Source organism: Platichthys flesus, chromosome 15 (genome assembly GCF_949316205.1).
Source record: "Platichthys flesus chromosome 15, fPlaFle2.1, whole genome shotgun sequence".
NCBI lineage: Eukaryota > Metazoa > Chordata > Actinopteri > Pleuronectiformes > Pleuronectidae > Platichthys > Platichthys flesus.
In genome coordinates, this window is record NC_084959.1 from 5,867,016 (window position 1) to 5,999,607 (window position 132,592).

Consider the following 132,592-nt stretch of genomic DNA (forward strand, 5'->3'; position numbering starts at 1 on the left):
AGGAAAGAGGAGAGGAGAGGTTTTTCTATCTTTCCTCTCTTCTCTCTTCTCTGACTGCATTCTCTGTTTGGAATACAGATGAGGAGATGGAAAGAGAGCCAACGACCGGCCGTGACAGATGAATAAGAGATTTGCACGGAGAATAATCAGCATCTTGATTCGTGATCAAACTTTGAGATTTAAAAAGAAGCTTCCTCGATGTTGTGTATAAGTTGGGGATGGACCGGCTGATCGCTCGGCGTCAAAACAAGAGGCAAAAGTTTAACAAACTTATTACCTCAATCTGGAGCGTAATCCCAAACGAGCATGATAAACTAAAAAATGCTGCAAAGATAAGAAAAAAATACTGTCGCTCTATGTGTTTGTTTGTGTTTTAGTGCATTTGCATGTGTGTAATCATGCCACTGTGATGCTGGTAGTAAGGGGGAGTGTGTGAGATTTAGGAGGGGTTTTTCAATCATTCATCTCCCCCCTGCTTGCATATTCATGCTGGGTGTAGTATGCGGAAATTGGATTGCGTATGCTTGTGTACACACAGGCTCGCTTACCGAATACTTATCCTCCACCACACGTCAGCACATTTATATTGCTGTTTGATTGCAGTCAGTGGAGATTCTACTGTTCTGAGGCCCAGAGCTGCGAGATTGACGTTTCCGCTCAGCTGCAATCACATCTGAGGTGAGGGAAGAAAAGCAGAGCACTTGTCCCGACCGAAATGCTATAAAAGAATGAATACAATTCAATGTTGGACTGTCCACTGTGGGTGTCTCGCTGTCCAGATCTCTTGTCCCGTGCTGCGAGGATGTTTTTTTTTCTTCTTCTGTGAAGTCATAAGCGTATACATCTCAGTGGGCTGCCTCTCCAGGGGGTATTGATGTAGATCGTGAAGTCATGGGGGAAGTGAGCTGTGGTCGATACATCTACTCAGTTGCGTCATCGTTTAATCATCAATACAAGCAAATATTCATAGATGTACTTGAATAGAGGCACCCTGCATATGGTCTGTATCACAAACTAGGTCAATCCATTTGATCATTCCAGGTAAAATCAATAACTCAAATCCCAATAGATCTTCAATTTGCAACAAATATCTGACGTCAAACATGAGACATTTCAGTCATGTGACCATTCAAACTGATTGTTTGGGTCTAATATGTTGACAAGGTCCATAATCTAATCTTTGATTGAAGACAACTGCTGGAGTTTTCTTTCTCTGCACACAGACAGGAAACAATGTGAAGGAGGTGAGTATGACATGTATAAAAGGTTATTTAAAAGGTGCTTGGAGAGAAATGCCAGGTGCTGTGCAACACTTTGTCCCCTGGGTCTCCATGAAGCACGTTCAGGTGAAAGAGCAGAAGCTGATGGTTCTCTGAAGGAGAAGAGATCACGACCCTTGTTTTTTTTTTCTAATGGTGGATATGAAAACACTGCTGCCTGATTTTTTCCTGAGATCCATATAAAGACATTTAATCTGAAGTCCTCGACAGGTCATGAGGCCCAATGACAGTGACCTTAAGAAATTTAAGAAACAGAGAGAGGGGGAGAAAAAGTAAGAGTGGTGATGAAGGAGGAAGACTATCTGTCCATCTGCTAATGAGGAGTTATTTCAAATTCACAAACTGAAACTGTGTGAATGTTACTTTATCCTCTCAAAGGGTGTATCTTCCCGTTACATGTGCAGAAAAGAGCTTTTAGCTCGTTTTTTTCGATGGAAAGTTCATATTTAAAAGTTGAGAAACTAACTCTTATAGATGTGATGTTGATGCTGTAAAATTGAAAGTATTTCAACTTAAGAGTTGGATAGAAAAGAGATTTTTTAAATGATTCCACAAAATCACCAAATATTAAATACGTTGTTCCACCACTTTGAGGCCATTTTGTCTGAAAAGTCCTGCAGATGGCTGTGTGAGATATTTAATATATTTAACTTATCAGATCACAACATTAACCTGCTGCCTGCACATTAAAAACATCATTGATAACAGGCTGTTATATCAAATAAAGAAAATGTTCAATACTGAAAATTCTAATTGAAAAAGCACAAATCTTAGTAATAGGTTTTTGAACTGGAGCAATATTACATCAGATTTAAATCTGCATTTGCTGTCGTGAGTGTGAACCTTCAGCTGACAGCTGCCTGACAGCAAGAGAAGCACGACAGGACGTTTCTTGCAGTGGATGATTTGGAACTTAACTTTAAATTGAGCGTTGAATCATAATTGAAGAGAATTTTCTTTTGAAATCAGTTGGTGAGAGAGGTAAGTCATCTCGATTGTAGTGAGTAGTTTGTGGAATGAAGGTGGTTTCGTGTAGGTGGAGGTGGGCGCGCCATCCCACAGTGTTCTGGAGGGGGGGGGGGGGGGGCATGAAAGGCCATTTAAGTTACCCTTGTTGTGTGACGTGCTTCCTCCGCACAACAGCAGCGCACCTTCGAACGGTGTAAATTACACGCGCCCTCTCGCTGCACACACGCCTACGTATGTCTGACACTCTTCTTTACGCACGAGGGTCTCCCCCAAATCTAGCCACGTTCGACGGCGTGGATGTGCGTACGACTCCCGTCACGTCCCCCCTGAGGTTTGCAGAGATTATCGGTGGAATACTGAGTAGATCTCTGGATCAATTTTTTATGTGTAAGATGTAAAACAAACTCAGTGCGGTGCAGCAAACATTTTTGTGTCATTCTGAACAGACAGCTGCTTAAAATGACTGCAGTGATTCACCGGCCAGTTTTAACATCACGATGCTCACGATCACTTGGATAAACAGTTGTTGAGCACACTGGACTTTGACGTGTCAGCTTCAGGTGTTTGCTTTCACACAAGCTTTTTCCAAAACAGCACTTATCAACTTTGATCACAAATTATTATGATGCCTTGAAGTGCTATCCACTAAAACAAAATATAATATGATCACATAAAGGGAGTGACTGGGTTAGACGGTAGCATCATATTTTGAAAAATAGACTCAGAAGTGCCTCCCTTGCGAAATTGAACAACACACGATGAGTAAAAAATGGAATATGTGGAGGTGGAAGTTTGATTTAACTCAGTGATCAATACCTCAGAGACTGCAAATGTCCTTAGAATGCATATTGTTAGACAATAATATTTTTAGCCTGGGGTTTTACTAGGCAATTTCTCGGTGCGGGTGCACAACGAAACACGCTATTTTCATCCTTCTCGGTAAAGACCCGCACAGTGATTCAGGCTATACTTTTCCTCCACTTTATAAATAGCCGTGCTCTGTGACGTGGTATACGCACGTACATGTGTAGGTGAATCTTTGAATGAGCTCTCCCTCTCCTCCTTCCTCCCTCTCTCTCTCCCCCTCCCCCTCCTCCCCCGTTCCCCTCTACTAGTTACTACGGGATCTCTATAAAAAGCCTACGGTTGATGGGAGAGCCCGGTCTGTATGGGAAGCGACTTTGGAGGAGAGGGACAACGCGCGACTTGTGCGCGAAGACAGCGTGGCACAGATTTAGGCGCTGACAGTTTGGTGGTGGTGATGAAGCCTGAGGTTAGAGATAGGACAGACATGGCTCCACAGCAGCCGTGGCCAAACTGCGTGGGAACTTTGACTGAGGTGAGTTCAACTCCTGTTTCTGCAAACTACATCTGTGTTAGTTAATCACAATTCCTGGCGGGAGATTTGGGTAAAGTGCAGCCTAGAGGAGAGGATGAGTTGGACGGTTTCGTCCTCTCCAGCCTGCTTTGATTCTCATTTCCTCTCGGTGGTTGGAAGTTGCTGCAGTGTGACTCATGTTCTCTCCCATGTGGGCAGCGCTCAGCCTGCGTCCTGAGGAGAATGGCTCAGAAAATACAAACTGCGGATAAAACTCGCTTTTCAAGTCAGAATCTGGTTCGACCGGTTCCAATTAAGCGCGGCGCACACAGGCGACGTATGTCACCACGTATGACGGTTCTGATGCGTTGTGTTCTACTGCCACACTTTCACCATTAGACCTGGTTTTTGGTGTGACTCTCGAGCGGCGCTGTCTCTGAAGACTCTCCGCCACTGCCCACATCAGATGTGCCGATTGTGCACACAGACACAGAAGCGCGCACACTCCGATGTGTCTGTGTGTGTGTGTGTGCACATGCAGGTTTCTGAACAAGTGTGCGCCTGTTGAGGGAGGGAGGGGGGGTGGGCAGATCCTCATCAAATCCTGTACATCTTCGGGAGCGCGTGGCACAGGGAGGTTTCCGGTGATAGTGAAGACATTATAGCCATTACTTTCTTCCAGTGGGTCACCACCTCCTCCTCCTCCTCCCCCTCCCTGGCACCCCCTCCCCCCTCCGTGCACTTCCGGTCGGCGGTTCCTCTCTTCAAACGCTTTTTTTGCTTTACCCTCCTTCTTCTTCACTCTCGGCTCTGTGACGTCGCCCGGCAGTGAAGTCAGTCCTGCGTCATTCTTGCGCACTTTGCAGAGGGATACGCAGTCGCTTACTATAATCCTTTTAAAGGCATCATGGGCACGCTCGTACGCACGCGCACACTGCGGAGTATGATCCTCCGGCGTGCGTGGGTGCGTGTGCGCACGATTTGATAGGCTCGTGCACGAACAACGCGAACGAGGAGTGCGTGGAGCGAGTCAATGAAAGACCCTTGTTCATTCATAATTCTTTTTAGAGGCTTCTGTTCTGTCTTCAACTAGACAATGTTAATTATAGGTTTGTAAAACATTATGGTATTAGACTATACTATCATCATTACATATATTTCGGGTATAGATTAAACAGATGTTATGACATCTTCAGAAGTTGTAAAAGTGTATGTAGGCTCCTTCAGTTCAGTTCAGCCTCTTGAAGGTTTAACGTCTTCAACAAACACAAGCAAATCCAGTTGAATACTTGTACAACTTGTAAAGATACCACGGCTGACTGAGAATCTTCACAGACATGACAGAATATTCATCGTCTTTTAGTGCATCGTGTATTTCTAGGAGCCAATTGCATAAATCTTGAGAAGCAATTGCAACTCTCTCTTCCTTTTGGAGGGTTAGAGTCCAGGTTCAGGCTCGAACTGTTTAGGATTCCGTGCGTACTGCGCTGGAGGGTCCGCATGCTCGTCAACACAGCCCACACACAGCCGAGGCGGTTTTTCCCCGGTGCCACGGAGACCGAGCCAGACCAAGCCGCTGCCCACGCGCTCTGATAAGCCAGACAGCAGAATGGAACGAGAGGCGATTGGTTCGCTCGTGAAGTGACGTCACGCGCCCTTACCCGCGGGCATGTGACTTCACGAGCACCGAGACGCGTGACTTCAGCATCTATTCGGTGTTGGAGGCGGGGAGAGTGAGCGCTCCGGTTCAGCTCCGACAGGTTCAGCTGCAGAGAGCAGGGCGATGCAAGAACGATGGATGGACGTAAAGAGTCACAATTTATAGATTCACGATAAATCACAATGAGATGAAACACACGTTGTCCCCATTTAAAGATTACAACAATAGCTGCTGCCTCAGATTCCGCTGTTTGTCCAGTTCAGCACCGCGGACAGCTCCGAGACCCAGAGGCGCTGTCCCAGCCGTGTGGTGCTGAAACACATGAGAGGGAACCTGTTGTAGACGAACCACCAGTAACACGACCTGTCTCGCTTTAGCGAAGAATTATATCTTTTAATAAAGGTTATTTATGTTGATAATTTAGGCTTAAAAGGTGATTTGAATGGTGTTATAGTCATAAATCCACTGCACCATGAGTGAATGTCCCCTGTCATGTAAACGGTCAGTGAACTACTGAGCGGCACAGATCAAGCTCATAATCCAGGTTAAAGAGTCTAAAACACGGCAGTGTAAAAGTGTTGAGAAAGAGAAAAGAGAAAGTCATTTTTTTAAAAGTTGTTTCCTGTTATATAGATTCCAGTTTCCGTGTTAAATCATCCAAATATACAATTTATTCCGAACCTAATCAAATGACGCTATAAAAACACTGTTTTTCCATTCTTCTACATATATGTTAAAAAAAGAATCAAACAAAGTTTGGCAGTCTCTCTCCTTCTCTCTTGTTGCTGTATCAGTCACTCTCCTACTCTCTCTCTCCCTCTCTCTCTCTCACACAAACACAAACTAGGTCAGAGACAGGAAAACAGTGGGTGGATGACGCCTAATGCCAAACTTTCCAACAGTTTTTCAACAAATGTTTATAAAGTTTTCTAGGCTATTTAATGCCAAGTTTTACATTTGACTCAACTGGCTGATCCGTAGAATATGTACAAGTAGTTGAAACGTTTCTTTGTAAAATTAAGAAATATTAATATTTTGAAAGGTAGTTTCGGAACTTGCAGTTGAAATACTAATTTGTCACCACAGTCAGCTTTTGATAAATCATGATTAAAATTATATGTGTTTCCATAATATACACTTAATTCCAGTGTAGATTGTTGATAATTTTGGATGGTATTCCCCTCTAGTTTTAGTAATAAAAATATGTTCTTTTATTAATTATACTCGGTTGAGAATAACGATGCAGAGACACAACATCTATTTAGGTCACTGAGATGCCCCTGATCACGAGGAACTGCATTGATCAACATTCACATCTTGTCACGATTAATCCCATTAACATTATATCTTTATCCTCTCCTCTCTTTTTAATTATTCAGGATTCCTCAAAGCGGAGTGTTTGTCCTCCTTTACAATCTCTTCACTGTCTCCCTAACTTGGCCAGAGCATCAGCACCTTGGCTTTAGACTGCTTACTGCTTATACAGTGTCACAGTACAGTAACAGTCTACAGTCATGGCTACTGAAGCCTGGCAATGCACCAGACACCACGCTGGAGACGACATGGACACGCAGAGACTAGGCCACCGTGATGTCTTGACCCGACAGCTGCAGTTCTCTACGTATGTTGAAGTTTTCTCTCTGTGTGTCTCTCCTGCTCCGGCTCGGAGAGGAAAACCTGTGTGGGTTTGCATTGGGGGAGTCCTACAACGTACATGTGCGCAATATCCGCGCTCAAACCAATGAGACCTCGCAGTTTCCAGTTTCCATGCCAACTCCAGCTCGTCCTCCACCCTGCTGTCTCCATGGCAACCGTGGCTTTAGATTGTTACTCTAGCAACAGCACCATGGTAACAGTCTACAGCCATGGTCGTTAGGGACAGTTGCTGTCAGGAAGGACAAAAAGAGAAAAGTTAGAGCTGATAAGTAAGTTCGGATTTGATGTGTTTCCTCTCAATTAGGTCACAGTTCATTCACTCATACTGGTGCACCGCTCACTTTTTATGGCTGTACGTTTCTGCCTAATTAAGCACTTTGATAAAATACTGGAGCTTTACTTTAATTTGATTTAACATGTAGTCTCGTAATTATATGTGATATCACAAAACACCCATACCGCAATCCATCTGATTCACTAGGGACTGTTTAACAATCAAGTACGCAATGACACACATGACACATATTGTTTAATACTCACTTTTATTAGATGTAACTAGTTTTTTTTAAGTTTGATCCTTGAGTACAGTAATAAATACAGCGAGCGCACGCTGAACGGATGAGTCAGCCGGCCCCAACACCTGCTCCGCTCTCTGTTTGTCAGACGAGAGCAGCCTCACTTCAAAGCAGCACAGACAGGAAATCCCAGTGGGCAGCGCAGTAACCTGCAGGCAGACACAAACCACACACTGGAGCCACACAGGTGGGCCCCCCAACATGCTCACATGCAAATATAAACACATGCAACTTGTTCACAAACACACAAAGAATAGACTCGTCCTTCATCTACTCTTCTTCAGGCACCACTGATATCCAGAGTTATTCTGCCATCTACAGGTCAGAATTTGTCTGTGTGTAAATCAACATTTTTTCCGATCTGAAACATCTTGGAGCAAAACATGCGCTTGATTCAATAAAGTCAATTAAAAAATGAAGAACATGTTCCAGTGGTTTGTGGATACGAGGGTAGATGCTTTCAATGTGCTCTGGTGTTTTCACAGTTTGTAACTGAGACACAGGATGAACAAAGCAGAACAAATACTCTTTGAGCGATTGCAGATTCTAGGATGAAACAGACATTGATTTTTAAATATAACTATTTGTGGCAGCTGTCTAAACTCCCAGGCCTCATGAAGAGCCCACGTTTTTCAAAGTTAGCGATTACTACTGAAAATAAAAGGAGGACTGAGCCTTTCAGTGTGTTTCCAACATTAGTTTAGAGCTGTCAGTAAAACATCTGTAAATAGAGCAAGGCTGCACCTTAGTGAAATTAGAGTTTCACTGTAAACATAGAAAAATGTGTTAAATCAGTGTTACTGTGCAGAATAAGACCTTGTTAATCACAAATGTGAAAAAAAAACAATTAAAAAAATAAACCCAATTAAACATCCTGTCAGTACTTATCACAAAGTAAGTTAACTGAAGATTATGGAGAGAAATGCATCTTTAGCCATCACAATTGTGCCACTTATCATTTCCTTTGTCCATGCTTTTTTTATTTGCAGCTCATGAAAAGGAAAGAATGAGAAGTTGTTTATCCTCGGCCTCCCTGCACCGTAAAAGCTCATGTGCTGACAGATAAACAACAGCACATAAACTCTTACTGTTCAAGGCTGAGAGGTAAAGTGTTCTGACACACACACACACACACACACACACACACACACACACTGCTATCAGTCACATCAGATTTAAAGGAGCATTCCTCTGATTAACCACTGCAGACGTCTGCTGTTTAACATTCTTTTCGAATTATCAGTCCTGTCATCCTGAAATGTATTTCTTCAGTATGGCCCGAAATGCTCCTGAAATAAAGTTATATATATAATTATTATAAATGACGACACTTAAAACCTTTTTATATCTAATAAATATCTCTATAGGTCAGGATTGAATCCCAATACGAGGCTGAGAAAGTTTCACGTCATTGAGTTTCCATTGAGATTTAATGACTTTCATCATGGTCATTACCACAGCGGCTATTTGATTATTATGTTTATAGTTCTGAAAGTTGCAAACATTTTCGTTAGTATTCCTCTACACAACAATGGCTCCTCATGACATTATTATAATGTCTCTTCTCAGTCTTTTCAGCCTCAAACCGCCTGAAACAAAACAAGATTGAGCAACAGCGCTCAAATCTTTTTGAGCCAGGACGTGACTCTCTCTCTCCCTCTCTGTTTTAATGTGGACACCACCACAGTCCTCCTCCATGGCCGTGATGACTAATATCTACCCCTGTAGTGTCAGCTAGGCACCTATAAGGACAGCCAAACCACAACTCTCCGCGCCAGGGCCCAGCCGCGGCCTCTAAACCAGTCCAGCAAGGCACACAGGCAGACAAATGACAGGGGATTACGTCATAGATCAAATGGCTGTAGTCGGCCTCAGCTGCGTCCTCAGTTCACCTCAGAACCTCCTCAGTCAACATCACCATGACCTCTGGACACATTTACATCTGGTGTTAAAGTGTCACGTCTTATGGCGGCCAAATTGAACAGATTAACCCGTCGGTCAGAAACACGATGATGCAGGGGATCAAATAGATCAAAAAGGTGACAGGACGGTCAGACATGTCAAATGCGGAATCAGATGAGAGGGCGAGATAAAGCGAATGCTGCGACTGGACGTGGACAACAACCACAGAAGTTTTGGCCTCATTCAAAGTACACTTCGATCACACAAACAGGAAATCCACAAAGCAGAAGAAAAACCAGAAGCGTGTGGGAATGCAAGCAGTGGAATAAGAGATGACCAGATCACGCCCATATGGAGGAAAAAATGAAAAATACCGACCCACACCCACACACACGTGAACAGCCACCGCCTGCAGTAAGGGCCGAGATATCACATAAATAATACTGTGCAGTTCCCCGTGTAGTTTCATGTTGTTCACTCACATGCATTGACTTTCCTCTGCCCTCTCTGTTCTTTAAATAGCATTTTGACTGATAACTCTAAATATACTCGCCCTGCTCCCTCTCTCATGAGTCATCACACACCTCAAACACACGTCGCTATCTAACAAGCTCTTGCGTCATGAGGTGTGCGTGTTTGTGTGTGTGTTTCTTTTGTAAACTATCTGCTTAGTTTACAAAAGGAACACACACACCCTATCAGACACGCAAACAAACACAGGAAGCTGAGAGGCTGAATCCCATGTGATGCTGGACGCAGGCCATACCTCTGGAAAGAATCCAGGGTGATGTTACATCACATCCATCTGCAGCAGCATACCAGTTTAACAACGCAGGCACACACACAGGCACACACACAGACACATGCAGACATGCGTAGACTTAAACTCATTGTTAATCGTATACATTTTACGATCCAGTCTTTTTACAGAGGCATGGAAACTCGGGTTAAAAATCCAAACTATACAATGGTCCCTCTTTTTTCAGCATCTTCTCTTTGTCGGGGTTTGCCAATTGTAGATAGTAATGCAGACAAAAATAGGGCTGAATAAAAAAGTGTGTAAATCCAGGAGTTGTGGGCCTGGTGATGAAATGTCCAGGCGTCAGCGGAGCATCTTGTAATCGGAGGTTAGTCCAGCGAGAGCTGTCAGTAGTGGGAGCTGTAGTAACAAGTTGTTCAGCTTTGTCATGCTCTGGATGAGCCTGGTCCATGGGATGACCAGGCTCTTTGGAGTTTAAGTGCACGTCTTATATAGACACACACACACACACACACATGTCGCCCCTCCCCTCCTTCCGTCTCCCATAACAACAAACGCTCCATAATCAAAATAGAGCCCATCTGTGCCCTGACGCACCCTCCTGCCCCCGGCTCCATCCCCAGTGCGCCACTGGGGGAAGAGGGAAAAAGTGATCCTTCAGTCGCAATGAAAACTTCAATGTGCCTTTACTCTCTCCCCTTTTTTTTTATTATTTCAAACTGCAACAGCCAGAGAGGGAGAGTCAAAGGGAGAGTGGGAGGCAGACGGGGAGGAAGGGAGGATGACTCCACCCTCATCTGTCTCTGTCTCTCATTCCATTATTTCCCGGTTGTTGTGCAACAGGGAGAACGGATTCCTGAGGAGAGAGTCACGGCTCTGTTGTAAAACTTACTGGCAAGAGTGACCCTCTGTGTTTTTCTTTTACCGTTTCCCTCACTCACTCACTCTGTTCGTCTCTTACTTGTTATCAAAACCATGTGTACTAGAGTGTGTGTGTGTGTGTGCTGTAAGGTCTTGGAGGGACACAAGGACCACAGGGGAGCCCAGGAGAGAACAAATATCAGGGCTGCGATGGAAAAACGAGACCACGTATCCACGATGTGTGTGTGTGTGAGTGCGAGAGGCAACAAAAGCTCATTAGATGTACAAACAGGTGACATGTTATAAACATAAGACAGAGAGCAAGGGTCTGTGAGAGGAACCTGACGCAGTTTTACTGGGAAAATACATCTTAGCGAGGTAATTAAACACCAACCAGAGTAGATTACTGACATACCTTGACAAAACTATTTTGGTCCAGGTCATAAATATGGCAGGCATGTGATGGGGTATGTTGTGCCCAATGCCGCTGACAGACAGGGAGTGTGGGAGGGAGGAGGATGTGGAGAAGAGTTGGGAGTGAGGTAGAGGTGGGAGATGAAGGCAAAAGGGAAGGGGAGGGAGAGGGAGAGAGGAGGGAGAGCACACATCTGGAAACAATCGAACGAGCGCAGTCTGACATGCACATGCTCCAGCTACAAAAGAACAACATGTCCTCAAAACCCAGCGTATTGCAGCGCGCTCATAAACCCGCACTTATGAGGAAACATAGTCAGGCATCCCGAAAAGTAAAACACCTAAAGAAATCATCTGGACTCAGTTTGGAAGAAACTCCTCATGTCAGGGATTTTCCTCCCACGCTCAGCTATGTACAGTAACTTCTGAATGGCTGAAAATGGCTCAGTAACCATGTAATGAACTTAATCGATTTTATTGTGCTCACAGTGAAATATTAATATCATTTTTCTGTTGCAGTATGATTTTATAGTGTTATAAAAGTGACAGTCCCACACAAAACATTGTAAAATATTGTTACTGAAACTTATTGAATAACATTTCACACTCTGGTTCTTCGGAATCTTAAAAATTCTTGACATACCTTTCCAGTTATGCCGGTATGGAAGAGAAGTAGGGCCACACATGAGGGGGGAAACGAACAGGAAGATTTCTGTCCGGATTTGAGATAAAGTAAAAATGTTGAGAGTAAACTTGAAATTTAAAGATTAAAGTTATACATTTAAGAATATTTTTAACAAATAACGATAGCACATATGACTACACAAAATGATTTGTGTAGATTCATTTTGCTTACAGCTTGGCAGTCAGAATTGTGCCTGTGTGTCTGTACAGAAGGAGAAACTGGATTTGATGGACCACAGGAGTTAACCTTGTCAACATTTTCCCCTTGACATTTTGACTTTATTCACGAAACACAAGAAAAGTAATCTTCCTGATTTTTTTTCTTCAGATTCTCTGATACTCTTCTTTATGGTGGAGTGTTCCAAGCACATGACAGTGTCAGTCCTCCTCTACTGTTGTAAGGACATTCTAGTTTCTGCGACTGAGATGACTGTAAATAAGTTGTGTATAATATCCCTTGATTTTCCTCTAGCTGCCAAATCAGTCAAACAAATTACAACACTGACCCATGTGCCAGTCTGCTGAGGACCTCAGTAAAGTCAAACAAAACAAAGTTGGATTCTCTTTCAGCCTCTGAACACGTTCTCTCTGAAGCTGGAACAATAAGGTCTCCATGCCTGCATCCAACAATTTTAAAACTTTCCAAAATCGCCAATCCTGCAATTACACAGCAGCTGACCAGGGTCGAGGAGGCATGAACTTCTTTCAAGGCTTGATTTTCATTTTTCCCTGTTTTTGAAACCACCATGAACACGTTCATCTCATCATCTCAATCTATTCTCATTCATCAGACTCAGCAGGAAAAGCACATGTGTAATTAGCACCATTTTGCCAAAACGCAGCCATAATGAAGGTAATCAATTACACCAGTGTTCCTGCTATGATCCATTCAAATCCATTCCATAAATATTTTGTTTACAATAACAGATAATAATCACATTTTAGCAATAAATTACAAAAATGTTTCAGTACAAGGCCGTAAAGGTATCATACACAAGAAAAGACAGAGACAGAATAGATAAAATAAACACCTGTCGTCTTATTTATTGCCTGTTACAGGGCATCTTCCCTGAGATGGACAGCAGGTATCTAAAGGTCATGGTGTTGAACCCAAATTGTCCTTTGAATCAATTGTGTTACCATGAGCCGTCATATTAAACATTAAATATTCCACATTCACTGTGGAAATGCAAGTGCTGCTGTCTCCTTCCTACATTGTAGTTTCTCTCACTGGAAACTTTTGAGAAAGTCCTGGTATGTTTGTCTGTGAGCAGAAGCAGCAGGAACAAAATGGCCACCGGGATGCGTCAGGACCTGAGGCTGCTGGAAGGAGGGGAGGAGCTCCCTGCTCATGTTGTCAGGGATGACTCGGTCCTCCATTCCAAACACATGCAGGGACGGGATCTGCAGGGGAGTGCTGTAGAACCTCTGGTGCTCCTTGCATGCGCTGGGGAAGCCGGCGACGAGGACGGCGAAGCGGAAGTTGAACTCCGGCTCCAGTTTTTGCTCCTGAAGAGAACACAGCATGGCCACGAAGGCGGCTCCCTGACTGAAGCCCAGGATGCCGTCAAACGGACCCTGGACTTTCACAGCTTCTCTCACAACCGTCACACTCTCGTCGAGCCCCAGGCTTTCCTCGCACTGCTGCTGAGCACTGAAGCTCCGAGCCTGGACGTCAGAGAACCACCAGCCCCTGGGGTCCTCGTCACCTCCAGGGACAGGACCTGAAGCATTCTCCTTCTCTGGAGCTTCTGAAAGGACAAAGGGTTATTGTGCTGTGTTTGAATTCAAAGAGAGGTGCCACAGAGGACAGATCCATGAGCACAGCGTGTGACAGATGAATGTAAGCTCTCATTATGTCCTTGTTTTCATAAAGGGTCGATTAAACTAATGATTATTTTCATCCTGGATTAATCTACAGAGCATTTTCTTGATTAAATCAATCTTGATAAAGTTCAGAAATCATAACAAATCCTCTACACACCCTCCTGGAGTCTTCATCTTTCCAAATAAAAACATAAATGATATTAAAAGAGATAACCAGAAAACCCCAAAAGAAGCTGGACCCTTTTGTTTGACTAATCATTGCAGCTCTGACAACAGATAAACTTGAATTGTTCACTAATTTCTTTAAATCCATCACAATAAACTAAAAACTGTCCATTTAATAATTAAAACCTGAATTGTGAAAGTTTGAATTATATGACTAATATGGACAAGAACACTACCATGATTTGTTTTGATCTAAATGGAAATACACTGTGTTTGTCCATAATTATAACACGTAAACAAAGACATGTTCTCATATTATCATTTAGTTGTTGGTAACTTTAGTGACTTCACTCCATCTAAAGATCCACTGCGTCCACCTGAAGTTGTATCTTTCCACTGGACTTTCCCTGACACAAACTTTTGAAGTGGTAGCTCTTGGGAACAGATGAAGATGATGATGATGACGACCCACCTTCACTTCTGACCTGATGGACACTGTGAGGCGCGCTCACATAAACCAGCTCCACGTGTTTCTTCAGCAGCTTCCGCAGAGCTCCCGTCTTCTCCCGGAACGTGCCGCCGTTCTGTCGGTAACCGTGAACACACAGGACCCGGAGAGGGGCCATGGAGACCTTAGCCTAGCAGAGTTTAGCCTAGCTTAGTTGAGTTTAGCCTAGCTCAGCCTAGCTTAGCCGAGATAGCAGGATAACTTCAGTTCCTAATTAGCCGTTTAAAAAGATAATAGAAAGTCGTTGTCAACTTTAAATGAGAAGTTCAAACCCACAGCGGGAGGTTCGAGTGATGAGAACAACTACGTGTCTTTTCAAATAAATCACATTGAAGAAGTTTCTGCACAAGTTGGAATGACAGCCACTTCCGGTGCTGTACCGGAAATACTTTGAATCCGCTTCCTTTGATGCTTTTCAAAGTAAAACCATTTTCTGAGTTTTTTATTATTAAATTGACGCTCCAAAGTGAAAGTCAGTGATGGAGGTCTTGTCAGGTCTTTAACTTTGTTAAAAATATAGTCAAAGTACTAAATGTCAAAACACACACGATGCAGAATCCAGCTAAAACGGGTTAGGGTTAGATAGATAGATAGATAGATTACTTTATTCATCTCCGAAGGGAAATTAAGTCGTTTAAAATCCAGCTAAAACGAATGCACTTTAAAACAATACATGCTCCTTCGTGAACATTTTGATATCCAGTTTGCGATGTAACTGGGTTAAAGGGGTGGTAATTTGTATTCATAACATTTAGTTTGACGGGTAAAGAGTCTGGTTTAGTTTGTAACATTCACAAATTAAATGTGTGGTTGGACAGTACTTTAGTGCAATGAATGAGAGGGCTGGGATTTCAGGTAAATAGAAAGGATGGGGGAAAGATGTGTGAATAATGACAATTCAAAGTCCAAATAATTCTTTTTTAAGTATTGAAATGTGTCCACAACTTTTTATTCAGGATAAAAAAGTGTAAAATGTAGATGTGTAGCAATTCTAAGGCAAAGAATGTGATTTAATTTACACAAAGTTGAGTGCACATACAAGTAGATATGCCCATCTGCAAAGCAAATACAGATATCAATGCACCAGACGAGGTTGAGGATGTACAGAGGTCAAAGACAACACATATTGATATAATAGGCACAAATATATCTTACACTATTTAGCGTATCCTACACACGTCATCAGTCATTTTTCATCAGATGAACTTGCAGCGACTGCAGCAGATCAAAGTGTCTAAAGTTTTGACAGCCCTTCACATCAAACGTCTTCCTTGTACATCACTGGCTGCCTGCGCTGCTTTCCCTCTCCAGTAACTCTGATTAACAGCCTGTAGGCTGTATGGCTCATACTGATGATTCTGCAGTAGCTTTTTCTCTAGCTAGACGACAAGCTGCCAGCTTGTGCTGACATTAGGCTTGAGGAGTTTAAAAAACGACTGTGTCGAGCGCGAGAAACAGTAGGATCTTGACATTTTACCACATATAGAATTAGTTTAGTCAATAACTGGTGCAGCGTCTGGCAGTTGAAAGCAAAGCGATGTTCTCAGAGTCAAATCTGTGACTTTGACAAGAGAAGAAACTCTGTGTTATTTCTGTTCTGGTCTGAATTATTCAACACCAGACATTCTTCTTCACAGTGTCTGCTACTTCTCAAGTGACTGGTTGTGCATTTGACTGACGGAAAGCTAATGAATTCCAATATCAATAAATTATTAGTGTGGCTCTTGCACATAGACTGTATAGAAAGATGGATATCACGTCTCCACTTGCTCGCACCATCCAGAGATGAGTGAAAAATATCTCGGATTTGAAAGCTGCCATCTTGCACCCATGATTAGGGGAATACACAGACTTGACCATCAGTCTCAGCTGTAAACCATGTGTGGTAAGAACTACCTAATATCGTAGAGACCATCTTTGAAAAGAACTTGTTTGACGTGTAGTATGACTTTTTTAGTTTGGTTCATGTCCCATTTACTAATATGGAGTAGTCAGGATCTATACCTAGACTGCAGGCAGCCACCAAGGGGGGGAATTGGGATGCTTTGGCTTCACTTCTGGGTAGCTGTCATGTCGTCCATCATGATTTACAGTATTGCAGAAGTGTGCGTCTTAACATGGACAGCAACATTTTGTCCAGTAGGAGGTTGGCTGCAGGGCTTTTATTTGTACATCCACAATCAGGCCACTTAGAGATCTAGGAATCCACGGACGAGCTCGGCACCAGACCATAATAGAAACATCACAGAAGCTGCAGCCAATGGCTCTGGTGCAGGAGGAAATATCCAAACTGGGCCCCAGTCAATCAATCAATCAAATTGTTTTTGTATAGCCCATATTCGCAAACACATATAGTCTCATAGGGCTTTAACAAAGGGTGACATCCTCAGCTCTTAACCCTCATCAAGCGTAAGGAAAAACTACTAAAACACCTTTTTAACCTGGTAAATATAACATAGATCTGTTATGGAACCTTAATTTGAGAGGTGGTAAACAATTCTTTCTTCCATCTACTCCCAGTCATACAGATTAGTTTTTCTGCCTGACTGATGCTCTCCTTATGGACCCAATGTGTGGTATATTGCACATGGTGGGAGGCTGACCCATTAAGACACTGAAGAAAGTATCTTGCTGTGACAGCTCAGACGAGCTACAGTATAGGTTTGTACACAAAGTGAAACCATGAAATCTTTGAGTGCTTGAATCTTTCATCTCTCTGAAACAAAATGTAACTTTATTTCCAGCTGAGAAAAGGGAAATTGTAATTCCAGTCCACACAAACTCACTTATCCCACTCCCTTTCAACTTCCGTGGCAGAACAGTTCTCCCAAAGGACCCTGTCAAAAGAACAGGCATTGTCTTTGATCTAGATTCTCTTTCTGTCGAATGCATGAAGGCAATGTCCCAAAATCCAAACTCTTTCTTCACAATGATACTCTGAAGCTGGCATTTAGCTAGACCTCCTATGGGTTTGGGGGTGGCCCATGGCGGTGTCAGCCATTACAGCCTCAAAAGGGGAAAATTAAGAATGAAATAAAAGTAAGCTTAGCAGAGGTGATAAATATCAACATGTCGAAATACACAATCAACCACAAACCAATTATATAAAAATACCAATTATACTAATTAGAGTTGTGTAATATACCAATTCCTTTGACACAACAATTTCTTCATGATCACCATATCTTAATTAGTGTATAAATATAACATGAGCCCATAATGTGTGTCAAGATACTGGAAGTGGAACAACTGAAACCAGGAGTCAACTAGAGACATAAATACAGAATCTTGGACATTTTTGGACTGTTTTGCATAACTTGATATGTTATCATATTTAATTTATGACTGAATAGTCTTTTAATAAGTTTACTGTGTCACACTTAACAAATACAATTAAACAAATCAATCCTGACAAACAGATTGGTGAAGCCTGTTATTTAGTCCACTTTAGAATGGTGGGAAAATTGCATAAATATTAAGACAATCAAAATGGGTAAATCATTCCTATTGTAGACACAAAGACTATGGGGGGGGGGGGGGGCAATAGATCATTATAGGTGTTTGTTATTTACAGGGAGAGTAGAAACATTATCCATATTTAAAGTGGTAAACTATTGTAGCTGTGAGACGCTCTTATGCCTCCCTTCTTATTTTACTGTCGTCCACATGGAGGCAGTGGTGCACCACAGGTTCAGGGTGTAGCAGACCTCCCACCTCCCTGGCTGCAGAATACCACCAGCAAGTAGAGCCCTTCTGAATACACATGGAAACAAACCGGCAGCATGTCATTGCACAAACTAACGAGCAGGAGTTGAGTAATTAGGGACATTCAGAAAAAGGCTGTGGTACTAATTCAAACCTTTCAAATGAAAAGAAACGGCAGATCCACTCCAGTGTGTCACCTGGTGAAACACGGATCATGAGGACACTCGGACAAGAAACAGCAGAGGGGAGCAGCCGGAGCAGAGGAGACAGCAACAATATGAGATCAATAAGCTGTGGATCTGTGTGCAATCGGTGTAGTCGGAGGAGGAGGAGTGCGTGCACAGAAAGGAGGACAGAGAAGAGTATGACAAATGTCCCGTCTGCTCCAGATCCTCACCAGAGCGGCTGCTGTTAATGTAGGCCATGCACAATGTGAGCGTCCTCGTATAAAAACAGATCGATGATCCAGGAGAGCCCCTTTACGCTTATTCACCGTGTTTATCTTCAAGTCGTACATTCTGCTCACACCGTGATGCTTCCTATCGAGACAAGTGCAGTGCAAACATAAAAAAAAGTGCCAGTGGGATAAAAGGCGGGTTTGGTTGTTGTGTCGTAGACGGCTGACAGATGATATCACGAGGTGGGACAGAGGTGACAGGTGAGACGGAAGGAGGTGGAGATGTGTCCTATGCAAAACGTCAGTTATTCAACGTACGACACCATTATCATTCTTTTGTGTAATAATACAATCTGTAAACAAATCTGTCACTTCGCCTAATGCAATAATCTGTGTGTTATGAAACCTTATGTCGATATTGTGCACGTTTCGATCCACGTGTTTGAACGCATGAAATCACATTTTGTTAAAATGCTTGTGTCAGGGATATTGTGAGGCTGCGCTTGCCCATTAGGCTGATCAGGCTGCTGTTTGGGTAAACAGATCGAGCCGTCGACCCACTTCACATCAGTACAAAAAGGTCCATCACATGAAACTAGGGCAGCAGCAGTCACAGAGGATGTGTGTTTAAAAAGAATCCAGTGCTGCACCTTGAGCGTCCTCGCCAATCTGCATCACTATCATGACCCAGCCCCACAATCGTCCCTCACCTGGCGCCAGACCTGTCACCTGACACATGAGCAGCGGCTGATTGAGTCCACCCTCCCCTCCCGTGTTGGATGATCATCACGAGCAGGGACCACATGCTCTATGAGCATCAGGCGACACGGGAGAGGCTTCAGATTCTGCACCGGCAGCGGTCAGACTTGAGCTGGCCAAGTGAGTGTGACCTCACAGAAAGGTGCATTAGGGATTGGGGAACACTGAGGTGCAGCCAGGCCAGGTCCAACATCTGTGGGCAGAAATGGAGAGACAGGAAAGAGAGAAAGAGCTGCTCGGGTTACTGACAAGTGACTGGATTGAAGGTAAAGTCTGATCGACCGGGACCCAAGAAACATTCTGCGTTGGGGCCTACAAAGCTTAGCCCTAACCCTCTGACTCATCAGTGCATCCATGATCCATACCACTGGTCCTTTGAGGATTGCAGGAGCAGCTGAAGTCAAGCCAGCTGATATTTGATATTGCGCGAGGGGAGGGGTACATCCAGCGTATCCAAGGAACTGTCACAGACAGACAGACAACCACACAGGCACCCATACACCTGCAGTGAAATTCAATTAACCTCTTCCCCAATCTGCATGTCTTTCATCTGTGTGTGTGTGTGTGGGGGGGGGGGGGACTAACCTTCTTACTATGAGGCAACAGTAACTGACCACTGCACCACCTTACCACCCTGATCGTCACCCTGAATCTGCTAAGTTCAACAATGAAACAGTTTCATTGGTTTCCTTTGCTGGTGCATTGGATGTTGCTCTTAGGTAAACTGAGTCACGGTGCATTCTACTACAAAGCCTCTTATTCGCTCCTTCAGACGATTCTGTGAGTGAGCCGCCTCACACCTTGCTCACACTAGATTATGCTCGAGTCCTTTCGTTTACTCGCCGACTGTCTCTTCTTAGCAGCCTTGAAATCGAAGAGTTGGTAATATTTATTTTCAGCACCGACTGGGTTTCTGCCTGACTCATATAAGAGGAACTCCTCGTGATCTCAGCTGCTCATTTGTGTGACCGAACCATATGACGCGATTCGTTATATTAACTAGTAACAGGGAGAGAGCCGGTCAGGTTAAAGGATGAGTTTGAGATAAAGTTCCAAATGGAAAAAACTTGTACTTTCAGTTTCCTACAGTTTTATGGATCTTCACACTTGTACTGTTATTATGTTACTTAAAATCTGTTCTCTTATATGAATTAACACAAAGACTACTTTAGCAAATTAAAAAAGGGATATATTAAATCATCTTAACTGAATAAGCAGTAAAATGCCGCTTATAAAATAATGCATCATTTTACACAACATTTTAATACAAAACTGCAAAAAGGCAGATACAAATTAAAATTAAAATCTGAATCTGCACATATGAGCCATTCACCGACACATCGGTATCAACGTTTGCTTGCTTATATGAAAACATTTAATACAGAAAATAATGTTTTTTTGGTAACAGGGGTTTGATAAGAACATCATAGGAATCATTTTTGTAATATATAATGGCTGATGTATAGGTATCAGTATCAGTAAGTATTTTTACACGGTGTCTTGTCTTTTGTCTTTTGCCATCTTTTACTCTTCACAGCCAGTGAGCTATTCACAAAAGAAAGGAACCACCTCAGTGTGCACATGAGCACGTCGGTACTGCAGCATGACTTGAAAAATGGGAACCAATCCGTTAAGATAATCAGAAAAGAGAAATTGTGCTCATGACTTACAGTGTCTTTTCTCCAAAGGAGAGAATCTCTGTAGTGGCAGTCAAGGTCTTCTTCATTGTAGGAATCTGTCCAACACTACTCTCTGGTGAGTATTTCAAAAATGATGCACTGATGCATCGCTGTACAAATTCACAGTCCATTGGCTGCGGCAGAGCTCGCACAACTTCAATGGTTTGCAAGCGATCCTGATGCTTTTGGCTCCAGGCTTTCATTAAAAAATAGATCAGAGAGATCAAATTGATAAAAGTGTAGAGGGGAGGGTAAACCATGTCGCCAACAGAAATGAAATATTATGATCAGACACATGGGAATCAAACACTGAACATGGGATATCCCCCTTCACCCCCAACCCACCGTCTGCTTCGCACGCTGCTCAATTATTCAATTTCATGTTACAGATGTTTCCAGATAAAGTCGCTGAAGTCCAGCCACTGCATATGTTATAAATCATGAAGTCAGCAGAAAGCTCCAGCATGAGGTGGCTGGGCTTCTTGAAGACGACCTTTTCTCTGGACACAGGCCCAAGACTCTGAGAGACAAATGACCCTGAACTTCAGCAGAATAATATATTAGGGCGTTTGGAGTCGTAGGGAAGCCTCATTGGTTCATAACAGGGGTGGGGGGGCTGCAGCCGGGCAAGTGTCCGCAGGGAGGGAGAACGGACGCTGAAGATGAAGACGGAAGAGGCAGAGGGAGAGGTACTGTATCAGTGCTCTCAGGGAGACAATGGAGAAAGACGTCCATGTCTAATGTGTAGTGAAAGGTCTGCTATTTCAATCGCCTCGAGCCGACGGGAAACCTAATGGGGGTTCACAGAGGAGGCGCAGGAAAAAGTTACATACCATACTTTCTCCCATTTTCCAGGAACCTCAAAAGCTCCTGAACTCCACAGGGTTTCAACTTCAGCTGCTCGAAAATGAATTGAATTCCACTCGTCCATTCTCAGGAAGTTTACATGTGATATTACATGGTACAGCCTATTAACTACTTACTTAACTACTGCGTTTTCCCCTTGATGAGGAAATTATGCAAATGGACTCATTTCTCATTAGTCCTTTTCTTTTCAGATTGTCCACTTGAGACATCTGAACAACATTGTGTTCAAATGTGTTCTTCATGATGTGTCTCAAAAGATGAATTTTCTAAACCTTTTTCAATGTTAATTGCGATGAACTGTGGTGTTTCCTTTTACAACCTGATGGCGGTGTCACTATTCATGGATTTACCACCCCCTGTGGGTTTTAAACACACTCACCGAGCACTTTATTAGGAACACCCTCCTGGATAACTTGAGTAATGCTCTCAAAACAGCCTCACCTCTTTCATGACATAGATTCCACAACATGTTGGAAACATTTCTCGGCTCCATGTACACCCATCACATAATTTGAAATAACCAGATTTAGGGCGGTAAAGTCGTGCAGTGGCCAGCCCCGTTGAGCTTGAGGAAGGTTTCGAGTTCGAGTCATAGCTTCATCGGGTTGTTTCCGGGTGTTTTCCTCGTGTTTGTGTGCGTTTTCTGCTTCCTCCAACATCTGCATGTCTGGGATTGGGCCGATTGTAGAATGTGACGGAGATACGCTGGCAACTTGTCCAATGTCAGCTGGGATTGGCTCCAGTCACCCGCTAACCCTGTGACCCTTTAAACGACAAGCCATATAGAAAATGAGTGAATTTTTGCAGGTTTGTCAGCTTCCCATTCATGCCGCATATCTCCTCTCACACCAGATCGTAAAGTTGTTCTATTGGATTCTGATCTGGCGGCTGTGGGAGCCAGTGAAGTTCGCTGAACTCATTACCGTGTTCATACTGTAGGTACAGAAGATGGTAAATTGTTGCCATAAAGGGATGCACATGGTCAGCAACAACACTCTGCTGCATTCACATTATGATTTATTGTTATTAAGGGGCGCAATGGGCTCTAGGAAAACATTCCCCACACCATTACACCACCAGCACCAGCCTGGACTTATGACGCACGCAGGCTGAGTCCATGGATTCTTTCTGTTGATGCCAACTATCTGAAGCCTCAGTGGGAATTAAGATTTCTCCAACCAGTCTTCAGCTGTCCAGTGTTGTTGTGCCTGTGTCCACTGCAGCCTCAGATTTGTGTTACTGGCTGACACAAACCTCCTCCTCAAAGGTTTTCACCCATTTCAGATAAACTCATCAAAGCACCAACAATAACACCACAGCCAAAGTCATTTAGATCACGTTTTACCCCCATTCTCAAGCAAATTACTTGAATTCCAAGTCATTGCATGTTGATATTTCTGCCGTAGGAAAAACCTTTGGACGCCAATGACAAGAAAGCAGAAATCCATCTGCTGTGATTTGGATTATTCTCAGTGTTGCATGTTTTTTTCAGAGATGGAAAAAACCCAGATGCGTCACCAAGGCTTCACCAGGCTTTAGATGGTAAGAACAGGATATGGGAGGAGGCTGTATCCTGCAGGTGCAGAGAGTCTTGTGTGAGTCCATTTGCTATCAAAGAGCTCAGCTGGGACCTGGTAGTCAGGCAGCGGTGGCACCGACTGTGTGATGGGTGTGGTCTCAGGACCTGCTCCATGTCAAGCCACCTCCCGCATGAGAGCTTCTTTCCTGTCGCCTCTGAAACTCTCTGTGACTGTTCTACTTTTTTCGACTAATTAATTTCAAGGATGTACCGCTGGTTTTGGAGAGGTGTCACATAGAGGCTGCGCTCGTTAGTTTTACTAAATGTCTTTGGTTGCAGAGAGAAGCGCACACAGGCCCACTGTTGTGTCATGATGCACATGCCAATTAGGGAGAGTTAAGAAACACACCCGGGGGACAAGGCTGCTGTTGACGTTCTCCGGCGCTGATGAGGAGCCGTGTGTCGATCCCTGAGGGAGGCGCAGGGAAGGAGAAAGAGAGCACAAATATAAGAGAGGGTCTGATAAAAAGATACTGAGGATGAGAGAAAGTGAGGGAGTTCCATTACACAGGTGTAACGTGTCCCTTCCCTGTCACGGTGATTTATGAGGAACAGAAACATTATAATATTTCTGCCGCAAATCCGAGGAGGGGGAGAGAAGAGAGGGTTAGAGGAGTAAGAAGGTTTAAGCCGTGTGTGTGTGTGTGTGTGTGTGTGTGTGTGTGTGTGTGTGTGTGTGTTTGTGTGTGTGTGTATGTGTTTGAGTGTGTGTGTGTGTTTGTGTCTGAGACAAGTCGATCAGCAGGGAAAATACATTTAAGAGCCAAAAACAGACAGTGAGCTATATCAAAACGATAAGTGGACATGGCACTTAGCATAACACATCTCCGAGCTGCACCTACACACCACTTCTGTATGCATTTGCAATGTATGTGTATACTATACACTTGCACAAATAAAGTAGTGATGCACAGCTGATTGCATGTGATGTCTCCGCTCTGCTCCTGTAAAGGTGGGACTCGTCCTAATGGATTTTTTGCAGCGATGACTCAACTCGGCGCTCCTTTGCTTTAGTGCACAGCTTATTTTATAGGTCAGACGTAGAAATAAAAAAATAGCGGAAACTATATTTAAATGTCTTGTCGTGACTTTTCGTTCATTTGTGATTTTAAAAGCTGCATCTCTTGCAGCTCTCGACTCTCGACTCTCACATTTGCAGCTTTTGACAAGTCCATCCAGCGGAACAGGCTTCAGGTCCAATGTGTGCTCTATACATTCAGCGGTGCAGTTGTGTGTACATGTGTCCACGGCCCTTTATGTGGTTTAATTCATCGTTATCATGGCTCAACATGCACAGACACAAAAGGAAGAGAGTGTGGGAAGAGTGATAACCTTGAGAGAAGGTTTCTCCGTGTGACACTCCAGGCTTTTCCTCTTTGAAGAATTGCTCTGAATCCCTTCTCTCGCATTCTTATCACATTCATTACTGCGCCAACTAATATCTGCACCTGACACCTCACACCCCCGAACACACACACACACACACACACACACACACACACACACACACACTGTACCGACCCCTTCGCTATATGGCTTTTTAACACAAAACACTCACACACATTCAGCTTCAAGCATTTCCACCATTTGGATGAACACAAAATAAAATTGATTATATTTCAAGGAGAAATATTGGAATGGGTATACACAGATGGGACTTGTCTGCTGATCTCAATTAATGAGAATAGCAGGAACTATGTGATCGATCGATCTTCCACTGGCAGGAAATCTACATTTGTTGTTGTTGTGTGTAAATAACTATACAAATTAATCCACTCCGGCTGCTCTGGGGACTGATGGTCAGCAACACCTTTCAACCTTGGTTTTGAAAACCTCGACAAAAAACTTCACAGAAGAAAATGTTAATATCGTTATTTCGACTCCCCCGTCAGAAGAAAAGAACAGGTGAAGAAAGACAGAATTCTCACGTTTGATGAAAAGGGTCAATGTTCAGCTGAATTCAACAGCAAAATCTAAACACACCACAACTAATTCATCTTCACTGCCAACTGTCATCAGTGATGGATAATTGGGGATGGGGGGGGGGGTCTTGGTGGTGGTTCAGGGGCCACACGTTTAGTAAGAGTGGCATGCAAATTCAAAAAGATGAGAGATGTGTGGAGTGAGATGAAATGAAAGGGGCAGAGGGGGGGATTAGCTACAGCTATTAGCAGCTTCTAGAGTAATCACACTCATTAGCTGCTATCAGATTGAGTTAGATGGTTATAAAATACAAGAGGGAGAGAGAGAGAGAGAGAGAGAGAGTGAGAGAGGTCAAGAACACATTTCCTACTCTTTTTATTTCTCTCCATCACAGAAACAGCATTTTGTTAAAATGAATAAAATAAAAATGACTTGACAATTTGATCTGGCAGCTTTTTAAGAAAACTACGGTGGCCTAGATGTCTCACAGGAGCGCATTAACAGAAACTACGGTGACATAACCCCAATGGATGTGAGCGACAACGGGTATGGACGATGCAGAGAGCAGATTCAGACAGAATCAGATTCTCTTTAGAGGTGAAATCAAAAGTGAGCGAACATGAAAATGTCTGCAACGCCTCAGAACACAGGATCATGTAAAAAACTGCATGTCCTGAATTTGTTATCGAGTTTGTTGTGTTCTACGAATCAACTCAAACACACTGTTGTTAAAGAAAATCAACAAAAAAGTTACCCACACAGATGCAGTAACAGTAAAAACATGAATAAATGATGCAGTAACTTAATTATACAGTCCCCAAAAAATGTGTGGAATTATATTTATATTAAATAATTAAAACAGGTCAGCCCATTTTTTCGGAGAAATGTCTGAATATTTAATCGACCTCAGTTACCAGACAGGATCCTAACAAGTTCTCTGCTTCTTCACAAGTTACCGTTACTATCAGTTATTTTTCTATTTTCAAACAGACCAGGCATGAAGCCTCGACTGACTGACTGACTGACTGACTGACTGACTGACTGATTGACTGACTGGCTGACTGACTGACTGACTGAATGACTGACTGACTGACTGACTGACTGACTCCCAGACGCTGGAACAGGCATATACAATATAAAACTTGTAGCTTCTTCCATTCCATCAGACATGGAGCTGATTCCCTTTGGAGTAAGAAGTCTGGATGTATTTTATTCATGTGACAAGGTAGATTGTCAGTGACATGATTTATATTGTTTCTGGTTCCTGTGATGACAGGAACGTGTCTCAGGCTCTGAAGATAAGACGATAAGAACGATCACCCAGTTGGTCACTTGTATTTTCTGTCTCGCTCCTGTGAAGGGAGGAGGAGGAGGAGGAGGAGGAGGAGGAGGAGGAGGAGGAGGAGGAGGAGGAGAACGTTTGAGAGCCGCCGTGCATTTTACCGTACGAGTGCCTACAAGAAATGTTGCCGACTTGGTTTTCATGAATAATTTTCACATTATCCAACGGTGCAGAAAACCTATTGAGACAAGGAGACAGAGGCAGGGACGAGGAGAAGGAAGACGAGAAGGGAGTAAATTATAAAGAAATATGGCTTTTATTTTATTTATTGTTTAAGCTAAACTTTTTCTCTTTTATTATTCAAGTCGCCTACTTTGGCTTCCAATCACATGAATGAATAAAGTTCACTTATCATTACTGTTCTAATACGTCTCCTCCACCTCTTTGTAAGAAATCATTTTAAAAACATCAAACTACTGGATCTCTCTCTGGCTGAGGAGAACATAGCGTTTCCAGTCCAGAGCCTTTTCATGAATAACTCAACGGCAGCTTGTGTATCACTATCAGATCTCTAATGAGTTCACTAACAACTACCCCATCAAGTCCTATTTAAAACCCTAAATGAAAAATAAGGATCAAAGCTGGAACTAAACTCTGCTTAATACAACAAAAACAGAGCAGGGGAGATTTGAACAGCTCAGGGCAATTTAATATTCACAAGGTGATATGTAAATTAGATTTCCTTGTTTTTAAACCAAAACATATTTGGTGCACCTCAAAAAGACTTTCAGCCAAATTGGGAACGCAGATTTGTCTTTTTTTATTATTATCTATGTATATTATTGTTTATCAAGAGCTGCAGTTAAGAAGTTCATTAGATTCTTCATCTGAGACAAGATAAAAACAGAGTGTAGAGTGGAAACAGAGAGGTGATCAGGGAGGTTACCATCATGTGCTTTGTTTGGTAATGTTGGTTTGTAATTTCCCTCCGGTATTTAATAAAACATTGTTAATATATTTCTCGACTCTTGAATCATTCATGAAACCAATTATTGCTGAAATGTCTGAGTGAAGACTCGTATTGTTTTGTTCTACAGTTGAAAACGCTAAATATTAAGGATGAGTTACACGTTTTAAAACCTTTTTTTTCGATACAGCGATACAGCCTGGACATCTGAAGGAGAAGAGGGAATGGTGGGCGAGGCTAATGAGCGGAGGGAGATGGGAGTTTAGTGAATTATAGATATTCGCTCTGGTCAGTGATATTTATCTATCAATGCATAGAATAAACTTGTGCAGTGGCGCGGGGCCCGACTGTCTCTTGGCAAAGTAAACAATGCGCTCAGCTTCCTCTTTAATGGAGACACTGTTTTTATGTGGACTATTTGTCCACATAAGAGAGGACGCAGGTGATATTACAAACATAAACTCCTGCGTCTGCAAGAGCTTCAACTTTGCTTGGGAAGTTGCCCCAGTGCACGTGACGAGTTGCAAACATGGATCCGCAAAGGACACAGCCACTGAAACAAAGGAGTCTCTAATATTATTGATAAAATATTAAAGCGATAAAACTATTTTCAACAAGTCAGCATATCACTGAGGGATAGAATCCTTCATCACAAGGTTCATAGACACTGTAGTTTACTTGGAGTCCTTCCTACGGAGAAGTCTGCTGCTAGGATCACGAAGCACTGCATGTGTGGGAATTTCAGAGTGTATACTTTAAAGAGAATTGGGTTTCACTAGATTCCCTGCAGCCAAGAGGACAAAGAATTATATAAACCAAGACAACAGCATGCAAGATTTGTAAAAATATGTGTATTATAATACAATGTATAAATGAAAAGTGTAATTTACGGCTGAATTAGTCCCAAATAAATTCAGCATTTGCTTGAGGGACAAGATAGAAAATATATGTTTTATTTAATGAAATCATATATTTGTGGCATATTCTAAACACTCATATCTCCAATACGAATGAATGGCAAACTCACTTATAAATTGTTGGTCCATGTACTAAAACAAAAACAAAAATCAGCCAGCTGCACCCTGTAAATCATAGTAACGTTCACTTGGAATAAGATAAAATAAACTCCACCGATACTGGAGGGAAAGCACTGGAATATAAATAGTTGTGTCTGTTATATAATTGACGGCAGATGAAAATAAATATAAATTCCTAATTATGAGGTGACTTTGTAAAAAATTAGTTATCAGACACAAAGTAGCACTGGGCCTGATACAAGGTTCTTTGCCTGGTTCATACCAACAGACAGTTTTATAGATTTTTCCTGTGTCCCTCTAAAAGCCCATGTGTCTAAAAATGATCAGGCACATTGTTGGTGCTTTGCCATCTTGAGGGAAGTTAATGCACGATTCACCGAGAAAAACCTGCTCTGAAGTCAGCGATTGGTGTATTTCACTGTTATATTCAGGGCTGAGTATCAACATAACAAAATGCATAAAACATAGCAGAGTATTAAATGCTTATCTGGGAACCGAAACTGTTTCCTCCACTAAATCCACCATTATAAGAGCAACGTGCCGAGCTGCAAGCACATCTGGACTTTGAAGGGAAACAGAGATGACACTCTGATTGGTTTATTGCATGTTACACCCAAAACGTGATGAGACCCATGATTACAAGACTGTGTGCCGAAGTGGATTTGAACACGCCCTGAATACTCTTGCTCCACAGCTTGAGACTTGTGTTTTCAGATGAATAAAATAGAGCCCAAACAATAACAAAGGCAATAGCTGATATTTTTGGGGCAGCTTGAACTGGCTGTGAGCGACATTAAGGTATATTCACCTTATGTGGTACATTTTTTAGATTGTTACACATCCAAATGATATGAACATTCATGTTTCTGTCCAGCTGATTAGATTTAGATTAGATTCGATTAGATTCACCTTTATTGTCATTGCACAGTACAAGTACATATACAACGAAATGCGGTTTAGCATCTAACCAGAAGTGCAAAAAAAATGGCAGTTAAAGTGCAGAGATGGAATATGTAAATAAATATGAAGTACAGTTAGAAAAATACATGTCATATAATGGAAATATAAATGGAATATGAACAGTATTAAGAGGTAAGGTATGATATAAGAATGATGAATACACCAAGAGCAAGATAAATATATAAAATATGAATACTCTATAGGTGGGATAATACAGTAGAATAAGTTAAGTGCAAATGTACAAATGTGCAAATACGATGGATTTAAGTCCAGTATGAATTCTCTTCTGACTCTGTTTTCGGTGTGAGGATAATATCTGGTGCATTAAGTACGCGTCTCTGTGTTTGTCGGCCGGTTACTTTGTCTCCTGATTGGTTCTGAGCAGGTCGTGTTTAGGGAATATTTTGATCCTTTTCACATCAAACCGCTGCCTGCTACAGGAGCAATGAGCGCGGTGACACGGAACCAAAACAGAAAAGTTTAAGCTGGACATCTAATCAATGAGCTGAAAGGCTACAACTTGGTGAAACTGAGGGGACCTGAACATTTTGGTGATAATTCTTTTCAGCTTCCTCTCTACAAACAAACCCCCCTTTAAATTATTTTCCTTACTCATTTGTTCGTTATTATATATAAAAATATCGACTGTGGCCTCAGAGTTAATTACAGGAATAATAGCTGACTTTTACAGCCGTGTAAGATTGAGCGTTTACAATGTGTAGGCTCCCGTTTGCCTTCCACAACCACTTAAAATCACTTATGCCTGTTTCAGTGTGCGAGCAGGGGCATGTTTATCTGTACGTGCACACCTCAAGGTGAAGGCCAGCGGGTTCTCCCACAGGGACCGACAGACGCTGTGAAGCTGCACAGTAAACTAGCCACCTTGTCTCCCTCTCTCTCTATCTACCTCCCTCTCTCTCTCTCTCTCTCTCTCTCTCTCTCTCTCTTTCTCTCTCTCTCTCTCTCTCTCTTTCTCTCTCTCTCTTTCTCTCTCTTTCTCTCTCTCTCTCTCTCTCTGTATCTCTCTCTCTTTCTCTCTCTTTCTCTCTCTCTCTCTCTCTCTGTATCTCATTTCCCCAAAGCCTGTAAAACAAGATGGACAGAGATAAAATACAACAGGGAGAGAAAGATAAATGATAGGACAAGTGAAAGATATGGATTGGGGGAGATAAAATAACTCCCTCATTTTGGCTGAGTCTCAGAGGAATAGATGCAGTGTGCGGGCCCTGCTGACGGTTTACAATCCGGCCTATAGTAGCTGCTTTATATAATATATTGAAAATTTCCATTGGCAGCTGCGGCGCTGTTCCCACCTGCTATTGAGTCCAACTGAGCTGTTGAGTGACCGAAGGGGACAAAGCTCTCTTTATTATCATGCATGTTTTCATTTCCCCCTTCGCTCACGGTGAACTTGTGGTTTGTGCAATTACGATATAGCTGAAGTGGCTGGTTTCAAGCAAGTAGGGACATTAGCTCCTGTAAAATGATAGAAAAAGAGAGGGTGCAGGGGTTTGAGGGAAAAGGAGAGCGGCCGCAGTTAGTGAAGAGTGATCGAAGAACACAGAGTCTATTGTGAGGACAGAGTGAAATGTAGGAGGAACGCAAGAACAGAATTGCTGTGGTTAACAACACGGTGGTCGATAGGCCTCATCATTTTACCCTTCAGAAGCGAAAAGAGGAGACGGGAGAAGGGATTCTTGAGCGTGTTGGACTCTGGGCATGTGTGTGTTTGTGTGTGTGTGTGTGTTTGAGCGCTGGTGCAAACGAAGGCAGTGGAACAGAAGTACGAGTGTATGAAAAGGGAAAGCAGAACAGGGAGCGGACCTTTCACTTGAAAAGGTCGTCCAAATAGCTCCGGCTTTCAGGCTAATCAGAGGGAGATGGCACGGACACTAATCAGCCTGTCAGAAAGTCGCAGAAGGTCACGCAAAGGTTGTGGAGGTCACCGCAGCCTGGCACAGATCACCTGTCCATCATCTCTGCGGGGTGACCTATCCCTGCAAAGCAAGCGAGCGAGACGGAGAGGAGTTATTAACTTCGCTCCGTGTTGCACGCTATATGCTTAGGCGAGGTCTAATGCAGCTTTTACCGAAAATAGGCAAAGCTCATCTGGTCAAGACAGAAATTAGCCTCACAAGAGCAGATAACACGGAGGGAGGCAAGTCATTTATAGGAGCTGGGATGACGGATCGGAGGGCAAAGGCACAAATAGGTTTGCAATTAAACGAAACTAAAAAAAGAAAGTGTGGACACCGGATGGATTCCAGAAAAAATAGGGGAGCCAGGAGCATTATATCATATTAACTATAAATATATATGGACCAAACTGCATTTTAGGAGAACCAGTGGAGTGGCCGTGCTAAACCTGCCTGTTCGGAGCTACTTCCAAATAAACTGTCACTTTTTATTACATTACATTACATTACATGTCATTTAGCTGACGCTTTTGTCCAAAGCGCCTTACATTTTTAGTACACTCAACATTTATGAGGGGCCATTTAGGGGTTCAGTATCTTGCCAAGGACACTTAGGCATGCAGATGGGAAAGAGTGGGATTCGAACAAGCAACCTTCTTGTTGCAGAGCACCCTTTTATGTGTGCTAGACGTTTTATAAACAGTCTATAATGAAAGTATGTGTTGTAGTCACTGTTATTCAGAAAAATGAAACTGAATTAGCTTAATTTGTGTTTGCATGTGTGGCTCATAAATTAGTTAGAATGAAATACCTAACTAATGTCGCTATCCCAGTGGTTCGTTCAAAACCAAGTTCACAACTTTTCAAAATAAGAGCTACTGGAGCTTATCCGACATGTAGAACTCGGTCAACAGACTGAAGGGACACTGCCCCCCCCCCCCCCCCCCACTGACTGCTACAGAGCACTGGATTACTCAATCTTTAATAATATTTACCGAATCACATGTTCAAATCCCACCGTTCATCAACACTGCACTTTCCTGGGCAATTAATAATTCACATGTCAAGGGTTAGGGTTGTGAAGCTGATTCTGCGAAGTATGCGATTAACAGACAGGAAGACGGAGAGGTGTTTGTGGAATTAGTAGGTGGATATCTACATAAGAAATAAACTGACTAACGCTAACAAGCTGCAGTGGAGGGGAATGAGATGCGAGATAAAGGGAAGCTGTGCGAGAGACGGACAGGTTGAGAGAACTGTTGACATTGATTGAAATCTGAAACAGGATCTCTCGGATGATAGTGGACTTCATCAACACAAGGAGCTGCTGCAGTTCGGTGAGCAAAAGGTCACATTTCTCTCCCAGAGAATACACCTGGCCAACTGGTGCGATCAGGGCGTCTCACGGACTCTGACATTTCCTGGTATTCACGGGGCGATTTAGCTTATTTTAACCACCGGCCGGTTTTAATCATGGAATACAATCCCCAAACAATGGTTGGTCACCTGCCAGAGTCGCCGGTAAGTAGATCATAACAAACAGCCTTTGGCAGATGAGTGACTGGCTCGACAGATGGCGGTTGACCGGTGCTGACACCACGACCGGTGGAAAATGGCCGCACGTGGCCAGAGGATTTCACACACAGGAGTCAAACCTGTTCCAGGGATAATTTATTCACTTTACGTGTTGCTTAACTGCAGTTCTTATTTTTTGTAGAAAACAGCAAACATCAGGAGGTGTGGATGTTATGAATAAATGGATGAGATGATCTGTTTGTTTTTATGTGAGAAATATTTATTTTTTCAGTGGAGGATGCTCAGCTGTCAGGTAACAAGGAGCTGGATGTTTAAAGAACGCCTCCAGGCATGTTTGAAGACATTTAAACAAACTCCGTGTGGAATAACAATTAGTTTCTAGCACGTGCCTTTTTAAATACAAAATTAGAGACTTATTTCTCCACTGCACATCTGCATTGTGTAAACTGCATTTTGTCTTACGTCAACACTCTTGTGATGTTCAACAAAGACTTTAAGGCAAGGACAGGGAAACCTTTACGCTTCCGCTGAAGATTAATGTTGAAAACTTATTCTGCGTTCAATGTACATCCTTCTGCACAGTGAAGCTCAAACAGTCAAACTGATCAATAAGGACAAACAAATGCTCTTTTGCCTGTTTTGTGCAAATTGTGCAGCAAATACCCCAAAAATGGGTAAAAACTCAGGTCCTCCAACCTCAATGAGCATATCTGTCATTTGTCTCAGTGTATTCACGGTTATTTTTAAACTCTGTCGCCCACAATGGGAATAAATCTAGAGCCTGCTTTGTTGATTGGCATCTTTGGAACCCCGATGAGCCGAGCCAATTAAACTCAGTTCAAAATAAAATGATTACTTTACTCTCATCTTATCAAGCCAAAAGTGTCTTTCTCTGAGAAGTCCCCCTGATGCTCCCTCTGTTATTTTTCTCACACTTTAGATGTGGGGATAAGTTTTATCATCGCTACTATATCTATACCAGTTATCCTGTGGGGGGGGGGGGGGGGGGGGGGTGGGGGGGGGGGGGGGGGGCTAGAGCCAATCCCATCAGTTAATGGCCGAGAGGTGGGTGTAAACTCATTAGTTAATATTTAATCTCTAATGAATGCGTTTATATTTCTGATTTAATCATCTGAGATCTGATGTTATAGCTCTGACTTTTTCAAAATTTATGAAAATAGGAAAATCTTGCCAGATCCCACTGATCCATTAACAGCGTTTTCCTTTGCTATAGAATGAACATACATTTGATTCAGTATTACAGTGTCAGGACGGGACTACAGGCGAGCAGTCCAGTCGCTGTGATGGCCCAGCCTGAAAATGAGACATTAGAGGTTTCATTACTCAAGTAAATCTTCAAATCTGTCATCATCTTAATTTCATACAAATATGCAGATTTATTCTAATAGGGCCCAAAGCACATTACTTTCAAGTATAAAACTGATGTATTAAGCCAAGTTCCCAGTGCTCATACAAATCACTTTCCCCTCCCCACTTGTTCACGAGGAGCTGCTGAACTTGTAAAACATTAGAACCTGGACCCATGAGACTTGCTCTTTTTTATTGCCTTATAATGCTGAACATTATTCCAGAGATGTATTATAATTATGGAGCTGCACGGCATATTTCATTAGGCCTCTCATACAATCGACAAACATATTTGTCTCACTGCAGCTTGATGAGTAGAAATGTGATATGTGGATCTTTGCTTCACACCGGCCCAGGTTTTATACGATTCAACTCCTTTCACACATTCATCAGACGCTGTGACCTGCCACTTACAGTAGTTTTAAATCTAAAATTTTCAAAGAGACAACAAATCACGGAAGCTACAAAACAAACAGAGCCACGGGCTTAACGAGATTTGAGAATTGACTGCCGCACTGGAGAATTGGCTGCAGCACTAGACAATTTTTTTTATATATTCCTCCATTCGTGTGCGAGATGTCTGGCTCAAAAAATATGAAAAACCAAGGTTCTCTTGACCTGGAGTCCAGATTAATCTTCATCAAGTGAAAACATTCCATTCTGCATCGCAAAAAAAACAAAACAGACCTGGGTTGTGCTCCAGAGCAGTGAAGATAATCTTTTCACTACTCTGAGCGGATGTGGCTTTGTGATGAACTAATACAAGCCCTACTGAAGTGTTCGTTTTTTTAATCACAGAGTGGAATGAACACTCGTGACTCGCATTCAGGGGCAGATATTACTCCAGTTAAAGTTCATTCTGACTTAATAAAGGTGTATTTTTTTTTAATCCGCAACAGTGTCTTTCAAATGTAACATTCATGTGTTATATTGCTGTTTGCGGAAGCTTCACATCCACTGCGGACAAATCACTCTGCAGGAATCTTATTTTGATGATTGAATAAGAAGTAAAGACACCCAACTGCTATTACCAACAAGTCCAACTCTTCATATGCAGAAAAAAGATTTCTGAATCCAGAAAGGTCTGAGGGAGTGGAAGAGGAGAATCGGGATGGAGAGATTTGGGGAATAAGATGAAATACAAATGAATAGAAATAGACTTTTAAAGAAAAGAGAGTGTAGGGCCCCTACACGTCTTGAACTGGCGCAGGAACGTGTCAGTCAGAGTTGACAAACATCACACTATTCCCAGATGAACTATAATAATCCATGTTTAATCTCCAGCCGACCTCCAGGACAGGAGGACTAATCGGCCGGGGGAACTGAGGACACTTTCTGTGGACTGCTTTAAAGACAGACAGAAAAAGTACGAGGAAATCATTTTACGATAGAGATGATTTGATAATGCATTTTTTTTGCATCCCGAACAATTCATTTTATACAATTTGAAACAGTTGATTGGAAGTGAACAGATTTCCTCAGTGTAAAGGTTTGTAATCAAGTTCTCTTTTGTCTGTCTTAGTTTATTGTTTTGTTTGGCGAAGACTTTTTTCCATAATTTTGATTCAGTGCGTCGTTGCCATTAGTGTTATTACGTGAGAAGCATTTCTAGTGTTTTTACTTTATTATATTGAGATATATCAGTGGATGTCCTGGAAAAAGTTTAACATTATTACCTCTGCCAAGGAGGTTATGTTTCATAAGGGCATCTTTTGTCAATTTCATTGATTTCCCAAAGATGGATCTTAACAAAAACAATATCTGGGATTGAATTTAAAGGAACTCTTTGGCCTCGGCTATCAACTATTCAATCATTAACCAAAGTGTTGGACAAACTGAAGATGGTTTGACCTGATTACAGGATCGCAACAATTACTACAAACCCTAACCCTAACCCTTTTTACTACAGGAAAATAAGCACCATTCAGAAGTTGCTGGATGTTTCACTCACTGGATATAACCTGAACCTCCAGGTCTTACATTGGCTGATCTTGTGTCTGTTGGTCACCTCGGGGTGAAAGAGGTTTCAGGAGCACTGAACGACTTCAGCAGAAGCTTTAATTGAAGCTCGATCGTTCAACAAGCGCTGAACAGTTTAATGCTCAGCTCTCCTCCAACATGTGATACCACCAGCTTGTGCCGTGCAAGAACATGACACTCAACACATGTTCATCATACATGTGTGAAGATTCCACAGGGTAGAACATGTGACATCTGCGTGTGTGTGAACATACCACCTTGTGTATTACATGACTCATGTTGCACGTTTCATTTTTACCAAGCTAAGAAAACTTGGGACACAGAGTCCCTGTGAGACTTCAAGGTGCTCGTAGTACTTGACTCTTTACCTCATTCTGCCTATAGTCTCATCTCTTGGGCCTTTGCTCTAGCCTTGATAGTTATTGTTGCTACCCAGTGAATATCTGCTCGATTCCATGCAAACTGGGGTTTGTTTTAGCTCAGACCTGTAAGAAGACAGTGCTTTGAAGCTGCACTAATCAATGGTTTTATATTGACAATAAATCAAATTCCTGTGTGTGATGTCCAGCGGAGTCACTTTGCCACCACTCACAGCGAGTAGATAACTTATCTGCCCAAAGCCAGAAAACAGATGATGTTAGCAACTGGCTGGTGAACATAGAAGAGAATTTAGCAGCTGAAAAGCCAGATATTTAATCCGGAAACCAATATGTGCACAGAGCTGAGTTAATATTGGCTTAGGCAACTAGAACCCTAACTATATATAAAGATGGACGACATGTCTCTGCTTCAGCCCTCTGTGCAAAAATGAATCCAAAATATTCCTCATGCGGATGCCGTCATCTTCAGATTTTTGGTTTATGTTTGATGCAGTAGAGATCATCGAGTGGAACTCCAATATCAAGGTCATGCAGATACACACATTCAACCAATTATGAGTCATTCTCAGCTGTCAATAACAATGTTACACCCAAACATCGTTGTGATAAGAAAACCCTCAAAGGACAGAATCAATAATTGGAAAACTAAAAAAAATGGATGTACAGGCTACTTACATTTTAGATTTATGATCCATATTACAGCCAGCCACCAGGGGGCAATGCAGATGTTTTGGTTTTACTATTGTCAGGCATTCATGTCCTCCAGCTTTTTATACAATCCATGGTGACGGCTAAGCTATAAGATGACTAAGCACAGAACATGCTTGTGTGTGTGTATGTGTGTTTGTGTGTGCACGTGTGTTTGGCCAATTATTCGAGAGAAAGTTAATAACAGATTGGAAGATTGCTTTTTGGCATTAAGGATCCAGATTCTATCTGTCCAGGGGACAATTCTATCACAGGTGGTGACCACGAGTGAGATTTTCTCTGAGCCCCCCCCTATGGCAAGCCCCCCCCCCCCACACACACACACACACACACATACACACACAGGGAGAAAGAGAAGGAGAGAGAGGAGGCAGACATTAGGTATAAAAACTGGACAACACAAAGACGAACCTGGCAGCAGAGAGAAGCAAGACGCCCTCAAGATTGTTGACAAAAAAATAAAATTAGATTTGATTAGAATTACATCGCCTCTGACCAAATCCAAATCCAACGCCTCTCTATAAAACCTCCCTGGAGACAGCTAAATATATCAACACATGACATAATCAAATGAAAAACAATTTCAGCAACACACAAAAGCTGTTCTCATCCACACATTAGTTATCCATTCTGCTATACTGTTCTGTTGTGATAAAATACACACATGCAAGGTGTCAACGCTGTTCAGATTTACATCATCTGTGGGTAATTGCTTTGTTAGTGAGTTTAACAAATTGAAAGTCAAATATGACTGGCAGAAAAACATGGGAAAGATAGGGGATGTGATTCGCTGAGAGAACACAGGCCTCACTCAATCTGGAGCGAACAAATTATAGCCGTAGATAAAAGAAAAGTGCATCAGCCATTTGACTTCAAAAAGTCAGGAGAAACTTCAGTGCTGAGCACACAACAAAGAGTGGCAGTGACACGACCATCTGGGCACCGCGAGTGACCAGAAACTGACAAAGAAGTAGATGCAGGGAAAAACAACTTGGCCAAGACTTGTGGACACAAACAATCCTGGTGAGCCATCAAAACACTGTCAGTTCTGGAAATAGAAACTTTCACCTTTCATAACAAAAAAGTTTGTTGACAGGAAAATAACTTAATATTAATTTGGGGAAAACTGGCAAAGAAAAAAACAATATATTTGGCATTGGTTGGAGAAATACACAGAACTTGAACACTCCAGATGACCCCTTGACTCTTTGCATACTGTGCTGTGTCTTGGATTTGGTTTGAAATTGATTAAAATTGCATATCTCTAATTCAGCACTTTGTAAAATCCACATTTGGCAGCAATCACAGCTTCGGTGTCTTCTTGGCTAAATCTCTACGAGCTTTGCACACCTAGATTTGGGCGGTTTATCCCTTTCTCTCTGGCAGATCCTCTCAGGCTCAGTCAGACTGGATGATGGGGTTTTCAGGTCTCACCACAGATGTTCTCTGGGGCTTGAATCTGGGCTTTGGCCGGGTCACTCCAGGACAGTTTAGACTCTTTGCTTTGGTTCATTGTCCTGTTGAAACGTGAACCATTACCCCAGTAGCAGGTTGCATGCGTTTGTTTTGGTATTTGGCTGCATTCTTTCTTCCCTTCTCTCTGACTGGTGTCCCTGCAACTGACAATCAATTTCATAGCATGTTGCGGCCACCACCACGCTTCACTGTAGGAACAGTATCAGCCATGCAGGTGATGAGCAGTGCCTGGGGTTCACCGGACAAAGTGCCTAATGCTCTGCCCGAAGAATTCAACTCGTCTCATCCGATGAGAGAATATTCATCCTCATTCTCTCAGAGTCCTAAAATCCTGTTTGGCAAACTGCAAGAAGAGTCCTGGTGGTTCCACAACTTCTTTCATTTAACTATTATTGAGGACATTGTGCTCTTGGCAGAACTCTTGAAATTATCTTATACCTTTGCGAGGTGTTCACTTTAATCATTTCAGTTTGCCACAGGTAGGGCTGTGACGGTAAGCGCATTACCGCGGACTGAGATCATTACCGGCACCACCGCAGGGTGTACCAGGCCCGGGGCAGACACCAAGGGACCCGTGCACAGCTCCACCAAGTCCACTTACAGTGTTCATTCTGGGTCTTTCATACCTGTCTGTACCGTTTGAGTTTTTACCAGCTCCATCAGTAATTTACTGCTCGTCTCTGTCTCTTTATAATTAGCGCTACGCACTGCATCAACTGAATGGGATGGTGAAAACTTTATGGATCTTTTCTGGGTCCACTGGTCAGCTGGTGCATGGATGTGGCTGATTTGTCAAAATAGTTCTGATGGTTTCTCTGGCTAACAAGAGGTCTCTGGGATTTGACTAATATTGAGTGGTTAATTTTTTCTGTTGAATTAATTGGTTCATGTTTTAAATAATAGCCTCATTTAAAGATGTGGCCAGGTTCCTTACACTAGCAGGAGAAACAAAAACTTCAATGACTCACTGTGCAATTCATAATGTAAAAACCGAACATGTTCTGTTCTTTTCTAAAATAAGCATTCAATTAAATTCTATTACAATCCAGGCATTGATCAAGTGGAAAAGGAGACATTCTTTGCCACTAGGTGGGAAAATATATCTTTAATTTGTAAAGTAAATTGAAACAAAGGCTTTAATGTGGCCTTCAATTTGGATCACGTATATTGTGGTTTTCGTGACCTTGGACCTCAGAATTGTGTAAAATCTTTGCATTAGCATTTAGCACGTTACCTGACTCTTCACTTGCTAAATTCTTACCCTCAGAGGCTTTGATGCAGACAATAATAATAAGTGATAACAGTGGCACCAATGCTCCTATTGTTCAGTTAGATCCCAATGCGCATCATGCACAAGGTCACGATCCTCTTTTTTAGTTTCACATCTTTTATGTCTTCTTTACACTACATCATTACATCCTGCTGTATGTTCCGACTTCCTTTTCAAATCATTGCTTTACATCGTTAACCTCGACCAACATGCTTTTTTGAATGCTGTTCTCAATTTGAATGTGTTGCCACCATGGCAGAGTGAGACAGGGAGCGATCAGAAGAAGAGGAGAGAGAGAGAATAAATTAGTGGTAGCTGACAATAAGCTGTGGTGATTATGCAGCACAAACGCCCATAAAGCTAAAAACTAAATGAATTTAGGGCGATAAAGGAGGAAATGGAGACTTGGACATATAGGAGGTAGAAGAATTAACATGGGAGCATAACTGCTTCATCAACATGGTTTTTTCCACTGTCATGCCAATAAGGCTTATCTTGTCGAGAGAGAGAGAGAGCGAGAGAGAGAGAGAGAGAGAGAGAGAGAGAGAGAGAGAGAAAGAGAGAGAGAGAGATACTCTGGCTCTCATCAGTCACATCTCGCGGTGGGAGGGGGATTGAAGCGGCTGCCTCGGAGCTCTTCAGTAACAGAGACAGTGGACTCACTCATACACACACTCACTCACACAGACACACACACACCGCCCGTTTGAGACTCTCTACCTGACCTGCGTGCAGCCTGACAGACCCACAGCAGCAGCACGATGAAGACATAAGAAGGAACTTTCCTTTGCTTCTTCTTCTTTTTGGTTTTCCAACTGCTCTGGACATCGTCCATCATCTCAACTAAAAGTCAGAACGCACGTCACTGGTTCTTGAACAACGGACGAGATGGCGGTGGGTTGAGAGAGGACAAGCTTATTCTTTCCACCTCAAAAAAACTGCGGACGAGACAACTTCGCTGGCACAGATCTGCTGCTTGCATCCCTCCTCCTCCTCCTCCTCCTCTTCCTCCTCCAACCATCTTCACCTGAAACAAACAGGACGCACCGAGGAGACCAGGCACAGGCGGCTGCTCGCACCAGCGGTCACAGGGAATCAAACTAACAATTTACCTGACAGCATCATCAGCAGCAGACGACTGGACTCTTTCTCAAGGATGCTACTCCAGCACCGACACCAGTAGACGGTCCAAACAGCCGCTGCCAACATGTTCAGCAGAGGTAAGAGACGCGCGTGTTTCTGCTGCTGCTGGTGCGTAAAGTGTGTGTGTGCGTGTGAGTGCATGCGTGTTGGTGCAAATTCAGCTTTATTTCTGAAGATAATTTTACACTAAATGGAATCGCACATGATGAGGAGGAGCGTGCGCGCGCACACGTGTGTATGTGTATGTGTGCGTGTGCGTTGCCTCCAACAACTTCTCAGCTCCGTAGGCCGGGACCGGAGAGCAGAGAATTAAATATTTATCCACTTCATGCAAAAATGATTCTTAAAATAGCGAAGCGCGCTGCCGCACTGCAGTTTGAGGACTTGACTGCACGAGGGCTGGCTGCGTTGGGCTGGCTCTGCGCGTGCGAGGGTGCGTGCGTGAGAGAGAATGAAAGAGACTGCGTGAGGATAAGTTAACGATTTTGATATTGTTATAAAAGTTTGAGCCGTTAGCGCACTTCTCTGCGTGCGCACTCGTGGTTTGGGTGCGCGCGTGTGGTTAAACTGGCTTGACAGAATGAGGCGCACGGCCAAACAACAGCAGGGTGTTTTGACTTGTGTGCGCGCACCCACAGGAGAGGGTGGCTCTCCCACTGGGTGCAGACCAGGGAGAATTAGGAAAGAAACTGACGTGCATGTGCCCAGCACCGGGATGTTTACGCTCGCACGCGCCGTTTTGTGGTGAGAACATAAGGTTGTTGTTTTTTTAGCCACGATGACCTTGCCTGTGGATGTGCTGTTGGGGAAGCTCCAAACAAACACACGCACACACACACACACACACACACACACACACACACACACACACACACACACACACACACACACAGCCTCCTGTGTTTCTACACTTGCAAGCATGCGCACATTAACATGCACTTGTGTACTTGTATGTCCCGTTAAACGTAACTTTTGACAGATACTAGAAAGTGTAGTGGAAATTATGATGAATAGTATGAAACAACACAAAACAGCACAACACACACACACACACACACACACAAACACACACAGACACACACACACACACACACACACACACACACACACACACATCCTTGTACTTCTATCTAAAGGCTGTTGTGCAAGCTGGTGGTGAGTTGGAAATGTATTGTTTTTAGTCACAGCTGTACAAGAACACAACATCTGGTTGGTAAAGTCCCGGTCAGCTCTCTCTCTCTCTCACGTTGTCTACTGTTGTTTTCCGGTGAAGCAGATTATTGACTGAGATTAGGGAGGCTACGAATCAAAATTATTTTGTAATCCTAAAACACTTCAGGATCATTTGGGCCAATAATCGGCACAGACTGACTTCCGGTCGGGAACTCCACCACGCGATTGACAGAAGGTGCAATTCAGGTCCTTAATCGGCCTGATTATCCTCTAGTGTGGAGCGGCCTTTAGTGCTGAGGACACTCAATGCTTTCCAGAGCGCCTGACCTGAACCATCACATCCAAACGTACTAACCTAAAGCTCATCTAATCCTAACCTTCAACTTTATCTTACCCTCAAACAAACCGTTTAAGAAGGAGCATCCAAAATGTCAGGGCTCCTTAAAAAAAACAGTCCCCAGAAAGATATCTGTACAAGTGAACACACACACACAAACTAGGACATTTCAAAAAGAAGTAGCTATTTGTGAAGTAGTGACTCATCTGCCAATCCCCCCCCCCCAAACCCCCACATGGAAATGTATAAATACAGAGGGGCTCCAGTGAAAGGCAGATTGTCAGGGGGCTGTTTTTTATTTTGTGATGAGCGTCGTGCACGGCTGAGTCCTGAGAACAAAATAGAAAAAAAAACAAAAGCCATTCTTTAATAGAGACGCATGGAAGATTTTCATTTGTCATTTCAACGCAGGCCTGCGACGTGGAGGAGGGAAACAACGTGCACACGTGCGTGCACATCATTATGTATTAGCTCACTTGGATCGGCTCGATCGGGGCACAAGCTGGGCCACCTCCTCGTTACGGGGTGGGGACCTAATGGGCCTGACAGAGGGCTGGTTAGTGCTGTCACTGTATGACACAGCCGTAGAGGAGACAAAGAGAACTCGCTGGCTGGAGGGAGACGAGCTTTAATTTTTAATCTTCCAGTAATTTCAGATGGAGAGCACCCACGTAGACACACACACACACAAACACACACACACACAAGCACACACCGCTTTCTATACCCTCCTCCAAGTACTGTATGCGACTGTCAGCAGCAATACTAAAATTCAGAGTAATTGTGCGGTCTGCCTGAGATACAGTTATCCACGGGTGCCACCTTTACCCCCACTATCCCTCTCTGGTGGGATAAAACAAAGGAGAGGGGGAGCGGAGAAGGAGGATAAGTGTTTCTCTGTGTAATGAAAACTCCCTCTCTCTTCCCCTCCTTGTCCGTCTCTCCTTCTCTCTCTCTCTATCTCTCTGCTTGGCCAGTTCCTGCTGCCAGCCTCCGTCAGAGAGGGGAGAGGAGCTGGCAGGCTGATTGGCTGCTCGCTGGCTGCTTTGGGTTGCTGCCGGAGCTTTGTTTTCCAGCTTGTTTGAAGCTGGATTTGTTTCCCTTCCTTGACTTTGCCTCTGTCTCCCAACTTTTCACTTGTCTTTATTTATCTCCAGATTTTTTTTTTTTGTGGTCACATAAACACTGACACTGCAAAACTAAAGTTCCACTGTGGAGAAATTGTCTTTTGGTTATTGATAGCATTCACCCCGGCTTGTGACTAAGAATTGTTTGTTATCTGTCAATCTGGCTCGAATTTAAGCGATCAATCAGTTTGTTTAAAGAAATATAACAACATTTAGAAAAATGACAATTATAATGGGTATTAATGGACATATAATTGGCCCATAATCAAATCATCACATTTCAGAACCTGGAGCCAAACATTTGAAACCTTTTAGCCTGAAAAATTATAAACTTATTATCAAAAAGGCTGCAAATGAAATGAGTAACTGTCGCAATCCGTACTTTCTGCATATATCAAGCAACAGATCAAACATTAATTATTCATATTTTTTTTAATTATTGATGTTGAATTTTCAATAGCAACAAGCAAATTAAGGCAGGACGCTGCTCAGACATATAGGTCACGCTCATCCAGATCGGATTTGCCCCAGATTCATTACACTTCTGTAAGAAAACATCTCAAAGCCAAAAATCTTGTCGAATGAGGGTCTGTGGTCCAACCTGTGTCATTCTTTGAGAACCACTTATAAGAGTAACATTTCTTTAGCTTATTTTATACTCAACTATCTTTTGTTTATTCCCTGATTTCCTGATTGCAGTTTAGCCAAAGCAAGAAAATTGACAATTGAGTTATTTCGATGTGGAAGAGAAAAACTAAACAAATGAAAAGTATGACAAGTCTCAGGGAGTTTCTGTCAAGTCATAATGACGGTCTGTGTTTTTGTCTGTGATTTCAAGGCAGATTTATTCACAATGGATAAGCAGAGATAATGATGTCCTCAGGAAGTGTAAGTCACACTGAATCCCAAAATATGTTTATCACGTCTCAGAGAAGGAGTTTGACGTTCCTGTCCCTTTCACCTCCCTTTACGTCCCGTCTCTCCATCCTCCATCCTCAATCCTCCATCCTCAATCCTCCATCCTCCATCCTCCCATCTGCACATTTCAAGAGATCAGGAGCAGCTCAGTTGAGCATTGGAATTGTTAATGGTTTGTTATCTGGGGACTGACGACATGAAATATGTGTAAAGACGTTAATTATTACCACTTCTTGAGTTGTGAACTCGAAACACAGTCTCCTTTTCTTATCATTACGTCCTAATATGATTTCATCCTCTCGTCCCCGCTCTGCGTTCCTTCCACTGTCATCCATGAAAATTCGTCCATTTCTGAAGAGCTGAAATGTTCTGGGATATCCCCTCCGGCCATGCTAATCTATAACTAACTTCAGCTCTGTACTGAAATCCACTGATCAATATCAATATGTGACGGCGAAATTGCAAGTCACTGTTCATTCAGACTGAAGCATCCACCTCGCTCGAGGGCCCCTGGCTTTCTTAGAGGCCTGAATGTGAATAAAGTCTGGCCTGATTAGGAAACTCTCCGGCGCCGCTGGAACCAGCTTGAGCTTAAACAAACCAGAACTCTGTCCTCATTCAATCCAAACTCTCACCAACTCTGTGTTTATGCAGAAGTGTTGACCAGCGTAATTCAGAGTAATAAGTAATTCATGCTAATTAGGTGGAAATTATTCATTATCTACCAAATTGAGTTGTCAGAGGATGGATTTCATTTCATCCGTTTGTTTTTCAACGTACAAAGAAATCAGATGGCATCATGACAAATGTCTCATCCCTCCTCTCTCTGATGTGACAGTGGAGCTCACCTGTTATATAGATGGTGAAACAATGTTATCTCCATCTGGAAGCCACAATGATGTTTACTGCATTTTAGGAAAAAGGACAAATACCACACTACTCCCATCCCTCAGGTGTAATAGTGTCGTCTCTGATTGGTCGAGCTGGCTTTTACCATAGAAATGCTAAACGAAACCTCTGCTACGATCGGATGGTTCAGCGTTATGTTACAGTGGTTTGTGGGATGAGTGGTACCTTCACTCTTAAATTAATCACGTACACGGTCTCATACTTTTGTCTTTTTCTGTTTTCCAATATTCTTTTGCTCCAAATCAAATGTTTCATTGTCACGATTCATCTCGCTGCTGGTCGGTGTGGCTCCACGCTTGAAACTCTTTTTTAAAGGATTTTCTGAAACGTCAATGGAGAAAATTAATAAGAAATTGATGGTGTCGTTTTCTCCAAGTGGGCCCTCACTGTTACTACCGCACTGGCACGTACGCTGCTTCGCCTGCAGGCTGTCGTCAAGTCAACAAACAATTAGAGGTTGCTGTTGCTCTTTCTGTGTGGCTGTGTGTTTACCGGCGTCTATGAAAGCCTCAGTGGACGATAATAACATATGGATTAGTGACAAAATGGTTATTCGGGTCGGGGGGCATCAAATGGGGGGGGGGGATAATTGAGTTCTGAGATTGATCAAAATTTCCTCTTGCAGCACCGTCGTCCTGTGGCAGTGGCTGGATTTCCGAGCTCAGGCCGAGAGGCTCTATTTAGGGAAAGCTGTGTTTAGCAGATTCTGTAGATGTCTCATATTAAGGGAACTAAATCACCCTGGGAGTTGATGACCGGATTTGAATTCATACGGCAATCAATTACATCTCTCATGCAAGTCACAGCAGAGAACAGGATGAGACGCATCAGCACACACGCCGCCACACACACAGTGGGCGTCCGTGCGATGGCTGTGCATATCAATGACCTTTGCAGTCGCTCCCGCTGCCTGATCTCAAGGTCACTCACAGACTCCTTCTTTCTTCTGCTGCCTCTGAGCTCAGCTGCGGTCCGCCTGCTGAATTTCATCGTCAAGTTGCACAACATTTTCTTTCCGGTCCTTGTGCAGCGTTCGTTATCCATGCATTGTGTCTAAACTCGTAAAAATAATCAGAGGCACCGATGTTCCACAAGCTCCGAGCTTCTAAACCGGTGAACTCGTACAAACGCAAGGCAAAAAGAAAAAGAAAAGGGAAAGACTTAATGAGCAGGGATCGTTCTGATGCTAAATACACAAACAGACACAAATTGAACAGTGCAGAGAATGGAACTGCTGTGTTTCATTCCAACTTTCTTGCCACACACATTTATTTATGTTTTGCACTTTCATAATTTTTTTTTTAGTACTCAGCACAATTTTTACATTGTTCAATTCTACGTGCTCTCCTTTTTTCTTCTTCCTGGATATGGTGTGAACAAAGTGTGAACGGTTTACGCCTCAGTTCTCTGTAATTAGACTCATTCTACTTGTTAAATTGCCGCTGCAGTGAAGTCGCTGCTGAAGACTTTGTAAATATGGCGCAGTCATTTGCTTTTGAATCTCTGCGGATCACCTGGAGAGTCGGCTGCTACACACAGCAGCAGATGAGATATAAATCCCTATCAGGGGGCCCTGTGGAGGCTTCTGATTGCCGTGCAGGTCCACTTGGCAACACCTAGAGCTGTTTGTGTGTGTGTGTGTGTGTGTGTGTGTGAGGTTGTGTGTGTGTGTGTGTCTCTCAGGAATTGCTCTTAACCTCAGAGCTGGAACAGATGTTGATGCAGACATGCAGAACGGCAGCGAAGTCAGGGACAAAGTTTGACAAAAGATGAAAAGAAGCTAACAGGCTAAATGGTTAGCTGGATACAGACATTGAAAATGGAGTAGACTGGAGCTGATTTCCACTTTGCCCAGGAATAGGCCGTCTGGGAACCTAATGCGGCGACATCAGATTCATATTGATGCTTTTACCTCATTCTCAATAAGAAGGCAGCGAGGCCACTGACATCTACCTGCACACAAACGTAAAGTCTCTCACACAAGCCCTCAAAGTCCCTTTTTGGTTCACTGTGGCTGAGGTGTTTTAAAGAGAGAGATGGCTGCATTATCGATGAGCATAGACACACACACACACACACACACACACAGACACACACACACACACACATTTCTGAACACATTGACAAGCGGGGGAAAACTAAATTCAAATCCTTTGTGTATAGCTCCCGTGCTGGATATATCTCCTCTATCCCCGCTCTCCCTTCAAATCTCCTCTCCTCCCATGTCTTCTCCTCTGCAGCTGGTTCGCTCTGTACCTGTTGAATAATTGATGGCTGTTTTGGTTTCCGATAAGGCGTTTGGGGTCCACAGCTCTCAGCAGTAAGGCCTTGCTGCCGTCCTCATGGCAGATCACACGGCTCAGTCCATCCTTTCTCTCGCTCGCTCGCTCCTTCCTCCTTTCTTTATCCAAATCTTGTTTTGCACATAATCCACACGCCGGCTATTCTGACATGTGCCACTCACATTCTCTGTAACATGTGTTTATGTGTTCTGCTCCTATTCCAGGTTTTATTCCACACAAACTCTTGATTTTCATCTTGTTCTCGTGATTACAAACAGCCCTGCAAACAATAAATAAATTGAATATGCTGGATATTAACATGGAAACCGAACTTGCAGAGGCAGAAAAAAAAGTAATAAATAAATAGGCTATGGTATCTTAACATGCCTACATAAACTGGCTCAGCCCTGTAGGTTGTTACTTGGGATCTCAGCCAGCAGCTGGTATCTATAGGGGGTGGACAAAATACCAGAAACACTCCATAAGAAAAACCTTATCACTTAGAAGTGGTTGAGTCATCGTGGGAAACTTGATACGGTTTGCATTTCCCAGCTTCCTGTAGTCTCTCCTTTAAATCCACGTTTTGAGATGAGACAGAGTATGTCCTAAAACAAGGAGCGGGATGAGAGCAGTGGAACGTTGATCATTCTGGACGCTCAACCGGGCTTCTTTTGCCAGATTGCGACACAAAGTGATCCGGCAAGGTGCTGCGTTGGCACATTCTGTGTTGGCAGGTGCAGGCTGCTCAGAGCTGTAGATGACTTGGTCAGATAAATTCTGAATGCAGCCGTGTCTCTGAGAAAACTGAGGAACTATACTACTGCCGCAAAAAAACGTATTTGTAAGAAATATAACCAACTGGATTATGTTTCCTCTAAATTTATTGAGGAAATGTTGTTATAAGATGCATTTGGCGAATCACAAGAACGTATCAGTGATTTTTTTTTAGACAACACATCGCTCCCCACACAGGATCAAGTCAATCTATGGCAGAAGATGCACATGCAGCAACATGAAGGTCAAGTCAATCTATGGCAGAAGATGCACATGCAGCAACATGAAGGTCACTCTCTTGTGCAGCAGATTCCGAGTGACAGGCACACACACGAAGGGCATGGGCACACGTGAACGTTCCAGGGGACCTTTCCCTTTGGTTCACCACAAATCTGTCGGAGCGAGGAGGGGAATTAAACAGGTCTACAGCGGGGCTTTGCATGGACTTTGGATGTGTGACTGTGCCCTAAGGCATGTGATCTGACTGCGTGGAAGGTCAACACATTATGTACTGTATCACAAACATGGAGCAAATCAAAAAGTAGAAAATGACGGGAAAATACAGTCCAGAGAATTAACAGTAAACTATGGACAACATGTTTGGTTTCTGGTAAAACGATCTTGCTCTATAACATTGATTTGTAGTGACTGCAGTCGTATTAAACTTCTTAGACTCTCACAGCACTTGGTTGAGGTTGGACAAATACAGGGATCTGGTTTGGTGCAGGGAAACATTCACATTCACTTAAGTTGCAATGTTCTTTTTTTGTAAATAAAACAATTAAACAACTCCCGTTCAACCTTAACCGAAGAACATGTGTCGCCTTAAACGAACTAAACCCAGGTGGCTGGTGTCACTTAACCCGTCACCCAACCACCCTGAGACATCACTGTTCATTAACGTGTTTCACTCATTCAACAACTATGTTTCCTCTGAATAAAATCCAGCCTGTGTTGCTGTATGTTTACGGCCTCGACCAGGGGCAGGGCACCTCTTTCCTATCAGGGGCAATTTGAGTTTTTACAGCATCCTTCGAGGGCTATAGGCCGACTATACTTCTGAATACACGCTGTATATCACTGTGATCCCTCTAATACGACGGCTTGAAAGTGCTTCTCTTTCTGCCAGGCTGCTTCTCCAGGTTTGGCTCTGTCTGTCTCAAGTCTCTGTCGCGGGACTCAGCGTTGGAAGGGAACACAGCAGCAGGTTGTCCAAAAGACAAGCTTCAGTGCATGTCTACTCTGAATGTGAAAATCCTCAGGACGTACACACAGCTTTGAACTCGTCATTGTTCTGCACCTCAGTGATTTCCTACTGTAAATTTGTCAGGCACATCAGCAGGTTCCACATTAAACGGCTTAAAAAATGTTAATTTCCTTTTGTTCACTTTTCATGTCCGCAAACCTCTCGCCAAATGCCTGAAGGATGTTTGTACGCTCATCAGAATATTCGAATTGTCGGTGGTGGCCTTTTGTTCTTTGAGAGTAAGAAAACACAGTGTTTAGAAAACGGTGCACAATTGGACTTTTTCTGGTTCCTGCAGCTCCACGGCAGCAACAACACACTCCAGCTCAAGTTCTCCCTCTGAATGAGGTTTCGGCTTCAGCTCACCACTAGACTTGGCTGTGTGACACGGCCTCTGTCAGTGGGTGGTCTTGTGGAAGCCGCTTGCTGAGCACATTAACTCCGCCAAAGAGTGTTGACTTTATCCAGGCATGTTTGTTTTTTGCATCTCATCCCGTTTAGCTTTGTGTTTCCAGCTGTAATGACGCTTGACATTGGCCTGGTGAACACTATGTGTCTCCACATTTCACATTTGGGTTTATTTTCTTGAATTAATACACAGCAGTTTTTGAAAGAGTTTCCTTCAACACGACCGCAACCTTGACAGATATAAAAATGGAAGAGACGACCCAGTTACTTTCATTTACTGCTGACTAAAAATAATGATTTGCTGTCATTATAATGGTTTTATGATTCTGAATGGTATCTATAGTGCTACTGGGTGTGAGATCTCCTCAGATCTATTTGTCTCTAGACTAAAGTTGATCTTTGGGTGGAAGAAGTCCGTCTAGCTCAGTTTGGTAGTAGAGTATGAGACTCTTAATCTCAGGGTTGTGGGTTTGAGCCCCCAATGCAGGAAGTTGAGGAATGAGGAATTGAGATTATGAATCCATGACCAGGAACATGATTCCTGACACAAAGAAATCAACCATGTGAATCGTGAGTTGTTGTCTATCAGATGAAAGCCATAAGAAGAATCCTGAAGTTGTTATATCAGTGCAGCACCAGTGCAGGTCGGCGGGGGGGGGGGGGGGGGGGGGGCGGCTCATTCCCAATGTATTTAAATCATGGACACAATATTTTAATGAGAAAAGCAAATTCTTCTTTTACACTAACACAATTTGTGTTACTGTGATCTCTATATAAACACAGCTCACATACATTCTGTGGACATCATTCATTTTTCAGGACGTGTTGGTCTCTCCACTTGCCTGATGCTTTCCTTTGACAGTTTCCACTAATACACAGTACACAAAATCTAGCAAAGTTATATTTGGATCTGCTGCTGTTTAGCTTGCCTACTCTCATTTTAGCATTAAAAGTGCTCATATGGATTCCCAGACATGTTAATGAACGCTGCAGACTGAGGTTCAAGCTCATGTAATCCATTCATACTGAAGCAGTGTTTGTACTTTAGTAGCTTCATAGTTAAAAGGCATTTCCCATTCATTATTCATGTTGTTTTGTCTACTCCCTGCAACAAATCTCAGATGGAGCATCCTTGACTACCCAGCGATGTATTGGTGTGTTCATATGCATGTTCGGAAACTGACCCATGATTATTTATTTGATTTGCTCCCATGGCTTGCGAGGCTCATCTCCTCTCCTCCGCCTCTCTTCCTCTTTTATTTCCCGCTACCTCTGTATTAAAGTGTTTAGAGGCTGTATTGGCCGTAACCCAGCGTGCAGGGATTTGAAGGAGATGGGATAAAGTGGGAGAGAAAAGTTCATCAAACCCACGACAACAAGTCAATTCCCCTTGATTTACCACATCAATCCCCATCTGTTCCATACACGCACGCACACACACCAAAAACACTGCACATATGCACACACATAATCGCTCAAACAGACACCTGAAAACACACACAATCGGACTCACACACAGGCCTCTCTCACTTTCCCACTCTCTCTCTCTCTCTTTGTACTGCAGTACAGACAGACAGGAGCGGCAGCAGTAGCAGGTCTTACATAACAACATCACTGCATTAACGAGCCCATCTGCCTCCGACTGGTGCTTACAGTTACAGCTCCATTAAAACGATCCTCTCTTAATACGAGAGGAGCAGACATAGGACCGCTCGGCTGTGCTCCTGTGCACGCTGAGCGACCAGGTGACTCCAGGTTCATCTGCGTGGAACAGTTTCATTCTTCAAAGCTTGTAACGAGTGGACACATGTTTCTGTAGCCTGCACATAAATGATAGGTCACTGTAGTGTTATTGCAAATATTTTCCCTGAAAGCAAAATGCCAAAAATATTTCCAGGAATAATCAGACAATTTATCAATTAACATATTAATCTATCAGTACATGGAGTCTATAAAAAGCTGGATAGTTAATTTGTTGTTCAAGTCATTTACTGCTCACATGTTTCTGTTGTAGCATTGCAAATAATTATTTCCATCATCTATTTATCTGCTGATTATTTTCTTGATTAACTGACTAATTGTTTTATCTTCATATCTCTAAATGACGTTCATAGTTTCCCCCGAGTCTTGTTTTGACTGATCAAGAGAGAAAAACCCAAATGTATTCACTTTATATTCAGAGATTGAGAGTTAAAAAAAAAGTGCTTAAAGTTGAGACCCTGGAATCACAGAATATTTAGCTTTGTGAAAAAAACAATAAAAACAATAAATCGAGAGCTCCTAAAAATAGTTGCTGAATAATCTAATCGACCATTTGCTGTTTGTTTTATGACTTAGTCATTAAAGCAAATTAAAGGCATTGCATTTGCTTCAGAGAACCCAATTTAAAAGATTTCATCTAATAAATTGATGAACACAATTATCAACAAATTATGTAGCTTTCTTGTGGTCCTATCCCTTCTGTTGTATACATTCTCATGTGCTTTCATGAACACAGGTTTAATAAAGTTCATCCTGATTTATTTTTATCGCTGCTAAATCCAAGTCCCGGCCACATTCCTAAATTACCCACTGAGCAAATAGGAACAAGCCAAAAAAGGATATCACAAGTCCGTGCCCACACAAAGGTGCACCGGCTCACCACACAAAGACGCTGACGCATGAAATGGCTGAAATTAGAAGACGCTTCTTTTTCGTTCAAGTCTGCGTTTGATGGGCGCATCAGAGTCACGACAGGAAGTCAGGATGGAGTGATGTGAGGGAACAGGAGACGAGGGAAGTGTGGGGAAGTGTTGTTTGTCTGCTGCCACAGCCTGTTTGTGCGTTCAGTTTGAGTCACATTATAACACAGAGGCACTTGTGTGTGCGTTTGGGCACGGTGTGGATGGTGTGTGCTCACTTGTGCGTTACTGTGTGTTGTGTGTGTCAGTCTCACTTAAGCTTACATAACAGTCCAATGCTCAGTTGGGGACACTGAACAGATGAATCTCATGTGTGTCCTTTTATTGGATTTGGTGTCGATGTTTTCTGGAGAAAAAATAAAAAAAGTCATCAAACACAAAGTTTTACAGAGCTGGAAAACATGGGTATTTATATATTATGTATATATTTCAGCATCACTGAGGCTCTCTCCAGAATGAGTGAGTCAGAGGACATCAGATGGATTTTACATATTCAGTTTTTAGCTGTTTTTGTCCTTGCCAAATTGAATTCAGTCAGGGACGGCTGCTTTTGAAGCTGGCTTTAAAATCAAATACAATGAATTAAATACTATACAGTGAATAGCACATAGTATATTGGAGAAATATGTTGGGAACAAAGCTTCAACGAAGGAAAGGGAAACATTTCAACCACTAAACCAATCCTCATACTCTCTGCACCATGTTCAGCCAATTATAAAGGTTTTTGCACGATGGGCCAAAGATGCAGCCAATAATCATCCATATTGAGTTTTGCTTTTTTGTAGTGAGCTTTGATTTTGTATCTGTTATAACTCATATATTTGGATTGTGGCAAAGAAGGAAACATTTACTGAATGGCTTGTTTGCTTTAGAGTTATGGAGACATCTTTACAGATCAATATCATAAGAATGAACCATTCCAGTCCCCCGGCTACAGTACGTGCTTAGTGAGAGAAAATTAAATATAGTGAGCTTTAAATAAAAGTGTCAGGACGGCGTGGGCCCTGTTGATAAAGCTGCCTTATGGATGAACCGCTGTCCCATGTAAGTGGTGTTTATGGGGGACTCGTTCCAGCAGCATCTGTGTGGGATGGTGTCAGCACAGTTAATGTTGAGGGGTTAGGGTCTGTTAGAGGATGATTACTGGGACACTCGACTATCACAGCGGTGAGAAGGGAGGAAGGGTGAGCACATCCACAGCGCTCCCTCCGAACTCCCTCTTCCCCTTCGACCACTGGTGCATTAATCTCCTGAAGCCGTCGACATGACCTGAAACTGACGACGCACACGAGTGCAGGAGAAGAGGAAGAAAAGAAAACCTCCCACTGGTGGACAACAGCTTGACTAATGGTGAGTTTAGCACCTCACTGAGTTGTAGCAACATCATCTTTGTGAAATTCAATTACCGATTCCGGAGAAGCGCTAACCTCAGGTGTTTTCGGCCCCATGACTCAGCCCCCCCCCCGTCCTGGAGCCTGTCGTGTGACCTCCGTGTGAACCAGGCTGGACCGATGTTAACCCAACCTTTCCGAGCATGTTTTTATTTGTGTCCCCCCCCCCCCAGATGTGCAGCTTAACAGATGGCACCTCTGACTCACAAGTTGAAGTTGTGCTCTTCCACCCAACGGGAGACATCATGTGGTTCAGCGGGTGTGAGTCGATGAAAGGTGCATGAAGAAGCGACGTGAGGTAAACTCTGCAACAGCGCGAGGATGTGTGAGACACAGCGAGAAGAATGAGGCGCAGGATGAGAGAGGGAGGCAGGAACCGAGACGGGGCTTTCACCTTCACTCGTACCTGTTATTTAATGATATCTACGGTGACCTGGCAGATGAGCCCGACACCAGATGTAATAATACAGCGAGGCCCAAAGAAGTTGTTGTTATGATTACTACAGTGCTACGGCCTCAAAGGAGGATTTGGCAGCTTCACGGCAGCACAGTCGTCACGAAGATGGGCGGCCGGCCCGGCTGCACCAGCTGTGCCAGCACGGCCACCACTTAATCGCTCTGGCAAGGAGGGAAAGGAGGAAGGGAAGATGAGGCACAAAGCTTAAGAGAGTGAAAGAAAGAGCAGCTGAAGGAAAACTGCAGAAATCAGGAGCAAGCGAGGAGGCAGAAATATGATGACAGGCGAAGAACTGGTGAAGGAGGACGAGGGCTCAGGAAAGAATGATGACTTCAGGAATTATATGGTTACATCCATACTACTGCATTTTAGTTTGAAATTCTATCAACTCTGTTATGGACACAAACTGCTCCAGATTTTTTGAGACGCTGAAACAGGGAAGTTTGGAAATGATGACGTAGACCAGGGGTATTCAACAAAAATTTAAAGAGGTCCAGTTTGAGAAAATTTCTTAAGAGGTCCGGAAGATCATAATATTTTAGTTATATATTTAAGTAGCCTAGCAGTTGTATCAGCAACTGCATGTACTCAATACCTAACTGTCAAATTAAATGAATTCAGTACGATTCAAAACTTTTTGAAAATATTTATTGTCACGTAACATAGAACTGAACATATATATATATATATATATATATATATATAAATAAAAGTAGGACTGCATTTCAAAATAAGACAAAATATGACGCTCACAAGCCGCTTGCTGATTGGGTCTTTTCAGTCACAAAGTAGACCTCGCTGATTCGTCAGGCTATTGTCACATGACCCTCCAAAACAGCCAGTATTAGTTTTGGATACCAGTGTAAAACACAACATGTATAATCAATTACAAGCGTTGCTGAGCCTGGTGTCTTTGCTGACAACTGCATTTAAGTTCTACATTTTACAAGATACAACTGCTTCCTTCCAGACATGCGAGAGGTCAGGTGTGCTGGTATGGACGGGTATTAATACCTATATAGAACCAACACGCTCATGGGGACTGAGATCATTTTAGTTTGAAAATGCTGTATTCTGATGAAAGGGATGTACGAGAAAAACACAGGTGTGAGACACAAGAACAAGTGGAGCAGGGCGTCAGCTGAAGAACAAGTCTAGACAGAAGAGGGCGGGGAGGAAGGCGAGTGCTGGGGAATAGATGGGCTGAAGAGCGATGGCAGCGAGAGTGATCAGAAGGAGTGGAGACGTGAGAGAGTGACTCATAAAAGGATGGTGGAGACCTGCAGGTGAAGGAAAGCGGCCTGCACTGTGGAGTGATGGAAAGGACGGAGGGCAAGGCGTGAAAGAGATGAAGAAGGACGGAGGAGAGGATGATGTCAAACATGTTGTTGGTCGATTCCTCAGCCGGCGTGATCAATACCGCCGCGAATGGTCTCGTAATAGCAGGAGCAGTATGCACTGACACAGAGAGCAGGCCACTAGATTTAGCTGAGAGACCTTCAGCACCTGCTACGGCACAAACCATCAGCCTGGAGGTTTGACTGCAGTTCTTATAGAGATAAAACAAAATGCCACAATAGATGTTGAACTGGGGATGAATCAGCCGACATTTGAAATAGAAAAGAACATCATTAATGTGCATCTTTGTCTTTCTCCCGGCAACCTACTGACCTACCCACCTAACTATTAATCATATTCATCTAATGCCCCCCCCCCCTCCTCTTTCTGTCTTTCTTCCGTCTGTCTGAATAATTGTGACTAAGACGACGCCAGGCGACAACTCTCCGAACAAATCATCCGTCCCCAGGACAGATTTGTGCTGCACTGCTCACGATTTAGAACAAACCCAGATGAGCACATTTGTCTGTATTGTAAAGGCAGGTTATGATTCATCTTCACACTGACTGACAATGAATCCATGCTGAAGGAGTCGGAGGGGCTGCCGGTCACTGATACATGAAAATGTAACTTATTCCTTTTTGAAAACATAATTGCTCAGAGAATCATATCATATTCTACACTGTTCACTGTTTTGCATCTTGCATTTCACTTTTTACTTCACTTTTTATAACTTTTATCTATTATATATATATGTTTTTAGATATGTTCATGTCTAAATAAATTTTACTTTGTATAAATATTAGAAAGAGGGAGTAAATAAGAAGTAAATAGTGAGTAAATATATATTGTTTCTTTTTATTGCTTTTCTTATGTGTGTTGTATTTATTGTGTTTTTATGTTTTTATGTTTCTATGTTTCAGTGCACCAATAACCAGAGCAAATTCCTTGTAGGTGTAAACCTACTTGGCAATAAATTCTTTCTGATTCTGATTCTGATTTGCCAGGATAATTTACTCAAAATGAGTCTTTGGCCGAACCTCAGAATCAGCTGGTGGCCATCGATCTGAGCACGTGTCACCCAGGGAAGCTTTAGGTTCGTATTGAGCTGATCCAGCGGAGCTCACATTTATTGACTCGAAACTTGCAAAAGCTAATTTGTATGGACAACTCCCAGGAACTGCTGTTGTGTTGCAAAGTCCAGTTTAGTTCATCCACCTCGTACTTTATTGTTTTCTTATTCATTTGGGACTTAATAAGGGGGGGCAATTGTTTAGCACATGAATCCAGGTTCAAATCCCACAGTTTTTGCAAGTGCTACACATGGAGATTGGAGTTTTGTTAATTGGAGACTCTTTCTCTCGCTCCGTGGGTTTTCTCCTGACTTCTCCTTCCTTAAATCTCCAGAGAATTTCACAGTGATCCCCGGTGAGAATTCACCCCAGAAACAACAAGAATACAAATATCTCACAATGAAAAATATGTTATTGACACATATGAAGATGTCATCAAGATTTGTAACATTCAGTGTTAAGGGTCAGATGCCAGGGCCGATGTGCTGTAAACAAAAACATGTGATTTCCGCAGCAGAGCTCAAACGTCATGTTTCGTGTTTCACCTCCTGCTCTACACAGACGCCACCTGTCGCGTGAACACTATGGAGATTTCCCTGTTGTTGTGAACGCCTGTGACCCAGATAATCTCCTGCTGTGTTCTGCATATGTGAAAGGCAAAGTCTGTACCAAGCTGTCTGGAACATTGTCTGGAGTTTATGCCCTAAAATGGCTTATGTCGACACTGCAATGCACTGGCGACCTGTCTGGGGTGAAAGGATAAGGATGAATTCAAATATAGTTTTTAACTTATAATCAAAGTGCCTGCTTATGCAAACTTATGCAAACTTTCCAAAAAAATATGGACTTTATTTGTGCTATTCTTGAAATTCACCTTTTTTACTTACACATTACGACAATGTATTTATTAAACCCAGCTCCAGCATTTTCCTTCACTCTTATGAAACACAGCGGAGTGAAATAAAACAGATTTATATGAACCATGACCAAATAACACCAAACGTGTAACCATGCTGAGTAATGTGAAATGTGACACTAACACAGAGCGCCATGTGTCCTGCCCACCTCGCAGGATGTGTCTTAGTCCCAGTGTCCCCCCCGCCCGCTCCTACCTGCCCCGTCTCTCCCCATCTGCCTCCTGTGCTCGTCTGCGGGACCTTCCACGCTCCGTTCACCAACACATCAAGACAACAACATCTTCACCCAATGTCATCTCACAAATATTCCACCAGACACGTTCAGGGAAGAGGTTTTTCATGTAGTCACACGTGCGTGTGGCGCTGCGGGCTGCACCTCGTGTGGGAGTTGATGCTGCTGCTAAGCATGACATATTCTGTCTGGATCAGCCCGAGTAATTGTGTCATGTGCATGTCATCAGCGTTTGTGCTGAATAGATTACATATGTTTCCACGGTGAGGCAGGACGTGGGTTGGTTAAAGTATTGTGTTGTTCAAATGGCGGAGTGGGAGATGGAGTGGGAGAAGGATAATAACATATAATCCACTTCTTCATTCACCTCCACTGCTGCCAGTCATTTGGACTGTTTTAGAAAAGACACTTAAGTGAAGGTAGAGACAGTGCACGACTAAAACTGGCAACACACACACTGCACTGCACTGCACCACACACTCAAACCCTGCCACTTCATTATTTTACTCCACCTCAGCGGGGCCTTGTTTACCCGCCCACCACAGCCCGGACATGCCAACGTGTCCCCGGACATTAACCCGGGAGCCCCCGGTGGACCAGAGGTGGCGGAGCACAGGCTTACCTTTAAGAGTTAGCATGGTAATACCTTCTGGAATTGGAGTCAGTCAGCCAGGCCGGAGCAGAGTTAAGCCCTCGCTCGGCTCACATCAAAGAGGATGGGCCATCCACGGCAATCTCCCAGAGAGAGAGGGAGGGAGAGAGAGAGAGAGAGAGGGAGAGAGAGAGAGAGAGAAAGAGGGCGAGCGAGGGTTGCCGCAGAGGAGGAAGGAGCCTGTCATATATTCCCTTTATCACTGGGAATTTTACGGTACAGACCTGTGATTCTGAGGGGAATTTTATGGGCTGACCAAAGATGGGCAGCTTCAATTCAAAAGTTGAGCTGTCTCATCTCTTCCCAGGGTGTGTGCGTGCATGTGTGCGTGTCCGTGTGTGTGTTTGTGTGTGTGTGTGTGTGTGTGTGCTTGTGACTTTTGGCCCATTTGCGCCAGCCTTACCCTGTTTTTTACTTTTAAGGCATATTTGATCATCCCGACAGCTTATTGTTTATAAACAATTTGCGCTCAGCCCTGCATTTCTATTTGAAGAAGCTCCTTTGTGTCACAGGTTGTTTCTCTTTCCTCTGAGGTCACTGTAACGCCGGCGCCCTCGGGCAAACACATCAGCGCTATTACTTTTAGATGTCGTACGGATGGATTAGCAGATTTATCGACTCGTGCTTGTTTTTTATAAACATATTTTCAGGATGACGTAAGCATCGTTTGGCGTCAACACACCAGTTACATTGCGTTAATTAAACACGTTCTGAGGAGATTATTTATATTATGTTTTAATTATGAAATGGTCTCACCACACGATAAGCTTCTTATCTGACTGTGAGCATCGGTTTATTTCTAAAAGAGCCACTGATATCCAAACGGAGAGCGCACGTGTCCGTGTCCTGAGAGCAGCGAAGTCCACGGTCACTCACGTTTCAATGAATAAATCAAACTTCATTTGTATAGCACCGTTCATGAGGCGATTAGAGGTGATAATGTGTTTTGCTTGTTTGCTGTGAAAAAGTCCCGATGCTGTCCTGACTGAACTGCGAGGTCATTTAACCACAAGGGAGAGGACGAGGAAAACAGTTCACACTCAGTGCTGCAATAACAGGTCAATGTCATTGTTCCTCTGTAGAAACCATGAGGCTGATGGTTTGGATGGTGACCTACATGTTACTTTAATTGAGATGCACCTTTGGTTTCCTACTCAACCAGTGGTGCTTGAGTGGAAGCTCAGTCTAGCGTGGAGCTAATTGCTAAGTGCTTCGTGTAAGAGCATCGTCACTGTAAAATATTAAATGTGCTGAAGTTTTCTCCGGATAGAGACGTTCACTGTGCTGGTTTCTATTATAGAACAGACTGAACCCCTCCCCATCAAAAAAAAGTGCTGCATTATTTTTAGTGTGTCTCACTCCACTGCAGATCTTCTGTCTGTCTCAGTCTCTCAGACTCAGACACATGACATGAATATTGTCCATATTGAATGCAGTTCATTCGACTGAGCGTGTTCATTAACTGTGTCACCGTGGTATCCGGGATAAATCAATCAGTTCACAGTGTGGGGAAGCTGGAGAGGCACGGAGCCCGTCTATGAGGAGGTGCTGTGCATTATGGACAGACCAATTAAGAATCACAGACAGAACTCCAGATGAGGATGAGACACGGAGGCAAAAGACTGAAATAGCGGCACACATTGCATGAAGTCAGATGGATGGCATCGTACCAAAAGGAGATGGAAAAAAAAATGATTTTAATAGATAAAACAGAAAAGAAAAAAGATCAAATGAACGGCATTAAAGTCGAGAGGGCACTGGAGCGGAAAGTGGATTTTTCCAGCGATATAAGTTTGGTCCAATAACTATCAATCCTCCCGCAGGAAGGGAGGTGGCACAGTGAAGGGGAAGCTGCTGTTTTAGAATGTATAAGCACAGCTGTCGCCTACAGCTAAAGCAGAACGATTACAGCTTAACTCCATAACATCTGCTGCTCCCAGGCCAGGGGAGAGCAGACTGCTGGAAAGACCGTGGAGAGAGGAATTAAAACAAGGGGCAGGGGTCCTCCACGCTGTGTCACGATGTTCATCCTATATCTGTGTCACGTCTTCTTCTGATCTGTGTCGGTGTCCTGCTTTCCAGAGGCCCCAGACCCACGGGCACATTCAGGCTGGTCTCTGCAGAGAGATGGGTGGAACAGAGGGAGCGCGAGACAGAGGAGGACAGACAGAGAGAGAGAGAGAGGAGGAGAGTGAGATTTGTTAAAGCACTGACAGATGGGGAGGATATTTTGCACCAGAGCCACGAGGGTGCGAGCACAAACCTGAGAACCGATGGGACGTGAGCGTGCATGTGTGTGTCTGCACGTACGCGTGTCTCCGCGTGAAAATGGTGGTTTGGCCTCATTATGAGCTTGTTTGGATAGGACAGGGCCAGGCTACCATGAGAAGGAGGATCAAGAGGGAGCAAAGAGGAAGCTTGAAGTGCAGCGGGGATTGAAGTCAGATTGAAGGCTAGTTTCCGCGAAGGCTGCGAGAGGAGGCCATCAAAGAAAGGCAAGAAAAACAAAGTTAATGGGCTCACTGGTATGTGCGGAGTCATCCGTGTCGCCATGGGTGAACAAAACCTTTTGAGGAGAAGCAGCAGAGAAAAGCAGACGGGATCCAGGGGAAACTGATTCATGTATAATACGCTTCCGATAATGTAGTTAACAAGAACATGTAAGGCCTTCCTGTGAAAGGTTTTCTTTTCAGGAGGTCTGACTCATTTTTTTCTGAGAATGATGCCTGATGAGAAGCCAACGTGTCATGAACTAAAAAGGTTCATTCCCATAACACCTCGAATATCCTGACAATTATAATAACAGATTTCTTTAGTGACATTAGTTCATATCTCTGGTATGAAAACGAGAGGGGGGAGGGTCATCCTCTTGGGACCATATACGTCCCCCCAAAAAAAGAGATGTAGGTCCTGGGGTTCGGTTCTAGTTATGGAATAAAGCTTGGATATGTCAACAGATTTTTTCTCAGCGATTTCAACCGACAAGGAGCGTGAAGAAGTTTGGTAAATACCAAGAAATCTGCCAAACAAATGCTTTACAAGAGGAAACAGAGTGAGAGGCCAATTAGATCAATGTTGCTCCTCTGGGGATCATTAGTATCAGCACCAGGCTGAACGTGTCATGTTGTTCTTTGGCTTAAGAATAAAAATCAATGTCGAGCTGAATAATACGTGTAATACAGTCCTATCACACACACAGGACTTTTAATGGAGCCGCTGAAGAACTGTTATACCTTTATTTCTTAAAAGGAAATTAGATGCAGAACAAAAAAAAAAACATATTAAAGTCAATATGAATTAGTGTTTTGACACGCACACACAAACACACATACACACTTCCCAGCATGCACTGTAGAAACAAACAGTCACACAATGGAACTGTTACCGACCTGTTCACTGTGAGGAAGTGGGATCGGCTCGTTCCCATTAGCATGTTCGTGAGGCACGATGGTTAAACGTTGCAGTGAGTCCACTAAACCATGGAGCAGTTTGAAATGTGCACCTCAACATATAATTATATGCCCATTAGTATTTTTGTCTCCAAGGGAACTGAACTCTTAGGTTTTGCCGTTGGTACCAAATGAATGAGCAAAATTAGAGAAAATACATTTAGAACATTTTAAGATTCAAGAGAGTTTGGACATATACTGATTATTGAAGAGTTATTATTGATGATAATCATAGTTTTCCATCGCCCCCCCATGCACGTCCCTATACCCGCACTGTGAGAGCGGTAAGAATAACAATTCAGGTCTAGTAATCTTTGTCACAGAGGCTAAGCAGACAGCGAATTAAAAACCACAGCGAGAGAGAAAGAGAGAAAAGAGAAATTTAGAGCAGAATTGATGAGGTGTAAAAGGAAAAGTGGGTCTGCGGAGGCTTTGATGTTTCTCGCACAGCGTCCCTGACAGCCGCGCTGCAATGGGACCGAGGAGTGTTCCCATTATTTAAGCTGTGTATGAACGCAGAGAGTCTGTGTGTGAGACCGTGTGGTTAACATGGAGGGAAACAGAACCAGTGAGGAGCTCTGGTTTGTCTGGAGGCTTCTGTTGAGATGTCTGAGCGGCTGCAGAGACACATAGTGTGTAGTGGGTTCTTAGCATTTAATATAGACACACACGTACTGTAGCTCAGTGTATGTTTTTGTTTCAACATTTAATTTTCTTTAACCTCCTCATGTCAGTCAACCTGCACACCTCCTTTTTCTACCAGCTGCTCAAAATGATAAAAAAAAAAAAAAAATCCAAATTCTCAACATCAGTGTTAATAAGCAACACTTCAATATAGAAATTCAATAGAAAGTCCTGCATTTTAAACTTTGGAGTTAAAATGAAAGACGCACTTGCAGCAAAAATGTGTTTTCCCACTTCTAAATACACGGTTAAAAGAGAAGGGGTCCCAGGGGAGGCTTGTCTTCACTAATTCATATGCCCAAGCAGCTGGATTCTTTAAACTGCAGCAGAATCAAACACCTGGTAAGTGTCTTCTCTTACTTTGTAAGGACACGGACCGTTTCCATTAGCAGTGACTCAGTCAGCACTTTCTCCCGTGTCGAGTCCGGCCGAGCCCCACCAGTCCTCAGGTTATATTTAGATCCAGGAAACAGAAGGTAGATTTGGGTCACGGTCCAGTCTGAGAGAGAGAAGCAGAATTTCTTTGAGCAGCGTGAAGCGATTGAATCAATTCAAGAAAAAAAACATTTAAAGAGACGTAAATAAACACAAGTTTCTTACTGGGACAGAAGAACGTTGTGCCTGGAATGGTTCCAGGCACAACGCAAGAGTCTTTGCTGGTTTCAGACCAGTTTTCCTTCCAGTTCCCACAACTCTACTAATTCCACAGATATTAGTCTGGATGTGGAAAGAATATTCCTCAACACGTTCATCTTATCGGCTTCACACTTGTTCATGGTTGGTCCTTCAGATCACATGTGACAGACATTCACATGTGCTGATCAGCATCATGGCAACAACATTCATAGAATCACTTACTCTTTCCCAATTAGCCTATAAAGTTTTTTCAATGCTTTACAACAGACATGGAAACAGTTCTAAAATCAAATTTATTTGTGTATCATGAACAATATTGACTATAAAATCTTCATTGCAGATAAACCAGGTGGGATGAAGAGAAAGCGTATTGACTTCACTCTGCATTACAAAATGTTCATCAGAAGTTCAGCACACAAACAATAAAAAGTGACAGTATGAGGACTCACTAACAACAAAGAGCAGTTCTGAATCAGACTCAGGAGCATTAACACACAACAGGCTAACAACAAAACAGTACCGCACTGTAGTTGTTTATCAAATGCACTTGCACCAATCTGAGTTAATGATGCAACACTTTATTTCACATATTATCAAGATAGAAACGTGTGTAAGGTGATTCATTATTTCACCAATCTGGACACATTGGTATTTGAATAGATCCTTTTTCCTCAGCAGCCGTCCTCTCCTTCTACCAGGTGAATCCACCACTATGACATCAGTCCACCAAGGTGCCAGAGTACCTGGCTTTTAAAGAGGAACTCATGATTAATTAAGTACAAACCTTTTTTTAACCATGTTCCTGACACTTCTTTCCACCGCTAAACCGACACAAGTGGATTTGGACACAACCTAAATACTCCCGCTGCGTGCACCGTGGAGCTTAGATCGTTTGAGACGAGCCCAGGGTCTGCGGGGCTTATGTTCTATAATAAGGAGCGAGGAGACTGAAAGTTTACAGAGACGACTCAGAGCCGTGACTGCTGCCAGAGGGGCACCGGCTGAATGAAGGGTCTGCATACTTCTGAAAATGAGAGATTGCAGAGATTTTTTTTCACATTGTTAATCTTTTTGAGCTTCGATCGATGCGTCAAAAATAGCAACGCAAGAAAAGTTGAATAATTTGAACAATGCTGCTTGTTTCATATTGAGGTTTATTTCCAACATTCTAGAAAGAACGGGTGGTTGTTGATGTGCCAGGAGATAGCTGCAGGACTTGAATCGCTGCCAGCAGGGTTGGTGTACGCTGTAGTGTAGGCTGCACGTACGTACATGTGTGCATTTGTGTGTGTGTGTTAGTGTGCGTGTGTGCGTTTCCTCGTACACAGATGTTTAACTCAGCTTATCTATCTGCAGCCGACTGAATCCACCTTATGTAACCGCGTTTCATATTTCATACTCTTCTATTTCAGCCCCACCACCTGACGTTAGAGGCCTCGTAGAAAGAGGATGACGAAACGTCTGAGATGTGACAGACATGTTGGGGGGGGGGGGGCACAGAGGAAAGGGTGAAAGAGGTCGATAGAAGCCGAGGCAGACAACAGACAAACACAGACCCGGGTCAAACAGCATTTATGGAAACTTTTCATAGTTTGCCAGGACTTTCTGAGATTTACCGTCGGAGCTAAATGTTTATAATCCGTTTCTGTGACCGACGATTTTCCTGATTTGACCTGACAGTAAACACCCTGCACACTCGGTGAGGTTAAAGCGAACACTTACATTTACATGCAAAAGTGATTTGTGCAGCGTCTTCAGGCGATTCCAGCCGAAACCGAAAGTTGCCCTGTGTGATGCCTCATCGTGGCTCTAATCCTGTAAAGACAGAGGCAGGAAGAGGCATAACATTCAAACCCTCCGAAAATATTGTTCAGCTGTCACATTCGTCACAAGCTGATCCCATTTGCAAGGATAAACACCCCAGGAACATAATCTCACAATAATCTCTCAGTTTATACAACACAAATGTCCCAGTGTTTAAAGCAGAGATGCTTTAAAGATCAGAATGGGGGGGGGGGGGGTATTTCACTTGGTAGTTCCCCTGCCATGATGAAAAACTGCACTCCTCCAATCCAGTGATATTGGTGTGAGATGCTTTCTCATCATCTTTTAGTCTCCGTTGCCTGAAGGTTCACATTAAATCGCTTTCACGTATGCCTCAGACAACACACACACACACACAGACATAAACCTACACACACACAGAGACCGACACACACACAGACACACACAGACACACAAACACAACCACACACGCCCTCAGACACAATCTAATCCTCCTTTATTGTGAGAAGGGTATTTATCCCAAAACAGGCGATGCACAAACAAGCACATTCACCCATATTCTCCCATGAGTACACACACGCACACACACACTCACACACAATCTCTTTTGGCCCAACTGTGTCCCGTATGAAAAGGTGGCAATTATCACATCGGTTTTACAGGAGATTCTATCGCAATCACCGAATGCAAATGTGACACTTGTCTGTAATAAATGGCTCTCGATCCCAAAAACGATTTTGCCTTCTACCTCCGTCGATTGTAGTCGGATACGTGCACGCTCGCACTAACACAATCACATGCACGCGCACACACCAGCACGACAACACCGACGGAGGTAGCGTCAATACAAACCTGTCCAAACTGGGAACGAGGAGACAGCTGTGGCCGCACATTACAGCAGCATAGTCATTTGTGAGTAGCCTGCAGAGACGTGTGAAGTCCACACTGACAAGGAATCTGCATGTAGTGACATGACAGCAGACAAATATTCACAGATCAGAAAATGTATCACTGACAGTCTGTAGCAACACAGTCTTTCTTTTCCGCTGCTGAAACCGGGAGATGACAGTCAAGTTAATTTTAGTGTCACAAATTTAAATTACAAATGCTTATTAATGTATGTTTTATTTCCCCAAGTAGACAGCATCAGGGACGTCTTCCTGATTTCGAGCGGCAGTACAATTTTAATTATCACACGCTTTTTACTGTAAGCCATCTGCTTGTGTTTATTGGAGTATTTGGATGTTCTGTTTAACGTCGTGATTGATATTTAATGAGTGAACGCCATAAAAGATAATGCCGCTCGCCTGGATTCACCCCATCAGCGCGCTTGATGGAAACGGCGACCGTCCTCGATGCAGTGCACGTCCGCTGCACAGCTTCCCCCCCCCCCCCCCCCCTGGGACTCGACCAGGGGGGCGTCGGTGTATCCCCCACCGAATCGCACCCTGCAGGCCAGTGACACGCGTCCTGCAGCCGAGCAATCCTCTGCTCTCCTGCTCTCAAATCTGTGACATCTCAGCCACTCACCACACCGGACTGGTTCCAGTGGACGTGAGAGGACATCTGATACAGGGCGTGACTTCAACCACCTGAGCCTCTTCTCCTCAACACACTTATACAGATTCAGCTAATCCTCGCACAGAGTCAGATATATCACACACATCGATCGTATGTAACAGCTATGAGTAACAGCTAGAGTTTTCAACATGTCCACCGATGGTTTCTCTGATGGACGTGGAGGGAAAAGTCGAATAAACAAGAAAGCAGAGGGTTTGCCTTAGTGACAACAAGAAAACCATTGTCTCTTAGGAAAGAAAAACAAATTCCACAAACAATATGGCTGCAGCTGTGTTGGGCTGTAGCTGAAGCGAGGGAGGTGTCACGTCTCTGGCTAAACTTTTTCACACTTCTGCAGGAAAACACTAAAATATTTAGAGCTAATAAATACTTAATCTTCAGTCACTGGTTCTTTAAAAGTTTTGGTGTCATGCAATCTCAGTTAAGTTTGCCTGATTTGCAGCCACACTTCACCTCCCCCCTAAAAAAAAACAACAACATTCACTGTGACAACAATGCACTAAAAAAACAAAACAGTGCCGGCACAGGAAATGGAAATTCATGCCAACTACAAATGTGCCTGTGAGCTAAGAATGGAACCAAGCACTCATGTGCCACTGTGCAGATGTGCAGATGTGCAAATAGACCAGGTTCTGCAAGAAATGCATCCAAAGCACTATGTGCCATAAAGCATCTAAATCAGTGGAGGGGTAAAACAGACGTTCAGGCTAAAGTCCTCAAATGATATCGCAAGTTCATTCTGCAGTGTGGATAAGAGACTTGTGTCCATTGAAACAGTGTGACTGCTTCTGCTCTAAGTTTGTAGTAACAATATTCTGCATTATAATGAGTGAATACAGATTTTCAGTGTAGAGCTCAAGGATGAAAAAGCACGTTTGAAACACTGGAGGAAACTCTCAGATGTCGATGATAATGATGTGTCTCTCAGCACTCGTTCTGCACGAGCAGGTCTTTATATCACACTACGATATTTGAATCTAACAGAAATATAACCCCTAAAGTGGGCGAAGCCAAGCAGGCGGCCGGAGCTCGAGCTCCACAGACAAAAGACAGAAAAGTCTGAATCTGTTTGCAGCACACGTGCTCGACCTCGCGGTGCGTGTGGCGTCCAGCAGGTCGGGTTAGAGAATCCTGTTCTCAGCGGTGCGTGAAGCGGAGATGCTCTCGCTCATCAACACCGTTACATCAGACTCCCTTTATTCACCTCATGCTCAGGCTCCCCGAACATTCATGAGCAAATGTTTCCCGACACGGAAGTTATATCCGCGCTGTGCTTCCCTTTCATGTTTTGGACCTGTCATCTCACTTCAGAGAATCGCCGCTCAGGTACACAAAGTTGTCAGAAAGCAATGTCATATCTTTTGAAGCATGTTTAAACAAAGTGACACCGTCTGAAAAGAAGGTTTTCACTGTGGAGTGTGTTAAAGAAAGAAAGGTTGTGCTGTGCCTGGACTGGACTTTTAGAATACATCGTCAATTCTCCGTTCCGATCTGAACCAAGAAATTAAAAAATACATTAAAAAAATAAGCTAGTCTGACCCGACAGCTGTGGTCAACAGTGAGAAGCAGTTTTATTAACAGCTTGAACACATTGTTCAAATGTACTAAAGGCAACGCTGCCATTCATCTGCTTTTACCTGAATCTGGAGCTCAGACACAACACATTCAAAACACTGGAGCATGGAAATCAACAAATCCTGCACAGACCAAATGTCCAACAAAGTATTTCATGATATATTACTGTTGTTTCTGTTTGTGCAATTATTATTCTATTGGATTTAATTCAGCAGTTACTCTACATAGCAGTGTCTTCATGGCAGATTGCATTAGGAGCGGTGCAGCCTGCAGTGTCACTGTGTGTAATTTCATCTCATCGATATCAGTTTAGTGTTTTCTCTATTTACTCCGAGGCAGAGCTGTTTTACAATAACTTACAGCCAATGCACTATTTAATGGGAAATGTCCTTCTGCTGCAGCTGTTAGCAGTGACTGCGATCAGTTATCACAGATGCATCAACACAACACAGACATTTTTTTGAATTATAATTTTAATTTTTGGACAGAAGGTCAACAGAACAAGATGGAGAAGCCACAGTGAGCTGCAGTCGACAAGCTGCACGTCGAGCTCCAGCTTCCCAAACAGACGAAAAGTGTTTACAGTGTGTGCGGCTCCGGGTGGTTCCTCATTAAAACTTCAGGAAAGAATCATTTGCATTTGCTGTAGCATTTAACCACGCCCTGAAATGTTACATATGTTGAGGAAATACACGCATTATAAGGTCACTCTACCAAAGGGTGTCACTGCTATGTTGAAGTCCTGTCTGGTCACGCCACTGCCCAGCGGGGTCGCGTTAGGACTCAATGTAAGAGGAACACTTTTCAAACAACCAGCGACACACCGAGTCCCGAGAGCCACTCGGCAGCTTTTCCCTGATACGCCACTCTATGTTTTTCCACCATTTCCTTTCAAATGTCCCTTCAAAGTTGTGTGTGTGTACGGATTGGCTGAAATATTTAGCAGGAGAGAAGAACGCAGAAACACATCCAAGGCTGGAGAAAAAAAAAAAAACGAATTTGCAGAAGGGGAAGATGTCAAAGTGCCGTCACCCAGGCTCCTCTTTAACATGCTGCAGTGCTCTGGAAACAGGACACGGCTGCTTATGCACACAAGTGGCATGACATCAGGCCCCCCAAGTGCACCTCTCTTTGAGGCAGCACCTCAGCTCTTCCCTTTGTTGCAGTGCAGCTCAAATATTTTTAAAAAGTTCAGATGGATGGCCCAGCGGGAGCCCGGGAGCTGCGACAGTCGGAGGAGACTCAAAGGAGGCGTTCGGCCGACTCTGCAGTCGGACTGGCTTGACTAAACATCCACATAAATATCATAAAATCGCCCAAAAAGCAGATGAAGATAGAGCCCCCCCCATCGCCACATACAGTGAGCCGTGATTTGATGTCTCACACACTGGAGCTCTGGTGATGTCGTGTTCATGATTCAGCGCGCCAAGCAGCTGGGGGAATGTCTTCTGGATTCTACTTAACCCCAGAATGTTGATCTGCTTCCCAGCATGGCAAAACAAAAAAAAATCCTCTCTGAATACAAACCCTCTGTGACAGAGCTCACGAAGCCCTGTTCCATTTTGTTTACAGCGTCTCCTGCAGAGCTGGACAGAGAGAGCCGGACTCAGTACACGCTGATGGGCTTTGGAAATCACACACACTGCATGATGTTGTCAAAGTGGAGGTTTCCAGCCACAGTCGCGTCTTGTGATATAATAAAAACACGTCTGTAGTGTTTGCTCCTGCACTAATCTCCTCTAAGGCATCAACAACTTCAGTCTCAATAAGTCCTTTCATTGGATCAGGTGCAGTAATGTGTGACTCAAGACATTTCCTCCAGAGACAGAGCCCACTGGGCCACATGCAGAACGTGAGCCCCCCCCCCCCCCCCCTCTGAATGAACACTTGAAACCTCTGTCAGTATTTAAGTGTCTTCATCATTGTCTTGTGGCACAGCACGAACAGCGTGCATCCGAAAATAATCCAGGATCCATTGTGCACATTGTGGTCATGAGAGCGGGAGCCATGATTACTCATCCACATGACAGCCGACTGTTCCTCATGAATCATGTGTGTTTGGTAACTGGCTCTTTTCTGTCCGGGCAGACGTTCACTTTCCAAACAGCCCTGGTTCATGGAGTTGACATCCGGGTCCGTGACGTGAGCTGCACGACTGCAGCCGTCTGCCGTCTGCTTCGATGCGTCTTTCCGTCAAACACACACGTGCTCACTCGACATGTAAACGCTACACGCTGCAACTTATTGCTTTGTTTGTTATATTAGTTTGTTTCTTTCAACTTGAACAGGAGTTTGACACATTCGCACACAAGCAGGATTTTGTGATTTGGCCACAATCTTAAGCAACATGCCGAAGTGAAATGTGGAGAATTAACTTGTCAGTAAAGTTTTGACCTGCAGCTAAATGTTTGAAATTAATGAAGTAGGATTTGAAATCAAGAATTAACAAAGGCAGTTTAACATTTGGGCTTTTTTATTTGGAAACATCTCAGATCGAAACAATAAGTGGATATTTCTTTTTAAATCTTAAAACACAACCATAGGGTTCTTCAAAGGTCGGTTGGTGAGTTGTTTTCTGAAAGGATTTTTTTATCTTATTTTGTTAATTTAATAATATTAATAATGTTAATTAATTACCTTTGTGCCCCGATAGCCATCAACAACAACTGATTGTAAGAAACCCGACCAGGGCTAATGGGAATGTGTGGGATGCATCAGTTGAACATTTCCAGTGCAGCCGGCTCTTGCCAGATTCCTCCTGCTTACCAACCCTAGATTTAAGTGTGTGTGTGTGTGTGTGTCTCAATGTGTGTGTCTATGTGTGTGTATGTGTGTGTGTGAACCAGAGACAATTATAAAAATTCTTAACTTGAACTGGTTGATGCTGCAAAATACTGACTGCTCAGACTGGCTCTGCAACGTGAAGCCGGACCTAGTTCCCAGTTATTGCTTCTGGTGCGATAAATCTTTCAACTACTGAACCTGCACGACTATAAAAAAGGAGCCATGACTTTTAGCTCGACACTCGCTCGCCAAGCGTTTTAATGAAATGTTAAGCGCTTGTCCTACATGTGCATTGAGGAGATGTGGAGCAGGTTACAGAGAAAAATGGAATCTGTGTTCTATCTCCTTTTTAATTCAGTTTTTTTTACTCATTGTAAAAAGTGCCACACACTCCGTCCTCGGGGCTTCCTGGTGGCACAGCTGGATGAGCAGTCACCATGTTCCACTGGCATCCTGGTATCATGTCGGACATTTGTTACATGTGAACACACAGCCCCCCCCCCCCCCAAAACACCAAAAACATCTGCACCAAAACATCCCTCTGACGCTGCAGTCCACATTCTGCCCTCCCAGCAAGGTGCTGCAGTCTCTTCACCTCGCCCCTCTGCCGCTGTCGTGCTCCACAAAGGGAACTGCATTTACTACTGTCAGTGTGCTGGTAGTGCTGACCTTTTTTTAAGTCTATTTCCATCCCATGGACGTGTGTTCTCACTGGTTAGTGTGGGCGCCTTGTTGAGCAGAAACTGGGCTCCCCAATAGAGCAGAGAAATGACACAACAGTCACCTGACGCCTGAGTTCACCGTGGTCACATCGAGGTGGACGGTTCAAATGACTGATAGATGATGAGTTGATTATTCAGCTAGTAGGTCAATCTATTCAAATTGTGATAACTGATTAATGGATTAATTGATTTTTTAGCTGATCGCTGCTTGTTTATGTGAGGGTTCACTGCGTTTGTCTTATTTATAGATGCATAAATTATATATCTGAGTTTTTGCTCTGCTGGTTTGAAGATGTGCTGCTCTGGGACTTTGGTGCAGACTGACCCATTTTAACAGGAAGTGAAGTTGGCGATGGTCCCCAGACAATTAATTCCACTAAGCGTGGTGATTCCCTTAATCTCGCAAGATCATTTGATTTCAATTCATTCTTTCATAAAAACAAAAACAGAATCAAAATAGAATATTCAAATAAAATATCATCTTAAATGATTTATAGAGTTATTAAAATTAAAGACAAATCAATGTGTCTCGATTTACTTACAGTGTTGAAAGAGGCCTATTCCAACATCATTACAAGTGGAGACGTGCAGCACAAACTGTACGAGTTCACGGACTCTTCAGCCGAGTGCAGGTGTCCAACGAGCGGCTCCATGACTTTCTGCCACTTTGTAGCTTTTAGAATTGGAAAACTAAATCGTTCCAAAGTGTCAGTTTGTTTGATATTGATAAAAACACAATCTGGGAAATTTCAAGTTTTTCTACTCGGTATTGAAACAACAGACAAACAAAAAAAACATCACCCATCTTTCCAATTCCGCCGAAGAGAAGCAGTTCCATTCATTGCAATTGAGGAGCTAACGTGAAGTCTGTGTTCAGTAACTTAGCTCCAGGGTTAAATAATTCAGTGTGGCCTGGGAGGGATGTTTAAACAGCTGTTAGTGAGACGTGTTGATGCTTTAGTACCAACGTGAGGATAACTCTTGTGGTGCAGAGATCACATGTCTCTGGATTGACAAGACGTCTGGGACATACAGCTTTGTCCTTTTCCTAATGGTTGCCTGGTTATGTTTTAAAATAGAGCAAAATTGGGAAAGATAAATAATGTGAGGGGGGGTCTGGCGATCCATAGTAACATGGCTGATCAGCTGACTTCATAAACAAGGTCAACATTTGATTTTGTGCAGTCATTTTTGGGTGTTAAACCCAAAATGATGTTTCCATCCTCGACTGCTTGCAGCACTTTGTCTTCTCTGCTGATAGCAAACATAATGCAAACGTGCTAAACTAACAAAACCATAGTTATGCATAAATGAGTCGTAACATCCAGGAATAAATTCGCATTTTTTAAATTTGCAGTTTCTTCGTCCCAAACCCAACGAGCATTTTGAAATGGCTTTTTGTCAGCTGCCTGAAATGATGTCTGTCTGTGACATAAACTCAAAACATGTTCGCGATAAATTCTAGATACTAAAACATAACAGTAAATACCCCACCTGTGATTGTTTAAAGATTTAAGACGTCTTAAAAAAAAGGCAGTTTGCAAATAAGTGGACAAATAACACAACAGAGGTTCTCTATGACGCTAAAGTCATTGTGTCAAAACCATTTTCTTACAATTTGAAGACGTCATTGTTAATTTAGCAATCAAAATTATAATCAATAGACTTATCGATCATTAGTTGAACCCCACATTCAGCTACTTTGCTGTAATTATACTCTCAGGTCTGTTTTCCACTCTGCCTCTAATGTGGATCTGTCCATCACATGTTGTTTGTGTGTCAGTGTGTCTGTTCCTCATTAACCCCTCTTTGTCACATCCCTTCTTTTATCTCCCACTCTTTCTCTCCTCTCTCTCTCTCTCTGCTCTCACATCCGTCTCTCTGGTCCCACCCCCCCACTGGTCCCCCCCCCCCCCAGCTATCAGGTACACTCATGTCGCAAAGCAAGCTGATAATAAGAAGTATTTTGAAAAGCTTGTGAAACACTCTGAATCCCGGCCCTCTCCATCGCAGCCGACTTCACATTGTCCCTATGTCTTTGTCTCGTGTCCCAGTTTAACAGCTGAAATCAGATATCAGATGGAGTAGTGGCTGCGGCTCTGTAACGTGCTTCCTCTCCTGATTCGTCCATTTGTGCAGCCGCAATTAAAAAGGGACACGGGTGTTTTCGTCACATCTGCAGAACCGTATCATATCAAGTTTTTGGTTTATCTCAACTGAGCCACTCAACGCTGTCTGTTTGCTCTCCTGCCACCTTTCTTTTTCCATCTGATCTCAGATCACCCTGCCCTCTTCTAGGATTTGGCTTTATCGACCCCCCCCCACACCACCACCACCACCTCCCTGTGGCTCCTCTATCATTCTGCTTGCTATGCTGCTCACACAGACCCGTCTAATTACAGTGGAAAGAGTGAAAAAACAGACAGAACAAGACAAAAGGAGACTCGTCTTCTGCTCCGCCGCTCCGAGCCTCCTTTCTCTTGTTCTCTCCGTTCTTTCTTTCATTTCATTCTATGTTTTTTCCGCTCTCCACCTCTCATCTTCCCACATGCTCAGTCAAATGCAAACACGGAGTTGTACTCTTGTGCACATATTGTCCAGATGGGCGCTGAAGCTGGAGACGTGAGGTGTTGTCATCAGCAGATTTAAGTAGCTGCTGTGTTTGAAAAAAAGAAAAAGAAAAAGGGATGGGAGTGGTGCTTCTGTTTGTGTGTGTGTGTGCGCGTGTGCGTGTATGTGTGTGTGTTCTCTCAAAATGCACCTTCCCTTTGCAAACTTTCACATGCACACACACACACACACAAACACACATAGACACACCTACTGAAGTGTTCTTGAGCAGCAGCTCTGGGGATCCTGTTCGTTTCTGACTCTCGACTCGAACCCTCGTGTGCACAGGAGACATTAAAAAGTGAAGTTTCCTGCAAGAATGAATAAACTCTCTCACTTGAATCCACACGGCAACACCACCCGAGTTACCTCGGCTCAGCAAATTCCCTCATTTGACAACCCGTCCAGATGTGTGTTCCATGCAACCTGCTGTTATTGACTGTCGAGTTTAACAGGCTGAAGCCGAGCAGCTCGATTAGCTCGACTTTTGTCTCACTTGGGAGACCTCAATTAATTTCGGCTGCTTGGCCAAGGGGCTGGTTGCCATTTGGTGATCAAATCACACCGGTGCTTTCATAACCTCTGTTCTTCTCATTGCCGCCGTGACGCTCCATTTAGCGCGACCGACGGCTGCTAACATGTGATTTGGCTTCTGCTGGCGATGAGCAGACAAGTCCTAACAAGGCTGGTCTTTTGGCTTCACCTGGGAGGATGACTCCACCAGTGCCAGATAATAGAACCAACTCGTTATTGAAAGATGGAACGGGATCTTAAGTTTTAAGGCATTATGAAACAGAAGCCACTGGTGAACTGTGTCTTTCTGCAGCACAAGACACAGAAAATTAGATCAGTTTAATGGAGTTGCTGAACATTTTGGACAGTAGATGACATTGATTTGGTTTCTTTCAAAAGCGAAATGTGATTCTATAAAGATCTATTGGATCTATTTCCTGGGGACGGTTTATTGATCTAGATATATTTGTTTTCAGTCTCTGCTCAATGGTACAAACCACAATGGACACAATAATAACTACACGTCACTACACAAAAATCCACTACATCCAGCCTATTTATAAATCAGACTAATATTGATATTAAAATATGATCTCACTAAAAAAAACAGTAGTTGTCATCGTAACTCGTCATCTACAATTACTGCTATTTACCAAAATGTTGAGCTTTTCACAAATCTGTTTGATTCATGGTTTGGTTTCTTTGGCTTCAGTGGCAAGACTCTCCCATATGATGAAGACTAGTCTCCATAATGTCCCCATAATGTACAATTTTACAATTAATACTGTTTTCAGTTCCGGGTGTTGTTAGGGTTGGGTTGTATTTAATAGTAGAGTCTCTATGACATAATTGTAAGTCAATGAAAGTGTGTGTGTGTTTGTGTGTGTGTGTGTGTGTGTGCGTGTGTGTGTGTGTGTGTGTGTGTGTGTGAGTCTGTGTGTGTTTGTCAGTGACTAAAAACCAGTTTGTTAGGGTTAGGTCTCGACAAAATAAATGTATCTTTTTCCCAAAGGTGACCTATAACAACCAGTCTGTGAGTGTGTGTGTGTGTGTGTGTGCGTGTGTCTGTGTGTGTGTGTGTGTGTATGTGCTTGTTTTTGGATTACTTTGAGGTGGCAGAAGTGCTGAAGATGAAGGTTGGGGTTGAGCTAATGGTCGTTAAAGGCCCCAGTGTTTATCTTGTCCTTGTCAACATGAAATATAACCACCCTCCCTCCCTCTCTCTCTTTCACACACACACACACACACACACTCTCTCTCTCTCTCTCTCTCTCTCTCTCTCTCTCTCCCTCTCTCTCTCTCTCTCTCTCTCTCTGGCAGTAGCTGTGTGTTTTTGCTCTGGGTCTCGGTCGTCTGCTCACCTCTGAAAGCTGGATTCGTGTGTAGCCACCGCGGCGGATCATTGGGAAATTTAATTACCCGTCTGAAAGCTCTTTCAATCAGACAGATTACCCACTCTGTGTTTATGTGAGTGTGCGGCAGGGTGTGTGCGTGTGCTTCCAGGCGTGTGCAGTCAGTGTGTGTGTGCGTGTTTGCACTGGCTGCCCACTGAGCACCAATCCTGGGAGCCCAGGGAGGCAGCGGGCGGGGAGAGACACTTCTTTTAAAAAAGCTTTTTTTCCCCCCAAACAAGTGAGAGTAAGATTAATGGAGGGTGTATTTGATCAATTTCCATCATGCAGACGCAGATTTCTCAAAAAGAAAATCAAAAGCAAAGAGCACCTTTGATATTCTAACCCCAGACTACGTTTTATTTAATAATTGTGCGGAAATACTGAGAAGCTCACAAAAGCAGCACACTCTGTACATTTGAGAAATAAAATAACCTGAAAGTCTTTTGAAAGTACAGCCGGTTGTAAAAATCTAACACAAATCAATTAGATGTGATGCATTGAGGTCTTAGCGATTGATTTTTATTATGTTATAGCCATTTTAATCTCCTCCCTGGCTTTCTTCTAGCTGAGGCCTAATCCCTTTGTCATGTGGAGCGACTATATAATGTGTGTCTCTTTCTTCTCTGACCAAAGCAAATCATTTCCTGTGATTTATGTTAGCACACAATAAAAGGAGACTGTCCAGATACAGGAGATGGTGCGACGATAATACACAGAGCACCAGAGATGGGCTGGAGGATGGGCTGGGGGGGGGGGGGGGGGGGTTTGCTGCTTTGTTTGCCTTCATTAGCAGAAATCTGGGGCAAGTGTATGAACAGTGTGTTCAGACGTCTCCTACACAAAACTGGCATTTAGTGGAGCAGGATGTGTGGTGAGAATGTTCCCCCGTCAGATGTGGCTGACGCACAAAGTATGATAAGAGATAAAACTCAAGGTGCAAGATGTAAACTTAGTGTTTGGGCTGTTTACCAGTGTCACTGACTTTTTCATCTCAAGTAAAATGTGACAGTAAGATGCTTAATTTCACATTTGTTCATTCCTTATATTTAGCATCGAGCCATCGTTCCTCTTCGTTTGTCATTTTATTCTCCATAACAAAGTCTGTTTCGGTTTCAGCTTTATAAATTAATCATTGATTATCTTTGTATAGTTTAACAGCAATGGTTTAAAGATTCATGTGATAAATTAATGACACAGCCACAATAAATAACCTCAGCAGTGTGTAGTTAAAGTTGCTCTGGTGTGTCAAAACCAAAAAGCTGGGTCTGTTTATCAAACTGTTAAAAGTCAAAAATTGAAAAAGAAGTGCTCCTATTTTTAATCTTAAATAATGATAAATAAAATAAAAATAAGTAGCTAGCTGAAGCAGTGCAATCTTCCCAATATTTTCGAAATTTTTATATTTATCAGAAGTGCAAACAAAGAGTCATTGATTCTGATTAAAGTCCGTCTGCTGTTGTAGTTAAAATCTCTAAAACACAAGATTTCTCGAAGACCGTCTCGCAGCAAGTTTCCGTTTTATACAATTTGTCTTTATTTCATCACTGTTCATATTTGGGCCCGGACTTACAATCAGTGCCCTGAATGAGAGCAGGTTTATTCATCCACTCACCTATTCAGACTTTTCTCTGTCCACTGTCTCTCTATAAACACATATCCTTGGTTTCTTTGTATTTCACTGAGGTTTATTTCCTCATTCACGGAGGCAGCAGCGGCCTCTGCTCATTGGTTGCCAGTTAATCTAAAGACTGTTTGTCCTGTTATACTGGTAACATTTAACTGCATGATTTAACCCCCAGTCCCACGTCAGACCTTTTAATCCTTTGTGAGCCACAATGTATAGCCACAAATCCACAGGGACAAGGGTCATTGGCCATTTTGAAGTCAAAGACAAATGGTGAGTAAACCCAGAGCCGTGAAGAACATGTCTGACAAACTCATTGAAGTCTGAATAAAAAGATTTATTCTTACATTAACAAATCTGTCCTACTTACATAGTTAATAACCCAGAACATATTCTTTTTCTGTAAAAAATAACACACACTTAAAACAGTACACTAAATATGATATCATAACAATATTAATAATAATGAATCTGATAAGGTTGATTACAATTTGTGATCCAGAGATATGTTGAATTCAAACAAATCCAACCATCACACACTCAACAGAATAGTCTATATATATATATATTTAACGTTTGTTTTATCATTTATGTTTTGTTATGTTTATTTGACTCTTAATCGTATTACATTGGGGCTTTACATGTGCACTTCCGTCTTTTTTCTTAAATCTATCATGTTAATATTGGATTGGAAATCATTTGAAAAGAATAAAACTCTTACAAAGTAATGGCAGCCATGATGTTCTTAGATGTGACGTCCTGCTGATGATTGACCTATCAGTGAAGGATAAGAGGACTCAGAGCAGTTAAGGTCACGGGGTGATTGATACTGAAGGAATTTCAGTGAAACAAACATTGATCAATATAGAGAATTTGCAGTTTAACAAAAGGCTCTTCTCACCTGTCGTTCAGGGATTAAAGGGCTAAATGACATGGATTGATGATGTGGAAGCATTAGCTGGTGTTTGGATGTAAAACCACCCTTCCAGCTATTGTAGCTGTCACTGAGTGGACAGGAAGGAGTCCGGTTTTAATCCACGGTTAGACAGGAATTAGCCGGGCCTTGTTCCTGTGAATTTCGGTTTGTCAACCTTTAGTGCGTCCATGCAAGGTGATTGTGAAAGTCGTTCAACAAAAAGAAAACAACCCCATGCCGTCGCTGGCTGGACCAAAGCCAGTTAAAATTCAGGAACATCACGTCTCTTCACAGTGTCTGACTGATCCACTGCTCGCCCGCTGCTTCGCATCCTTCAGTTGCCTTGGGCGCACACAGAAACAGTGGAGATCAAAGAGGAAGCTAATGTTCCTGCAATGTTGCAACAAGCCTTAAACAAGATTGTTCTCGTCTTCTCGTTGTAAATCTATTAATAAAATACCATGGTCACGTGACAGAGTCCGAGTGGGAGCCAGAGAAACATTCACACTCAAAGTGCTTTGTCCGAGGAGGTTTTACAAAAATATAATACAGGACACAAACATGTGTGCAAGCTAAAGAGCTCAAAGTGCAGAGATTTGAGACCATTAAGCAATACGTGGAGAAAACAGAATATTGTACTGGGAATTTTTCAAATTATTCAATATTGAAAAACATATTTGACTGGTTCGATTAACAAGTGCTCACATTTGAGGGAAGCAATGATAAAAATACGGCTCTCAAACATAAGAGGTTCATCTTTAATAATTTGATGCCAAATTTAGAATCTCCCAGTGTACCCCTCTGGAGAGCTCTAAAGCTCCTGGAGGTGCACTTACCCCAGTTCGGGAATAGTGGTAGGCTACTCCATGTGTGCTCCTCAGTGTAGGGGGGGTACAGAAAAAAAAATCCTCATAGATCCACAGGCCTCATCTCGGAGTCTTACTCTTGTATCTTGTGCTCCCAAACAACCCAAGTCAAAAGTTATTTCCAGATAATTCAACCTTCAGACTTTAATTGCTCGATCGCCTGCTGAGTTACTGCTTCACTTTGGTTCCATTTCAACATGTTAAAGGTTAAAAACATCAGACTGGAAGAGAAAACAGTTTATTAGTCATAGGTTAATACCGCATGCTGCCGCCTGAAGGATACAGTATTACTCATTTACTAGAAAAGCTTTTATCTTTGAAAAACCAAAAGCCCCTGTCCCAAAACAGACAGAATCTGTGTCTGAAATATTATTTTGCAGCGACCATCCGGTTCACTGTTAGATAACATCTACATATCCTCTGGAGAACGACTCACTGACTTGACTGTGTGATGGTGAAACGACACAAGAGAGAAAAAACGTAAAGCTACAACATATTAGACGACGTGGGGAACGGCATAATTTGTATTGTTCAGAACAAGGACTGTTGCATAATGCAAGAGTCAGGGCTTTGATTCTTCGAACAGCCTATATGTGCCTCAACTTCCAGCTGCACGGATGTCGTCTTTGAGCCTAAACCCATATGCAAATGTTCTTCTGGGAATTAACTGCTCTTTTCCCTGCATAAAAACACGTTTATTAAAGTTCAAACCTGACTTCAATTTGCCTTTATACTGGAATTAATTTCCCACAAACCTGTCTGCAGCCTGAGAGCAGCCATTCTTTCACTTAACTCTTATACCATGACATACTTGCATTGTTTACCATGATTATTTTTATATGCATATGTGAGTCTCCTGCCATTGGCACCTGCCTGCAGCAGTTCCATGGTAAGAACTATTAGAATAGTGAATGGGAGGTTGAGTTGAAATGCTGATCATGCTTAAAGCACATATTTGTGTTTGAATGCTTGGTTTTGAATGTGCGTGCTTTAACTATTCATATGGCTTCATTGCTTTAGTCCATATGCACCGTGCCCAGTGTTTGACCCACAAGTGCCAGGCTGCATATAAATCTGTGCTGGTTGCACATGTTCATGATGACCAGTCAGAACCAGTCATAGTTCAGCGACGGGGTTTGATTCTGAGTGTAGATGAGTCACATGACTGCTGGTTCCTGTCTGTCACTCTTTGCTTCTTCAGCTCAGCTGCTGCACACTTCTGTTGTTAACTTGTGCTCTAATGCTTCGTTCCAAAGTACATTTGTCATATCTTGAAGCTTGACTTTTATCTTGTGACCTGCTTCGCTACTGCTCATTTTTTCATCTCTTTAATCTTTTGCGGCACGCTGGAGATCCTGGGGAGGCAGCGTTTGTTGGTCCACAACTTAGGACCAAACTGAAATATCCCCTAAACTATTGGATGGATTACCAGAGAACCTTTGGGCTAACGTGCATGGTCCTCAAAGGATGAACTTTAAAAGTCTTTGGTGGTCCCTATGTTTCCCCGGCAGCATCATCAGGAGGGTGACCTTTTGGGTCATTTTCTAGCTATTAGCTATGTTGTTATGAAAGTTGACATTCATGTTCGCTGCTTTTTGAGTCGTAATAATTTTTGAAATTCTGTGAATTACTAACTAGAGCCCCCAGGTCATAAGGTTCTTTACTTTAGTTTATGACCAAACAAAACCCAAAGCGGTCTATGAGGGTCTGGACTCTTAGACCGATTAGTCCTAGAAGGTAAGATGAATTGAGTCTTGTCTGTGGAGGATTTCACCAGCTTGTCCCATTTCTACCATGGACAGGTTAGAGAGGCTGTCCCACCGTCGCACTGCTCACTCGTTAGCTTAGCAGCCCACACTCAATAATGGGATAGTTTGAAGGATTCTTCCTCCAGGAATGAAGAATTAATTTGAAGGAGCCTTCGAAATGGGTCAGCCTAGTCCTGCCGCTGAGACATAAAAGGTCTTGAGATGCAGCCTCTGAAGGTCTCTGTCCTTGAACTGGGACAAAACTAGAGTCAGAGAGGAACTTCCAGGTTCTATTCCAGAGCAAAGAAACCCACAATCAAAATCCCACTGACATTTGTAACTATGCTTAACACAAAAAAATCACAGTCTCCTGTACACAGCTGATTATAGAATGAAATATTTGGCCGCTCTCCAGGCCCCAGGCTGTTCCCTTCTTAGACCTGTGGTGTTTGTTGTACCCATGTGGAAACTGGGTGAGAATATTCAGCAGTGTCCTCAGAGGACACACGTATCTTAAACCCCCACAGCGAGGCACAATCATCCTGTTCTCCTTCCAGCTCACTGGATGCTGGTGGATATTTTGTACTATGCTGGCGCTGTGTGTGCTTTATTGACATGTAAATGTGAACATTTTCTTAGGGCAACATGCCACCGACTTCTACTTACATGTGGAGTCATAATCTGAGATTGTGTGGTCGAGCTCATGCACACTGGGTTTTACACCCTGAAGCTGACCTACTCCACATCATGTTTTATATATGTCCCTCTCTACATCTTTCTTTTCCACCGTTTGTCGCCCTTCCTCTTCTTTGTCGTCACCTTTCATCCTCCGTGCTGTAGGACCATCCCCTAACCAATGCCATGCTTCATTAGGTGTTCATGAGAGTGTGCAGAGAAACCTCCACTGTTCTGGCAGGCATCGTTAGTTTTCAACCACCACTACCTTTGAAAATTCACATTTATTTTTTCAATCCCGTGAAGAATAACAGACTGATTTTCTAAAGTAATGGTTTTCACCTTTGCAGTACGCGTAACATTTATCAAATATGTTCCAATGCTCTGAAAAGGGCTCTAGTCTTAAAACCGAGGAACTAATCTGTGACGCTTACTCCTAATCAGGCAGCTGCCCACAGAACAAGCAGCACATGATGTAAAAGGACATGATGTGCTTTAGCTGCATTACTGGGACTTTCCATGTTGTCAGACGGGCTTATAATAAGCAATATCTAATATTTCATCATGCCAGTTAATCTTACTTCACTAATACTCGCATGCATCGACTATTATATATCGAAGTGTGTTCAAGGCTTATGGCTTTGCCAGAGCTTTTTTTTTTACTTTTTTCTCTCAGCTGAACAAACAGCGCCTTTACAAACCAGTGTACAGAGCGCTGAGCGTGCGTTTGATTCCCAAATTAAGCAGGCGTCACATCTTCCTGTGAACCGGGCCTGCAGCAGTGCTGGTCAAAGCGGGAGGAAGCAACTTTTGATTCCATTGTGAGTGAATTTCCCTCTCACAGTTAAAAGAATTAGCCATTACACAAAACAGAGTAAAAGGCAACATGATTACGTCCACGTGTGAAAATACATTTCTTTTGATAATAAATTACAGCAGCAAATGCGGATAAATTACTTTGGCATTGTAAAGTTTTCAGATATTCTTTCTACTTTCATCATGGTGACTTTACTTGTGTGTCTCCGTGTGTTAAAGTGGACACTTCTGAGGAGTCCTCTCCTCTCAACACTTTCTACAATTTAATCCTGCTCTCATTTCTGTCTCCACCTCACTAAAGGTAGAAAGCAGCTCATACTAAATCCTGTTTTCTCTCTATCCTCGATAACCTCTGACCTTGGCCGAGCCAGAGAAAAGCCTTCTGGGAAATGAAACATGAAGCCAGTTATTTGATGCCTTTTTACAGATCCCTGCACACTAACATTAATAAGGGCCTAGAGACTCTCTCTCTCTCTCTCTCTTTCTCACAAGCGCACACACACACACACACACATACAAACACACACACACCCACACACCCAAACACTCGCAGTTCTAAGCACTGACCTCTACACCTGAATGACGATGAGGCTGACCGTTTAGCATGAAGAGGATCCTGCGACCCCCGACTCACTCATCTACTCTTTGACGTCCCCAGTCAATCGTTCGTATTGATGCCTGTCTTCAGAAGATGACTTTGATAATGGAAGGCCCGTGTGAAGAAGACTTAAGGGGTGACTTCATCCCTGAGGGAGCAGTTATCCTGAGAAGGAATGGATGGCGTGTCACGTTGTGCTGTGCTGGGCAGAAACACAACGGTTTCAGTAATCGCAACCCACTGACCTTTATACTAATGCACCCCCCCCCCCCCCTCCTGGAATCACAACATCCAACACTCCTAAAACAGCGGAGCCTGGTAAAATATAATGAAATGCAAAAATGAAACCGTGAAATGCAAATTGTGAAGCGCAGAAGGAAACTCTGTGAACGCTTCTTCACCACAGGGACGGCTTAGCTCCTCTAATGGAGCTCTGAGCTCCCCTGGAAAACAACAGGGGTGTGCGTCACCGGGACAAGTAATAAATGATCAACTATTATATCAGAGCGTTTCTCGGCACTGCTGGCGGACTCGTATTGGTGTTGGTGTAGGTGTGTGCAGGGTGTGTATTTGTACTTCCACCCCTTTGTGGTTAGGTGTGTTTTTCAGAATGTTCCATCCCCTCCTGAACTTTTCGTGGTTCGGACGAAAATTCCCAAATTCCCATGAGAGGGTCTAATTTGAAACGAGCTTGTGTTCAGAGCTACAGGAGACGTGCAAAGAGCAGGTTTTGCCAAAATGTCTGGCATCAATTGTTATCACTGTCATTTGAATCTGTATTTGCCATTGGAAGATGTTCAACGATTATCAATGATTAAGGGGGATTTTTTCTAAATTTGCTTCACGCTGTTGTTGTGCAATAATATTATCCATATTGACGTTTAAAATCCAGATAACTGCCTCTTTCTACAAATGCCTCTCTTCCATATATTAAGTGTTATGTTGGGATTCTATAATTCTCTCAGCTCTCAGTCAAACTGTCATATATGGCAGCTGCATGTGTGTGTGTAAACGATTCAACAGCACATTGTCAAGATGGGATTCTTACATTTTCAGAAGAAGAACGAGGAGGTAAAGCCTCAGTTTCTCCATCAGTGATCTTTAAACTTCATCCTCAACTGTGAGGTGGCCTACTTTGTTAAGGTTGTTCCAATTAAAAAACGAATCATCGATTGCCGCTCTGACATTTAGTAATGATGAGCGATATTACAGCGATGGTGGTTTACAGCTCGATGTGATGGATGAGTGGAGCGCTCGCTGTAAACAGCCACATCCATGTGTAACTGTTAGTCTCTAATGGCAGCTGCTGAAGAACCCCGCTGAAGAGACCTGATCAATACAGCAGCACTTCTTCTTCGCTGCTCTTCTCACTGACGGGTCTAACAAGGGGTGGAAGGTGCACAGGTATCGATGGACCAACAGATGATTAAGGGCACTTAAAACCATGGAGGGTGTGCATCCCGAGAGACAATCATTTTGATTATTAAAACAAAATGTCAAAAATACAAACACATATTTCTGACTTGGTGCAAACACATGCCATTAGCTTTAGATCTGGAAGGTTTATGGGTCTGGCCCCTGAACCTGTCCGTCCACTGAAGGAATAAACTGACACCAGCTCTCACTGAGTAAGTAGCGATACTGGGTTGAGGGAATATTTTGACATGTCGCAGTACCGCAGGAAAAGCAAGAGTATAAATAACAAAATTAATGATGGCTGAATTCCATTTAACTGGATGCTGGCTCAATGTCACTGTCATGGCTCAGTAGGAAGCAGGAACAGGAAAGAGGCCTTGTTGATGCTGGTACTAACACCGGTGATTTTATGGCAAGGTAACACGTCTTCTGAGGACAATGTGCATTTTAGTTTGATAGGTGTGGCTCTGGAACAATGCACACTGTCGCCAAGCTGCTAGGATGGATAGATCACAGATAAAATCAGCAACAAACAACCGTATAAACACCCTTATGTGAGAAAATACTGTAGTTAGCAGACATATATTAACATATGGTGTGGACACTATCCTTCTAATGTGTGATCACACTTCACTAAGTGTAAAACCAGGCACTTTACACACCTTATCACAGACATTACAGCCAGTGAACCGCCTATTCCTCCTGAAGTGCTCATCACCCAGGGAAATGCCTTCAGTACCAAACGGTGTCACTCCTGTCACAATCAAGGTAAAGCCTGCTTCGAACTAATCATTACATGAGGAAGAAATTGTAGTCATTTGACAAGATTGTCCATTTTTCCTGTCTCCATGTGTCAGATTTTCCTGAGCAAACAAAAACACGGATGATTTTATCAAAGCTTATGGCGGATGAGTTTGATTCCCATCTGCTCGTCCGTCTCTCGCTCCAGTCATTTGTCGTACCGTCTTTTATTTCCCTTCTTTCCCTTCTTTCCTTTCTTTCCCTCTGCCCCCTTGACTCCAACAGCCTGCCAAATAGATAATCAATAGCTCTGTTCCTCTGCATGCTAGATAATGGTTAGAGTTGCCAGTGTGTTCAACACACCTCATTAACCACTGGTCGCAGTGGTTTGGCTTTTCCAGCGTTGCCCCGGCCTCCTAGTCAACACAATGACTAATGCACCTGACAGCCAAAGCAATGACACACATATTTCAGTCGCGGTGCCGCTGCACAAGAGACTTTCTCATCACAAAGACTCACTCAGCTCAAGTCATGAAATACACAAGCCTCTGTGTGCTCGTTTTGTGTCTTTGTTTTTTAGGCTGAAATGTCGGTAAATAAGGACTGTGTGTGTTTTGTTGTCAGGTATAGGCACGAGCTTGGTGAAAGCCAGTCAGGCCATCTTATATCACACATACACACACACACACACACACACACACACATAATGAAAAGAAAAATAACTGCATGCATGAATGTGGGAGGCTGAATGCAAAATAAGCAGGGGAGACAAAAAGAAGGGAGAAACAGCTATGAATGGTAAAGATGGATGGATAAGCTGAGATAACCTGGAGACTGTTGTCAGCAGTTCCACCAGTCTCAGTGTGTGTGTGTGTTACTGTGTGTGCGTGTGTGTGCATTATTTAACATCATACATGTAGGGCGTTACTGTTATCGCCTGTCAGCTATGGGAGAAAAACATCACCTGACATGTGACACCTGAACATTGTGTGCTCGTTGCTGTGAGGTTGAAAAGCTGACTCCCCATCAATAAATCAAAACATTTATTTATCTGAGAGAAGGAAGTCTTGTTTCCTTCGCTGTGAATGTGAATCAGAAAACTTAAATAAGCTCCTCGTGGCTTAGTTATACATTACATGGCACACAACAGTGCTGACAGCAAGAGAACAAACAACACAATCATCCTGAAAACAGAGTTAGAAACAAGGACAAACTAATGAGCAAGTGAAAAATATAATTACTATCCCCACGAGAGGCGAGAACTCTCAAGCAGGATGTATTAGCTTTAAGCCTCGTGTCTGCAGAACATCTCTCTGTCTCGCTCTGTTTCCTGTTTCCTCTCATTGCATCTCTTAAGTTCTTCTCCTTCTTTCTTTTTTTCTTCCTCCACCTCCATATCCACCTCCTCCTCCATTGGACAAGCTCCCTTACCGGAGCTTTTGATTGGCTCAGAGGCTCACAGTGCATTGCCATGCAGTTTCTGTGTCATATAAGGAGACAAGGTCTGTTTCGAAAGAGATGCACAAATGCTCCGGTGTCACTGAGTGCACGTGAAGGAAAAACAGAGTCATACCTGCACCGGAGTAGCAGACATGGAGCCGGTCTGCAGCAGGTCCAGTCACATTGTTAGCAAAGTGGAAAAAAAGCAAATGGAGGTATGAGATGTCTTTTTGATGATCGGTACCCCCCCCCCTGTAAATCCCTGTGGAGGCACAGTCGATCTGTGATTCTCCTCCAGTATTATTGTCCATTATTAAACTGTCTGCAGCTGGAGCTCTGTACAGTGAAACCTTAGCAGAGAACAGTTCAGATTTTTTACTTCCTTTAAGAGAATTGGTTAGAGTAAAACACGGCGATGGAGAGAAACAAGAGAGGGTGGATTCAGGACCGAAACCTGATGTGATCCCATGGTCCGGACAACAATGTATAAATCAGTGTTTCCCCATTAAGTATCTAGACTGGGGTAGTTCACCAATATTCAAATTGATCCCACCACATCTCATATAATACCTTAAGGATCTCTTACTAATCATTTGATCAGTAATATGATATACAACAGGATATATTAATTAAACATTAAATCAAATAAAATGTGCATTAAATCAGAGGTTAAAGATGCAATATTGTTTATGCAATACGCTCAATATCACATCAGAAACCATTGAAGGTCATTGGTTATTTATATAACGATGTGGGTATCATTGAGTTACAGAAGTCTTAATGTTATGCAACGGTGAATGTTTTTACAGTTTTCTCACAAATGACAAATGAAGAAAAACATTTGATACTGGTTTATGCAAACTGAGCGTGACACAAACATAAATTAACCATAATATCATATCGCAAACTATAATCAACTATAATCAAAATGTGACCTTGACAAGTGATGGGACACAAAAGCCTCATGTTATAGCGATGAGTTAAACAGTAGATCTTGAAAAGTGAAATGTTAAATGATCAATTATTTCTTCCTAAAAGATAAATTACTCTGTTTTTTCATTTTTACTTATCATCTATCACCAGATTCGTATGAGGCTTAGCTGAGCAGGTTTCACTCTCATATCAGATAGTCAACTAGCAGTGCTCCTCTGAGCTGTTCTATTTCTGTACGTCACATGAACTAATCCCCTGCTCCGTGATCCTTTACATTAAACACTTCCAGCACAGTCGCTGCACAGGCTAAACCCACCGATCACAGATTAACTTTGTTGGACAAAAAGATGACAGGAGAGAGACAAGAGACATCGGCGAGAGGTGGGACGAGACGACGTGAGTGATGGAAGGAGGTTCTCATGATGGAGGAAGGAGTGTGATGAGGGAGGGAGGGAGGGAGGCAGGGAGGGAGGGAGGGAGGGAAAGAGAGCAAGGCTACATCAGGAAAAGATGAATATTTCATCGAACTCCAGAGCGAGGGAGGTGAGGTGGGGAGATGGAGGGGCAGGGGCAGGGGAAGAAAAATAGAGGAAAAGAGTCGGTTATATCAGATGTTCATAATTTCAATGTGAAGCTTGGTGTATTTACTGAGTAGAGACTCGTTAAATTGAACATGTTTCCACACACACACACACAGACCCTGCAGACTTCAGGGCTACTCACTCGTCTCCAACACAGAACTGCTGCTAAGATCTCCAACCTGTAACAGTTCTTATGACCCACAGGAGCGTCAGTCCCCCCCCCCCCCCCCCGAACTTTGGCTGGAGATATGCTGCAGATAAAATACATCATTAGATACTGAATGAACCCTTTGATTTTTGCAACACACACATTTCTCTGTGCATAATTTGAATGTATAAATAAGTCAAAGTAAACTACGTTTGCAAAGGACTGTTAACTTCAATCCATGGTACAGCTCAGGCCTCTTGTTTAATCAGCTGAATACACGACACTGACATCATCTAATGTGGAGAAAATATTCACAGCTGCTGATTGAGGCCGACACATAAGAAAGTTACTGAGCAAACAAATTCTCTTATTTCCTCTGATATTTATCTTCGTTTAGCTCTGATGTTGGTTCCGACTCCTGAGGGAAAAAAGACAGTATAGCTGCAAAGGCTCCACTTTTCTTGAGGGTGGGATATGACTCAGGGAAGAGCCAATTACATCTTGGACCCAATCTGAATAAATGGGCAATTCCAGAATTTGTTGCCCACTTTCAAGAGGTGGAGGTGAAGGTACGGCCTCTCGGGGCATCCTTCTAGTTTAACAGCAGCTCTAAGCTAAATTCACCCGTTATAGCACCAACTGGGATTTAAGGACTTTACTCACAAAATGCATTTACAAATTTCTGTCTCTCCCAGTCCTGTCCTCCTCCTCCTCCTCTCTGCATTTCATATTCACTCTGTGCTTTGTTTTCTTCCACACTCGGCTCGTACAATCAACTGCTATATTTACCTTCCCTCCCCAGCCTCACTCTCCCTCTTCCTCTCTCTCTATTAGAGATGGCTGCCTCTTCTCACCTCTGCTCGGTCTTGCAAGTTTATTTTGGTCCTGTGCCTGTTAGCACAGCAACACACCGTCTTTGTCACCCTCATCCACCGCTCACTCTCTCTCTCCCTCCTTCCCTCTTACACTGGCCTAAATAATTCCCTTCCTGGTAATCTTTTATCTCCTCCTTTCTCTTTTGATCACTTTTCCCCGCTCCTGGTTGGTCAGTGTAATCGTCTTTCTCCTTCTCCTTCACTCTGTCTCTACTCCCGCGGACATTTAGGAGTTTTATTTTCAGCGGAAGGGAAGCGTACGTTTTTTGGCATTAGCCTTCTGTGCTGTGGGGTTCATCTTCGCTGGGGTGCGAGGGCTCAGCCTGAGAGGTTGCGCGGGGGTTACTGCCACTGTGGAACTATAATTACTTCGGCTGTCAGTCAAACGGCAGCACGTCCACACACACACACACACACACACACACACACACACACACACACACACACACACACACACACACACACACACACACACACACACACACACACACACACAAACACACACACACACACACAGACGTAGAGTAGCCAAAGGAGAGTTACTCAGTGTGTAATGTGTAACTTTGTGTTAACATTTCTGCATGTATCTGCTTGAGTTTTTTTTTAATATTGCCGTCTCTGTAGGGCAGTCTGGTCTGTGCTGACTCTCGTGTAACATTCTTTGGGTAACCAGAGGTCATCCTTGGAGATTCCTCTCCGACGTGTGATTGCATCGCTTGAGGAAACCGTCAGACATCAGACCAATGCTGAGCTAATTAGGGGGTCCGGCTGATATACGGAAGAACTTTCCTATAAGGCTGCGCAGGGTAGCTACAGTGTTAAACTAGATATCTGTCAGCCAGGGGATGTTATTAAATGAATGGTGTCCAGTGACTTCTTTGGGGGTATGAAGAAATATCCAATGAAAGTAAAAAATACTTAAACATCCAATTTTCAAGCAGGTTGCTTCAATGTCCTGTCACACATCAGATTGATCATTTGTCACAGCAAAGTATTGAATTGGTCAAATGTAATTTCCATTTTGTTTTGACGTGAAATAACACAATGACAGCTGTCCCTGAGTAAACCTGCACAATGAGCCAATGACCGGTTCTGTTTCCCTCCAGCTGTGACAAGTGCCTACATGTTTTTGTCAACATTTCACTTAAGAATAATTGTGCTTTCCGCTGGTTTTGTTTGACTTAAATGTGCCTCGTGCGGTGAAGCAGTTTAAGTCCTTTGTTTCTGACCTCATAAATCTCAAAGGTTCCAAATGAGTTGAGTGTATTGAGCAACGCTGATGTTTGGGGTGCGGTTAATGCAGCTAACACAGAGCTGCTTGATGCTGAGAGAGGAGTGCTAAATATTTCAGCTGATGTCCTCACAGGCGTTGGTGAGAGGATACGGAGCAGCTGAGGCTCTTGATGTGGTTATCAGCTGAAAGATGGATGAGGAGAGATCAAACCGAACCACAGTGGCCATAACAATAAGGCAATAACAGTTCAGAGTCTTTGTTTTTCTCACTGTAACATTATTGTTCCCATTCAAAGTGTGAGCAATGGTTGGGGCCTGAGCCGGAGAGATGGAAAAACTGAGAGTGTCCCAGAGAGCCAGGTAGTTTGGATCCCAGCTGACTCCAGAACAGCAGTTACACCAACAGGGAGGAGCTCGACGTGGAAAAAGAAATCTCCACGGCTGTTTTGCTCTTTTAAAACCTCCTTTCACGTGTGATTTCTTATCTTCTGTATCCAATCTTTACATTTCTACCCCGTGTGTTCCTCTCCCTATCTGTCACTGTTGTGGCCGTTACCAGAATATATACCTTTGTTCAATGTGGGGGGGGATTTAAATCCAGTAATGGGCACAAATCTGATCTAGGAAGAATGAGTCTGTTCCACCTCTGCCTGCCTCTTTTCTGTCTCTTTCTCCACAACAAGGTGGATTCAGACTCAAATACTGACGCACAAAGAGAGATAGAGAGGCAACAGATGTTTTCCTGGCTATTATTTCCAGCTCTCTCCATGTCGAAATATGCTCAGTGCTCTGTTTTGATGTGTACAATGAACCCACTAGAGCTGCACCGCGGGGGGCTGTGCAGCACTGGGAGTGGCGCGGTGGGGAAGGCTGCTTAGGAGCTTTTGCACGGTCTACACAGCTGTTCTAGACAAAACAACATGGAGCTGCACCGGTCTATAACCTGTACGCTGCCAGACACGGCGAAACATGCAGCGCTGCTTTGTCACAACACTGCAACTGTTCCACTGACATATAGAGTTTAAGGAAATAAATAAGTGAATAAAACTCTTCTGTCCCAGTATCTGTTGCTGAAGTTACAGCTCAGTTGTTTCGCACCTGTAAAGAGTGAAGTCGATAATTAATTACCTTTTATAATTGTGTTAAAACTGTCTCTCGCTGAATGATTCACTCTGTGTTTCACAAGCTTTGGTTCAACCATCGCTGGATGGGTAATGACATTGTTGTGCTTTACAGAAAAAAATGCATAAACAGGTGCCAAATATTGCAACCCAGGGTGTCTCTCCACCTTTACACAGCCTCCTGGTTAACACGCTTGTAAATCGATGGGTGTTTGCTTCGTCACTTCAGTCTCAGCCCCTCCACTTCCTCCCTGCTTTACATTCCTTGTCCTCTAATCTTGTGACGTAGAGAGGAGAGCGAACGTCTCCAGGAGATTTGAGAAGCCCATAAAGTAAAGCGGCTCTCTTCCAGAGGCAGCTCAGAAGCTCAGGGGAGGACGGCCGTCGTCGTCTTCTTCCAGAACATGAGCCTCAGAGCAGTGACATGGTGTCACAGTGAGAGAGGAGCACGGAGCACATGAGGAGAAAAGGAATATGGAGACAGACAGAGAGAGAACTTGGTCAACTTGTCATCCATAATAGATTGTCTGTTATTCATTCAGGCCCATCCCACCTTGTGGGCTGGAAACCTGCTGTGCAGTAAGAGCTCAGATGTGAGGTTTAAAAAATAAATGAAAATATTTGTATCAATATTTCATTAAAATGTTTTTGAAGCCATTTCAACAAGACCAAGCACCAAATGTAAATATTGTAGATATCTTATCTGCAGGATTTTTTACAATTCATATCACAAAGACAATCAGCTTGAATGACATTTAACCATCACAACTTAAAATGAGGAGGGAAGGATTTTCTACTACAACAGAAGCAAAACATTTGAAATATATTATCATTATATTATTGACAAAGATCACAGACGAGGAAAGTACTGCAGCAGCGCAGTAATTTGGCAGGAAAGTACTGCGATTACTGACTAGTTAAGTACACGTACAATTTTTCATGTAATGAGAGTAACTGAGTTGGTTTCAACATATTTTCCGATTTCTTGGCCTCGGACTGACTTCTCAGAGTAATCTGGTTTCTTTAGTGCATGTAGATGTAGTCAGTGGGTAGAAGTCAGACCTGTCAGTGGGTGTGATTCAGTGCTCTGCGGTGTCAGTTTGAATAGATGCCCCAGAGTTCACCTCTTCTATTCTGTCAGGTAGTTTTCATTCAAACCGTTTTCATTCTGATTCACACCTCAGCCATCGGGTGATTGCAGTAAATTCAAGAAAAGGTTACAAAACTGAATTGTGGGATAACTGACACTCAACTCAAGATGTTGACCATATGACCAGATGACACTCGGAGTGTTTAATCAAGATTTGGCATATTGCCCCCCCCATGAGACGCTCCGTATGGGAAGGTGTGAACCCAGTAATCTCACTTAGATGCAGAACAACACATCCGCAGCGAGGAGGTGGTCTCTATCTCGTCCTTGAAGAAACGCTGGAGTGGTTTGTTTGTGCTGGGGGATGTGATCAAACTCTGACCAAACAACAAAGTGAACAGGTTTGAGCTGAGTGGCTCCTGCACCCGGACGCAGCGGAGCAAGCATACTCGAGCAGCACGCGTGAAACAGTGTAGTATTCAATCGGGTAATATATTCCGGTCATTTCCTCAAAGTGCACTCAGCATTCTGCTAGTTCTGCTTTATTGCTCCGAAAATTGCAGAGGTCCCGGACAAAAGACAACTCTGCCTTTGCTCCGTGGTAAATTGCAAAGCAGCGTCTCCCTCACACACAGAAAACTCCCCTCATGCATTACAAACATCTTCCTGGATTTACTTACTTTCTCCAGGAGCGTCTGACCAATGAGCAGAGCGCATGGGTTTGCTGTGATGCGTTTTGCTTAGCTTGGATTTATCTGTGCGAGTAAGAAACTAAACCGAGAAGCGTAAAAAAACAACAACACTCAAAGTTTAAAAAGTCAACAACTGGTTTGGACCCGAGCAAACGAAACCACAGGTGTGTGAAAACGCCCTGAAAACATCACAAACAGCGATACCTCTGGAGAACGAGTGAGACACATTGGAAAACACTCTCTGCTCCTGCATTCACATCGGACTCGTTCTCACCACAGAAGTGGTCGCAGGAAAGTTGCTGTTGAATTTTAAGCTGTGGGGGGGGGGGGGGGCCTGGTCGATCTGTACCCAAAAAGATCGTTTTCTTCGTGGCAGTTTGGTCCTTACATTCTCAGCCCTGTTCATTCTTTCCTTTTTCAGCTTCCTGGGAGTTTAAATGAAACTGTCTTCTGTTCTTTTAGTTTGAAAAATAATTTTCTATTGGTAATATTCCCAAAAATATATAACGATGAACTTGGCAGAAAAGTGAGCACAGCAGACATGTCGGTGATAAATCTTCATAACAGCAAAACTCTAGAAATAAAGTCTTCCGTACAGGTTGCTGTTTTTTCTTCCAAGTAAGTTTGATTAACTAAACTTTTTAAGAAATGGACTTTAATGGATTTTAGAATCTGAGCCACTGGTTCAACCGAACCAACAGACCTAACATGAACATCCACTAAGAGAAAGCAAAGACTCTACTGGAGACACCTTTATAGTGGCTGTTTTGTCATGCCCCTTCCAGTGTGGCCATTCAAACCAGTTATAAACTCGTCCTGGCCCACAGACGTCACCGGCTTTGTCCCGCTCTCTGTTTTGGGTGGTGCATGACCAACAGCAGGAGGCTTGACAGGCACAGCAACAACAATTAAGGAGGAGAAATTGAAATTATGTTGTAAATTACAGTTTTTATTAACTGGAATTATCATTTAAAATGATTGTGATGCATCGTTGTTAATCACAGAGTTGTTGCATTTTGTGAGGGCCCAAGGTCTAATGGGATGTGATGCAAATACCAGGTGAACACAGCAGGAGTCTTGTGCACTAACGTGGCAGTGTGCGTGTGTGCGTGTGTGTGTGTGTGTGTGTGTATTTGGTTGTAACCTCTGTGATGTATTTGTGAGGGGCAAGCGGACAGAGCGTGAAAATACAGTGCACTACAGGTAACAAATCCATGTGCAGTGAATACATGGAGCAGAGAAATGTTCAGAGTTAAAGAAGTGGACAAAATGGATTCAAAATCCAATTTCCCAAACCTGCTCTACATTCAGCAGGGTGAGCCTTTTCTCCTTCAATGCAGCATAACTCAGTTATTTTTAAAAGCACATTCAGCTGGTCACTTTTAGTACTTTAATTTTTTTCTATTTCTGTCTCCCGGTACATGCGTCATACATGGAAATGGCAGAGGTCGGATGAAATACACATTCAAATATTAATATGACGACCGCGTGTTGGTGAATGTGTTTTACAACGAGTATTTTACATGCACATGGAGGAAATGATTCATGTCTGCTTCAGAATCTGTGTTTCAACGAGAAAACATGTCTCATAGTTTCTGTGTCTGACTCGATGCATGTTAATAAAGGTATTTCTGGGTGTGTGTGTGTGTGTGTGTGTGTGTGTGTGTGAGTTCCCCTATTCTCAGCACTGCAATTGCTCATTTATGGTTTCCAAACGTTTGTTTTTTTAATCTACTTCACTTCAAAGCAGCACATGGAGAGCTGGGGGCCTTCTGCCATATGGGCTCTAATTGAAGAAAGACAGATAAACAGATAAAGGGAGAGATAGAGAGAGAGAGAGAGAGAGAGAGAGAGAGAGAGAGAAATTTGGGTTTGTGTGTGTGTGTTTGTGTGTGTGTGTGTGTGTGTGTGCGTGTATAAAGGGGTGGGGGAAGGGCTGGCATACAGTTTACCTCAGTGCAGTGGGACACTTAACCATCATGCAAAACCCTGCAGCAGAGAATAATTGTGTGTGTGTGTGTGTGTGTGTGTGTGTGTGTGTGTGTGTGTGTGTGTGTGTGTTTTGGGGTACGTGTGTGCATTTGTGTGATTATTTTTAGGGCTGCCAGTAGAGAGAAGTGTTTGTTTAAATGCATATGCACACACACAGACACACACACAGAAACACACAGTCCTACAGTGTGCTGCTGGCGCTGCCCACCAGCCCTCTGCTTGTTGGCGCGAAAAAAATGTCAACGAGCTCTCCGTCTCTTTCCATCTCTGTCCCTCTCACAACACTCAAAACACACACGTACACAAACATCTACATCAGATTCCGTTCTGTTCCGAAGATACTGAGCATCTGAGGCTCTTGATGTGGTTATCAGCTGGAAGATGGATGAGGAGAGATCAAACCGAACCACAGTGGCCATAACCATTAAGCAATAACAGTTCAGAGTCTTTGTTTTTCTGCCTGTAACATTATTGTTCTCAATCAAAGTGTGAGCAATGTTTGGGCCTGAGCCGGAGAGATGGAAAAACTGAGAGTGTCCCAGAGAGCCAGGTAGTTTGGATCCCAGCTGACTCCAGAACAGCAGTTACACCAACAGGGAGGAGCTCGACGTGGAAAAAGAAATAAAACCTCCTTTCACGTGTGATTTCTTATCTTCTGTATCCAATCTTTACATTTCTACACCGTGTGTTCCTCTCCCTCTCTGTCACTGAACTGGCCTCGACCAGAATATATACCTTTATTCAACTTGGGGGGGATTTAAATCCAGTCATTGGCACAAATCTGATCTATGAAGAATGAGTCTGTTCCACCTCTGCCTGCCTCTTTTCTGTCTCTTTCTCCACAACAAGGTGGATTCAGACTGAAATACCGACGCACAAAGAGAGATAGAGAGGCAACAGATGTTTTCCTGGCTATTATTTCCAGCTCTCTCCATGTCGAAATATGCTCAGTGCTCTGTTTTGATGTGTACAATGAAGCCACTAGAGCTGCACCGTGGGGGTCCTTGATGCAATGAAGGCTATAATCAGTTTGTTCTTTGAAGCTTTAGGTGCAGCACACAAGTCTAAAGTGAATGACTGTGAAATCAGTGTGGAGAGCACTGACCACTGTGATACACTGACTGTTGCTGTCACATTTTTGAATTGAAAACTTTATTTTGTAAATTACAGCACCATTCTATAATACTTATAATACTATACATATTATTATAATACTTTTTAAAGCACTTTCTAAATACAAAACAGATTCATATTTGACAGCAGCCAGGTGCAATAACAGAGAGAATCGTGGCTGTGATCCATTGAAATGCTTCAAGATGCATCTCTGTGGATTTGAATCCTGAGAGTAGTGAAGGAGCAGTCTTCTCCTGGACGCTGACAAACATGCAGCGCTGCTCTGTCACTACACTGCAACTGTTCGACTGACAAACAGGGAATGAGGAAATAAAAGTTACAGTGCAGTTGTTTCACAGCTGCAAAGAGTGAAGTCGATAATGAATTATCTTTTATAATTGTGTTAAAACTGTCTCTCGCTGAATGATTCACTCTGAGTTTCAAAAGCTTTGGTTCAACCATCGCTGGATGGGTAATGACATTGTTGTGCTTTACAGAAAAAATTACATAAACAGGTGCCAAATATTGCAACCCAGGGTGTCTCTCCACCTTTACACAGCTTCCTGTTTAACACGCTTGTAGATCTATTGGGTGTTTGCTTCGTTACTTCGGTCTCTGCCCCTCCACTTCCTCCCTGCTTTACATTCCTTGTCCTCTAATCTTGTGACGTAGAGAGGAGAGCGAACGTCTCCAGGAGATTTGAGAAGCCCATAAAGTAAAGCGGCTCTCTTCCAGAGGCAGCTCAGAAGCTCAGGGGAGGACGGCCGTCGTCGTCTTCTTCCAGAACATGAGCCTCAGAGCAGTGACATGGTGTCACAGTGAGAGAGGAGCACAGAGCACATGAGGAGAAAAGGAATATGGAAAGAGATGGAGACAGACAGAGAGAGAACTTGGTCAACTTGTCATCCATAATAGATGATGGACAGCTCTGCCACTTCGAGTGTATTGCTTTGCACAACAAACACATCAAGATGATGACAAGATGTTAGGTTTAAACAAATTAATGAATGTAATTAGCTGTCATGCCGCCTTTAAATGTCAATGACAAAAGTGAGACAAAGACCACCACAGATATTTTTTTTATTAATATTTCTATCAATATTTCATTAAAAACGTTTTTCAACATGATATAGAACCTAATGGAAATTATTGTAGATGTTTTGACTGGAGCATTTTGTTTTACAATTCACATTAAAAAGACAATTAACTCAAATGACATTTAACCATCACAAATTAAATGAGGAGGGACAGATTTAGTAGAACCGTAGCAAAACTAAAAATTAAGTGATTATAGAAAACATATAAAACCTGATTAAACATTGTTTTTCTTCTCAAACTTGATTTCATGGCCTTAAGGTTCAACAAAGATCCCAGTGCAGTAGGTTGACAGGAAAGTACTGCGATTACTGACTAGTTAAGTACATGTGCACTTTGTTTTTCACAGTAATGAGAGTAGCTAAGTTGGTTTCAGATTTCTTGGCCACGGACTGACTGGTAGTCAGTGGGTAGAAGTCAGTCCTGTCAGTGGGTGTGATTCAGTGCGGTGTCAGTTTGGATAGATGCCCCAGAGTTCACCTCTTCTGTTCTGTCAGGTAGTTTTCATTCAAACCGTTTTCATTCTGATTCATACCTCAGCCTTCTGGTGATTGCAGTACAGTCAAGCAAACGTTCCAAAACTGAACTGGAATTGAGGGATTACTGACACATACACACAATACATGTATGTGCAGACACAGCTGGACCCTGTCAACTGACATTGCAACTAACAATCATTTCCGTTGTCAATTCCTGTAATAATTCCTGTCTTTATTTTTCGTTGAGAAAGTGTGAGAAAAATGTCATTTTCACTGAGGTGATAAAATGTGTTTGTTTTGACCCAGTAGCAGTAAAAAAACGAATTAATTTACAAATCCTCACATAAGAGAAGCTAAAAGCAAATGAGGTTTGGCATGTTTGCTTAGAAAATAGAGAGAATTTGCCAATTAACTAATTATCAACTGACTAATTGATTAAGTAATAGTATATTACATATCAAAAACATAATCCTTTTGTTTTAGTTTGGAGCAGGAAGCAGAGGCTTTGAAATGGAATGCTGCTGCCTGGTTGAGTGTGTGACAGCAGAGTTACAGCAGCCAGCTTCCTGTCACTTTTGACTTTCCCCGTTATCACTCACTTTCAATGTCAACACAACTGATTACATGGCACAGCTGTTGTCATTCAGTCGCGATTACAAAGCAGGGATTTGATCGACATCAGTACACAGTGGTTGCCTGGGAGTGAACGGGTTTGAGACCAACCTTACGTTGGGATTTTTTTTGATAAAAATTCAACAATTCTTCATTAAATGTCTGAAATATTCAATTTCTTTCAAGGTAACAGGATATTTCACTTTGAGCGCTTTTTCAAATTCATCATATTATCTTTACCCGTCTCTGCTATCACCTCAGATTCACTGTTATTTCCTTTCCCTGTTTGTATCGGTCACTAGAAATGGATCACGATCATTCGTTGCCATTGCAAAGTGAGTAAAACTTAAACAAATCATCTCATCTGTGAACATGAAAACCAGAGGAAAGTCAACAGATCTCCTGATGTTCAGACATAAAAAGAAAATTAAGAAACACTGGACGTGGATCAGTTTTTTACAAATTCTCCCCCCATACTCACACACACATAGACACACGCAGCCAAGATGTAAAATAAAACACAGATGAATCATTCGAATTCCGAGTCACTCGCTCACACACGGGTCAACACGAATTCAGTCTTAGCTGGAGGAGTTTGAAGGCGGGGGGGGGGGGGGGGGGGAGAAGAGGAGTGGAAACAGAGTGAAGAGAGGGGTCAGAGGAAGGTGGGACAAAATGGGTGAGAAATTCGGTTGAGGATTAGGTTGTCAAGCTGGAGCTGGACAGACAGAGTGGGGACGGACTCGGAGACCTGCATTCATAATTCATTTCCAGAAGGTGTGTGTGTGTGCAGTTGTGTCTATGTGTTAGCGTTTCATCTTTGTGTGTGCGTGTGCGTTTGGGAAGGTATGCATTTGTGAAACTAGTAGTAATAGTAAAAGTTTGTTGACGCAAAAAAATGTGTGTTCTTCAAGCACACGTCAACATCTGCAAACAACCGTGGGTGTATCGTGATCAGAGGTGTCACACTGCAGTGTAGCGATGTGTGTTCTTTGAGTGTGTGCCTGCTCATTCATGTGTGGCTGTGAATGCAGTTTGAGGGGTGGCTTTCACACGGGTGCATCTGGAGGTGTGTGTGTTTGTGTGCGACATTCGGCCTTGAGGAGGGAGAATCACAAACAGCTCCGGAGTTGTAGACGAGGGCCGTTCACTCCCGCGCTGGAAAAGATCAGGGACGCTGTGAACCGCGGCTCCGCTGCTCTCTCACTTACTCACCGAGGATTAGGGAGAGAGAGGAGTCACGTCGGCTCAGGCAAAATGTTTCAGTTTGAGTCAAAATCCCACATCAGCACCATGTCTTTTGTGGGAGAAGCTTTGTCCTTGTGTCTGTATACGTGTGAGTAAAAAAGAATTTGCTCGAGTACTAGAGTAACATTTATTTTAAAGAGTTGATTCACACAAATGAGAAAAAACCTTTTCTTGTTTGCCCCTTGTGTCCATCTCTGAAACCTCATCAAATCAAATTGCCTCAAGCGATGACAACAAAGCACCAAACAAATGACGCCTGAAAACCTTTTTCCAGTTCCAGTGATCCTGAATAATCCTCATTTGAACTATTTGTTATTTACCAACACAAATAGTGGAGATGAACTAAAAGATTCAACCAACTGAGGATACATTAAAAATAATCCAGAGGAGCATAAACATGTGGACACAAGGCCAGAGAAGGTCAAACCCCGAGAGTGAAAAGAAACTGAAGGAAAAAAAAGAAAATATATTAAATAGTAAAGTCGACATAAAACTGCTCTAAATCTATTCTGACACCACAGAAAGAATATTTAATGTATATAAAGAATTAAGTGTTTTAAATCCCTCTCTTACTGCAAAGACTTGAGTTGGATTATTTTTATATGTGTCAGATTTCCAAACAGAGCCACTGTACCTATTGCTATTTTGATCCGTCCCCTGTTTCATACCAACCTCAGTTAAAGTAAACAGAAATTCCCCACACATTGCGGTTATCCCATCAGTGTAATCTGTGCGGGGGGAGCGGTCACAAGGAGGCAAATGGTTTTACAGCTAATGAAAAAACCGTTGAGCTCAATTTGGCCCGAGTCAAATCCCAGTGAAGTGGAAGCGATGGCCGACAGGCACAGTGCCCAGTTGTGGAGTGCACCCAGTGGTCCCAATCAAAGATGGGCATCACACAGAGGGGCGGGGGCAGGATCATCTCTCAAGGTGTCTGACGTAGACGTGGGAAACTGAACAGAGATGGTGCAAAGAAGGAAAAAAACAAAAGCATATGGTTCATTACCTCCGCCAAGGAGGTTGTGTTTTCACCCCTGTCCGTATGTTTGTTTGGTTTTCGGCGTGATTACACAACAGCTACACAACAGATTGGTGTGGGTCAGGGAGGATCTTAATAAACGTTGGGGCGGATCCAGATTAGAGAATTCTTCATCACTTTTCACAACTAAAGGGACATTTTCACAGGAAATAATTAGATGGATCTGATATTTGAGAGTGTCTGCAATGTGGTGCAGCATGATGGGAGTTAAGGAAACTGCTGGGCCTTGGTAGAAGTAGATGTACGCTCTTCTGAGTAAGATTCCAGTTGCTGCACAAAATGTGTGTGCTCGTGGATTGTTGTTTCCTGAAAAAAAGACGTCAGATACAGAAAACCAAATAGTTCAAAGTCACAGTGGAATCTTAAATCTGAATGTTTTGGTGAGTTTATAGACTTCACTAGAGTCCAGCCGCCGTCCAGTGTGAAGAAGCAGGCGAGAAAAAGTTTTCAGCAGAGATTCTTCAATCCTTAAAAAAGCTGAAACATTATTTTCCGGGCGAGATACAGATTTAAATTCAGGAATGAGGACTTCCGGACGAGAGGGCGAACAGATTGCTACTCAGACACCTGAGATGGTTGAGAAAGGAAACCCGAACGGGAACCACGGAGGATCGGCGTGAAAAAGACGAGAGCAGCCGGACGAGACATTTCCAGATGATTGTAACCTTCCCAGAAGCCAAACAACATGACTGATGGGGGAGTTTAACCGGCAGCCTTCAGATTAGTTAGATGCCGTGACTGATGGAGGGGAGTTTAACCGACACCCTCTCCGCGCTCCATCCATCTCTCTTCAGCTGATGGAGGAAAGCTGTGACACCTCCTCCTGTTCTCCGCCTCCGTCATCCTTCCACTACCCCTGTCATATGTCCTGATTGATGTCTCCGGCAACGCTATTTCTCCGTCGTTCTACCTCAATGTATTTTCCTCCAGCGGCACGGTGGGAAATATGCCAATGAGCCAAAAGCAGGCCGAAGGGGGGGGGGTTACATTTTTCCACGCTAAAATCGTGCTAATGGTGCTGTGAGAGCGGCTGAACCGCTGTCAGTTGAAAAGCTATTAGAAACAGTTTGGTTTGACTGGAATTAGATGGAGGGGGTTGATCCGGCTATTTCATGGCGGCGCAGTGTTGTGTCTGTGCAGCCGTGCTCTCGAGTCATTAATCACTTTGTTGCTGTAGGTCTCACATTTGTCGGCTGCTGGAGAACTCATTTTGGAGCTAAACTGATCACATCAAGCACTGGCAGTTCTTTAGCGCTTTAAAATCATTCTCCACAGGGAGCGGGTTTAATGAGAAAACTGATGCCGATCTCCCGCTCTTGTTTTGGCAAATCAGGCTGATATAAAAAAAAAAAAGAAAAGGCCAATGCGCGCCTGCGATTGGCTCAGTCAAAGGCGAGTGTGCAGAAACAGTGTGTTATCAGATGAGGCCGCCCAGTGACAGATGATCCCTCGGACATCTCACTGCACCGAGATCTCTCACTCCACTTGTCATTCTGGGTGTTTGGGTTTGTTACCCTTCCTCTCGTTCGCCTCCTTCCTCTTCTCCTTTGCTCTTTTTCTCTCGAATCTGTGCGTGTCTGATTTACAAGTGTAATCCACGAGCATGTCGGGAATTTCTCTCACTCCGAGATCCTCAAAAACACTTTGGGAATACCGCGTGAAAGCGCAGATACTCGTTGCTCTGAGGGATTTATGCGATAATAAGTGCCGATGTACTTTTAACAGTCTTTGTAATGAAGACAGATGGGAGGCTAAAGGAACAACAGGCAGGAGAGCGGAGGAGGCTGACACAGGGTGATTCATACCTGCAGCGTGGAGTGGAGAGCAGGGAAGGATTGAGCCACAAGTAGTGGAAGTGAGATTTCCCTTGTGTTGGGGGAATTGGACAAACAGCTATTCAGAGAAGAAGCAGCTCGCTCGCCCCCATGCTGCAGCGTCTCGTCCTCTCCTCACAGGCTCCTCTCTCGCCGCTCTCCGCTGAGAGTTTCTGCCAGAAATCGTTTCAGATCCGGTGATGGAGAGACACAGGAGGGCGAGCAGCGGCTGTGAGCTGACCTCACACACACACACACACCCACTCACGTAGAAACTGCACACACATCCATACATCATCTGAGCAGACCCAGATGGAGGGTCAGTCAGCTGTGAAATTTCTGTGGATGCTGTGTATTTGCTCCATCGGGGGTGATACTGTACATGTGTGTTAGTGTGTGCATGCGTGTCACTTTGCACCTGCACTCATGCCTATAGAAACTTGTGTTGTCGTGTTGGAATAGTTTACTTCTCATCGTTTCCAGCGTGTTTTTTTAGCGGATTCTTAGCAAAATATTGGAATTCCATGAAGCTAAACATGATGTGTTTTTGTTTTATAATCAGCACAGTTTACAAACATGGTTCTACTCAAAACTCGCAGCTAAGAAAATGGCGAATTCTTGACCCTAGACTTCCTCTAATTCATAAAGAAGCTTTGTGCTATCCTTAAAGCCGACAGTTTTACCTGAATCTGGTCTTACTTTAAACACTTTTAGGATCAGTTGTCAGTTATGCTACTGTGTCGCCTCTGTGCGTGTGTGTCTCTGCTTCCTGTGTCAGCGTGGGCCTGAATGCACAAGTTGTTGATACGTAAGGGGGAGGTGCCACACCTCATCATCGATGTCTGAACGTGGCCCTTGTTTCCTGTTGACACACGTCACCCTGTACGTCTCTGTCACCTCTGCGATCCCAGCGAGGCCGGACGAGAGCGCAGGAGCAGCAGGAGCAGCAGGAGCAGCAGGAGCAGCAGGAGCAGCAGGAGCAGCAGGAGCAGCAGGAGCAGCAGGAGCCCTGAACGCCCCCTCACATGGTTCCTCCACTAATAGGCAGGAGTTAAACAGGGAAAGCTGTGTCCTGCATCATCTGATTCTGCATGTGGAGAGTCAGTCTGAGAGGGAAGGAGGGAGAGAGAGGGGTGGGCAAAGTTTTTCTGAGCATAATTAGAGCTTGATTAGTGTTGAGATAAGCTTAGCCTTTCAAATGACCCAATTACTGCATGCAAAGAGGGTAGAGGTTATTTTTGCTCTCTCTCTCTCTCTCCGTCTCCAACTCACAAACACACACACACACACACACGTGTACAAATCCACCCGCTCACCCTAGTCAGAGTTGAGCTGGTGGATTTGTTTTTAATGGGCCAGCGTGTCTTGGGCTGAACAGATGTCACAGCGTTGGACCAGAGGCCGCAGCAGACAATCAGACCTCTGGGAGTGTCAGGCAGTGGAGGACAGACGCTAATTATAAAGACACCTAGATCCCCCTAAAATAAATCTTTGCAGCCGGCCGTCTCACATTTGTCCAACAGGCGAGGTTCCATAGATTTTTTATTTCAACTTTAAGAACTTTGCCTCCCCACTGGACAAAAGCCAGACGACACCTGAGAACCTGAGGTTAGAGAGCCCACACTTTCTTATAGTGGGCACATTAACGATGCCTATTTTCCCCATTCTGTGCCACATAGGTACACTTCCCACGATGAGCCAGCGATGTGCTTTCCTCTAGTCCATCACAGGGGGCACGCATCTTCGTGATTTATTTCAAAACCGCATAACTGAAAGCAACGACAGATCTGAAAACCAAAAAGCCGCGGTGTGTTCAGGGACACATCAACATCAATTTCAGCTGTCAAAAGTCCTTGCAGTCAGTAATTATGTTTTCAGGAAACCGTTAGCTAGAAGATGGATGACAAACCACGGAGGTTGTAAAAACAGGATCACTTCGGTTTGAATGTGTCTTTTCTCCACACTTTCAGTTAAACAACTGATTCAGCCCAACTCAATCAAACCCTGTGATGTAAGTTTGGGCTATAAAATAAGTTTTAAACAGGCCACTACAACCTCCTGCAGCCAGATGCTGTATCTTTAAATGACTTGTTTTGTCGACCCAGAAGTAAGTGTAATAATATTCAAGTGCACGTTTTAGGGACTGGAACCATTTATCCTATTCTTTAAAGTTGTAAATAAACCAAACATGCACAAACATGCCTGGTTGTTTTCCATCCAGATCCACGAGATATTCTCTGAATAAACAGATGTGAGGCAAAAAAACGCTTTCTCTCTCGAATGTTAAATAAAGTGACCTGGATCTGCCCCTCACAAAAACATCAATGCTTCTTCCCTGACCCACATCACATCCTCCCACTAAGTTGTGTGTTAATCCGTCCAATAGTTTCTGTGTAATCCTGCCAAACAAAAGACAGAGAAACAAACAAACAAAACTGAAAACGTAACCTCCTTTGGTGGAAAATAGTTTAAGAGCTTGTCCACGATCATGAAGGGACAAATAATACACAGTGAAAAACAGATTCCGAAGTGTATTCTTGTAGGATTGGATCTTTTTTTTTTTCGTTTTTCCGGCGCCATCTGAAAGAGGTTATTACAACGGCTCTGAAAACAGGATCAAAGATCAAGACGGGGATTTACTGTCACTTCTGGTTCAAGGAGACATTTGCTTCTCGTGCTCGGGCCCCGTTCACACAGCGACTTGCTTGTATAAGCTTTGTTAAATTTTGTTTGGGGGTCAGAGGATGGAAACTTTAAATAAAAGAAACTTCCAAGACTACAAAATAGTAATTCCTAGGCCGAGGGGAATCAGCGGTGCAGAGCCTGGCAGTATTGACCTGAATTGTCTCCAGTATGAAGATGGATGTAATGGTTACGTACTTTATTACATGAGAGGGGAGGATTATATAGTGCGGCAATATTTCAGCTGTGTCTTTGAGGCAATGACGCCATTTAAATCTCTCATTAACTCTGCCAGAGATTTATCACCATTTGAATGAGCAATGCTAAATGATCTCTGGGATTATGGTAAGCTAAATCAACCACCAACAAGAGAGGAGCAGCATCTGTGTAGAGCGTCTGAGCTACTCGTTGCCCCCCCCCCCCGCGCCCTTGTCTCACTCGCAGCCTCCTCGCCAATTTTTGCAAATTCAACTCTTTATCTCCCTCTCTCTCCCTGTCTCTCCCTCTGTCTCTCTCTCCCTTTTCCTTTGCTCTTTATTCAAAATCCTGACACTGCTGCTTAATCAGTGTTGTGTTGTGTCTCTACGTGGGTGTACACACAGGCACCTGAATGCACCAGAGTTAATACACAAGTGCGACTAAATGCTTTTCTCTCCGCCCGAGAGTGTGTGCAAGTGTCTTGGCTGTAATCAGTTTTCAAGTGTTTATCTGACTCGCCTCATGGAAAGTCACCGAATTAATTCCAGGATCTCAGCAGAAGTCACTGTTGTTTTCCGAGTCGAGCAGACAGACGTTTAAACACCTACCTATATAATGGCCTCCGCCGCGTGTCATCCCCATCATCCTTTTTTTAGCTCCAGCCTCGCTCGCTCTGCTCCCTCCCACACCGCCATGCTGCGCCTCTCTCCCCTTGCCTCAGCTTTCATGTTTTAAGAGCTCCTCATTTTCCTTTGAGTACAATATTGCCACATCTCCCCCCCCTCATGTTCCCCCCCACCTCATGTTCCCAGCTCTGTTACTCTCTCCTTGTGTTTGCCGGAGTGAGTGGCAGGTGTCTCCCCCGAACGCCAAGCTATAAACGGGAGGCAGTTGCGACGGTGGCCTGACAAGTAGCATGTGTGTGTGTGTGTGTGTGTATTTTCTTCTCTGGTGCCTTTGTTTTTGTGTGCACATTATGACTGGCATGGAGGGACGGCTCTTGTAATTGAACCCTGGCCGTGCTGGTTGAAGCTTTCGGAAAAATATCTGACTGGGGAAGGCTATGAGGAGGGAGAGAGGGAGAGTGAGAGAGAGAGAGAGAGATTTGATTAAATAGGAAGCACTTGCTCAAATGGACAATTACTTCAAGAAGTAAAAAAGCCACACACATTTACTGACCCAGAGGACAAAAGGACGGCCTTTGCGATGACGATCCAATCAAGCTGAAATTTAAACAGCAAAACATCTCGGACGCAATGTTGGTGCATCAATATGATTTCATGATGTTGACAAAAGTATCTGGACGCTCCTCTCCATATGCTATTGTGTAATTTTGATCTGGGGATGTTTTCTCCACACTTCCATTAAGGGAATGTAAACTAAAACCAAACCCACACATCTGTTATACAACCAGACGGGTTCATCAAACACCTGTTGAGTGATCGCTCGCTCGCACACACTTTTTAGCGAGTTTCAGACCGATGCAGTTGTTATTTTATCATCTGGTGCCCACGGTGTTTAAACAGCAAATGCACTTATGCCCCAGGGTTGAATTGGGTTTTCTCCAGTTCCTGCGAGCGCGTCCGCACCATCTGCAAAGTGAGCTGGAACTCCTCCAACTGTGTCAGCAACACAGCAACACAGCAACACACAATCGAGCACCCAATTGCCATCGCATCACAGTGTAGGTCTTAAGCACAGAATGTTCCCCCCAGACAGCTCGATGTTCTGCTCAAGGTCAAGACATCGCAAATAAGAGTTAACCACAGGCCGTGCTGGTGATGAAGCACCATAACAGAGACCACTTACTGATACTGGTCAAACCTGCTGCATGCTCTCTACAGTGCCACGCTCTTCATGCAGAAGCCATTAGTCTAAATCTAATTATGGGATAATTGTGCTCACTCCATAAGGTCTATATGAAGATAGAAGCGCACACACATGCATACATGCACTTCTTCTAATGGTCAGGTAATCCATATATTATCCATATCGCTCACTCTCTCTCGAGGGTCACCGGGGGACTGGGGCGAGAGGCGTGGCACGTCCTGATCCGTCTCCAGCGTATCACAGGGCTGAGAGACAGAGACAGACAGCCTTTCACTCTCAGGTACACACCCACTGTCAATTTCCAGTCTCCAATGAACCTAACCCCAATCTGCATGTCTTTGGACTGTGGGAGGAAGCTGGAGTACAGATACAAGGAGAACAAGCAAACTCCAGACTGTAAGATCCCTGCTGAACCGGGATTCAATCCAAAAACCTTCTTGCTGCGAGGCGACAGGGCAAACCGCTGCAACACTATGCCGCCCTTGATCAAGTTATCAAACTTTCGAATGATGCAGCAGAAGCAAACATGAGAGAGTTAAGCTTCAGTCCACATACAGCTCTCCCTCTCTGTTCGAGACCCTGGAAAGCAAAGTGGCTAAAAATAGTTAAATCTTAAGGTGCCAGGTATCAAATGAGCTTTAAAGCATAATACTCTTCACCAGAGATTCACACCAGGCACAAATCACTTTAATGGAAAATAACCTCTATTCATTTCCCATTTAACTGCAGTACACGGGGAAATGCATCATGAAGAATCGCCGGTGAAACAGATTTTTATGAACCTTGACATTTTCTTTCTGGGAGTTGTTACGGGTTTGGGGGTTGGCTTGATGCCAGCTTGATGCCTCAGCTAATTGCTAATTTGCAATTAGTTTTCTATTTGTGTATTCCAGGCTGCGTTGCGGTTGCGGAGCTGCAGGCGGACGGAAAAAATCTGCAGGAGTAAATTCAAGGATGTGCTGACTTGGAGTTCAGATGTTTGAAAACATGTTTTTAACATCTGAAAACAAGGTATCAGGATTTTGTTGTGGATGCAGGATTGGAGATTTCCCCCTTTTTAGAATCCCCTAATTTAATACTCATTAAAACGTTGAATCCCTTTTCTCCTTTGCCTCCTAACTGTAAAAAGCAGGCTAACACTATCAGTGAGCAGAGATGATAAATAAAATATTTGAACATCTAGATTCTGGTGGGAGATCTTCTGCCCCCAGTGCCAGAGCCATATGGCCGTAAGCAGCTTTTCTATCTAACATCACCACTTCCATCGCTCAATCTGTGAACTCTACACACCCACAGTTGCTCTGCGAGCAGAGACACGTTCTCGTACATGTACATGCACAGCTAGGTACATGCATACAGTGTGTGCATATCTTATAGCACAGCATTAACAAAAAGAGAAAGGATTGGATTGGAAGGAATGAAAGGACCAACCGGTATAATGAAGGAAGGATGAACTGATGACAATGTTGAAAATACAAAGAGAAAGACTGAACAGAAGGCAACAAGGAACAAGAATACATTTAAATGCAATTCACGCATTATGTGATATAACATGTAAGTTACAGGCAGAGAGAAAGAGAAATTGAATGGTTTAAAAAGACTTGATATATTGAAAATAGCACCAGTGGGATTATTGTGGAGCTTGGAACACACACACTTGTGGTTTGTGGTTCATTTGCGATTTGAATAAATAAACCGTGATCTTTTCCTCTGTTCTATATGAAACAGTCTCTACTCATTTGTGCATCGAACACTTACTTCAGGATGCACAACGAAGAACTAAATATCACCGTCATGTAAGTTTCTACAATAATATTTAAGGCATTAAAACGTGTAGTAAAACTCGAGGAGGAAGGTTATCGAGCCGCGGTGATGTAGCTCAGTCGAGTGCTAGCGAGTGAGTCTCAGAGTCACAGATAAATACGTACATGCAATGCACACACAGCGTTACACACTCTGATGCACAAAGTCGCAAATAGCAGCTTTATGGCTAATAATTAGCCGACGCAGCAGGCGGGGCCGAGCAGTGAGCGGAGATAAAGCTGTGGAGGAAGGGGAATGTTAGCTCTCTGCAGAAAGGAGGAAGAGAAGCATGAAGCTAAGGGCAACACAGATGGACAGATAAAGCAGAGGAGGAGAGAAGAGGAGGGATACAACTGATACCCCTTAGGGACTGAATATAGATACTGTATGTTAAAGCTTATAATTATAACATTTGTCCATTCAAGCCTAATTAAACAGAGTTGAATGAGGGAGGACAGGGAGAAAAACAACAAGGGAACCTGAAGCCATCTCCAGCATCTCTATCAATTATGTGTGAAGGCCGCTTGAGTTGATCTTAAGGTCATGGTTGAATGGTCCCGACTTCTTTAGCTTTTAATAACCATCACTAGCCCACTTGAGATTAATGGGAATGTCATAGGCTCATTTATTAGAACCTGACACGGTGGGAAAGAACAACAGCACAGAAAGTTTTTTAGCTGCGAGTCCTGAACGACGTCGAAACTATGAGATTAATAATAAGAATAATGGCAATAAGTAATATGGAGTAAAGAGGAATTCATATCTTTTTGAATCTTTGCTCCCAGTTCAAAATACTAGACAAACAAATATTGGCCTGATGTTGGCGCTACATCGTGTGGGGTTCTTTACAGTCAACACGATTCATCCTGTGGATCCACAGAGCCATGCAAAAATAATTATGATGAATAACCATTTATTATAAGTAAAATATCCATGACATTAACACAGTGTTTAAGTTTGGGATTATACAGTATTGATTTGCTGTTGGTTTGAGACAGAGGCCGCCACGACGACAGCAGTTGTGTATTTGTCTTTTCTTTTTCTTTTTTTGACGAAAAGGTCAGCCTCGTCAAAGACAACAGGCACAGCTCCCGCGTCAGAGACAAAATGTCACATACTGTGTGTAGAGACGCACACAAACACACATCACGTTATGTGTATATAAGGTGAGACAAGAGCACAGAGCGGGAGAGACACGTGGACCACACGGGATAATACCCCCGCCCTCTGCTGACATCTTGGAACACGTTGTTCCTTACAGTGCAGCTGTGTCGTAGTCAACCTGACATCTGTCCATCACATCTGTCCATGTCACTGATGCTCTCTCACACACACAACGACACAGAGACACACACACACACACACACACACACACACAGAGACACACACACACACACACACACACACACAGACACACACACACACACACACAATACATTAAACACTAGAGAGATCCAGGGCAGGAGACAAAAAAAAATCGAATAAATAACTAAGGGGGGGGACGAAGACAATCTAAAAAAATTATATCCACTTCACAGGCAGACGGACATTCCTCCCTCAGCCTCCACCTTCTCTCCGGCTTTCTCCATTTCCCTTATTGTGTGAATTACAGGTGTGATGCGTGTTCACTTGTAAGCAGAAGAAACATCGATTTTCTGTCACCTTTAGAGGATAACCAAAGGATATAACACTGTGCGGTGCGATTGTGAGAGTGTGTCTTTATGTGTCTATGTGTGCGTGTCTCATTGAGATTGGTCCAAAGGAACAGATAAATAAAAGTGTGCATACCTCTGTGACAATCATCAAAACCACACAATAGAAGACACAAGACTGCACACACCCTGCTTCCAAAAAAGCTGTTTGTGCGACCGCGTTGTGTCTTTGTTTTAATGTCTGTTTGTGGTGGGTGCATCTTGGTATGAAGGATTTTCAAGGTTTCTGCAAAACTTCAAAACAAGAAACGCTCCCCTGAGTTTGGATCTGTGCTTTTGAAACAACTTAGGATGAAGATAACAGTCAAGGGTAAGCAAGGTTACGGGTAAACAGTCTGGTAATGATTGAAATACATGGAAGAAGAATTGAATCCTAGAACAATTTGCGCGTGTTTGTGTGTGTGTGCATACGTGCGTGTGTGTGTTTTTAAGAGATTTGTGTCAGCGTTGTAATTTGTCTGCACTGAACCGTATACAGTGTTGTCCTTGTAAACTGAGAGCAATGAGTGTTTCATTCAAGATGCTTCAGATAACAGAAGCTCTGCTGTATGAATTCAATTAATTCTGCTTGTGTGTTTTTTTCTCCTTCTCTCTCCCTTCATCTCCTTCCATCACCATCTCCTCTCCTCTCCCAGGTTACGGCGGGTTGGAGTTACTGTTAGTGCTGTGTGGCCTAGATCTGTCGCTGCCCTGCCCTCGCCACTGCATCTGCTACACTTCACCCAGCACCGTCTCCTGCCAGGCCCACAACTTCCATGCCGTGCCCGAGGGCATCCCCGCCCAGAGCGAGCGCGTCTTCCTGCAGAACAACAAGATCCAGCGGCTGCTCCGCGGCCACTTCTCACCCACCACCACCATGTTGTGGCTGTACTCCAACAATGTCTCCTACATACAACCCTCCACCTTCCACGGCTTCGACCGCCTGGAGGAGCTCGACCTTGGGGACAACAGGCACCTGAAGGCCATCGCCTCTGACACCTTCCAGGGCCTGGGGCGGCTCCACGCCCTGCACCTGTACCACTGTGGTCTGATCAGCCTGCCACAAGGGATCTTTTCAGGCCTGAATAATCTCCAGTATCTCTACCTACAGGTACATGGATAACAGCTCCTCTTTATCTCTACTGCATAATGCATCTGCGTCCACAATCGCATTATGCTGTAATCTGTCCATCAGCCTGGCTCAGCACTCACTGCCTACGAATTGGACACTGATCAAATGCTAGCCGTTATCCTGAGTGCAGGGGAAATGCCACAAAGCCTCCCTCGCACTAAGAAGTGTACAGTATAATTTCTGTGGTGAACCACTACAGGACAACAGCACAGGAATTGAAATCCAGGATTGAGTGTATGATTTCATTATTATTACAGAGTGGGTTTAGGAGAAGATATGGTTTTACTATATGGAGAAGATCTCTTCTATTAGTATTGATTGAAATATGAACTGCCATTGAAATAGAGCAAAGGTTACATCATTGATTCTTGACGACATTCATACATTGTCTCTAGCAGTTTGATAAAGACTTGTTTTAAACAGATCACTGACAATCATTGGCCCCATTCTTTTGACCAAGTACTCAATGTCTGACACGCTATTCATAAAGGCAAAGAAAATCATGTCTGACCTGTTTTACACTGTTCACGTATTGTACTGGGAGTCCACAGCCCCCATCCACAAAGTACCAACGTTTGAATTACTATATTATGTGTAATAAGACCAGACCTTCTCTTTGTGTTGCTAAATGTGTACTAGTACTACTTCATTGGGTAATTGTGTGATGCTTGAACTGAGCTAGAAGCTGTTGTAAGTCATTTCAGTGGTTTTTCAAAAGTATATATTATTACAATGCAGGCAATTATGTAAAATTATTCATAAAAAATAATCGCACCTTCTGTTTTTCTGTCCTCCCCCAACACCCTGGCAGGACAACCAGTTAGAGTTTCTGGAGGATGACCTGTTCATCGACCTGCTGAACCTCAGTCATCTCTTCTTGCATGGCAATAAACTGTGGAGCCTTCGCCAGAACACCTTCCGTGGTCTGGGGGTGTTAGACCGTCTCCTTCTCCACCAGAACCGAATCCAGTGGGTCGACCGCCAGGCTTTCCATGACCTGCGACGCCTCACCACCCTGTACCTGTTCAATAACTCCTTGACTGAGCTGTCCGGTTCCAGCATGACTCTGCTGCCGGCACTGGAGTACCTACGGCTTAACGACAACCCCTGGGAGTGTGACTGCAAGGCCCTGTCGCTGTGGGATTGGCTGCGGAGGTTCAGAGGTTCGACCTCCACTCTGATGTGTGTTTCACCACCGGAGCTGGCAGAGAAGGACCTGAAAACACTGAAGAAGGAGGAGCTGCCCAGTTGCTTGTCAAGCGAGGGCCATGGTGCCCCAGATCGGGAGATGGATCATGGAGAGTCTTTGAACCACTTGAATCGTCACAGAAACCATCATAGCCACCATCAGCGGCCGTACTTGCCCCACGGGGACCAATACAGCCTGCCTTCACCGTCTCCCCTGCCCCGGCCGCCAAAGGGAGGCCGCAGAAACTGTACCCGGCGGGGTCGCAAAGCGAAAGGGGGTCCCAACGAGGTACAGGTACTCCTGGAGGGGGATGATAAAGACTATACTCCAGACGGGGGGAAGTTTGATCTGTCTGGAACTGGACGGAGGAAGAACAAGTGCATCCTCAGGACTTCTGTCGGCCCACCAAGTGGGGTCCAGAGAGCCAATAATAGAGCAGGGTCACACCTTTCAGATTTTGTTATCTGTTTCTCATCAGCCCTGCTGCTGTCGCTCAGCTCTGTAATCCTGCGCTGAGAAGGGAAACAGACTCTATGATTCATTCTCCTGGAAACCCCTGTCCTGGCTCTTACAACGGGGCATGTGTGTACAACTGCGTGTACACGTCTGTGTATAAAGAACATTATCCAATATCTACTGTTGAAGTATCCCTGAGGTTTTAGGGCAGGGATCATTATGAGTCAGGGAAAACAATTTATCCCATTGCTTTGATGATGTCACCAAGGGGAACAACAGGAAAACTTTGCATTTGCCTCAGTGGCATCGATTGTTTCACTGAGTTTATGTGCTTATACAACTGTACAGCCACACAAAATAAGAAAGCCAATGATTCATTTTAATAATGGCAGGAAGCAACACCCGGTTAGGATCAAAACAGTTCAAGGCTTAGTCTCTATGTTTAGCCCTCTTGATACAAAAGTGCTTTCCCAGCGCACCCTTCATCTGTCAATCACACAGAGACAAAGACACAATCTGACGCACTTTGCACTCAACAGCAACCAAGACTCGAGAACAAAATCCTGCAAACACAATTGGCAGTAAATGAGTCATCGCATTGGCAGTAAAAACAATAATTATTATAATGTATGTCTACTAGTGAAGTGGTTTTACTTCCGTGTCTCACGGCATGGTTGACTCACTCTAAGCACATATGTGTTCTTTGGGGTTTAAAGTTTACACCACTGGATTTGTAACACATCAATACAACAATTTTTCAACAACTTTTAACACTGTTCATGTTAATATATATTCTTTGCATCCTATCAACATAAAAGCCATTCAGAACTAACCAATCATTATATGAGCCAACTTGTCACGGCGTAAATGAGTGAGTGGATGAACAAGTGACGATTTCAGTGTTGCTGCTTTGTGTGACTGTGTGTCCACTGAAGAAATCACTAAAGCCATGCGGGTAGTTTGAAGCTAGATTGCAAGAGTGCCTAATGGGAGCCAGTGGCCATTGAGGACAAACTGTGGTGAGAGACGTTTCCATTCACTCTTCGACCTCATTGGCTCAAATCAGAGGCCTCACTGAGCCCGAGCGGTCTGATAGGTCTACTTATGCAGGCCAAGGGAAAAAACTGAGGCCCAAGCCTGGCTCACAAAACTTCAGACTCCCAGACACTTGTATGCACTTTCCTTTGTAACGCTGTGGAGGTTAATGTAAAAACAACATATAAATATATCCTTCAAGCACCGACAATTCAATCCAAACAGAGGCAGGAGGGTTTCAAATGCTGGGGCCTACAATCAGGGAAGAGAACAGCTGACAGCAACAATTGCTATATGTCCCCTGCAATGGTCGAATCAAAGGCTGATTCTGGGAAAACAAAAAGCAGCAAAGAAACTGTGAAAAAAGGGGACGGAATAAACTGCAACAGGACATTTTCCTGAGTGTTGAGTGCACTCCAAATCAGACGGACTTGACAATCTGTGAGCCCTGAGTGGAGAGTGGATTTTAAGGCCACCACGTCCGAGAGGAGCGATACTCAGAGCCCTTTCTGAGTCCTGGGATTTTTCTTTGGAAAAATAGCAGAGAAGGACAGAGGAAAAAGAGGATTGTGGGTAGCGGCGCCCTGAACCATGAATTGGAAGAGTTCACGCACAACCACCCGTAACAAAGCCCGATCACCCTCACAGCCTTCCTGTACCAATGGAAACCACCAACCCCTTTGAACCCATGGCTTTCAAACCCCCGGAGCAGAGCGCCACAGATGCTGTCCAGGCTTTGACTTTTAGACCCGAGCTATTTCAGAGTAACTCACCAAAATGTCTCACGTGCCTGGTTACAATGTACAGACACACACCGGCCATCCAGGTACCTACACTAGCCAGTGATGCTCAAAGTCTCCTTTTTTTTCTTATATCATTACAAAGTTATACAAAAAACACCAACCTGCTGACGGAAAGCACAAAAGATTATCGTTTCGGTTTGCTGGCGACCAAAAGATAACACATACAGACAGGAATCCGAGATCAGGGGCCACATTGGAGTGCGCTTCTTGTGGATCCCCCCCCCCCCCCCTTTTCATGTCTATCTATCTAAATGTTGGGGGACTAACGTAAGCCTCTTACTGGTGTCACTCTACTGACATGTAGGATAATCGCACCCTACTGGTGAACTCGTTTGTGCTGCTGTGAACCCAGAGGTGATGTAAATTGTGTCTGTTTATTCTCGTGAGGATGACTTTTTTTTGTAAAAAGAAAAAAAAAATGTATAAAAAAACAAAAAGAGAAACTGACTCTGTTGTGTGTCGATAGTTCCCTCAATAAATAAACAGGGAGCTGGAGGCGGGAAGTTTATTTTTTATTAATACGATTATCATAATTATAATTTTTTTCATTCCATCACTTATTCGTTGGTTTTGTTTCGCTGACTCATTCAAGATAAATTATACACTGCACTGCCGTCTCCTGCTCCTCCTCTTTTCTTTTCTATCACTCTGTTCACTCCTCTGTATCCCCCTTCCCTTTTCCTCGCCTCCCTGTCTGTTTGAGCTCTCTCTCTCTCTCTCTCTCTCTCTCTCTCTCTCTCTCGCTCTCTCTCCTCTCTCTCTCTCCATTCTCATCACCCACCCTCGTTGCCTCCCCAGCCCTCGCCTCAATCTCCTTATTCTTTTCCTCTGCACACTTCTTTGTGCAACCCAAATGTTTTGTATGTGGTTATCAAACAATGCCAGACTCAAAAGCTGTTTATAAATAACATTAAATGGAAAGTGTCCTCAAATGGCTGCGGTGGTCTGTGTTTGTTTGCCTGCCTTTTGTTAGCGTACAGGCACATCTGTGGCCGCGCGCAAGTGTCTGTGTGTGGCTAATACACAGACCTCCAGAATGAGCCCTGAGGCTGAATGATAAGGCAAAGAATGGAAAGAAAAATGGTTAAAAAGTGGGGAAAGAAGGTAATGGAATAAGTTGGAACATTCATCTGCTGCAGGGAGAGAAATGTACCCGCATTTAACCAGGATATATTTTGGCCTCCTTCATGTCCTAGTTTCACTCATACACTCGGCTCTCGCGTATAAAACATGCATCAGAACGACTGTAAGCGCAAGCACGAACACACAAACGCACAAATACGTGCTCCTGCCAGGCTGTATTAGCCGTGAGGATGCAAGGGACGTGTCTTGTGTTAGGTCAAGGTGAGGTCGAATAGAGCCCAAGCATGTGCCAAGTCCCCTTTGTTTTTTTGCACGGCGCGCACAGTCATGTGTACGTGTTTGTGTGTGCCTTTGTGTGTTTGTGTACTAAACGTGCGTTTCCACCGGTGCAGCGAGTATGCCCACTGTTACGTCAGATCCAGCCTGACAGCCGGCCCGGGCAGCGGGAGAGGTGTGCCTCAGAGAGACGGTATCACTGCTCTGTTTGTAAAACAAAGCTGACAATTGGGAAGGAGGAAGACACAGATAGAGAGAGAGAGAGAGAGAGAGAGAGAGAGAGAGTGAGAGAGAGAGAGAGAGAGAGTAAAGCACAAGGAAATAAAGGCAGACGGATGGAGATATCTGCAAAACAAATCCAGTTATCAGTACCGAGCAGACCAGCAGGCAGAGGAGAGGGAGTCAGAGTAGTACGGGTGGCTGTTGCAGCATCAGCTCCGATGTTCAGTCAATCACGTGCGTCCCAATCAAGGCCCGGGCCGCAGTGTGCATGTGTTCATCCATCTACAGACACTCTGCAGCAACAATCAGAATTTAAATTAGAGAACCGAGCGGCTGCTTCCGTTAGATCAGGGAGATTTACAAAATGTCAGTCGGCCTCTGAGAAAGAAATCCCATTGGTAAAGGCACATTAATTATGGAGGGGCCTAAAATAAAAGGTACACATATATAAGAGAACGCAGGGGTGACTGTTGGAGGCTGAGGGAGCAAAGATTAGTGAATAAAGGGATAGAAGAAACAAACAAAAAGGAGCAAAGTAATGAGGAAAAGAAGAAAAGCAATAAAAAAAAGAGCAAGATTAAAGATGCAGCAATGAAGAGAATGATAAAGCCAGGGAGCATCTCATTAAGGAAGAAGAGGGATGAAGACAGAACAACATTAGAAAGGTAGCAAGCAGCAAAGAGAGATCGGAAAGTTTGGAGCAAAGAAAGAAAAACACGTAGGGAGGAATGCAGGAAGGAAAGAACTGCAGGAATACGACAGATATGAGATAAATGTTGCAAATGAATGAATAAGAATGAATGAATGTGACGAGGGGGGGGGAACAAAAGGGACAGAAGAAGGGATGGGGATAAAAACAGAAAAGTTGAGAGAAAGGCAAAAGAGAAGGAATTCAAAATATAAGATGTATATAAGATGTTATATATAATATAAGACGACAGAAGTAAAGGACAATCACAGGAAAGCAAGAAGTTCAAGGAGGACGACATTGAGGGAGGGAAACTAGATAGAGACCAAGAGGAAGTCTTCATCCACAGAGATGCATGTATGAAGGCTTCATGATCAAAAAGACGAACAGCTCATCCACTAGTTCAGTCCCTGAGCTGAGGATCTGAAATAGCCGCATGTGAATATTTATACACGCCTGTGTTCCTTCCGAAGGCAAAGAGGCCAGGCAAAATTGATTTCTCTGCGCGAATCCCCGTAGAGTTGACACTCTGCAAAAAGAAGTGAAGAGAGTGAAAAGAAAGAAATGAAGCGCAGGAGGTAATTTTGTGAAACAAGTGGAAACCTAAGGAGAAAGAAAAGAAAAGAGGGAAATCATTGGCGAAATGCAAATGTGAGACGTTTCCACCAAATTGATGCACAACCCCGGCAGAATATTCCCAGTGCCTGATTTTATCTTTCGCTCCCATCATCGTTCAAGCGCACGGCATCCATCATGCACCAGCTCACATAGATCACAGTACCTCCATCAGGCTACATTAAACTCATTATGAGCAGATATCTGATTCTAATTAGAGAAAAAAATGTAAAAATGTGAAGCAGTAACGGAGCCGGTGAGGACGTGCAGCAGTGAAACCACCGGCCTCCGCCCTGCTGGACTCCGCCCTGCTGAACTACGCCCAGCTGGACTCCACCCTCCTGGACTCCGCCCTGCTGGACTACACCCAGCTGGACTCCGCCCTGCTGAACTCCGCCCTGCTGGACTCCGCCCTCCTGGACTCCACCCTGCTGGACTCCGCCCTCCTGGACTCCGTCTGCCTCAAATCCAAACTCACTCAGGGTTTTTACATTTCCTGACACCTCGGTCTGACCCGCCACACTAAGAGGTTCCTTTGTTCCACATGTTATGTCACTTGACAAGTGCCAATGCTGCATCAGAAAGGGTAACATGTGCAAATGGAGAAAAAGGGGAACAGTCACACAGTCTGAGGCATTTTCAACCTTTCAGCTGCAGAGTCTTGCACAAGGAAGTCTGATAAGTGACATTTGAATGTGCAAATGACACCTTCATCATCCGTTTGTGAGTGTGTGTCTGTGTGTGTGGGTCTGTGTGTGTCCATATCGGTTTTAGAGTCTTGCTGCAGCTTTATGAAACGTTTCATCATCCCGGATTAATGCTTTGAATAAGTGAAGTCTGTGTGTTGGCACTGTAACACACGGGCCCGTTGTTGTCTCAGAAACAATATTTGTGTTTCTACCTACATTTTTAATGCAGCGTTCCCTCAACCAGACAGTCTGCAAACAGATGCCTTGATTAATTCACACACTTCTGAGGTGAAGACAGTCGTCAGACATTACCGTCACGTCGCCGGTTCCCATCAGAGAGCAGAACAACTGACGATCCGTGAGTGAACAGGGGCAGAGCTCAGAGAGTGTTCCTGGGAGAGAAGCATTATACATGGGTATCTATACTGCATTAAAACAGGGTGTCAGCCACATGTTCACAACAGTAACATGCTGATGTTCAGACAACCACATCTACTCACTCAGTTCAGTGCGTTACTAACATTTAAGCCCATAGTACAGCTGAGGCTGAAGGTAACATCGACTTTTAAAGGTAAAGCTGAGCTAACACTGCTCAGTTTTAGACACATTTTGAACCTGAGTCTGACTGAATTTCAACAGTGTGGTGCAGTGTAAGGGGGGGGGGGGGGGGGCAGTGAGGAGCGAGCAGGTGTTCCAAACAAAACATCAAAAAATCACATTAATCTTAGACTCGCATAGTTGAAGCATAATCACAAGTTGATTCCCGAAACCCAGCACCAGAATGTATCAGTGACAAACCTTTTATCAAAGGTAAAGTAAATCAGGACGTGGCCTCGTGTGGACTTCATACTGGAGAACTTTGACCAGTGCGATTCACGTGTGAGTGGACCGTGTCCTCAAAGTTAAACCAGGACCTGGCTTGGACAGAAACCAGAGAGGTCAGGGTGGCTAAGATGCTTGGAGAGGAATGGAGATGTTCTTTGTCTTGCCTGTTTTGCCACAGAGTGTATGACCAAGGCCACACGTTCCCCCTTTCATTGCAACAAGAAAGCAAAAGAGCTTTGATTTCTTCTTTGACACTAGCCAGACTGGACCGACCGTGTGAGCAGGTCATGGCCCGATGATTAGCCTGTTCAGCGTGAGCACATAAATCCTGAGCTTTGGTTTCACATCGCAGACGATTTACTCGATTTGGATTCTAACAGCATTTCTAGAATCCCACTAGTGTATGACACTAATCGTGAACTCAAGTGTTGAACAGATCAATACTTTGACTCGATGGTACTGCAGCAGGAGAAGTTGAGCGTTCAGGACTATTATCACAAATCATGAAGTTCTTTACAACCCAAAAAATGTCAAGACATTTCACTCCAAATCCCTGAATGTTGACCTCAAGATGGCGCTAACGGGCAAACTGAGAGACTGACTCACAATCAAGTATTATACCCTGTGTGACGCCATGTACTCTTTGCCCCTCCCACTTAAAATCTTCACTGAGGAGTATAAAAAAAGACTTTCGGTATTTGTTCCTACTTTTTTCCTTTAAAAAAAAGTTGAGAACATCACCCAGCCTCACCCACTAATGGGGTCCTATCTATTATTTCTGAGAGCTCTGCTGTGCTGGGTGGTTTGAAACCATTCCTGGAGGAGACAGCATCTCACATTCAGTCCTTTACCTGTCATCTGGATGCTGTCCCAACTTATTTCACACACCACAAGTCTTTTTATATTGTTTTATATATTTTTGGCTGCTTTTTTCTGCAGGGAGTCGTTTAGTCTTTAAGATGCTTAAGTTCATCTCCCCTTGCATTGACTTCTCATTTTTGATCTCATCACATAGTGATTTCAAACTGGCATCACTATCAATTTACTGCACTTGTCAGGTGCAGTGAGGAGCCAAGTCATTTTTATAAGGTTACTTCAGTTCCAGGGAATTTGTTCATCTTCTCTACTCACTAAGATTGAGAAGTCTGAGGTTTTTCTTATATTTTTTATTCATTGAATTCAAGGGTATGAGAATAGATAGGGTCGACTTCTTTAGGTCACTGCGATCACAAAGCAGCTCCTTAAAAGCAGGAAGTATTATTCTAATTTCTTAGGTTGAGAAGTGCAAGATGAAAAAAGGAGTTCTGCAAATTCTTTCTCTTAGAAATGCTGAGTTCTAACTGTCATATTCATTTCTCTTTTTAGATCAATAACTTCCTTACATTAGGAAAGAGCCGATTGATCGTGCAGACTTTTAAGAAGATGATTGTACCTTCATTGAATGAAACGGGGCAGGTAATCAACCATTAGAGCTGTTTCAGAACACAGGATGTATTTGTCAGAAAAGAGTTAAGGAAAGAAACAAAATCCTTGACGTAATCTGCATGTTGACTAAAAAGTGTTAATCCCAATTAAACCAGTTAAATCCCAATAAACAAAACAAATAAAACAGACACATACATGAAAACATAACCTGATATCACACATTCAACACAACGTACACAGACCAACTCACACAGACCAGATTCATGTAAACACAGACCAAGCACAGAGCTGATGTTTGCCGTCTGCGCTCAGATCTCATCACTTTCAGCGATCGTACACCGAGCTTAGCTCAGCAGAGATGCCACCGTGGTGATAAACTTCCAACCGCAGCCACATCACAGCAGATACAGAGCCCGCCGACTGATATCATGTGGCTGCCGTGTCGCTAATCCCCGAAAAGATCACCTTCATCCGGCGCAGGGAACCGAATATTCAGTGCACTGATACAGATAAATCTTCATCCAAAAAAAAGATTCCCCTGATATGTAGCAGCGGGCTAAGACACATTCACTGCACAGTCAGGAATTATTAACTCAGGATGAACTTATAAGAGAATCAATAACCCAGCGCTTGGATCAGAAGGCGATAAGCGACCGATGATCATCAGCAGGTGGAGACGAGCTTCATGTGGATGACTGCAGCCAAAGCAGCTGCATCAACTATAGAGGCAGTTCAGACGTGGCATTCAGAACAATAAGAGGATTCATCCTGCTGTGCTGGCGTAAATAGAAGTGTGTGTTAATGTGGGAGAAATAATTTTGGGTTCACCGTAAAGTCACGCAGAGAAGTCAAACAGTCATGTTTCCATCCCAGAGACTCAAGGTTTTTCTCAGCCAATAGGGAACTGCTGAAACAACAGTAACGATACGTAGTGCTATAAAACAAGTGTAAACCAACAAGCATCGCAATCCTCTAGCAAACACATCAGCCATTACAGATGAACACTACAGCCAAACCTAAACAGGTTTATGAAGCAGTAATTAAGAAATTTAAATGGCTTTAAAAAATAAAAAGGTCTAAATAAAGTTGTCTGTTCATTTCCTCCTGCTATCCAGAAAATATCCCAGACACGAGAGCAGCCATCTTGTGCATTTGCAGCCAGAGTCTGCGCAATGGTGATTAGAGGACGGAGTCACGGTACAAAGGTTCCACTGGTACAGGTATTCAACCAATCACGAGTCAATCTCAGCTGTCCATCATGATGTTTCACACAAATGTAGAAAAAATATTTAACGTGTAACTTTTTAGTTTGTCCCATTAAACGACAGGAAGGAGGCTGAACCTTTATTTCTACATGTCACCAGGCGGTTATAGAGACAGAGAGCAGTCATGTCCTCCATCCCACTGACGTCCAATTCCCTCATGAGAGGACAGTGTATATGTAATAGACGTAATAACAGATATACCCTTCATCCAGAACACATGACTTTCCCATTGATTCAAGCCACAATGCAAAACATCAGCCATTAAGATTCAGTGTCCTGCTCAGAGACACGTTGACGTGTGAACCCCAGGATCAAACTCTCAACCTTTCGATTAGTGGGTGATCCGCTCTACGTGCAGCAGAGATGACACGTCCTGGAAATGTTCTCACGAGATGACAAAGAGCCACACACACACACATCTGTAAGTGGCTCAAAGTGCTGGATAATATTGTATCAGTTGAATTCTACAAATAACATCAACATGCAACTCAGTTCTGGGAGTAGAACCTAAACAGCCAGCAGCACTGGCAGCCATGTTGCTAAGCTCACAAACAGACTGAGCCCAGATCCCACGACGTCCACTCACGACATGCATATTAAAACAAACACAGGGTGTTTACCGTGAAAGAGAAGCAGCTAGTGACTGAGCAGAGAGTAAACATTCACGATCTGAGACAGCAGGAAACAAAGCTCTCATCTTGATGCTAATTGCGGATATTACCATCGTCCAGCAAGGCGAGTCACAGCAGCAGGGAGCGGTCCTACAGAGGGTTCTTGTTTTCATTCCACAAAGTAACACGTTGTGGCTGCTGGCAGGTGAATCTCCTTCTGAAAGGTTACTCTGGATTACTGAAGGGGCTTCAGCCACACGGCCCACAGAGGTCAGGGGGCTCCTGGCTGGGCCTAAGCCCCTGTGTGAGGGGACTGTTAAAATGTCTTGTTTGGACGTCACAGAGCTCAGATAGAAGATGGGAAACAACAACATAAGGATGGAACGTGATCGTGCCGAAGAGAAACGGATATAAAATCTACAAATCACAATATGCCTCAATATGTTCAGGGCTTACCTACGTTCGTCATCCTCTGGAGGAAAAACTTCTAAATAAAAAACTATTTATGAAAAGGGAGAAAACAAATAAACGACCACAAAGGGAAACACAACAACAACGAAGAGACGCCAAACTACTTTGTCTGTGCCCACAGGCCTATTTCCTCATAATCCATTCACATGTCCATGACTGCATCAGTTTGCAAAAGGCAGCAGCAGCAGCAGAGCAGGACAATCACGGCCCAGCCTGTTATATTCATCACTTTATCTCAGAGGGCGTTCGGATAAGTGGCAGGAAACAACGTGACTTGTCACTCCAAGAACTTACAGCTCGAACGATTAATGGTGTTTACACCGGAGGCTGATCAATTACATAACTTTCATAATGAATATCTTGATAAACTGCGAGAGGTGACAGCTTGAGTTTATTTCACCGACTGACTGTTGGAAACGTGTCGGTGTTAGATGAAGAGTTGTAGATAATTGATGTCCTAATTCTGCCAGACCATCAAAGCACATGACAAAACAGGGCTCAGTCACAAATGTGTTCATCAACGACGACAACATCACACATAACAACACGCAAACACGTGAGCAGGGCGGTGGGTGTGTAACTTTGTAAAGAATCGAGTTGATATTTAATTCACCTGGATCGGAGTTGTAACGCAGGTCTTAGTGTCCAACACGTCTCCAGGTCCTCCTGCCGTCCACACCCGGAAAAATCACAATAACGCACATCAGCCTCTTGGAGCCAGAGTCTGCGCCGTGGGTGTGCATGATCGAACAATCAGAAAAATGTATTATGTTGTGTATTTTTTTGTTTGGTCCATGTCCCATCCACTAACATGGAGGATGTGGCTTGTGTTACCTTTACTGACCTACTTTATATATAGTATATGGTCAGTTCATGAATGTAATACATTTACCAAAGTAATACTGAGCAAAGCTATCAAGACAGGGTCCTCAGTGAAGTTGTAAACAGATATACACTCTATGGCTATTTAAATTAAGAAGTACTGATTTAGTTTTTCATCAAAAGATGTTATATTAAATATAGATTAATTATAAATATTTTAAAAATGTTCCTGCCTACTCTTCAAATGATAAATTTGAATTTCTTTCACACATGCTTTTTAAACAAGTCAAGGCTTTATCATCCTTGCAGTTATTATTTAAGTTTCTTCCCGGATTTCATAAAAAAAATATTTTAGATTTACATTAAATATTTGCATTATACCCCCAATAGGAAAAGCTTATTAACAAAAGTCAAGTTTCTGGTCGAATGCATAAACTCTTCCTTACCTCTCCTTTATGGACTCCAGAGGGAAATATCTGATGGATTAATAAAGACCATGAGCTGCTGAATGTTCCTCTGTGTTCGGCACTTAGAGTCTCTGCTGTTCAGTGGTGACAGCTGCTCGCTGGGGTTTCACTTCCTTTCTGCTGAAAACAGCCGATGACAATTCTCTGCAGGTTCTTGCAGAGCACATTCTTTCACATCGTACTTTGACAGGGTTATTATAAAGAATATGCATCAGAGCTGTTTCAAATGAAGGAAACAAATAAAATATATCATAAGTAAAGTATAGAAGTATTAGCATGAAAAGGGACTTGAAGTATTAAAGGTATTCAATCTAAATGAAAGGATCAGATAAGATAAGATACATTTATTGATCCCAAACACATGCACAGTCACACTACAGATGAGGGAAATGAGTCCTCTGCTTTTGTCCCATCTGGTGAACATCACAGGACACACAGAGCAGTGGGCAGCCATGCACGGCGCCCGGGGAGCAGATGTTTGGGGAGTAAGGTGCCTTGCTCAGGGGCACTTAGACAGTGGGGGTAGGGAGAGTGCTCTTTGTCTTTGGAACAGATCCAGGTGTTGACCATCCAGGTATGTTTTATTGTCACGGCGAGGAGTCGAACCAGAGACCTTCCAGTCCGATGTCCTTACTTTCTAACTTTCTTCCCATAGTCCACCGACACTCCTGTCAGTACATTATCATGTCATTAGATATGAGTTTGCAGCATTTAGAAGGTTTAGAGATTTCAGACGGCGTAATTGGGCAGTTTGTTCTAAAACAATGCCTCATTTTTTTATGAATTCATCACAGTTTATCTATAAACCTCATCTTCATAATATGTATAAACTTTAGTTTAGTGTAATTTAAATTGTCAGTGAAATAATTGTTTTCTCTTCAAACAGAAATTACTCAGACACTGACTTTTGACTTTACCACTATATGAAAAACTTGGGGGGAGCTCTGTATACATCTGAATATATAGAAACTTTTCAGTCTTGCCTTGACTAGAAGTCAGACTTAATGTATAACTGAAGAAACTGTTCCAGTGCAGCATCTTAATCCAGCACCGTGACCAGGAGGGGGGGGGGGGGGGGGGGGGGGATAGACTGCGTTTCATCCACTGCTCTGAAAGTCATGAATGATCATGAATACGTAGTCAGTGGTCACAGGGCGATGCTCAATTTGAATCCTCTCAGTCTTGAGTGCCAGGTTCAGCACTGCGTCAGACTACTGTGACCAACTCTATCATGAACTTTGCAGTTGTTACCTCTCTTGCACATCTGACACTGACACACAGATATTCATAGATAATCCGGAGAGAGGGAAATAAACTAAAAAGGACGATGTAGATTGAAATTCCAAAGCCAGTGTCCCTTTTCCAAGTATCTCCAAGTGCAGTCCGCTAATTTATAACAGGGCCTCTCGAGCCTCAGAGCACATAACACTGAGACTGTCCTTCAAGTGGAGAACAACTTGGGTCCGGCTGCGGATGATGTGTGCCAGGTTTCAAATCCACTCACAACCTCTCTCCTGTTAATTGATAAAGTGCCTCACACACTTCTCCTGGGTCAGAATGGTCGGAGTTGGGGTGAGCCAGATGTTTACTGGACATGGTTGATGCCAGCACACTCCTGCCACACTTCTACAGATGTTATTGTCAAGTCCCAAGCTGCTTTTAATCTGGAAATCTATTTTCAAGATGCTTTCTAGAGTATGAAAACAGAAGATCTGTCTCCATCTCCAGTGGATGCTCTTTTATAATATGAATTTAATGGCTTTTTGCTCCCTGGTGGCCAGAAGGCTTTTCTTTGTTCAGTGGTGGAATGCCCTCCCTCGGACATACGGCCACTGGATCAGAAGGGGTCTTATATCCACGGAGATATAATTAGATAAACCATCCAGGGTATACCAGCATTTATTCCCTTTTTAGAAGACTACCAACATTTCAACCACCTTTCCTTTTCTCTGTGTCTTCCCTTGTTTTATTATTGTTATCATTGGGGGGAGGACAGGAACATGACTTAACTCTCCCATGTTCAAGTTGTGTTACTTTGGTTGTATATGTGAAAAGTATTAATACCTTGATAAATATGAAATATATCCATCACTTCCAAGCCTTTGATGGATTAGGGATTTCATCACATCACACAGTCTGAAGTTTGTAGTCTCTTATGAGTGCCAGGCTTTACCTAATCTAGATTAGACATTGTCAGAGCAGCATGAGGAGTCGTACCGGAGAAATTACAGCTTTTCATGAGCAACACTTTAAATACCTACACAAATATGTCTGCATGTATTCACTTTGAATGAATCATTTCAGCACTGGTATGTTATTTTACAATACTTATACTTTTATTTGAATATTTCAAATCTGTGTGTGATGTTGTAGCACGAGTGGAGTACGACTTTGATTGTGCATTATATTGTTGACAGGGAGACGACGGAGCCTTGTTTTTGATGCGTTTGTTAAAATTAAAACCACACGGTGGGAGGAGGAGGGCGAGAGAACAATGGTATAAGTGCAGGTGGCTCCTGCCTTCAGCTTTGTGTGTCTGTGTTTTTGCACATTCTCCCTGTTCACGTAATGCCAGGGAAAACAGAAAGGGGTGGGGGGAGAGAGAGGGAGCGAGAGAGAGAGAGAGAGAGAGAGAGAGAGAGAGAAAGAGAGAGAGAGAGAGAGAGAGAGAGAGAGCAGGACTGGGAAAACAAAATAACAAACAAAAGAGCTTCTTGTCATTCTTGTCCTCATCTTTCACAACCTCGCCCTGTTCATCCGACTTCTGCTGCTGATTCCCCGATCCATCAGGGTTCTGTTTTTATGAGCCTGCCGAAGCCTGTGTGTGTTTGTGTGTGTGAGTGTGTGTGTGTGTATGTGTTTATCTGGTTATCCTCAATGCACAATACTACTCAGTGTGTCCTCATAGACTGGGGCTGATTGTAGTATTCACGTCAATCCTCAAGATGTTAAAACTCCCGGCATCTTGTTGCCATGGTAGTTATTGACAAATAAATCGGGGTGAGGGTTGCCACGGTATTTATCATCATTACAGGGAATAATTTTTGTTTGGTTGAAAGTCGTCACGGAGCTGGTGGATGTAAGCAAACAAGCAGGCGGTAATTATCACTGCATGACGCCAGCATAGAGGCTGTGCACAACAACAACAACCATGTTTCATGTGTGTGCAGCATCTGCACTCACTTGTGATGTTTCTGTTCCTCTGTTTGTCTGTTCAATCAAGAATAAGTTCCACCAAGATGAAAATCTATCAGAGGTTTGACCAGGAGGGCAACACAAAGCACACACAAGGACATGCACTAGTAGAACACACACCTCTGCTTATTGAACCACTAGATCCAGAATTTTGACTTGGATCTGCACCAAGCTTCACAAACTCATACATATCAGTTATATTCTGTTTATCATTCATCATGATCCATGGATTACTCACTGGAAAAACAGTGAAAATGTTCTATCTCACAATGTTAAAGAAAGTGACAAATAGATTCTTACATCTGCTCTCGGATCAGGATCTGACACATTCTTCATCTCTCCACTGAAGTTCATGGAAATCTGTTCAGTGGTTTCTGTACAATGTTGATGAGTAAAAAACAAACCAGACAAGCGGACAGAGGAGTAATTATGAAAACAGTTCATGGTGGAACAGAAAAAAATTAAATGAGTTGATGTTTAGATCATTTTTGACGAATGATTAAAGTTCTCATAACAAAGTTGAACTTGGATTGAGCAGAACCGGCAGAAGGCTTCTTTATGACTTCAGTTCTCCTGAGGACTTGTTTGAATACGCCGTGTGGCACAGCCGTCTCAACTGCCACAACTTTCTTTTACTGTGCATGTGTGCAAATGACTAATTGAATTCATTCTACAGGGAAAAATATGAATTATATTTATATTTTGCTGAATTGTTTTTTTTTACTCCAAACCTCGTTTCTCAGCTCCCTCCTTCCGGAACTTGTGAGAGTCTGAAGACGAGTGATGGAATTGAAATTCTGAATTGAATTGATTCCTCTCACTGGACAGAAAAGCCTGTCAGCAGATTATGTGGGAGGACAAGGAGTTGACAAGATTTGTCAGTTTTCACTCCCTCCCTCCCTCCCTCCCTCCCTCCCCCCTTCCCTCCTTCCAGCAGGGGAAGCCCATCACTCTCGCCAGCACAAATAAATAAGAACTTCACGCAGGCGGACGTGAGGATAAACACGTGGATTTACACGTTCTCCATTACGATCACTTCTGCCTCTTTGTCTCTGCTCATCGTCCCCGGCCGTACTTCCTGCTCCTGCCTCCCTGCATCATTCCCTCCCTGCGTCTCATCCTCCTTCACTCTGTCTGCTGTTGTCTCCTTCACCCACTCTCTAACTCTGTCACCTCTCCTTAAGTCTCACATCCCCCCCCCCGTCCTCTCCTGCCAGATGCCAGCTTCACATTCTAAGTGTTTATACCTCCTGCTGTTCCTCTCTTTCCTCTCTTTCCTCCCACCCTCACACTCTTACCTCAGCCGCACAGTTCCTCTCCCCCCTCTCCCATGTCTTTCCCTCATTTCTTCTCCTTCTCCCACTGTTTTTCGGCCTCCTCCTGTGCCTCTTAGATAACTGAGTCCGCTGGTGACACTTTCATCAACGTAAGACCAATTGAAACGGAGGAGGGCGCAACACCCATCCGTGTCTCCCTGTCACTCCCCCTTCATCCCTCTGTATGGCTTCCTCCCGTCTTTTCTTCCCCAGCAGCTTTCTGAGATCCATCACTTCCTCCGTCCTTGTCAAGTAAATCACCTCCTCTCTTACTCCACGAGACTTTTCCTACGCTCAGCTGTGACTAAGTTGCTTCAATATCCTCCCACAGTGGCTGCCATGGCTGTTATTACCTCCAAGTAGGAGGTTATGTCTGCACCTCTGTTTGTTGTGGTTTTGTATTTTAGGATTATGCAGGATTATGCACCAACTACTGAGGGGGTTTCCATTACACTTGGTAGAAGGACGGGACATGAGCAGAGAGAGAAACCAGTAGATTTAGCATCCGCCCAGATGGCAGAGGCTTCCTGCCTCCAGCCAGACAAAATGGATGTGAGCTAAAGTGTGACAAATATCCCCAAACAAATGTGGCAAACATGTGGTGCCCAGTTTAATCTGGGTGTGGGCCTAAAGTGGCCCATGTGGTAAATGAATGTGGCACCTTTGGCATATTTGGTTGACAAGTGGTATCGCCAGGCCATACTTGTGGCCCACATCTGTCAAACCGGATGTGGGCAAAATCTTTACCGAAACAATTTTGCTTTGTTTTTCATAACTTCCTGTAGCATTGTGTGACGGGGAAGTTTTGGTTGAACAAACATACTTGTTTTTTGTTTATGTAAAGTATAATTAGTCTGATTTTTAATATTACCCCACTAGTAAAGATGGTGTATAGGAGATCATTTTTTAACATTCCTAATAAATAAATATAGTTTTCAAATATGTGTTCCTATTTCTCAGCCTGAGATTTGCTGTAAATTGGTTTGTTTTTCTCTGTGAAAAGAGTTGAAATCACCAGAAGTCTTTGTTGTTCCGGAGCTTCAGCCTGATGTAACGTTTGGCCTCATTCAAGGCAACATGTTTCCACATCGCACATTCAACTTCTCCCAAATCTCCTCATGCTTTGTGATCGCTGCGTGACTCTTTCAAATGTTAACAAACGAGAGGGGAAAAACCAGCACATTTGTCTTTTCATTTCCCCACAATTCACAGTGAGTTCTGGCTTAAGTCTCTCTCTCACACACACACATACACACACACACACACACACATACGAACACACACTTGGGTGAATCAGACAATGTGCTCTGGTGATACCAGATTGGGGGGTTACACAGCAGACAAATACAGCTGGCCATGCTTGTACACCCCACTAAGCCTTTTGTTCTGCAAACACACGTCAACGCTCCACGAAACACAAACACGTCCACGAATGTCCTCGCGCGCACAAAGACGTTCACTTAGGACCAAGTGCCACCGAGTCACGATCGGCTAAACAACAACTTTCAGTACAATTACAATGATTGTCCAATCAGTTCAGAGGGCTGACATCTATTACAATGCACAAGCCATTGATCCCTTTTAACTTCTATCTTCATGCTGACTGCTCTGTTTAATCACCAACTCGGGTCTTAAACAAAATGTCCAGACTGAAGAGTTTTTCTTCTTTTGCTCTGGCCTCCAGTATTTCCACAATTACAGATTCCTCTATTTTTGGCGATAGTGACGACTGACAGGAA

The 132,592-nt window shown here is 43.4% G+C and overlaps 2 protein-coding genes across 2 annotated transcripts; one reads left to right on the forward strand and one right to left on the reverse strand.

Annotated features, from left to right (window-relative positions):
• Positions 1 to 13,094: 13,094 nt before the first annotated feature.
• On the reverse strand, positions 13,095 to 14,956 carry ovca2 (OVCA2 serine hydrolase domain containing). The gene is made up of 2 exons (XM_062406996.1): positions 14,544 to 14,956; positions 13,095 to 13,830 (listed from the first exon to the last, which is right to left on the reverse strand). Exons 1-2 carry the CDS (start codon positions 14,695 to 14,697, stop codon positions 13,307 to 13,309), a joined length of 678 nt encoding a protein of 225 aa, XP_062262980.1. The 5' UTR covers positions 14,698 to 14,956; the 3' UTR covers positions 13,095 to 13,306.
• Positions 14,957 to 41,032: 26,076 nt separating this feature from the next.
• On the forward strand, positions 41,033 to 117,819 carry LOC133970218 (reticulon-4 receptor-like 1). The gene is made up of 3 exons (XM_062407113.1): positions 41,033 to 41,588; positions 112,925 to 113,379; positions 114,212 to 117,819. Exons 1-3 carry the CDS (start codon positions 41,576 to 41,578, stop codon positions 115,103 to 115,105), a joined length of 1,362 nt encoding a protein of 453 aa, XP_062263097.1. The 5' UTR covers positions 41,033 to 41,575; the 3' UTR covers positions 115,106 to 117,819.
• Positions 117,820 to 132,592: the final 14,773 nt, after the last annotated feature.

Coding starts and splice junctions, on each gene's coding strand:
- ovca2 (XM_062406996.1), bottom strand. CDS start 14,697: ATGGCCCCTCTCCGGGTCCTGTGTGTTCACGGTTACCGACAGAACGGC. Junction 13,831..14,543: donor CCATCAGGTCAGAAGTGAAG/GTGGGTCGTCAT, acceptor TTGTCCTTTCAG/AAGCTCCAGAGAAGGAGAAT.
- LOC133970218 (XM_062407113.1), top strand. Junction 113,380..114,211: donor TCCAGTATCTCTACCTACAG/GTACATGGATAA, acceptor ACACCCTGGCAG/GACAACCAGTTAGAGTTTCT.